This window comes from Mesoplodon mirus, assembly GCF_964341445.2.
Source record: "Mesoplodon mirus genome assembly, chromosome: 16".
Lineage (NCBI taxonomy): Eukaryota > Metazoa > Chordata > Mammalia > Artiodactyla > Ziphiidae > Mesoplodon > Mesoplodon mirus.
In genome coordinates this window covers 13,302,919-13,447,097 of record NC_138992.1, presented here as the reverse complement: position 1 = coordinate 13,447,097, position 144,179 = coordinate 13,302,919, and the positions used below count along the sequence as shown (strand labels likewise).

The 144,179-nt window shown below is 42.3% G+C and overlaps 1 protein-coding gene across 4 annotated transcripts; it reads right to left on the bottom strand.

The window, feature by feature from the left end:
- Nucleotides 1-31,258: 31,258 nt before the first annotated feature.
- LRATD2 (LRAT domain containing 2) lies at nt 31,259-117,126 on the bottom strand. Of its 4 annotated transcripts, XR_014291662.1 has the most exons (4): nt 116,781-117,126; nt 115,022-116,248; nt 85,870-85,989; nt 31,259-31,308 (listed from the first exon to the last, which is right to left on the bottom strand). XR_014291662.1 is itself a non-coding variant. In XM_082601819.1 (2 exons), exon 2 carries the CDS (start codon nt 116,150-116,152, stop codon nt 115,220-115,222), a length of 933 nt encoding a protein of 310 aa, XP_082457945.1. In that variant the 5' UTR covers nt 116,153-116,248; nt 116,781-117,126; the 3' UTR covers nt 111,499-115,219. The 4 variants fall into 4 exon arrangements, 1 of the variants encoding a protein (XP_082457945.1); XR_014291663.1 differs by lacking the exons at nt 31,259-31,308; nt 85,870-85,989 and adding an exon at nt 111,499-112,749 and having other exon boundaries at nt 113,836-116,248; XR_014291664.1 differs by lacking the exons at nt 31,259-31,308; nt 85,870-85,989 and adding an exon at nt 111,499-113,963.
- Between the last annotated feature and the right edge of the window lie 27,053 nt (nt 117,127-144,179).

The window sequence follows — 144,179 nt, the reverse complement described above, 5'->3', positions numbered from 1 at the left end:
ATCCCTGCCCACCTTCCTCTCCCTTCCCTGCTCTCATTCTGCCTCCTGATAATTCTGATGTGCTCCAACTGCTGGGACTCTGTTCAAATGGCTTTTTCTGCTATTAACAAGGAACACATCAAGAGCAATGATCAGAAACAGAACTGGAAGCTCTCATTCTACTCCCTCTGGGCTTTGACCTCACACAGTGGGTCAGTGGGGAGGAGGTGTCATGAGCACAGAACCCCCAGGCCTCTATGTGGGAATTCTGTAGACCCTTCCAACAGGGATTCTGTGCCTCAACAGCTTAAAAGAACCCTCTGTGGATCATCAGATTCAACAGCAGTCTACTGGTCCCTGCTTCTCTCTCCACTTAGACCCTCTCCTGCTTTAGATCAAGGGTTCTAGTACCAAGGAAAGATGAAGGCGACCATTATCAGCCCAGGGAAAACCTTTTTTTGCAACGTAATACAATTTCACAACCTCTTCCTGTTCCCATTTTGTAGTCTTTTATTTCGTGCCACCTTGGTAGACTTCTTGCTCAATATGTGAATGGTTCTTGGTGTTCTCTCCTTGCCATGGCTCACAGGACCTTCTGTCCCTCCTTCTCCTCTGAGGCCACTCCTCTCGCTCTCCCAGCTCCCTACCCCTTATGATCTAGACATGATGATGTTCATATATGTCTATCCCTGACCTTTGCACACAGTTCTCTTTGGTGGGAGCATTTGTTTCACCCTTTTTTGTCAGTGCACCTGACTAGCCCTTATTTGTCCTTTCACTATAAGCTTCAAAGTCAACTCCTCCAGGAAGCCTTCCTTGATTCCTATATCCAGCCATCCATGTGCACACACACAAGTATACATCGCATCCACTCAACCTATATCACCCCCCCCACACACACAGACACAGGTGAACAGAAATCTACACATTTACACTTATGCCCCCTACACATATGCCCAACCATACATATTAGATTGAACCATATGAAATTACCAATATTGGACTTTTTAACTTTCTAAAAGGATTCTAAACCAAATTCCAGTGTGTGGGGGGGAGGGGGTGGGGGGTGGCTTTTCCCCAACATTAACAATTCTCTGACACAGGCAAGGTGTTCTACAATTTAACTCAATTCAATTCTGACAACATCTACATGGAGATAGCATCAGATCCCTCAAGGTTAAGGGCTCAGGCCCACAAGGTTGTTCTCTTCAGGTTGTCATTTGTGCTTCTGACTGATCAACTATAAATCTGAGGTTCTCATGACCCCCTCCTTAGGTTTGATTAATTTGCTAGAGCAGCTCACAGAACTCAAGAAAAGAGTATACTTCTGTTTGCTGGTTTATTATAAAAGGATATACATAAGCATCCAGATGGAAGAGATGCATAGAGCAAGGTATGTGGGGAAGGTCCTGGAGGTTCCATGCCCTCTGAGCACACTACTCTGCCCGAATCTCCATGTGTTCACCAACCCAGAAGCTGTCCAAACCCCATATTATTGGGATTTTTATGGAGACCTCATCACATAGGCATGATCAATCATTAACTCCATTTTCAGCCCTTCTCCCTTCTCAAGAGAATGGGGTGGGGGGGGCAGGGCTGAAATTCCAAGCCTCTAATCATGGTTTGGTCTTTCTGGTGACCAGCCCTCATCCAGGAGCCCACCCAGAGTCTCCTTGTCAGAACAAAAGACACTCTGTTATATCCAGGAAATTACAAGGTTTTCAGGAACCTTGTATCAGGAGCTGGGGTCAAAGACCAAGTATTAGAACAAAAGATTCTCCTTGTGCTCTTATCACTTAGGAAATTCCAAGGGTTTCAGGAGCTCTGTGCCAGCAACTGGGGATAGAGACCAGTATCCATTTTCCACTATCTCACAACTACAAAAGAGTGATTTCACACTATGCACTTTCAACTTATGTATTCTACAGCTTCTACCCATGGATATACACCCTCTCCCGAATGCACATTCTTTTTCACTCAATACAAAGCCTGTAAAATATCCCTTCTACTAAGTATTATGTGGATCAATTGCATGATATTTTCACCTCCCTCATGCTCAACATTTCTGGTGACACTGCACATTTCCGGTAGTAAGATGAACATTAACTTGTCTCAGGATACACTTTGAAAAGATGTGCCTTGCTCCTCTAAGGCCAAGGAAGCCTAGGGTGGTTAATGAAAGGACACCTGGAATAAAGTCCCCTCAGCATTTCAATAATTCCATCTCACTGTAGAGTAGAATAAACCCCTAAGTCAATTTAGAGGGGTTTCTGCAAGACAGCAAAGTGTTTAAAACCAATGCAGAAAGTACAGCATGGAATAGGATAAAAGAAATGCAATTCAGTTCCACAAAAATTGAGAACTCACTATGCACCAGTGTTACAGACTGAACTGTTTCCCCAAAATTCATATACTGAAGCTCTAACCCTCAATGTGACTGTATTTGGAAATAAGGCCTATAAGGAGATAATAAAGGTTAAGAGAGGTCAGAAGGGTAGGACTATAAGCCAAGAGGGCTGTTGTCCTTACAAGAAGAGGAAGAGATACCAGAGTTCTCATTCTCTCTTGCTCTCTCTCTCTCTCTTTCTCCTTGCACCCAGAGGCAAGGCCATATGAGGACACAGCAAGAAGGCAGCCATTTACAAACCAGGAAGAGCAGCCTCCCCAGGTATCAACCCTGATTTGGACTTCTGGCCTGCAGAATTGTGAGAAAATACATTTATGTTGCTTAAGCCACCCAGTCTGTGGTATTTTGTTATGGCAGACCTAGTAGACAAATCCAGACAGGCACTATTCTAAGCATGAACAATAGGGCAATGGACAAACAGATGAGGTCTCTACACCCCTAAAGCCTACATACTAGTGGAGGGAGACCACAATAAACAAATGCGTAAATAGCTTGATTAGCACGAAGAAGAAAAACACAATAAGGAAAAGAAACAGAGGAAGTATTTGATTAATAAGGTAGTGAGATGTCTGTAGGGACTTGAACACTATGATAAACATTTGAATTTAATTCTGTGAAATGGGGACACAACGTAGGGTTTTTAGCAGAGCAGTGACGTGATCTGACTTATGTTCTAAAAGGATCACTCTCCCTAAAATATTGGAGGACAAATGCAGGTTTACATTACTCTACTTTACGCTATCTTATATTAACCAATAAAGGCTGGGATATACTTGTAGTATTGCAGTGTAATGCCTAATGGATAATGGGCAGTAGATAAATAAATGAATGAATGGGGGATAAGCATACATACACTTAAATTCTGCCTTTATGACTCACTCACTAGCTGTGTGAGTTTTGGCGAGTTGCTTAGTCTCTGTGAGCCTCCTTTTTTTCCTTTTGAAAAAAGAACTAATACCTAACTTCAGATTTTAATGTTGAAGGGAAATAGGGCATGTTATGGAAAGTGACTTGCCCATGATTTGCACTAAATAAATACAGTGGATTTGACCTGGATGGGCTTACCCACTTTAATTGTGTAAGGGTGGTATCTGCTTCAGAATGAGAGGGTGACAAAGCCTGGGTGAGTTTCTGAGACTGGATTGGTGGTTCCTTCTGACAATACTGTGTGTTTTAGAGCTGTCCCAGGGCTTAATCCAGCTCCCAGAACTCTGTGTGACTGACTGGGATAAAATTGTCAACAAAGTAATAATAGCTAATCTCACTGAAGCTTCTCTCCCAGCTGATGTGCTAAGCCCAATCATCTCACTGAATGAGTGAATGAATCCCTTAACCCTAGGAGATCGTAAGACTATAACATATGCAATTTACTGATGAGGAAACTGATGTTCAGAAATGATAATTAATTTATCCAAGATCACACATCTAAGAAGAGAAGCAGGAGTTTGAATCCAGTTTTGTCTGGACCCAAAGCTCTGGCTTTTACAAATTCTGGCCCCTCCTCAGGCCCTCCAGAAAGCTCACAATCCGTCAGTGTAAATATATCTTGGTAGAGCCTATATTTTTACATTCTGAGTTGGTCCCTGTGGTAGTCATTAGCTCTATTTTCCAACTATTTCTGGCTCCTGACCTTCTGAGAATACTGTAGGGTTGTATTTCCCTGTCTCCTTTGGTGTTAGGCACAGCCCTGGGACTTGCTGTGTCTGATAAAAGGTGAGAAAAGTAAGGCAGTCACTTCCAGGTAGAAGAGTTAAGAAACAGTGCCTGATTCCCCACAGTCACTCTTTCCCCACAGTGGATGTAAGTATGGAAGGAAGTGACACAATGGAGCTCCCCTCTGCCTGGGTCCTTGGGTTACTATGGTGAGTGGATGCCCCTGGTGATCTTCCCAGGACATGTGCTGTGGGGGAGAAATGGTGGGGCTGCAATCTGGGTGTTAGCTGTGACTGTGCTGATCCTGGCCCTGTGCACCTCTGGGTGTCCTTCCTGCCTGCCCCTCCCAAACCTCTTCAGGATGCATTTCTCAATTCCAGCTGCTTTCAGGCCACAGTACATAGAAAGCACTGGAGTGGGTTAGGGGGTGGAAAGAAGGGAGAAAGCAGAATCTTCTTTCTCCTCACTGCCATGGCTGCATCTCTGGCAGCAACTGTGGGTCTGCCACGGCTCTAGCTCTGGCTTGACGCATCCCCCATGGCCCTGACTTCTTGTAGGGGACCACGGCCCTTAGTTCCTCCCACCCAAGGGTGGTAGTGGCTTCTTGCTCTTTCTGGGTGGCTAATTTCTGGGTTCCTTCCTTCTCATTTGGTTTATCAGACTCTTTCAGTCCTTGTGTAACTCCTTCTATACCATGACTTTCCTCTGTTGAAAATACTCCAAGTGTTTTTTGTCACCTGGCTAGACCTAAGTACTACAGTCCATTTTCCAGGGTGATTTCTGAGGAAAAACATATGATTCTGATTCCACACAAAACATGCAGATGGTGCTTAATTCATTCTTGTTGCCTGGCAATACACAATAGCACTCTCCCTCCTTCCCCTGCCTAGGACTTCAGGCCTACAACGTGTCTTTCTGGAACTCAATATCCCTTTTCTGAGGATAATTAAGATAATGTCATTCAAACAAATAGAAAATATTCTACTGATGACTGATTCCAATTGAAATGTCTCTGGCAAGAACTTTTAAACAAAGGAGGGCTCCAATCTATGCAAGTGATAAAATGATCTTTTGCAGTTTCCGCTTATTTCCCGTTCTGTTCACTCTTGGTCTGTGTACTTACGAGTAACTATGCAGGCTGGTTTTCTGTTCTTATCCGAGTTTCTTGGTTTTCCACATAGTCCTGACAGATGAAGTTCCCCGTGCTTCATAAACAGGACCTCATTGCCTCTTCTTGGACTATGATTTTGATCAAAGCTGAGCCTGAGCTCAAAATAAACAAGAATGAATATTGCTGGGTAGCCAATAACAAACAGAAGTTGCCAGCTGGAGGACCTCGGGCCAACTGCAACCAGCAGAAAGATTTTGTTGGTACTACCCAGACCTTTTTTTTTTTTTAATTGGAATGTGTTATCAAGATATCAAAGTTAGACATTTCATATTTTAAAATCCCAATGTATTCTGTCTATTGGAAGATGGGGAAATTTGGACCCACGAGGTCCTTTTCTTACAAGGTAACAAAAGTTTCCTAATTTAGGCATTTGCTCTCTAGGTCACTACAGTCCCCACAGGCTCCATCAGGCATTTACTTCACCTGTCTGGACCCAGTAGTCATTTGAGTTTGTGTCCTCTGTGATGGGCTGTGGCAGGAGGGACAAATAAGTCTGTATAGTGTTAAGCCATTGAGATTTAGGGCTTATTTATTGCCACTGCAGAGCCAGGTTATGTGACTAATACATGGGGCTTTTCTGTTGTCACTGGTATAATCTATGGGGAAATAAGAACATACTCTTGAGTAATCTCTGTACCAGGATGTGTTATTAGCCTGGGTTCCCAAGAGAAACAGAACCAATAGGAGATAGATATAGATATATAAATATATTTGTTTGGCCTACACAGACCATTATATATTACACATACACACACAGAAACATATATATATATATATGAGAAAGAGAGAGTTAGAGACGTGTTTTAAAATAACTGGCTCACGTGATTGTGAGGACTAGCAAATCTGAAATTCACAGGGTAGGATGGCAGACTGGAGATTCAGGTAAGAAGGTAAGAGCTGATATTGCAGTCTTGAGTCCAAAGTCTGGAAACTCAGAATTTCTATGTTGCAGTCTGGAGGCAGAATTCAATCTTCCTCAAGAAACTTCAGTCTTTGATCTTAAGGCCTCCAACTGACTGGATAAAGCCCACCGGCATTATGTAGAGTAATCTGCTTTACTTAAAGTTTACTGACTGTAAATATTAATCCTACCAAAAAAATACCTTCATAATAACATCTAGACTAGTGTTTGACCAAACAGCTGAGCACCACAGCCTACCCAAGTTGACACATAAAATTAACCATAACACAGCCTACACACAAAGTCTCAGGACTGTCTTATCTTTCTGATCTATTGACTATTCAGTGGTTGGAAATCTGAAAAATTATGTCTATATTAAGAGAAACAGATACAGTCAGCAAGGGAATAGAAAATTCTCTTGAATTTTTAATATAAGATAGAAAAAATTAAAGAAAGCGTCAAAACATCTCTCCACTACTTCGCCCATTGCCCTTTGCCAGTCCAAGTACTTAAGTGCATGTGTTTGCACTACATTCACCAGCATGGCCCTTGGACCTGGCTTCTAATGCCGGCATTAGCTGCCATACCCTCCTGGCCTCTAGAGAACCCAAGGCTCTCATTACTTTCCCTGCCTTGGCTCCTCCCCAAGCATGGAAGCATTTTGCTATGGGTCAAAAAAGAAGTGAAGGTCAAGGACACAGTGAGGTTGTAATAGTCGGGGTGGGGAGGAAGAAAGAGGGGTTGAGCAGAGTCACTGCAAGGAGTAAGGGTTCAAAGCAGAAATCAGGCTGGGACAATTGCTCCCTTCTACTCAGAGAGGATATTCTGGGAGTTTCCTCCCTCCAGGCTCTTCTCTCTCTTGTCACAAGGTATTAGGAAGGGCCAGGACTGAAGGAAGGCTTGCAATCCACTCCCAGTCCTCCCAACCCCCTTTCCACCTCCTGCCCTTGGAAGGTCAAGTGGGATCCAGGTGGGTAGTGTGGGGAAAGGTAAGTCAGGAGGAGGCCCCAGAAAACTGCCTTAACCTATCTACGGGGAGAAGAACCCACAGAGGCTAGCACACTGTGGAGGGAAGACAAATTAGACTGAAGCCCCAGGGAGCAATGAAGGATGGACTTGGCTGCAGTGTCTTTCCCATGATGTTTCATGATGAGGACACCAGGGGAGTGGTCGCAGCTCAGGCAGATGGCTGGGGCGGGATTCGCCCTGACACACATCGAATCAGCTCAAGGCAGTGGTTAACAGCTCAGGCTTAAGCAGACAGGCTCCAATTAGGATCCCAAACTCCGCTACTCCCCACCTAGTTGAAATTTAAGATATTATATAATCTCTCCAACTCTCATTTTATTTGTAAAACAAGGATTAAAAAGTTTCCTTTTAAGGTCGTGATAGAAATTATAATTACTACCACTTATGTGTTCTTCTTATGGGTTCTGTGTGCTTTCTGTACATCTATTCAATCAAACCACATAATGAACCTTAGAGGCACATGAGGTTGCTCTTTGCCTATTTGGAGCCTATGAATGAAGCAGTAAAACCCTCCCTTTCTTCAAGATACTTTACTTCCATCTGTCGGAAGATTGTCATAATATACTATTTTTGTTAGAATAAGAAATTCTATTAGCATCTGCTGGGAAACTTGGGCAGTAAGCATGTTGGTCTCTCACGTTGATGATGTAAATGGTGTTCCCTTAGATCTGGTGCCTTTGTGCACTCTACAATTGACACAGCTGCATGCAGCACACCTGTAGCTATGATTGCTATCCCCATTTTATAGATAAGTAAACCGAAGTTCTCAGAGGTTAAGTAATTTGGCTGAGATTATGCCAAGAGGTATCACTGTGCTTTCAGCTGAGGCAACCAGCACTGTGACAGGTACAAAGTAGTTTCTCATGAAAGATTAGATGCAATTTTTGTTACTGTTAGAACTGCCTCAAATAGGCAAAGTGGAGTTCGTTTACAGGTTTTTGCCTTAAAATGGGGATTATTCCAATGATAGTGTAATGGATAGATTAGAGGGAGAAGATAATTGCATTACATAAATGAACTGGTCCAGCAATATTAATTGGTTTGTGCAGCATAGTTTAGTTTTTGATGTTGTAATGCACCTTTTTTATGTGTGTTTAAAGCTTTGCTAATTATTAAAATGCCTTGAATCTGTCGCATACTTTATCCTCTTCAAAGGGCTTCTACATTTACTCCTGGATTGTAAAGGACGCATGGTATCTTCCAGATTTCACACATATAAAAAGGGAGACTCAGGATCTAGCGTGGTCCCCTGTTTATGTGTTAAAGGACTGGGTCAGTGAGCCTTGAATCCTCCGCTCGGGAACAATGATGAATCCCTGAAGGAACTGGCTCCAGGGCCCTGGTCACCTGCTGAGCCTTTCTCTCCTCAACCCACTGGGTAAAACCCACAGGGATACAAAACTAAGAGGCAGCACCGAACCTAGAGAGCTCACCAGCTGGTCCTCAGACAATGTCACTTTGGACAGAGAAGTGGTGAAATAGAGGCACACTCAAACCAGGAAGCAGTGTCCAAGTCCCACTGCCTCTCATGTAAATGTGGGGACACACTAATGCAGCAAAAGTTCGTTGTGAGGTTTAAACGAGTTTATATATGTAGGGGTTTAGAACGGCACTTGACACATAGCCTGTAAAAGTCACACACACACACACACACACACACACACACACACACACACACACACATTAATCCCTTCCAGAGGCAGAAGTAATCAGTTCTACCAGGTCTGTTAGGCATCAGAGAAGGCTTCACAGAGGAGGTGACTGTCCTGTATATTTTCCTCAAAGGGCTTAAGAAATGCTTTGAAAGAAGAAACCAGAGCACACAGAATGATTTGTGTCTTAATCAGTATTGTTTGAAGTGGGGGGCAATCTCCACAAATGAATGAGAACTTGCCAAGGGTTCAGAAATGCTAATTTTAAGGATATATTTCAAAACCAAACAACACACTTCCCCTTTGATTTTAAACTGAGAAGACAAAATATAAGGTAACCTTTTCTTGATGACTCAGGATTTAGCCTTTTGCTGTTGGTAATCTTTTCTCAGGGCACCTCGGAGCTCTTCCTAATCGGCTGCCTACATTTATACACAACAGTCAAGAGAAGGATCTGAGAGACACGGCTCTCCTCTGACAATGAAATGACCAGGCACTGCTTTGCTCCTTCCAGGCCTGTTACACCTACTTCCATTTCCACAGCGATGTTCAATGATCAGGAATGTGACGGTGTGTGTTAGTCACTGTGCCCTGGAAATACAAAGGTCAACACAACATCTGTCTTTGAGCGGGAGAGACAAAGAAATGGAGGTGGTTGCAATGCAGAATGAGGGCCAGGGGGGTAGAGATATAAGTTTGGTTGGGCCTGAAGCTTATATGATTTAGTGGGGTCCTCTTGCAAACAATAATATTAAAACCAATTCACAAAAGAAGGTTCAGAAGTAAATGAGTATTTATTCAGAATGAGAAAAATCAACAAATACCTAAATATTTTCAGATGCAGGTCCCTTTCTTCTGAGATCTCTTTGCACAATTTACAATAAATAAACATACATATAAATTCTCCTTGACTGCTCACTGCCTTCTCTTCAACACCTGGAACACTCTATGTCACAAATGATGCCTAGTACCCAAAGAGGCCCATGTGTGGAAGGGTCCCAAACCTTAGGCATCATTAACTTCAAGGTCAATCCACCTTTGAGAGTGAGTAGTATGTATAATGATGTAAGTAAATGCAGGACGGGAGCACTAAGCCTAAGATTCAGGAAGCCTTCCTGGAGGAGGAGACCCATGAACCGAGCCTGAAGGGATATAAGCAATTAGCTAGGGGGGTGGGGGGGAGTGGCTTCCAGAGGAGGGCAGAAGCCTGTGCAAAGGCTGCAGGATGGGAGGTGGGGAGCAAATGTGGGATACCTGTGCTACTGTGCATTGGTTGCTATGATTTAAAATGTGTTTTTAGGTTGGGAAGAATATTTAGAGCAAAATTTCCCATTGACTTACATAATTTGAGCCCTGGAGCTTGGAAGAGTGAGCAATCAACATCAGAGACAGAACAGCAGCCCACCTCACTGGCAGATTCCAGACCTCCAGAGTCAAAGTGCTTCCTTTTTCATTACTCAGAGCCCTGCTTCTGGGACTCTTAAGCCCACTTCTTTTTCATCTATGGAAATGAATGCAAAGAAACCTTCTTCTTATCAGGAGTGCTTATCAGTCTGGCCTCCCTCTCCTTCCTCTTTACTGCCTTTCCTTAGGTTTCTGACTTTTCTGAATAAAAGATATCACCCCTCCTCCCCCAGTCTCGCTAGTTAAAAAGAGGATGCTTTAAAATATTGTATTTTGTGCTAAAACTAGCAAACCTTACAATGACTAATCCTGAACACAGTAGATGCTCATTAAATGTTTGATATACGACTGAGTCAGTTGCAGAATCCCAGTCCCCAGATTCCACTTAATCACTGGGAGGCTTTCAGGCAAGTTCCTTCACCTTATTTCCTTCATATCAGGAGGCTAAATGAGATATGACTGTATGCAATTCACTCTGTCATCAGATTTGCTGAAACCTACAGGTGCAAAGATGAAGATGGCAAACCCTGCTCTGGAGGAGCCTCAGGCTCAGTGTGGGAGCTCAGTATAGAAACAAGTGATTAAACTCTGGTGCAAAGGGCTTTGATGGAGGGGACCAAGACGGTATGCATGTAAGGAGGCTATGCTGGAGCTGAGTGTGACAAGGAGAGTTTGCCAGGCAGACATGTGGAAAGAGACAAATCCAGGAAGAAGGCAAATCATGTGCAAATATGTGGAGGATGAGCAAATAGTGCTCTGATTCTGGCATGCGGGAGGCAGGAGGGAGGAAATGGGATAAACAAGTGGGCAGGGAGCCTGATGCAATGGTTTTGAATATGGGGATGAGCACTTTGAATTTGACCCCATAGGAAACAGGGAGGCAATGAGTAAATTTCAGCAGAGGAATTATACAGTTATGTCTTTGTGTCTGCTGTGATGTGGTGGATGGGCTTCTGTGTGTGTGTGTGTGTGTGTGTGTGTGTGTGTGTGTGTGTGTGTGTGTTGGGGGGTTGGTGGGGGGAGACCAAGTAGGGAGGTGACTTCAATAGTGGTCCCCCAACTCCAACCCCCCCCATGGACACACTCCATCATTTATAGCTAATTCATTGTAATTAGTTTAGGAATTCTCACCTACTCCAGAGATGAACATTCAAGCAGAAAAATCTAGATTTAGAAAACTACATGCATTTTTCTCTATCATCGTTTTTGGTGTAAGCTCCATCCTGAGCCTTCAGTCCTACTCTGCCATTGCCTGCACTAGCCTGGGTCTAGCACATAAAACCCAGAGGCAGCAGCCCCAACTCTGAGCAGTTGTCCATCTGTCTCCTCTCTCCCTTGAGAACAACTGCCACTGCTTCGTCATCCACAAATAGAAGCAGAATGCCTACCACGTATCCAGCCCTGAATTGTAAGGTGGGAACAAGAAGATGAATAATATAACCATAGTGCCTGCCTTCAAGGGATGCACAGACTGGTGGAGAACTTTTTATAGACTAGATGCATTTTCTGCCATGAGCTGCTCACAACAGTGCTACAAGATGCAGGGATCATTATCCCCATTTTAGAGATTAGGACACATGCCTAGGAAGGTTAGGTGACTCACCCAAAGCATATGAAATTCTTTTCTTGTTCTTAACTATTTTTGTTTTATTTTGCACAGTTACCTTGTTAGGAGGGGAATCTCTTTCCCATTCCTGACATTCCTTCTCCATGGAGGAAACTCCCCTAGCAAAGCCTGTGGTGGGGAGGAAAGGTGACTTGAAGAGACTAGCAGTTTGGAAGGGGAAACTACATATCTAATCCCTTTCTCTTATTTCCTCTTGAGACTTGACCAAGTGAAGACCTTCTGCAGTCTTCCTCCATGCCCTCCCTCTGCCCTCCACATCACAGCCAAAAAATGTCGTCACTGCATGGTTTAGTAGTCTGTCCATGGTTACGCATAGATATGAATGCAAGTAGACCCACCCCAGTCTCCATCTTTGACCACTGTATTTGTTTTCCAGAGCTGCTATAACAAAGTACCACAGCCTGGGTGGCTTAAGCAATAGAAATTTATTTCCTCATAGGTCTGGAAGCTAGAAGTCCAAGATCAAACCTCTCTCCTTGTCTTCTCCCTGTGTCTTCACATGCTCTTCCCTCTATGTGTGTCTGTGTCCTAATCTCCTTTTCTTCTAAGGACATCAGTCATACTGGATTAAGGCCCACCCAAATGACCTCATTTTACCTTAATCACCTCTTTAAAGACCTTAGATCCAAATACCGTCACATTCTGAGGTAATGGGAGTTAGAACTATAATATATGAATTTGGGGGTGACAGTCCATCCCATAACAACCAGTATGCTAGATTGCCTCTTTCATGGCTAGACAAGAGTAGTACAAAAATATTGGGGATGTAAGGGAAGGAGCTACATAAGCTCTCAGGAGTGGATAAACAAACTAACATGGGAATTGAGCGGAAGAAGGGATTATCTCCAGCTCCTGGAATGGGGCAGGGCTGTGAGAAAGCTAAAGGAATATCCATCAGGGTTCTTGGTCACAGGCAAAAGAGACCAACTTTGTCTCCTATAAGCAGATAAAATATAGATATCAGGGAAAAAAAAAGGAGACTCACAGAATGCAAGGGAAAGAGGAAGAACCTGGCTTGTGAAGAAAATAAAATAAAATAAATGGAAGTCACTCTCAGGGGTCTGGGTAGCAAGAACCAGTGGAGAGCCTCTTCCGAATGCTTCTTCCGGAATGAATTCACCCCAGTCACTTCTGCCCTTACAACAGTCCCCTTGAAATTCAGACTCCCAGGACAGGAAGTCCAATCGAGGCATGTGTCCACTCTTCGGTTCGGGGAATCTGGGACACTTGGAACAAGACTGCATCAAATAGGGGTGGGTAGTGCCCTGAAGGGAGATCAAGGGGCTGTCTCCAAACAGGGGGGAGTAAATGCTGAGTAGTCAAAAGCAGTGCTGCAGTAGGATGTGTCATCCTGATATTATAGCTGGGGAAACTGAGTCTTAGCTTTAGGTACAGCTTGTAATGTAAGAGACCTGGGACTTCAAAAAGTTCTGCTAATTCCAAACGATGTACTCTTTCTAGCCACCCCATTGTGCATCAGTCTGCCCACTCCCAGGGTGAATAAATTAATATATGAGTAAATATATACAAACAAGCAAACAAGTACATGGTGAGGTTAGAATTCCAAAATTTTAATCCACTAATTTATATATACTCTCCCTTCACTACTAAATTGAAGTGAAGGCTGAGGTATGTTTAATAAGAGAGCTTTCTTTATTTGGTTATCATTAATATTCAAGACAGAATTTGAATCCACCTTTTGCGAGAGAAGAGCAAGTTCTAGTTTTCCCTCCTGTCAATTCTTCTGGGCCCTGAGAGGCTGAGGAATCTTTACACACAACTCAGCTCCTGCAGGTGACCTCTGCTTTCCTGCCATTTGGATTATCGAGCCTCCCAGGCAAGGGTCATGTCCAACTCTGTGTTTGCAGTAGCACCTGATATATTGGTGGATCTCAAAAAAAGTAAATTAACATTAGCAATGTGGATAGGTTTGTCATGTATATGAGAGAGGGAAGGTAGCAGTTCCACATTTGGGGAAAGGTAATTGAGTTGGGGTTGGGGGTGACAGCAGATCCTGCATCTTTCAATTTATTGGGTATTTATTGAACCTCCAGTTATATGTCCAATGCAATGCAAGCCCCACAAAAGAAAGGGAAAAGAATAAGCCAACAGCTCATTCTAAGAAATATTTCATCTTTATAGTTATATGTTTTATAACTGAAACCTGAGCTCTGGACTTTAAGTTTAAAGGCCAATTCACAAGGGCATGTGACTTCCACAGTATTTTTTCCAAAATTCTATAAGCCCATAGTAATCATGAGAAAAAATCAGAAAAACCCAGACAATCTACAGGATACCTAGCTTCTCAAGACTGTCAAGGTCATGAAAAACAAGAAAAAATTAAGAAACTATAATAGGCCAGAGGAGAATGAGGGGACATAACAACTAAATGCAATGTGGTACCCTGACTGGATGCTGGAATAGAAAGAACTTACTATGTATAGTGTCCATCCCCACCCCCACCCCCGGCACCCATCGCCACCAAAAAAAAAAAATTATGTTCACCCAGTAGCTATGAATGTGACCTTTTGGGGGAATAGGTTCTTTGCAAATATAATCAAGTCAAGGTGAGGTCATACTTGATTCATTTGGGCCATAAAACCGCTATGACTGGTGTTCTTATAAAAAGAGGGAAATTTGTACACAGAGACACAGACTCATGGAGAGAAGCCCATGTGAAGATGAAGGAGGAGATTGGAATGATGCATCTTAGCCTCATCTAAGCCTGTCTTAGCCTGTTCAGGTTGCTGTAGCAAAATTCCACAGACTGGTGGTTTATAAACTACAGGAATTTATTTCTCACAGTTCTGGAGGCTGGAAGTCTAAGATCAAGGTGTTAGGATGGTTGGGTGAGGGCCCTGCTCTGGGTCACAGAATTCTTGTTGCATCCTCATGTGGCAGAAGGGAGAGGAAGCTCTCTCAGGCCTCTTTTATAGGGGTGTTAATTTCACTCATAAGGGCAGAGTCCTCATGAACTAATCGCCTCCCAAAGACCCTATCTCCATTGGGCATTAGGATCTCAACATATGAATTTAGAGGAGACAAAAACATTCACACCATAGCACTAAAGAACTCCATAGATTACCAGCAACCACCAGAAGCTAGAAGAGGCAAAGATGGATTCTTCCCTAGAACCTTTGGAGAGAGCACGGCCCTTTGGGCACCTTGATTTTGGACTTCTAGCTTCCAGAACAGTGAGAGAATAAATTTCTGTTGTTCTAAGCTACCCAGTTTGTAGTACTTCGTTATAACAGCCCTAGACATTAATGGACATTAATGGAAAAAAATGGTAAAATCAAGTTAAAGGCTGGAGTTGTTAATAATAATGTACTGATGTTGGTTTCTTAGTTTGACAAGTGTATCACCATAATATAAGATGTTGACCATAGGGTAAAACAGGTAAGTGTTATACCAAGAATGCTGTGTGCTAGCTTTGCAGGATTTTTTTTAATTATAAAAGTTTATTTTGGAAAAAAGGTCAATTCACAGGCTGTGTCATCTTTGGATGGTCACCACCCTGAGCTTGGGTCTCCTCATGCATAAAATGGAGATAATAAGAGTCCAATGAGAATTGTGTTTAGAATGTGATAATGCATATATAGTCACATCTTTTCTCATTTTTATTCTGTCATTTGGTTGATTTGCCAGCCCTTCCAAACTCAGGTCACAGTGAATTTCTCCAGTTCATGCCTTCATTCATGCCATTGTTTAAAATCTTAACAAAGAAAAGGGCAGAATCCTTCAGGCTACTGCTGGGTTCAGTGGCAGGATGCCCAATGAACAGGAATAGTCTTCCAACTCGCCATGAATCCAGCTAACTCTTATGTTACATCTCAGGCTAAAATCTAGGCACCCTATGAGTCAACATTCCCTACGTGTCCACTACTTGAATAACCTTAATAAAAAAGAAGTGAGGTTAGTCTAGGAAAGATATGATACTTTTCTTATCTTTTATAGGTGACTATGTAACATGATGGTTAGGTGGAGTCAGATTCGTTGGGTTCAAACTCTAACTATACTAGGGCTGCCACTGGGCAAGTTAGTTACTCTCTCTTAGACTCAGCTGCCCCATCTGTAAAATGAGGACAGAAATATCTTTCTCATAAAGTTGTTATAAAGGTTACATTGAATAATGTGTGCAAAGAACTAAGCCACACAATAGGCATCGGCGCGTATTAGAGTGTGTGTACACCTGTGTTTGTATATATGCACACTTTCATTGACTGATGCAGTGACTGACATACCAGGAGCACAAAGATTGTCTTTCAGGAAAAAGTCCCGTGCAAATGAGGACACTATAGATGGAAGAGAGACTGTGACTTGCCCAAGGTCATAGTGCAGGAGAATGGCAGAAGTCCCAGCAGAACACAGGACTCATGACTCCAAGGGCATTTACTCTGCAGGGATCTCAGAAATTATCTGATTGTTTTTAACTTGTAGACATGAAAACTGAATCCCAAACAATCAATGGGGCTCGTCTGGGGCACCGTGATTTCTAAGTGGTAAATATTATACCTCTATCTCATGTGTTCCAACTCCTAGTTTAGGCCTTTTTCTACCTCTTCTGGATACTCAATAGCACCTACTACAATCTATCCGTAGGCATCCAGTCTGCACTTAAAGAGTTGACTGTTGATATCCAGCATCTCAGAAAACAAGGGCAGCTCTGAAAACTGTCAGACCTTTGGGCAAGGGCAGTGAGGATGAGCACAGTAAAGCCAGGGCAGCTTTGATTAAAACATAGCTCTTTGCTGAAAGACCTGTAGCTGTATCTTAACGTAAATACTGAAAAAGCCTCAGTAATCCCAGAGGCTTCAGCTCTGTGCATCACAGCTAAGCAGTACTTTAGGCACACAGGAAGCTCCAAGAATATTCCAGCCCAGCTCTGTCTGCCTCACTCACACTGTGGAATTTTGTGCAAATCATTTCTCTGCTCTGTGCTGCAGTTAATACTATAAATAATGGTACCAGAGAGTTTCAAAATACTTTACAGTTCTCAAAAAAGACATTTCGACACTTAGCTATTGTCTCATTTGATCCTCACAAGAGCTCTTTAGGATATTACTGTTATTATTATATCATAGCCCCTATATTATAGATAAGAAAACAGGTTCCGTGACATGGAGGTTGTTTTTATTGACAAATATATATTATCAACAATGATAATAAGGACTAATAAGCATAAGGAAGTATAGCCATTAGTTTATAATAATTTTTAAATGGAGTATAATCTATAAAAATATTGAATCCCTATATTGTACACCTGAAACTAATATAATATTGTAAATTGATTATACTTCAATTTAAAAAACCAATGATAGTAAGGAAAGTAGTAGTTAATATTTGCTGAGCATGTTTCAAAGCTCCAAGCACTTTAAATGCATTTGTCACTTAATTCTCACACAACTTTGTGAAGTTGGTGATACTGTTATCCTTATTCTAAGCCACAAGAGAGGTTAAGCAACTTGCCTGAGGTCACAGAGCTAGGAAATGAAGGAGTCAAGATGTGAGACCAAGAAATCTGGCTCCAGAGCCCATGTTCTTAAGCTATAACAAACACAGTCTTTTGCTAAATAATGAGCTTCTGAGCTGAATAAGACACAGACACACCCTTCTCCTTAAGGAGCTCATAGACTATGTTGGGGAAATTGACATGTAAATTAGATCATCACAATTCAGGAAGATTAAAAAGTATAAGATTCCTGAGTGGAGCAATGACACAGGGGTGATTAAAGTCAACATGGTGGACCCTGGATTAAAATCCAGGCATTCTGGGATTCCCTGGTGGTGCAGTGGTTGAGAGTCCGCCTACCGATGCAGGGGACACGGGTTCGTGCCCCGGTCCGGGAGGATCCCACATGCCGCGGAGCAGCTAGGCCCGTGAGCCATGGCCACTGAGCCTGCGCGTCCAGAGCCTGTGCTCCGCAATGGGAGAGGCCACAACAGTGAGAGGCCCGGGTACAGAAAAAAAAAAAAAAAAAAAAAAATCCAGGCATTCTGAGTGCATAGTCAATATACATTCATTCTTTCTTTCTTCCGATAAATATTACTACTAAGTGGTAGAGATTGGAAACAATAATAATGACATTATTCTTCTCCTGAAGAACCAATAATTACAATCCAGAGAAAACATTTTCCAAACCACTTCAAGCCCATAGCCTTTGTTCCAACATGAACATACCAAGAGCCCATCAGTCAGAAACTGAAGTGAGGAATATTCACTTACCAATTCCCTCCCTATCCCCTGCCCACTGCCCTGAAGAGACACCAAGGAGCATTCCATTCCAGTGACATCAGCAGTGGTAGCCTAATTTAATATAACCTCAAGCTCAATCACTTGCAGTAACACAAACTTAGTTGGGATCCCTTTAATCCCCATAGAGGTTTGTCTCAATACACTGGGTATTGGCTCTGCCTTGAGAACTATGCTTGCTCTCTGGTGGGGGATCTGCTGCAAATTCCAGGAATGCAGCAATAGTAGGTCAGTACATTCTTTAGATGACAACTGGTGTTTTTGAACCAATCCTCAAAAAAAAATGTCTTTGGAGGATGTGGTCAGACTTTCCACACCTTCTCCCTTTGGGGTCAGAACTATCTCAGAATACACGTTCCCCAGTGTTCTGAGGATAAGAGAGATGAGATTGCAATTAGAAAAAGCTAAAGATGGAGTTTTATTCCTAAAATAACAAAGTCAGCTATAAATTTCACAATCAAGCTCAGAGTATGTGAGGTGAAATTATAAAATATGCCTCCTTCAACAACGTGACTTCCAAATATGGTAATAGTTCTTTCATTTTTTCCAAATAATCACCAGAATACCCACCTAACTTACTAACAAGAAAGGCTAAGACTTGAAACCTTACCAACAATGGCTGTAGAAATATGTCACCATATTCACTGCATCTAGGAGAGGGGAGGGGTTGCTTCTGCTTCTAAATAGCAAGAGAGAGAAATTGAGTCTAACCTGTCGATTATCATTCCTTCTTGCTGCCTCGTTGTGCTGTTATCAGACTGGTCCTGCATAACTTGACACTTGATGCACGTCCGTGGCTACTAAGATGTCCTTGTTGATCTAAGTCACTGACCAGAGAATCCCCATGTTGGAAGACAAGCCTAGCCACTTGGCCCCAAAGCTTATCCAGTGAGCCTGGGTTCAGTTTCAGCCATGATTTGCCAAAACCATCTCTCCCCTATCCCCCTCTACTTAAGAGTGCTTCCATGAGCCTGGGCCACCTACCTGGGCTACCTCTTTGGGGGATGTTTTTTTTTTTATTTTCTCTATCACTGGGCTTTCAGCTGGACCACCCTGGTCCATCTTTTTAGCTTCAAATTTTCCTGGCTTCTTTTTGTCCTTGGACTATTAATGCAAACCGGTCCTCTTTTTCTCAGGGATCAGTATTCCCTGCCAGGGGTCTCAGCCTTGGGCACCTTGACCAAGGTTTTGTCCTCATGAATGCCTGTTCCTTCTAAATCTATGCAACTGACGGAGTGACTTTATGACTCTCTTTTGAACAGAAATTCCTCTGGGACTTTTGTCACTATTTCTAGTTCAAGAAGAGGCTGGCATTATTTTTCAGGATTTCCCTCATCATGCCCTGATAGCAGCAATGTGCACATAGAAAGCAACAAGTGTGGAAGACTGTGAGCGGGATGGCAACCGTTTCTTTTTCATCAGAACATATCAGTGTGTTCCCTCCTCAGAGTGGCATGGAGCCGACATTGGGCAAACTGGTCGGGGCAGGGAGGGAAAGCAAGAGGAGACTCATAACAGATGGCTTTGTCTGCTTTTTTCTTGTCTGGCCTGGCAGCCAAGCAATTAGGAGCAAGCCTATCCGTGCTCATCAGCTGACCAGCGGAGGAGGATCCCAGGGAAGAGGTGAGGAAGAACTGAAGGGAGGCTCCAGGAGTGCATGTCTACCCTAGCCTAACTCATGACCAGATTTAACCAGCAGCCCTTGAATGTGAACCCTTGATGTCACAGGACTAGCAAGGCTGCTGCTGTGAACTCAGAGTACAGATTCATACAGGAAAACTGCCTTGCTGTGCTGAGAGCCATGGGGCTGTTACCTGTGTTGCTTCCAGAGGCCTATGCAGCTGCCTTTACCTGCTTGTCTTTTCCCAGGGTCCTCTTTGTCAAATACATCAATTAAAAGCATCAACTGCTGTATGAACAAACACAGGCAGCAGGAAAAGGCCTGAAGGGCCAAGTTCTGTTTTCAGTTACTCTGGGTTTTCAAGCACTTTCCAAAAATATAACCCCCACCACCATGGCAAACCTGCCTGTGATGAAACACAATGTACGATTTCTAATGTTGATACAGAACAGATGGGACTTTGATTTTTTTAATCTGTTTTTGATAGAAGAGAAATAGACATAATGGATTCTTTTTGGCGGGGGAGAGGGGATTTGGGCTTTTTTTTTTCCCTCATCACATGCATAGCTAACACTGAGAGTTCTTGGGTTCCCTCTCCTTGTTTGTCATCAATCCCTTCTGTAACTGGGAGTCCCTGCTGAACTGGGCCTTGTTTTACTCATCAACCAGAAAGGATGCAGTTTACTGCCCCCCTGTCTCTTCTATCTGGCTCAAAAGAGCAGCTGTGGGAGCTGCACACCGGAAGAGTCTCTTCAGACTCACAAGCAATGAGACAGGGGCTTCTCGGCATTGATCTACAAAGTGATGGCTGAACAGGGGACACGGGGGATGGTTATCCTCACCTACCCCAGATATTCCTGTAATCTAAGTGAAAGCAGTGGGCAGGCCACACAGAATCGGCTTCAAGATGAGTCCCAACAGATTGCAGCCCACAAGCTCCTCCTAAACAGGCCTTCCAGAGCTGACCCTGGTCACAACATGCCCTTTTTAAGCCCTCCCATTAATTGCCAGTGGAGATCCTTTGAGTGTGGTCTATGCACAGAATGTTCTTTGGTGGGGGTATGTCCAGCCCCACATGATCCCATTCCCATGACAACAGTTGGTACAGGGGCAGCTTGCAACAGACTCTATAAGATTGGTTAGGCCTGGCTATTTTAACCCCAAACTGTCTGATTAGATGATAATAAGTATAGCTGAATAACCGTTCAAGCCAGATTTCAAATTTAATTTACTACTGGACTTTATTCCTTCCTACCCAAAAAGTGCCCATCAAGGAAAAACAAATTAAAAACAGAAAGAAAAACACAACGAGGGACTAGAGCTTAGGGTGGTGGGTGCTCTGCCCTATGTTGAGAATGGCTTGGCTCTCTGGTCTCAATCAGACAGGCTCCCCAGGAAGCTGTATTGATTCAAAGGGACAAAAGGCAGTCTTGTGTGGGAGAGTGAGTGCAGGTTTTTTGGCCTTCCCAAGACCTGCTCACTGCCCCAGCATTCTCGGGAGGTTTGTGGGGTGGGAGGGGGGCTGGGGGGCAGGGGCGGGGGGAGGCAGGTTACTGGTTTAGGAAACTGGTAGGATTACAACCTGGAAATTCACCTTATGCTCTCCCAGATTCCAGTCTCTGCAGCACAAGTGAAATTACCCTGACCATTTTTCTGAAAGAAAAATCTGGAAATAGGAATACTTCCCCCAAAGAAATATTTTGGCAGAGAAAAGAGCAAGGTCATACAGAAACTGAAAATTTTTACATATCCACAGGAAATGAAGTCACTGTCTTAAAGAGATATCTGCACCCTCTCCCATGTTCATTGCAGCATTATTTACAATAGCTGACACATGAAGACAACCTAAGTGTCCATTAATGGATGAACAGATAAAGAAAATGTGATATATATACTCAATATCACACATACACATACACACACAGTGGAATATTAGCCATAAAAGGAAGAAAATCCTGACTTTCGTGACAACATGGATGGACTTTGAGGGAGTTATGCTAAGTGAAGTAAGTCAGAGAAAGACAAATGCTGTATGATCTTGCTTATGTCTGTAATCTAAACACCCCAAGTTCATAGAAACAGAGAACAGATTGGTAGTTGTCAGAGGCTGGGGGAGGGAGGGAATGGGAGAATGGGGTAAATGGGTGAAGGTGATCGAAAGGTACAATCCTCCAGTTATAAGAGAAATAAAGTCTAGGGATCTAATGTACAGCATGGTGACTATAATTAACAACACTGCATTGTATATGTGAAAGTTGTTAAGAGAATAGATCTTAAAAGTTCTCTTCACAGGGGGGAGAAATTGCAACTGTGTTACAATTTCTCATCACAGGAAAAAAATTAACTATGTAACTGTAACAATTGTTATATATGTATGAATATATATACACAATACAATATATCTATAATGTTATATGTCAATTATATCTCAATAAAACTGGGAAAAAATTTTTCCAGAGGAGCAAAGATTGCTGGATTGTCTTACTTTATGAGCCAGCTGTAGAAAAAGAAGTCTATTTCTACTTTTTTATATATTTCACATGCATCAGAAGTGCATCCTCTTGGTGACTATTTCTCAGACTCAATATCATGTATATAAACAAGAGGACACTTGTCATTTTGTTTGCCATGTTGGAGAGCAAGTGCCATGGTACATAACAGATACTCAGTAAATGTTTTGACTTAAAAAAATTGTTTTAACTGCCATTATTTAGTTAATGAACATTTAGTAAACAAGCAGGAGGAGGAGGATGCCCTCAGTACTGATGACAACAATGATGATGACGTTAGAAGGAAAGAAGAGAAAGCAAGATAAAAAAGAGCCTATATGGGGTAACCTATCAACTTTCTGATGAATATGCCCAAGTAAAATGGGATTGCCAGGGCCTGAATTCAGATACCACTCTTACCACTTAGGATGATTAGTTGGCAAGTCATATTATGTCCCATTCTCAGTTTCTTCATCTTTAACATGGAGACAATGATTCCTCACAAGCTGTGAAAATCAAATGAGAAAATCATATGTTAAAGCACTAGGTAAATGGGTTTGTGCAAATATAAGGAGGTAATTTTATTATCAGTCATAAAAAACTACATAGATCACTTAGCATCCATTCAAGTGTTAAGATATCTTAACTACAAAGTATCTATGAAAATAACCAAGGATTTTATATATATATATATATATATATATATATATATAAATATATATAATATATATATTAATTGCTGTGTAAAAACGACCACAAACTTAGTTGCTGAAAACAACACCATTTATAATCACACAGTTCTGGAGGGCAGCAGTCCAGGCAGGCTCAGTTGGATTCTTTGTTTAGGGTTTCACAAGGCTGAGGACAAGTGTCAAGTGGCAACTCGGGAAGAATTTGCTTCAAAGCTCATTCATGTTGCTGACTGAATTAAATTCCTTGAGTTGTAGGACTGAGGTCCCCGTTTTCTGGCTGGCTGTCGGCAAGGTACCACTCTTAGCATCTCAAGGCTACTTTTAGGTCCTTGCCCTGTGGCCCCCTCCATCTCAACAACCTCCCTTATACCAAATCTGTTCCTCCTTCTACTATCAGCTAAAGAGAATTCTGCTTTTAAAGTGATTAGATTAGGTCCACCAGAACAATCATTCTTCTGATTTACCCAAAGTCAACTGATTAGTAACCTTAACTACACCACAAAAACCTTCTACCATAAAATGTAACATAATCATGAGTGTGATATCTCATCATATTCACATTCTTGGGAATTAAGACTGAACATCTGGGAAAGAAGGCACTTTAGAATTCTGCCTACCACAGATCATAAACCTACTGGAGAATAGCTTTGAATACATACACTACGTTTCTCCTTATTAGGACTTGAGGGCCACATTCATATATTCACAGTGCCTAGCACAATTCTTTGCACACAATTCTTTGCATATTAAGGTGCTTAATATGGGTTGTTAAATAGAAACAAGAGGCTTTTGGGGGGGACATCTGCTTTGAAATCTCAGCTTTTATAAAGAAAATAAGGATAGAAAGTGTTTTTTTTTATTTTGTTAATAATTGTATAGCCACCTCACCCCTCTGTCACCTAGCAAAATACCCAACATATAGTGAGTCCATGATAAATAATGTTAAATGAATAAGTGAGTAAATGAATGAATGAATGAATGAATAAATAAATGCATGGAAGAATTTTTCACTTAGGCTTAACTAATAATTTCCTCTGACATTTACACATCAAGTTAAGGTTGTCTTTTGTTTGTTTGTTTTTCATTTTAGTTTTTTTGGAAAAGAAGATGTTGGGGAAAGCTCAGTAATAAGACTTTGGTTTTGATTTTTTAAGTTTCCTCAGGGATTTGTTCTACTGTGATCTAGTTACACTGAACAATGCTATTCCCCCCTCAGCAGAGAGGGGACAGTACTTCCAGGCTAGAGGAAGATTTGCATAGATCAAACAGCAGTTCTGCCTAAAGCATCAGAGGGCACCTAAAAAACAGCCAACTCCAAGAGCCTTCTCTTTAAAAGAATTTAAGAGACTCACCAGTCTGCTAAGGAATTCAACTGCACAGGGCATCATATCAGGTTAGATTCTAGCTCTGCTAAAAAGTAAATGGCTCCTACCAAAAAAAGCACACACACACAAATCTTCTATCACCCATCCACAAAAATGACAAAGCCTTCACACTGTTTTGAAGAGTCTTTCTTGAAAGCCAGATTGACAGATATTAGATTGAAGGGAGGCAGCTTAATATCAAAGATGAGAGCTGGCAGTGTAGAGGAAAACACAATCCACCTTGCCGTAGAGAAATCAATGTTCTGCTCTTAGCCATTACTGCATTAGTGACTGGTTATTATTTAAAAATAAAAACCTGAAAATGTATTGGTTACACCTTTATCAGACTATCTCCCCAGAGGATTCTGTTATGATTCTTCTGTTTTCTAAGTTGCACAAAACAATTTCCCGTTAACCATATCCTAGCATATTCTGCTTCCTAAACCAAAGCCATTTACATAATGGGTAATTTAAGACACACACACACATTAGCTAAATATATATATAAGCAAATACCTTGCTAAAGTTTGGACACGATTGGAAAATGTGGAGGTTGAGGTGGAAGATGGGAGCAAGGTGTATATGTGTTATAAGTTAAAGAACAAAATATATTAATATTACCTAATAGTCATAATAGCATTTGTTACATGGCACTATATTTGTATTAACTCATTCAGTCCTCACAGAAACTCTATAATGTAGGTGTATTATTGTCATCTTCCACTTATGGATGGAATTACGATGCAGAGAGGTCAAACAGAGCTGGGCATTGAACTCAGAAAGACTTAATTATTAGACTCTGCTACTGCTGATACACTTAGTTGTGGCTTTTCTAAACTCTACATCTATTTCATATCATGTGACTAGGTCCCGCCTCCTGCTGCTGGGTAGCTCTGGGTACCCTGCTCCATTTCTCTAAGCCTCGGTTTCCACATCTGTAAAATGGGGGTAAAAATAGAGCCAAGCTCCCAGGGATGATTACAGTGAGGATTATTCATTTCTTTATTCAAAAGATATTTAGTGAGCACCTACTATGTGCCAGGCACTGTCCTGAACAGTAAACAGAGCAGACAAACCCCTGCCCCCTCAGGAAGCATACTTTCTAGAGTGGGGAACAGACAATAAACAAAAACGTAGCAAAACCATATAGACTCTACAGCCACTAAAGCAGTGAAGAATGGACCTCTTCACCGGGCTGATCAGGTATAAGCCTAACCCGTGGGGTGAAAAAGCCACTGGGGTACGTGGACATACCACAGAGATACTGCTCCCACATGCATTACCTACTTGCTCAAGACAGACTTAGAAAAGTTATATTTTAGTCCCAGGAAATCACATCTAGTGAATGACAGAGGCTGTATTTTAATGCAGGTTTATCTGTGGAACCCCCAGAGTCAGTGGTCTTTCTAATGTAGATGCTCAATAAAGGATCATTTTCTAAGCTGCCTGCAACTGCAGAATCCCCATCTTTTCTTTAGGTTTTACATTGTGGTTGGCTTTAGCACATGATTCAAAGAAAAATTTGGCAAAGAAAGCAGCTTAATTTTCAGGTACCAACTGCATAAAAGGCTCTATCTCAAGACCTCACTTCAGGGCAGAGAATTTCTCTCTCTAACAGCTGGTCAAGGCCATCCATCAAAATGGAGACCAAGAGGTGCCATCCCAGGAGAAAGGGGCTGATGAGATTTTTTTCAGCAAGATGTCAGTCTGTATCATCAGAATCTAGGCTGATGATATATCACTTAATAGCTGGGTGATCTTAGACAAGTTACTTAACCTTTTTATTCCTGATTCCTCAATTCCAAAATGGGACTAATGGTAGTATCTATTTCACAGAGTGGTTACACGTTTTTGGACATCTCCACTTGAAAGCTTGAATAGACTCTTCAAATTAAAAACTTCTCATTCAAATTAAACATGATTCTGATCTCCTCCTCAAATTACTCCTACCCTAGCCTTCTCCATTTCAGTAAATGACAATCCCATTCTTCTAGGGGCTCAGTTTACAAAGAAGCAAACAAAAACATCAACTTTCTTGATTCTTCCCCTATATCTCATATGCATTCACAAAATTCTGTTACCTCAACCTTGAAAAACATATCCAGAATCCAACCACCTCTCACCTGTAACTGCTGGAACCCTTGTTTAAGCCACTACAATCTCATGGACTGTTGCCATGACTACTTAATGGTCTCTTTGTTTCTGTCCTTGGTCAATTCTCAATGCAGTGGTCAGCAGGATCCTTTAGAAACATAAATCAACTCATGACTCTCCTTAGCTCAAAATGCTGCCAAAGTTTTTTTCAACAGTAAATACTACAGTACTACACCATCCATGGTTGGTTGAAACCACCAATAGGGAGGGTCCACTGTAAAGCTACACGCAGATTTTCTACTATCTGGAGGGTCGGTGCACCTAAACCCCGTGTTGTTCAAGGGTCAATTGTACATAGTGGCTTCCATTTTTCCTTTTGCCTTGGGTTCCAGTATCTCTCAGTACAGCATTACCAATACTATCTTTAAAATTTTGAAAAAAATAAAAAATAAACTTTGATATTTTGTTCATCATAATAGTTTGAATAATTTTGATTTTAAAAGATTGTATTAAAATATTATTTATCTAGTTTAAAAAAAAAACCTTGCCATGGCTTCCCTTCTCACTCAGAGTAAACTCAGATCCTTATACTCGTCTAGTCTACAAACCCTACACAATGTCCCTCCCCCATCTCTCTAACCTTGTATCCCTTCCCATGCTCTCCTCAGGTCACAGTGGTCTCCTTGCTGTTCCTTGCTATGTTTTTTTTTTCTTTCCTGCCTGGGTTCTTTCCTCTTGTAGTTCCCTCTGCCTGGAAGTAACTCTTCCCCAGGTATCCACATACATGCTCCCTCACCTGCAAGACTTTCCTCCCAAGTCACCTCTTAGGCAAGGTCTTCCCTAAACACTATTTAAATGTCCAACTCCCCACCCTGCAGCCAATCTCACACACACACACACACACACTCACACACACACACACACACACAAACACCCTATCCTTTTCCCCCAGTTTTTTTTTTCCTTTGTAACAGAAAACCTTCACTACCTTCTAAGATAACTGATAAATATTTACTTTTTAAATAGTTTGTTTCTCTTCACTGAAACACATAAAGTGAAGGCAGCCATTTTGTCTGTCTTGTGTCTCTGTCAACCAGCACAGGGTTTCTCAACCTCAGCACTACTAACAACCATTTTGGGCAGGATAATTCTCTGTTGTGAGCGCTGTCCCACCTTGTAGGATGTTTAGCAGCATCCCTGGCCTTTACCACCAGATGCCAATAGCACTTCCTCAGTTATAACAAGCACAATGTCTCCAAATATTGCCAAATATCCCCTGGAAGGCAAAATCTCTCCTACTTGAGTATCACTGACCTAAAGCAATGCCTAATACAAAGAGAATGCTCAGTAATTATTTATTGAAAGAATAAATGAATGTTAAATGAGTTAATGTCTTCAGCACATAAAACAGTATTTGGCATATAGTAAGTATTCAAGAAATGTTAATTATGATCAATATGTTATTTTTATTATTGTTGCTATGTTTTTGTCTACATCTAGAATAAATCATGGAGACAATCAGACTGTATTATGGAATTTGATACAGATTTCATTTTTAAAATACATTTGGATTATTTTTTAAATTGCAGTACAAAACTTCACACAGAGAAGTATTAACACGTTGGATACCACCAATTCATTAGCTTGTGTTGCCACATTAACTTGCTTCTGTGCAGACCTCAGAATACATCATCTTCTGCCATCTCTATGCATATATTTTAACTTCTTATAAATGTGTTGTTGTTTCGGAAGGCTGTAGTTTGGCACTGGTGTTTATTTTTATTCTTGTCTATTCCTGTTGGCACATGTAAAACTGTTCAAGCAAGTACTCTGTGGTTCAGTTGTATCAAACATACATTGATTTAATCTCCCCAAATTCAACTATATGAGCTTGGCCAAAAAATAAAGAGAGAAAGCATAATTTTCATCAAAATGGGCCCCTAATGCAAACCAATTACTCTATCTGGTGCTCGACTAAAGCAATAGCAATCTGTTCTACCCTGGAGGAACAATTGGCTGTTCCTCCAGGAAAGCCATCTTTCCAGTGGAAAGATGGGACACTATACACAAAACCAATATACTATTTTTTATGAGAGATTTAGAATAGTTTTCATGGGCTATTTGACCATGTATGTTTATAGTCCTTTCTTATCTTCAGTCTCAAAATCCAAAAAAGTCTTTGAAAGACAGCATTTTGGAGTAACTCATTTGGCAGCAAATTCTGTGAGGTTATTTATAGTCATTGTTTTTCCAGTGTGTTTGATTATGAGATGCTGCCCCAGATTCCCACCAAAGGTGTTAATTAAGTGAGAACACATGTACCTTACTACCTTTATAAAATATGAAAATTCTGAGTTTCAGGACACATCTGACCACACAGTTTAAGAAGAGGGATTATGGACCATTAATTGGTTTTCAGCTCATTTGCTATTTTTCTACCTTGATGCTTGAGTAAGATATTACCTAATCGTATAGCAATACCACTGTTCTGCACCCCATCAATAAATGCTGCCTGCCTGTATCCTCCTGCAAAAAGAATAACCATGAATGGAAAGTGTATGAAACATATAGATAGTTTGTGTGATTAACATAAGTTTAGGGTACTTATTGTCTCATTTTTATATTTATAATATCGAATTAAAATAGTTGTAATATAATCCACAGAAACCACTAATCACAAAGACTGACTATACTAAACACAAAGTCTTATTTATTAAGATAATTATAATCATCATCATTGCCATGACTGGTGGTTCATTTTTGAAACCAAATTTCTTACTAGTGTTCCTACACACTTCAGCAATCATTTGTTTGAAGAGCATCCTGGGATTATAAAGCAAACACTTAAAATTGTCTCATCTGCTTGGTCTTGTGTTATCTTATGTGCTCAATGCAGTTTTATCAATAAAATTGATAAACCTCTAATCAGACTGATGAAATAAAAAAGAGAGGATACAAACAACCAATAGCAGAAGTGAAAGAGGGAACATCATTACAGCTCCAAAAGACATGAAAAGGATAGTAAGGGAACATTTTAAAGAACTTTATTCCAATAAATGTGATGATAAATAAACCAATGCCTTGAAAGACACAAACTTGCAGAGCTAACTAAAGAGAAGTAGATAACTTGAATAGCTTATTATCTATTAAAGAAGTTGAATTCCAAGTTGCATCCTTACCAGTTGGCCCAGATGGTTTCACTTTTGAACTCTATTTAAACATTTAAGAAAGAATGCAAAGGAGCAAAGAGATATTTCAGGGGTGGGAAGAAATCATCTGTATCTCAAGTGTGGTGCAAGTAGATAATGCATACATTTTTCAAAACCCTTCAAACTGTACACCTAAAATAAGGGGTGAATTTTACTGTATGTAAATTACACCTCAATAAACCTCAATAAAGAAAGACAAATGAAGAAAGGAAATAGTGTAACTATTGGGGAGACAAGAATGCAGGCTGAGTCAGATGACAAGTCTGAAGAGCGTTCTCAGACAATGTATCTAGACAGAGTGGTGGGTATCACATTAGTTTGGGTAGAGGTCCTACCCACAAGCACAAGCTTTATCTGAAGCCACCACAAGGTCCTGCCTTCAACTCTGTACCCGAAAGGCTCTAGAAGAACACAAAATCAATCTGACCGCTGGTAGCTTTCCCTCTGATGGTGAATTATTTCTCTTCCTCCTCCATGGCTCATGTGAGAAGTGCATGTATCTGTGCATTGAGTGGTTCTCACAGAATGAAGCGAAAATCTACATGTCACCAAATAACCCCTTTCCTTGGGAAATAACCTGCAATTTCCAAATGTGAAAGGGACTTTGTTAGTTTAACAACAGAAGCATGAAAGGAATTAAAATAAATTCCTTAGCTGAAAGTGAAAAATACACAATCTTAAAGAATTTTGTTCGTCTCCCTTTCATTTCTAGGTCCCAAGATTTTTACTAAAGCTTGGAAGTGTCATTTGGAGATCTAACTGCTATTTTTATTTTGTCCCACTTTGTGATTATAATGGGCTGAACTATGTGTCCCTGCCCCCTCAACCTGCCTCCAAATTCATATGTTGAAGTCCTAAACCCCAGTAACTCAGAATGTGATTATATTTGGAGTTAGGGTCTTTAAACAGATAATCAAGGTTAAATGAGGTCACTAGGGTAGGCCCTAATCTAATCTGTCTGGTGTCCTTGTAAGGAGAGGAGATTAGGACACAGACACACAAAGGGAAGACTATGTGAAAACATAGAAAAGAGTTATGTGCAAGCCAAGGAGAAAAGCATTCAGAAAAAAATCAACCCTGCAGACACATGAACTTTGATCTAGAATCAAGAGAAAATAAATTTCTGTTGTTTAAGCCACTTTGTCTGTGGTACTTCATTATGGCAGCCCTAGAAGACTCCTATAAAGTGGACCTTCCGTATTCATGGGTTCCCCATGGGCAGGTTCAACCAACTGCAGATAGAAAATATTAGAAAAAAAATTCCAGAAAGTTCCAAAAGCAAAACTTGAATTTGCTGCATACTAGCAGCTATTTATGTAGCATTTACATTGTATAGGTATTAGAAGTAATATAGAGATGATTTCAAGTACATGGGAGGATATGCTTAGGTATATGCAAATACTACATCATTTTATACAAGGGACTTGTGGTATCCTCAGATTTCGGTGCCTGAGGGGGCATGGGGGGTCCTGGAACCAATACCCCTTATATATACCGAGGGACGGCTCTAGTGACTTTCCCTGTAGTATGTGCATAATAAATACAGGTAAAAGTCTGAATTATGAAGGTATAATCCCTACCTTGCTGGATCTTTTACAGAAAAGTCAGGAAATTCCAAATGAGCTTGTCTCAAACTGAGCTCAACTAAGCTGGACAACAATTTCAGTCTTCAAGTTCATTTTAGCAGTGCTAAAATTCAACTGTAGTGTGAGCCTTTGCTGTGTGACTTCCTGATGGCTTGGGCTCCCTGTTGGTGCCCATATCTGAAAATGAACAAAACAGGCATTTGGTTAATTATATAGTTTTCAACCTGAACAAATTTTATTCCTGAAGTTAGCCCAGCCTTTGCTTGTTTATTTGCTACTCCAAATAAGACAGTGAGCTATGTGGGCTGACAGAGCAATTTTTGCATCCAAAAAATTACAACAATAATTTGAAAATCCCAAAAAGAAAGAAGAAGAGGAGGACAAGTGAGGATATTTATTTTCAACTAACACAGTGTGTTCTCTCTACCAGCCACTGCCGGAAGTAAGAGACAGGCAGCAATACCTCTCCATCAAGAAGCATGCAGCCTTGGAGTCCATAGGTTCTCTGAAATGCATATTTTCCAACATAGTGGTTCCTAGCAAGGACTTTAAAACCAGAATGGCCTGGGTTTGAATTCTGGCGTCATCACTTACTGCTGTTTCATTTGTCAAGTTTTTAATCTCTGTTTCCTCATTTGTAAGATGGTAGTTTTATTATTGTTTGGAAGGCATTTCTTAATTATCATCATTCATGTTCAATACAAACTGTTACCATTTGTATAAAAGTTTGGGATATTGCAAAGCACTTTTACATAAGTTGTTTTTATCCCTAAAATGCCTCTGTGAAGTCAAGGAAAGGTATCGTTACTCCTGTTTTATGTGTAAGGAAATTGAGTCTGAAAAGGTTAGATGACTTGCCCATGGCCACCCAGGAAGACAGTCTTAGACTCAATCCCAGGTCTTCAAATTCACAATGCTATGCTCTTTCCCATCGGTACACTGCCTACTCCCTTACTAAAGGTGATCTGGAAGTCCTCTGGTTGCTGTAGGCAAAGATTTATTTCAAAAATCCATCTTCCTGCAACAACCCATAAACCAGGCAGACTCCAACCACGCCAGACAAATACAAGTCTACTAAATGCCTTTTCTCCAGGACAACAGATATCAACAATGATGATCTTCACAAGAAATTCTTGCACATCCCCTGGGGCTTCCTGCCAGGAATCAGGTCATTTTAAGAACGCATTTAATACATCTATGCTTTGAAAGGCAACTGCTATTGGCATGCTCAGGAGCACACTATCACAAGGCAGCCCACTCCTTGAGCTTTGGCTGCTAAAGGCAAGGGCAGGTAACTGGCCTCCCAGCTTTTCATCACAGAATTCTTCCAGCGTGGAATCTGAGTGATCTTAGGGTCAAAGGCCATTTGCCTGGGGTGTGCTCTCTGATGCAGAAATGTCTGGGCCTGGGCCTTGGATCGTAAAGCAGTATTGCTCAGATTTTCTTGAATGTAATCCTCAGTTTAAATATATATATATATGGGGGGACCTTCAAGATGGCGGAGGAGTAAGCCGTGGAGATCACCTTCCTCCCCACAAATACATCAGAAACACATCTACATGTGGAACAACTACTACAGAACACCTACTGAACGCTGGCATAAAACCTCAGACTTCCTCGTACCTGGGTGGGGCAAAAGAAAAAAGAAAAAACAGAGACAAAAGAATAGGGACAGGACCTGCACCTCTGGGAGGGAGTTGTAAAGGAGGAAAAGTTTCCACACACTAGGAAGCCCCTTCACTGGCAGAGATGGGGGTGGGCAGGGGGGAAGCTTCACAGCCACAGAGGAGAGCGCAGCAATAGGGGTGCAGAGGGCAAAGTGGAGAGATTCCCACACAGAGGATCAGTGCCAACCAGCACTCACCAGCCCGAGAGGCTTGTCTGCTCACCCACCAGGACGGGCGGGGGCTGGGAGCTGAGGCTCGGGCTTCGGAGCTCAGATCCCAAAGAGAGGACTGGGATTGGTGGCGTGAACACAGCCTGAAAGGGGTTAGTGCGCCACAGCTAGCCAGGAGGGAGACCAGAAAAAAGTCTGGACCTGCCTAAGAGGCAAGAGACCATTGTTTTGGGGTGTGTGAGGAGTGGGGATTCAGAGCACCGCCTAAATAAGCTCCAGAGATGGGCGCAAACCGCTGCTATCAGCCCGGACCCCAGAGATGGGCATGAAATGTTAAGGCTGCTGCTGCAGCCACCAAGAAGTCTGTGTGCAAGCACAAGTCACTATCCACACCTGCCCTCCCGGGAGCCCGTACAGCCCGCCATTGCCAGGGTCCTGTGATCCAGGGACAACTTCCCCGGGAGAACCGGCCTGTACAACCACAGGCTCACCCCGCATTCCATACCCCTCCCTCTCCCCCGGCTTGAGTGAGCCAGAGCCCCTGAATCAGCTGCTCCTTTAACCCCATCCTGTCTGGGCAGGGAACAATGCCCTCAGGCAAGCTACATGCAGAGGCAGGGCCAAATCAAAAGCTGAGTCCCAGGAGGTGAGCGAACAAAGAAGAGAAAGGGTAATCTCTCCCAGCAGCCTCAGGAGCAGCGGATTAAATCTCCACAATGAACTTGATGTACCCTGCATATCTGGAATACCTGAATAGACAACGAATCATCCTAAAATTGAGGCTGTGGACTTTGGGAGCAACTGTGGACTTAGGGTTTGCTTTCTGCACCTAATTTGTTTCTGGTTTTATGTTCATCTTAGTTTAGTATTTAGAGTTTATTATCATTGCTAGATTTCTTTATTAATTTGGTTGCTGTTTTCTTTTTTTTCATCTTATGTATAGATATATATTTCTTTCTTCTCTTTCTCATTGTGTGTGTGTGTATGTGTATGCTTCTTTGTTTGATTTTCTCTGTACAGCTTTGCTTTTACCATTTGTCCTATGGTTCTGTGTTACCGTTTTTGGTTTTTTTTTTTTCTTTTTTAGTATAGTTTTTAGCACTTGCTGTCATTGGTGGATTTGTTTTTTGGTTTGGTTGCTCTCTTCTTTCTTTTTTTAAATTACTTTTTACATTTTTTATTTTTATTTTTGATAATTTTTTTATTTTAATAATTTTATTGTATTTTTATTTCTTTCTTTTTGTCTCCCTTTTCTTCTGAGCTGTGTGGTTGACAGGGACCTGGTGCTCCGGCTGGGTTTCAGGCCTGTGCCTCTGAGATGGGAGAGCCGAGTTCAGGACACTGGTCCACCAGACACCTCCCAGCTCCAAGTACTATCAAACAGCGAAAGCTCTCCCAGAGATCTCCATCTCAACACCAAGACCCAGCTCCACTCAATGACTAGCAAGCTACAGTACTGGACACCCTATGCCAAACAACTAGCAAGACAGGAATACAACCCCACCCATTAGCAGAGAGGCTGCCTAATATCATAATACGGTCAGAGGCACCCCAAAACACACCACCGGATGCAGTCCTGCCCACCAAAAAGACAAGATCCAGCCTCATCCACCAGAACACAGCCACCAGTTCCGTCCACCAGGAAGCCTACACAACCCACTGAACCAACCTTAGCAACTGGGGGCAGACACCAAATACAACAGGAACTACGAACCTGCACCCTGTGAAATGGAGACCCCTAACACAGTAAGTGAAACAAAAAGAAGACAGAGAAACACACAGCAGATGAAGGAGCAAGGTAAAAACCCACCAGACCAAACAAATGAAGAGGAAATAGGCAGTCTACCTGAAAAAGAATTCACAGTAATGATAGTAAAGATGATCCAAAATCTTGGAAATCGATTAGACAAAATACAAGGAATGTTTAACAAGGACCTAGAAGAAATAAAGAGCAAACAAACAATGATGAACAACACAATACATGAAATTAAAAATTCTCTAGAAGGAATTGATAGCAGAATAACTGAGGCAGAAGAATGGATAAGTGACCTGGAAGATAAAACAGTGGAAATAACTACTGCAGAGCAGAATAAAGGAAAAAGAATGAAAAGAATTGAGGACAGTCTCAGAGACCTCTGGGACAACATTAAACACTGAATATTCAAATTATAGGGGACCCAGAAGAAGAAGAGAAAAAAGAAAGGGACTGAGAAAATATATGAAGAGATTATAGTTGAAAACTTCCCTAATATGGGAAAGGAAATAGACAATCAATTCCAGGAAGCACAGAGAGTCCCATACAGGATAAATCCAAGGAGAAACACACCAAGACACATATTAATCAAACTATCAAAAATTAAATGCAAAGAAAAAATATTAAAAGCAGCAAGGGAAAAACAGCAAATAACATACAAGAGAACCCCCTTAAGGTTAACACCTGATCTTTCAGGAGAAACTCTGCAAGCCAGAAGGGAGTGGTATGACATATTTAAAGTGATGAAACGGAAAAACCTACAACCAAGATTACCCCACCAAGCAAGGATCTCATTCAGATTTGATGGGGAAATCAAAAACTTTATAGATGAGCAAAAGCTAAGAGAATTCAGCACCACCAAACCAGCTCTACAACAAATGCTAAAGGAACTTCTCTAGGCAGGAAACACAAGAGAAGGAAAAGACCTACAATAACAAACCCAAAACAATTAAGAAAATGGGAATAGGAACATACATATCGATAATTACCTTAAATGTAAATGGATTAAATGCTCCAACCAAAAGACACAGACTGGCTGAATGGCAAGACGTGTATATATGCTGTCTACAAGAGACCCACTTCAGACCTAGGGACACATACAGACTGAAAGTGAGGGGATGGAAAAAGATATTCCATGCAAATGGAAATCAAAAGGAAGCTGGAGTAGCAACTCTCATGTCAGACAAAATAGACTTTAAAATAAAGACTATTACAAGAGACAAAGAAGGACACTACACAATGGTTAAGGGATCAATCCAAGAAGAGATATAACAGTTGTAAGTATTTATGCAGCCAACATAGGAGCACATCAATACAAAGGCAAATGCTAACAGCCATAAAAGGGGAAATCGACAGTAACACAATCATAGTAGGGGACTTTAACACCCCACTTTCACCAATGGACAGATCATCTAAAATAGAAATAAATAAGGAAATACAAGCTTTAAATGATACATTAAACAAGATGGACTTAATTGATATTTATAGGACATTCCATCCAAAAACAACAGAATACACTTTCTTCTCAAGTGCTCATGGAACATTCTCCAGGATAGATCATATCGTGGGTCACAAATCAAGCCTGGGTAAATTTAAGAAAATTGAAAGCGTATCAAGTATCTTTTCCAACCACAGTGCTATGAGACTAGACATCAATTACAGGAAAAACTGTAAAAAATACAAACACATGGAGGCTAAACAATGCACCACTAAATAACCATGAGATCACTGAAGAAAACAAAGAGGAAATCAAAAAATACCTAGAAAAAAATGACAATGAAAACACGATGACCTAAAACCTATGGGATGAAGCAAAAGCAGTTATAACAGGGAAGTTTATAGCAATACAACCCTACCTCAAGAAACAAGAAACATCTCAAATAGACAACTAACCCTTACACCTAAAGCAATTAGAGAAAGAAGGACAAAAAAACCCGAAAGTTAGCAGAAGGAAAGAAATCATAAAGATCAGATCAAAAATAAATGAAAAAGAAATGAAGGAAACAATAGCAAAGATCAATAAAACTAAAATTTGGTGCTTTCAGAAGATAAAATTGATAAACCATTAGCCAGACTCATCAAAGAAAAAAGGGGAAAGATTCAAATCAATAGAATTAGAAATGAAAAGGAGAAGTAACAACTGACACTGCAGATATACAAAGGATCATGAGAGATTACTACAAGCAACTATATGCCAATAAAATGCACAACCTGGAAGAAAAGGACAAATTCTTAGAAGAGCACAACCTTCTGAGACTGAACCAGGAAGAAATAGAAAGTATAAACAGAGTAATTAAAAGCATGGAAATTGAGCCTGTGATTAAAAATCTTCCAACAAACAAAAGCCCAGGACCAGATGGTAAATTCTACCAAACATTTAGACAAGAGCTAACACGTATCCTTCTATCAAACATTTAGAGAAAAGCTAACAACTATCTCTTCCAGCAGAGGGAGGAATACTCCCAAACTCATTCTACGAGGTCACCATCATGCTGACACCAAAACCAGACAAAGATGTCACAAAAAAAGAAAACTACAGGTCAATATCACTGATGAACATAGATGCAAAAATCCTCAACAAAATACTAGCAGACAGAATATAACAGCACATTAAAAGGATCATACACCATGATCATACACCATGATCAAGTGGGGTTTATCCCAGGAATGCAAGGATTATTCAATATATGCAAATCAATCAATGTGATACACCATATTAAAAAATTGAAAAAGAAAAACCATATGATCATCTCAATAGATGCAGAAAAGCTTCTGAAAAAATTCAACGCCCACTTACGATAAAAACCCTCCAGAAAGTAGGCATAGAGGGAACTTACCTCAACAAAATACAGGCCATATATGACAAACTCACAGCCAACATTGTTCTCAATGGTGAAAAACTGAAACCATTTCCACTAAGACCAGGAACAAGACAAAGTTGTCCATGCTCACCACTATTATTCAACATAATTTTGGAAGTTTTAGCCACAGCAATCAGAGAAGAAAAAGAAATAAAAGGAATACAAATTGGAAAAGATGACGTAAAGCTGACACTGTTTGCAGATGACATGATACTATAGACAGAGAATCCTAAAGATGATACCAGAAAACTACTAGAGCTAATCAATGAATTTGGTAAAGTAGCAGGATACAAAATTAATGCACAGAAATCTCTTGCATTCCTATACACTAATGATGAAAATCTGAAAGAGAAATTAAGGAAACACTCCCATTTACAAATGCAACAAAAAGAATAAAATACCTAGGAATAAACCTACCAAAGGAGACGAAAGACCTGTATGCAGAAAACTATAAGACACTGATGAAAGAAATTAAAGATGATACAAACAGATGGAGAGATATACCATCTTCTTGGATTGGAAGAATCAACACTGTGAAAATGACTATATTACTCAAAGCAATCTATAGATTCAATGCAATCCCTATCAAACCACCAATGGCATTTTTCACAGAACTAGAACAAAAAATGTCAAAATTTGTATGGAAACACAAAAGATCCTGAATAGCCAAAGCAATCTTGAGAAAGAAAAATGGAGCTGGAGGAAGCAGGCTCCCAGACTTCAGACTATACTACAAAGCTACAGTAATCAAGACAGTATGGTACTGGCACAAAAACAGAAATGTAGATCAATGGAACAGGATAGAAAGCCCAGAGATAAACCCATGCACATATGGTCACCTTATCTTTGATGAAGGCAGCAAGAATATACAATGGAGAAAAGACTGCCTCTTCAATAAGTAGTGCTGGGAAAACTGGACAGCTACATGTAAAACAATGAAATTAGAACACTCCCTAACACCACACACAAAAATAAACTCAAACTGGATTAAAGACCTAAATGTAAGGCCAGACACTATAAAACTCTTAGAGGAAAACTTAGGCAGAACACTCTATAACATAAATTTCAGCAAGATCCTTTTTGACCCACCTCCTACCGTAATGGAAATAAAAACAAGAATAAACAAATGGGACCTAATGAAACTTAAAAGCTTTTGCACAGCAAAGGAAATGATAAAGAGGATGAAAAGACAACCTTCAGAATGGGAGAAAATATTTGCAAATGAAGCAACTGACAGAGGATTAATCTCCAAAATTTACAAGCAGCTCAATATCAAAAAAAAAACAAACAACCCAGTCCAAAAATGGGCAGAAGACCTAAACAGACATTTCTCCAAAGAAGATATACAGATTGCCAACAAACACATGAAAAGATGCTCAACATCACTAATCATCAGAGAAATGCAAGTCAAAACTACAATGAGGTATCACATCACACTGGTCAAAATGGCCATCATCAAAAAATCTACAAACAATAAATGGTGGAGAGGGTGTGGAGAAAAGGGAACCCTCTCGCACTGTTGGTGGGAAGGTAAATTGATTCAGCCATTATGGAGAACAGTATGGAGGTTCCCTAAAAAACTAAAAATAGAACTACCATAGGACCCAGCAATCCCACTACTGGGCATATACCCTGAGAAAACCATAATTCAAAAAGAGTCATGTAACACAATGTTCATTGCAGCTCTACTTATAATAGCCAGGACATGGAAGCAACCTAAGTGTCCATTGACAGATGAATGGATAAAGAAGATGTGGCACATATATACAATGGAATATTACTTAGCCATAAAAAGAAATGAAATTGAGTTATTTGTAGTGAGGTGGATGGACCTAGTCTGTCATGCAGAGTTAAGTAAGTCAGAAAGAGAAAAACAAATACCGTATGCTAACATATATATATGGAATCTGAAAAAATAAAATGGTTCTAAAGAACCTAGGGGCAGGACAGGAATAAAGACGCAGATGTAGAGAATGGACTTGAAGACACGGGGAGGGGGAAGGATAAGCTGGGATGAAGTGAGAGAGTGCCATGGACGTATATACTCTACCAAATGTAAAATAGATGGCTAGTGGGAAGCAGCCGCATAGCACAGGGAGATCAGTTCAGTGTTTTGTGACCACCTAGAGGGGTGGGATAGGGAGGGTGGGACGGAGAACAAGAGGAAGGGGATATGGGGATATATGTATATGCATAGCTGATTCACTTTGTTATAAAGCAGAAACTAACACACCATTGTAAAGCAATTATACTCCAATAAAGATGTTAAATATATATATATATATATATATTTGTTTATATCATGTGTATGTATGTTTATATCATGATCCAGTTACAGGTGCATTTGAAAACAGTGGGTAGAGAAATCAGTTTAGCAAGAGCAGCTAATACTTTAAAAATTAATTAGAGTAGAATAGAATAGATTGCTTATAGTTGTATTAAATATCTGTCTATCTATCTACATATCTATTCACCTACCTATCATTTATCAATTTATCTTTGAACTGGGACATCATGTTTAATTTATTTTTTACTGAGGTTCATAGTCAAAAATGCTTGAAAAACCCCAGTTCAAAGGAATGCCAATAGAAGGGGGCTAGAGTTGGTCAGGATTTGAAGGGAAAGCCATAATATGGTTTGAGAAGATACAGGGATTCTACCCCCTTCTGACTGGGTTTTTTCAATGGTTCCTCACCCTCGTTACCCAGTTCCCCCCCTTCCTTGCTTGGCATACACAGCCATAGGTGATCCATCTGCTGACATCTCCAGCCTCATGGCTAGCCGCTCGCATCACCATCTCATCCTAAACTTCAGCAGCACCAAACTATTTGCCATTTGGGTAACAATCCCAGTTTCCTCATCCCTACAGGCTTCTGCTCATATGTTTCTTCTATCTAGAATTCCTGTTCTCACTGTGCCTTTGCTTTGGTAATGCCTATTCATGCTTTCACTTGTTCACCTGAATCACCACCACCTACCTGCTCCAGGAAGCTTTTGTGCATCACTCAGCATTCATTCATTCATTTAGCATTTAACAAATATTCACAAGACACAGACCTAGTGCTGGAGATATTATGGTCAACCGTAAAGAAGCTCCTGCCTTCCTGGGAGTTTACATCTAATGGATAAACAGATGATAAATAAACAACTAAATATGTGATATAATGAAGTAAGTTGAAAAAAATGAAGCACAATAAGAGGGGATGGGGTAGTCGAGGAAATCTTCACCAAAGGGGCAATTCTGAGCAGAAAACTGGGTTAGGCTACAGAGCAAGCCATGAGTATGTCTGAATATTTCAGAACAAGGGAACAGCAAGTGCAAAGACTCTGAAGTGGAAGAGGGTTTGGTGTTCCCTGGTGGAGTTCGTTTATTCCTCCTCTGGGCAACATAGCACCTTCTGTATACTTTTATTACACTGAATTATAATGTTCTTCTTTGTTTTTTCTACTTAAACATGAGCTTCTTGATGGTATCTAGGAACTAACTAAATACGGATCCCTCTACATATTTGAGTGTGTGAAGAATGAAATCAGTACATAATTAAGGAAATGACTGACAGAATGAATAAAAGAGTAAAGCTTTCCCCCTTCCTTCTTAGGATCCTCTGTAACGAGACAAGTATCTGTATCCAGGAGGAGCCCTGGAGAGGATATAATTCATTCTTGACTATATAGATAAGGAAGTTGATACTCAGAGAAAAAACGTCATTGCCTAGGCCCCCACTGGAAACTAGTGGGAGAGTCAGGGCTAAATTCCAGGTCTCTTGAGACATTCAGGTCTGGTCGAGTAATCTTTCCATCAGGCCTGTAGCTATATCCTGAGGGGAAGGGAGAAGCAGGGGAGACCTGCCTGTCTGTGCTCAGCATTCCAGCAAAAGGAGCACTCCAAGAAATGTACACATTGAAAGGGAAACTCTGGAAAGGAAAAAAAGAAACAAACTTTCCCTAGAACTACCTCAGCTGATATAAGCAAAACCAAAAGAAAAGATGGGTAGATTGGTTAATTCTGTGAAAAATATGCCGCATTAAGTTGAACCATCCAAACTCATTAGTTTGAAAAATATATTGCCTTTCAAAATATAGGTAGTTGTGTTAAATCAGGGTTTAGAAATCCCTCTTGGCTCTGCAAATATTCAGTCTTGTGAAAAAAGATGCCATGCTCCTGAACATGTTTTCAACTGTCGAGAAAATGAATCTTAGAATATTAGGGCTAGGAGAAAAGAAACTACTCCAGGGACTTCCCTGGTGGCGCACTGGTTAAGAATCCGCCTGCCAATGCAGGGGACACGGGTTCGAGCTCTGGTCCAGGAAGATCCCATATGCCGTGGAGCATCTAAGTCCGTGTGCCACAACTACTGAGCCAGTGCTCTAGAACCTGTGAGCCACAACTACTGAAGCCCACACACCTAGAGCCCGTGCTCTGCAACAAGAGACCCCACCGCAACGAGAAGCCTGAGCACCGCAACAAAGAATAGCCCCTGCTCGCCACAACTAGAGAAAGCCCGCAAGCAGCAACAAAGACCCAATGCAGCTAAAAATAAACAAACAAATTTTTTTTTTTTTTTTTTTTTTTTTTTTTTTTTTTTTGCGGTATGCGGGCCTCTCACTGTTGTGGCCTCCCCCGCTGCGGAGCACAGGCTCCGGACGCGCAGGCCCAGCGGCCATGGCTCACGGGCCCAGCCGCTCCGCGGCATATGGGATCCTCCCAGACCGGGGCACGAACCCGTATCCCCTGCATCGGCAGGCGGACTCTCAACCACTGCGCCACCAGGGAGGCCCAAACAAACAAATTTTTTGAACAAAAATATTGTATATTTTTCTTATAATAAAGTCCTTTATGTCTTAATTTCTATTAAAAAAAGATACCTTAATGCATACATCTATTTGCACAGGAATTAGTAGAATTGATGCTTAACTGTGCCTGGCTTTAGTTATAAATTGTGTTCACTAAAGGAGTCTTTTTTTTTTTTCACACACACACACTGTATTTTATTTTTACAAGAGATAAATAAACTGACACCAAGCATTGTAAATGGATGACCACAAAAAAAGCAACAATGATTGCAATTACCAAACACGAAACACACTCATACTATGTCATAATATTGACATTTAGTCCAGTAATCCTCCACTGTAACAGCTCCTTTACTTTGCAGTGAAAGTTGATTTTTATATTTTTTGCCTCTGAGTCCTTGTGGGATTTTTTTTTATTCAAACAGAAAGTCACAAAAATTACAATCATCCTCATCAGTTTACTCAGTCCCATGTAATTAATTTTTTTCATCTTGATCTTTTGTTAGCACTTTTATGAATTCATCAGTTTTCCATTACAGTTCTCAAAATGCTTATTCAGTCAGTTCAGCAGTATAGTCAGTTACCAGAAACCTGTACTTGTCAGAGTCTTTTCCGTGAATTCCTTGAAGATGAAACCCTTTTATAGGAACATTTTTGCAAAAGCATAAGAGTACACCCAGAACTCTCTGTAAATGACAAAAGACTTAAAAATGACCATGGTTAAAGATTTGATGAAAGTTCATAATAATGCAATTGACAAGGAATTTAGTTATTTCTGAGATATACATTTTAAAGTAATAACTAGAATTATGACTTATAACATTATACCAGAACATATAAGATTTTTAGAAATTTCATGTAATGTCTGAAACATTTATATTAACATATTTCCATACAAATAACCCAAAGAAAGTTTAGTATTAGTTGTTTTGTTTATTTGTTTTTTTATACTGCAAGTTCTTATTAGTCATCAATTTTATACACATCAGTGTATACGTGTCAATCCCAATTGCCCAATTCAGCACACCACCATCCCCACCCCACCACTGTTTTCCCCCCTTGGTGTCCATACGTTTGTTCTCTACATCTGTGTCTCAACTTCTGCCCTGCCGGTTCGTCTGTACCAGTTTTCTAGGTTCCACATACATGCGTTAATATATGATATTTGTTTTTCTCCTTCTGACTTACTTCACTCTGTTTGACAGTCTCTAGATCCATCCACGTCTCAACAAATGACGCAATTTCATTCCTTTTTATGGCTGAGTAATATTCCATTGTATATATGTACCACATCAAAAATAAATAAATAAATATTTTTTAAAAATTAAAAAAAAAAACTACTCCAAAGTCCTCATTTTATAATGTAGATGAGGAGGAAGAGCAGTGGTCTGCCCAAGCCATGCCTACAACCCATGTCTGTTCTCTCTCTTCGCAGGGTCCTCCATCCCACTGTACTGCCTTTAGCTTGCCCACTGTAAAACCTGGGTTCTTTTGTGGGGGGGGGTTGTTTTTTGTCTTTTTTGGTTTTGGCCCCGCAGTGCAGCTTGCAGGATCTCAGTTCCCTGGACCAGGGACTGAACCCGGGCCACAGCAGTGGAAGCCCGGAATCCTAACCACTAGGCCACCAGGGAACCCCCAAGCTTGACCACTGTAGATCATTTGTCTTCCTCAACTGTGTGAATCTTTCCCTCCAATTTTAGGATGGGGTCTATAAGGATAATTGCAAAGCGCTGGACTCTATTACCCTTTTCCTAGATTCCAAGATGTCAGAAGAAAGATTGCAACATGATCACATCAAGTTGTGTCAGATAAAAAGAGTTTGCAAGAATCCTAAATCCAAGGACCTCTTTGTAATTTGCTCTGTTTCTCTTTGACCTTCAAATAAGGCTTAATGAGAGTTGCTTTCACAAATATCCATTTTTCTCAGCACAGCTTATATTGAAAGGAGAGTTGGAGATGTCTCCCAGATAACGATAAGGTTGTGAAATGTGCTCAAAGACAGTATCAATAATATGCCTTGGAGAGTTCTTTGCTTTTACATTTCTTAACTTATAGTCAAAGAGAATATTGTATATTTTTTAAAATAAACTTTTATTTTTAGAATAATTTTAGGTTTACTTTTTGTTGCAATGATAATATTGGAAGTTCCCATATATCCCTCACCTAGTTTCCCCAGTTGCTAACATCTTCTATAACCATGGTACATTTGTCACAACTAAGGAACCAAGATTGGTAATCATTATTAATTAAACTATATTTTACTTGGATGCCACTAAATTTTACCTAATGTCCTTTTTCTGCTCCAGGATCCCATGCAGAAAACCATATTACATTTGGTCAACTGGTTTCCTTAGCCTTCTTTGGTCAATAACAGTTTCCTCAGACTTGCTTTGTTTTTGATGACCTTGACCGTTTCGAAGACTACTGGTTAGAGACACTGCCCTTCAGTTTGGGTTTGTCTTATATCTTTCTTCACAGTTACACTGGTATTTTGGGTTTGGGGGAGGAAGATCACAGAGCTGAAGTGCCATTCTCATCACATTATGTCAAGAATACATGCAAAGAACATGAGTGTCACTGGTGGTTGCCGTAATCACCTGGCTGAGAACTGGACTAAATAAAAATGACACAACTTTTAAATCATGTGTCAGAAATCACCTCATTTGCCAAAAGTCTTCTTACTACAGTTTCCAGGAGTTTGCAAAACGTTCCACATTCTTCTTCCCTCTAGTCCTTTGCTCGTGCTGCTGCTTCTGCCTGGAACACAACTTCTCCTTTTGCCTTGGCTAATCACCACTCATCCATCAATATTCAGTTCTGACCTTACATTTCTTCCGGGTCCCTCACTCTCTATTGGGGCAGGGTAGGGAATCCCTATTCTTTGTTCTCACAGGACCCAGCTTGGACCATTGGCAGGCAGCTTCATGTATACTTACTGTCTTACTACCTTGTTCTCATCTATGAGCTTTTTGAGGAACACGACCATGTACTATATATGTTTTTATCTTTAGTATATACACATAGAAGGAACTTAAGCAATGCTCATTGAATAGATGAATGAATTGATAAGTCTGAGCCATAACACTGACCAATAAATATTATCTCCATTTTGAAAATGGGAAACTGAGGCTCAGTATACTAGATAACTTCCCCAAATTCACACAGCTAGTAAGGGCAAAGCCAAGACTCAAGTCTTTTGACTACATCCTTCTTTATAACTTCAACTTATTCTTAGAATCTGAAACTACAAGGGTCTGCCTGCTACCTGGTGATGTATATAAATCCCTTAGTATATGCAGGTTGTTATTATGCCATCTTACCCCTTACCATAGGTTCAGTTGGTACCATCTGGACCTTGACTACAGTGTTCTGATTTAGTTTAATGTACTTGGTATAGAGCCTTAACTGTAAGAGCCCCATATTCTCTCCTAAAATTTGGTGTAGGGTCCCCAAGGGACTCCAAGAGCTTATCTCTTTCAAAGCAAATTTATTTTAAGGGTGTCCTTAGTGTTGGAAGACAAAATGTGATCACTTACATTATTTGCACTCTCTGCTCATAATATTTTTCCTAGAGAAGCAATTGCTAGTCCTGATTTGGAGATAATCAAAAGTCTCGGTTCATAAGGATTACCACATTTTGAGCTCATCTCGTTTTTTTTAAATGAATGAATGAATTAATTAAAATTTTTGGCTGCATTGGGTCTTTGTTGCTGCACGTGGGCTTTTCTTTAGTTGCAGTGAGCAGGGCTACTCTTCATTGCAGTGTGCAGGCTTCTCATTGGGTGGCTTCTCTTGTTGCACAGCATGGGCTCTAGGCACGCGGACTTCAGTAGTTGTGGCACTCGGGCTCAGTAGTTGTGGCTCGTGAGCTCTAGAGCACAGGCTCAGTAGTTATGGTGCACGGGCTTAGTTGCTCCACGGCATGTGGGATCTTCCCAGACCAGGGCTCGAACCCATGCCCCCTGCATTGGCAGGTGGATTCTTAACCACTGTGCCACCAGGGAAGCCCTCATCTCTTGTTTTATAGAAGATGACACAGAGATCCAGGAAGTTAGTCACCTGCTGAAGGTCACTCAGCCAGATGGGAATGCGGCCATGTCCTGAATAACCTCTCAGTGTCCTTTCTCTCCATCACTTGGCCTCCAGTAGAGTTGGCTGAATTCCAGAATACTATGTAAGTGCATAAATTCCCCAAGGAATATGATGAAATCTTAAGAGTTCCTGAAGACGGAATAACGGAAACATGTGCCATAAGTACAGCTATTCTCTCATCTCTTCTTTGTTCTCCTTTTGCTCTCTCTCTTTTTTTTTTCTTCTTCCCTCTACTTGAGCAAGTGGGTTACAGTCAGAAAGACAGAGAAGTGGGCAGAGTTCCAAACTAATTATAACATCTAAACTTAACCTACAGCTAAACAAACATATGCTAGATTTTCTAGACAAGTTCCAGTTTCAAGTATTCTGTTCACTCTCCCTTAAGAATTTTTCACAGTGCTAAATTCAAAATGGAAACCTCACTACTCATAGCAAGGATAGGTAGTGCTTCTGAAGGTTGTGTCAGAGAAACTTCAGCTGAATGCAACATGATTAGAGTTTTCCTTCTTGGCATTCAGCATCCTTTTAGTTTTTTCAGCCAAAATCCCAGGGTGCCAATTTCCCTTTAATTGTTGGTTAAGCATCCTATTCACTCCCATCTACAACTGCCTACCCAAGGACATCCCAGCTAAACAGCAATCTTCAAACTATTGCACTCTCCCACTCCACTTTCTTTTGTATGGTTTCCAAGCTAAGAATGGTTTTTGCACTCTTAAACGGTTGAAAATAAATAAATAAATAAATAAATAAATATTAAAGCATAATAATATTTCTTGGTATACAAAAAGTATATGAAATTCATATTTCAATGTCCATAAATAAAATACTGAGTTTCGTCAATGAAAATTTTGTAGAAATTCATTTTCTCTCTTTTACCTACGTCATAGCCTCAGTTTTGCCCTTTGGTTCACAAAGCCTAAAATATTTACTATCTGGCTTTTTACATAAAAAGTTTGCCTCGGGCCTCCCTGGTGGCGCAGTGGTTGAGAGTCCGCCTGCCGATGCAGGGGATACGGGTTCGTGCCCCGGTCTGGGAGGATCCCATATGCCGCGGAGCGGCTGGGCCCGTGAGCCATGGCCGCTGGGCCTGCGCATCCGGAGCCTGTGCTCCGCAATGGGAGAGGCCACAACAGTGAGAGGCCCGCATACCGCAAAAAGAAAAAAAAAAAAAAAAAAAAAAAAAAGTTTGCCTCCCCTTATGGTAGAGAAAAACTGTAACGCCATGGTTAAAAACTCAGGTCTTAGAATCAAGCTGTCTTGGGTGGAATTCTCGGCTGCAGCAACTCAGAGCTGGGTGACTTTGGGCAAGTTACATATGTCTCACAAACTTGCTCATCTATTAAATGGGGAAAAAAATGGCACCTGCTCTGCAACAATATTGAGGATTAAATGAGATGATGCCTGTAAGGCACTTCAGTATGTGCCTGGCACATAACTAAGAGTCAGTGAGTATTAGTTATTATCAGTGTCTACATCATCATCCCTGTTATCTTCGTCATTATTATTAGAGCAATTCTTCTGAAGCTCAGTTATGAAACTCCAAATCCCTCTAAAGCAGGTCCTCTACAGGAACAGTGATTACCAGAAGAAGGCTGATGATAGGAAAGCATGCGAAACTCCCTTTCAGGCTCTTCAGTCTGAGGAAGTTCTGACAACAGGGAAGCTGAATGTAGGACTCTTAGTTAGATGTTGATCTAATTAAGTTTATGTACATATGGAGTCTACAAGGCTTAACACTCAAAGAGGAGGCATTTTCACATTAACAGAGTTACTTATTGCACCAAAAATCTTCAATTGTTGAAATAAGTGAAAGTTGGAAAGTGGTGACAGAAAAGAATACATAGCTAATTTTTGTACATAAAGCAATCTTCCTTTAGTTCTTATCGCTTCCGGCTCACGTACCTCTCACTACTCCAATTCGGGATTATTCGGTAACCCTGCCTCTGTCTCCTCCAGCCCAATACACATTTACATTACATACACATACTTTGTCTTTGAGAAAGCTAAGGATATAAAAATAGCATTGCATTATTTTGTTTTTTAAATATTTATTTTCATTATAAATGTAATATAGCCATATTACTGAAAATTTGGGAAAGAAGGGAATAAAAGGGAAAGAACCAATACCTCACCTCAGGTCTTATTTTTCTTGAGCATATTTTTTTAGAGTTGTCATTATGCAGTTATATTCACGTTGTTCAACAATTTCACATACTGCAATTTTCACTTAGTTAAAACATTTTTTTCTATAAAATTGTACAGTCTTCATAATGATTGTTAGATATATGCAAGACACAGCTAACCCAAGTGGCAACTTTGAGGGAATTAGAGAAAGACTTTTCTTTTTTCCAAGTTAACACAGTTCCATACCAGGTTCACTGCTGGGGAAGCGGAGCACAGATTAAATTTCCATCTCTAGTGATCTCCATTTGCCCTTGGTTGGGTGACCTTGTGCAGTGAATGTCCTAAAGCACTATGCATGGCAGCCCTGCCCATATGCATATCTGTTCCCCATCCTGGAGCTCTTCTTGTGATTCTGACTGTGAATCACAAGAAGCCACTGTGGGCCCTTGGGATTGTCACTTCACCGGTCTTCTTACAATACCATCTGAGTTTTGGATCTTCTTTAAAGCCGTGATAGTGTAGTTAACACCAAAGGTAGGTGGGAGAAATAATGTGGAATCACAAGCAGGACTCAGGAGTCAGACATCCAGCTTAAAATCCCTCTCCTCTACTGACTCTTGTACAACTGAGGTATAATAAAACATATATATTTGATGTTTGTCCTCAGTTCCTAGCACGGAGCTCCTAAAGCCCTTGGAATTTCCTGAGTGATAGGAGGGTCTTTTATGCTTCATAAGGAGACATTTTTGAGCACACCTGAGTCTATGCTAATGAGGTGACAGTAGCTTCAGGATGGGGCTGGTCATCAGAACAAGCAAACGTGATTAGAGAGGGAGAATGTTCAGCTCCCACCCACCCCAGCCCTGACCTCCAGGGAGGTTAAGGAAGCCTGGAGAGTGGTGCATGAAAGCTCTCAGATGATGAGATTCAGAGAGCTTCCAGGTTGGAGAACACATGGATGTTCCTGGAGAGGGCATGGAATTTGTTCACATTCCCCATTTCCCACATACCTTGCCTTATGCATCTTTTCCATTTGGCTGTTTCTCATTTCTATCCTTTATAATAAACCATAAACGTAAGTAAGTGTTTTTCTGAGTTCTGTGAGTCATTTTAGTGAATTATTAGGACCTGAGATGGGGGACTCGTGGAAACCTCCAAATCTGTAGTCAACTGGGCAGAAGTGTGGGTAGCTTCCCGTTTGCATTTGGTGTCTGAAGCAGGGTTAGTCTTATGGGGTCTGCACTAACTTTGGGCAGTTAGTGTCAGAACTTGAATTGTTGGACACCCAGTTAGTGTTGGAGAATTGGAGAAGTGGCATGAAAAACAAACACGCATTTGATGTCAGAAAACACAACAACCTTCCTTGACTGCTTTTGACAGTTCAAAGAATAGGGGAAGAAATCTCCCCAGCATGGCCCAAGCATTCTCAGACCCACCAAATCCCACCCCTTCACAACCTCCCACTAGTGAGAGTGCAGACACATTTATTAGGCAAAACATGTCCAATATACAACCTCCCAAGGAAAAATTTGGGGAAAGAAATCTCAATCATAAGTAGAAGACACTAATTTTGGAAGTGCTTCATATTTTGAAAAGTTCATCTCTACCCATAGCATCTGTAAAATCACATTATCCTGTAGAGTTTAGTCCTTTTATTCAAACTCCTCCTTTCCCAAATTAGGTCTCTTGGAGTTTGCAAGGATAAAGAACAGAGCCCAAGGCCAGGCCTGCTTTCTTCATTACTGGAAGAAAATCAGTGCAATTGCTGCCCTAGCAAGGATTCAATTAATTTCTTAGCCAAAGGTCCTTGTTCTCTGTAGTTTCTATCTAGGGGGAAAAAGGAGAGAAAGTTCCTTGATCTCTCAGTGACTCTAGCGTTTGCTCTTAGCTCCACCGACATCTCATTCATATCTCTGGAGTGGCACTCACCATTTCAGGATTTATCTTTCTGCTCCCTTCTACCCTCATCTCCACCTGCTCCACTAAACTGTATGCACCTCAAAGACCGGCTTGACTCACTTTGCACAGCAGAGCCCAGCTGAGTGTCTGGCCAACACCAGCACCCAGCAAATAAGTGAGTGCATTTGCATGTGTTTGTGTGTGCAAATAATGAATCAATAGATGAATAAGTAGCCAATGGGACAATAAGGCCAACCTGGCAGGATTCTTATGAAGAATAAATTAAGAGAACTTTGGGGAAGCACTGCACACAGCTCCTCACCTTTGTATGTGCCCAGTAAATATCACATTTCATTCCTTCATTTTCTAATGAAGATCTTCTGTGGCTTATGACTTACTATCATTTATATGTTGGTTTAATGTTATAATTGGACACATTTAAGAAGGTCTGAAGCTTTTTTCTGTGCTTTTAGCTATTAGGCATGTTATTTTATCATGGTATTCCGAGAAGCAAATCTCTATTTGCGTGTTGTAAGCAAAGGGCCTCCTTGCCAAGAATAGTTAAGTGCTAAGTGCAGCATCTATTTGGGATTAAATCAACTAGGTCTTTTGAAAAAAATAATAAAAGATATATAAAAGAAGATAGTCTTGGGACTTCCCTGATGGCACAGTGGTTAAGAATCCGCCTCCCAATGCAGGGGACACGGGTTCAATTCCTGGTCCGGGAAGATCCACATGCCATGGAGCAACTAAGCCCTTGAGCCACAACTACTTAGCCCGTGGGCCACAGCTACTGAAGCTCTCGCACCTAGAACCCGTGCTCCGCAATGAGAGAAGGCACCACGATGATAAGCCCGCACACCGCAACGGAGAGTAGCCCCCTGCTCGCCACAACTAGAGAAAGCCCACATGTAGCAACAAAGACCCAACGCAGCCAAAAATAAATAACTATATTAAAAAAAACAAAAGATAGTCTTTGACCTAGAGGGGAGAAAAAGTAATACATCAGCATACTGCATTAGGGAGAACGTAGATAAGAATATCTTAATTTAAAATGATATATGAGGGCTTCCCTGGTGGCACAGTGGTTCAGAATCACCTGCCAATGCAGGGGACACAGGACACAGGTCGAGCCCTGGTCTGGGAAGATCCCACATGCCGCGGAGCAACTAAGCCCACGTGCCACAACTACTGAGCCTGCGCTCTAGAGCCCATGAGCCACAACTACTGAGCCCACGAGCCACAGCTACTGAAGACTTTGTGCCTAGAGGCCGTGCTCCACAACAAGAGAAGCCACTGCAATGAGAAGCCCATGCACTGCAATGAAGAGTAGCCCCCCCTCACCACAACTAGAGAAAGCCCATGCTCAGCAACAAAGACCCAACACAGCCATAAATAAATAAATAAATTTAAATAAATAAATAAAAGGATATATGAAAAACACCCTGCCATTATAGGAAGACAGTCTTTAACCTAAAAGGGGGGGGGCGGGGGGGAAGGGATATATGAAAATATTGTGTTAGTTTAGAGAAAAAGTTGCTAAGAATATCTTAATTCAAAAGCAATACTAAAACTATCTATCCATAACCAGTATGTAAACACAAAGCCTTTCCAGATATTGCATTTGATCATTAAAAGAGAAAGCATTCTCAAGAATTGATTTTCTATTTTATTCTGTTTAGCTGTGCGAGTAGATGTGCTTTCTTTTATCTTTACTTAATGAGAAGCAAAAGAACATAGACTAGGAAGTGCTAAGTCAAGTTATGTTCATTTTAGCCCATCAAGCATTTTCTTCAGGGAAGCAAGTGACGCAGAGAATGTCCGAAATAAGTTGAAGTGGGATTTTGCTTTTCTTAACAGTGCCCAACTTCCTAAGAAACAAAAACAAAAACAGAACCACTCTGCCCACTGAACTGTATAAAACTGAAATTTGACATTCATAAATCAAGCTACAGTTCTTTTAAAATCTTCAGAGTCACGACCATTCTTTCCCTTGGATAGAACCACCGGACACCTAAGTGTGATTACCATTTATTTTTTCCTTTCTTCGTGATAACAAACTTTTTATGTAGCTAAGCTTCAATTAAGGAAAGAATGAAGAGAAACCGCTTCTCTCTGGATTGGAGCTGAATTCTGGGGGACTCCCTGGCCTGGGTCCTCTAAGCAGGAAAGGAGCCAGATTATTTATGTAGCTTAATTTATATTAATAACAATTACAGTATGGTGTGTCTGATGCCAGTAATGATTACTAGGAAGCCAGCCATGGTTTCCCCTCTTGGTCTGGCTCTGGCAGGGTGTGCCTTGCAGGTCATTCCAGCCCAGGCTTCCTTCTATTATCCCTAACGAAAAGGCCCTCCAGTTCAAGTTGCAGCAAGCCCAGATCAGTATCCATGGCCAGAGAAGAAAAGGAACAGCACATAAATATATCTGACAAAGTCATCAGGGGTTCAAAAACAGAATCTGGCAATACATATGGTAATTAGATAATTTGAGACTTCCCTTGCAGGATTCTTTGAAAATGTAATCTCAGAACTGGAGTCCAGAGCTGATTTTTGCACCATTAAGGAGAATTATGAGAGAGTTGAAACTTTTTAACGACATTTAAGTACTTTTCATTGGCGAGTTAAAAAATTTTCTGTCCACACTAGGGAAATTCTAATGATGAATTTAGGAAAAAGACCCCCACCCCACCCACAAGCTGCCCAGTAATGGAACTGGCAACTCCAGAGCAACTCCCTCCTGCTCCTCTGGAAGCCAAAACGTGGCTTGGCTTGAGTCTATAATGAGCACTTGGTGGATGCTTAAGAATACCATTCAGCTGCCATTTAGGAAAAATAAAGAAGGAGAAGTGGTCTTTCTTTCCCCCTAATAGGATCGAAGTTTTAATTATGTTTTGCCATTTCACAGAGAGGAGTTTTGGGTGTTTAATCAATCTGCAGGTTGTGGTTCAGCTTAGTGTGTTTGCTGTTAAGAAGCTGTGATACTTCAGGAAAGGCTTCGTTTGTGTTTGAAAAAGGAAGAAAGAAGGCAGCTAGTATTACTTCCTTCAGGAGGTCACCTGTAAATACCCAAGACTGAGTTCCGACCTCCCCTGGGACCATTGCATCTTGTCTTCCCCTGCATCCTGACAAGTACAGTTGTCCTGAGATCACTGGTTTTCTTGTCTCTCCCCCTTCCCCAGCTTCTGAGATCCTCCAAGGAAAAGACCACGTGCTGTTTCCTCTGGGATTCCTGGTTCTTCCACAGCTCTTGACATAGGGTGGGCTTGAAACAGATATTTAATGACTAAATGAGGGGGGAGAGCCCATAGGATTAAAAGATGCTCTCATGATATAAAAATTCAGTTTATGGGAAAGATTCCATATTGTATCTTCCTAAGACCATCTGCATAATTCCTTATACAGTTCTAAAATAGAATCTTTGAGACAGGAGGTAAGAGGACCTTGGGACAGTATTTCTCAACCTGAGAGATGACCAAAATCACACTCAAAAACTAAAATACAGATTTCCTTAGGAAAATTGCTTTTATTATTATTATTAAGATCCCCTGTAGGTTCTAAAACACTGGAACTCCTACTTTTTAAGTTGCATAAACTGATCCTTTCAGTTGATGGATAAGGTCACTGACTCTAGAAAGGATAGGAGTCTTGGCCAAGGTCCCAAAGCAAATAAGTAGCAGAGGTAGGTCTTGAACCTAAATTTCCTGATTCTCAGGGTTTTTTTTTTATCTCCTTGCTCTTCAAGTCCTTAAGAGTTACTAAGCAACTATTATGTGCCAGCACTCTGTTGAATACTGGCAATAAAAGACAAATAATGGGGCTTCTCTGGCGGTCCAGTGGTTAAGACTTTGTCTTCCAATGCACGGGGTGCAGGTTCAATCCCTGGTCGGGGAGCTAAGATCCCACATGCCACACAGCCAAAAAACCAAACATAAAACAGAAGCAATATTGTAACAAATTCAATAAAGACTTTAAAAAATTGTCCGCATCAAAAAAATCTTACAAAAAAAAGACAAATAACAATAAAGCGCTTCTCTATTGAACACTGACTACACATATGATAGTTTTATATAATACAGTCATGTAACAGAAATGTTACTATAATTGAATCAGAGAATTTCAACTTAAAGAGTTTAATTTGACCAAGAGAAAAAAATCACCTACTTTTAAACAGCAGACTCTGCTGTGGAAGATATCAGTCTAAGAGGAAAGATAAGCACTTGAAGAAATAACTCTATGTGAGTTGATGGGGTTTTCTCCCCTAACCATTCTCCCCCACTGCCTACCTTCCTGGAGCTGATGACCTTGATAATGTAACTAAAACTGAGGGAGGAGATAGATTCTCTTCAGCATAATAAGGTACAGAGGATGTGTCTACAGGAGCTGGTCTTTGTTGAATAAAAATCTGACTTAAAAAAAATACAAGCCACTTGGAGACCAGAGCACTGTGAGGCCCACTCTCCTTCTCCTCTCACCTCTATCCCCCAAACCTAAAGCCCCTGCTATGCCTCCACCAGCTGCAGAAACAAACAGATAAGAGAATAATTAACAGTGAAAAGTGGACTTTGCTTGAGGATGGAATAGGGGGAGTGATGCAGTTGAAGGGGTAAAGGTGTTGGTTTGGGAGAAAAAAGGATAAGTGGGAAAGGGTCCAAGGTTCACACTGTACAGAGGATAAAGGTGGCCAAGGAATGTGCCTGGAAACCCTAGGACGAAATCCTCAAACTCCTGAAATGGAGTTCACGGACAAGATAAATGATCCAAAAAAGCCACTCCAAAATGCCCATCATTCTGTGGATTCTCTATTAGTTGAGTTATGTTAATAGGAATGTGAAATATATTGTCCAGGGCTTCACGTGCTCTTTGGGTTTTTCCTGCTGATGTTAACATTCATAACACACTGTCCCACCCTTCTCCTTCCATGATGGGCTGGAGCAGGGAACAGAGGGATGAGTGCATTCCAGAAGTGCTATAGAGTCCAGATAAAAGAGATACTAAATCTACCTGAGGATAGGGTGTAGGGGATAAAGAATATTCTCAGGAAAGGCTTGGCAAGAAGTGAGCTAGCTGAACAGTCTTCACTAGGCTTCAGGAAAGATGGTCAAATCCTGGGGCAAGAACTGCAAGTACACAGAGACTTGAAAGAGTGACCTATTTAGAAAACAGTGCATTGTTCTGGAAGCTTGCTGAAATGCATACTCTTAGGCCTTCCCCCTGAGACTCTACTTCAATAGGTTTAGGGGAGGAATTTTTTTGTTTGCTTTTATTTTTTTTTTCTTTTCATTTTAACTTGGTGCACATAATTAGAATTCAGGAAGTCCCTGCACCTGGATGGGACACATTTTACATCTTTATTTTCACTAACCTCTACTGAAGTTTAACATTTTGAATGTAGGCAACAAACTAGCTTAGTATTATCAGTATCTGTGACAGAAACCACAAATATTTTGATGTCTCATTACCATTGTTTTAGATATATTCAAATAATATTTACGCTGAAATAACAAGTTATTAAACTTGATGCTAAATGATCTTTTTATGTGTTAATAAGTTAGCATATACATTACTACATCAGGAAAGTTATATATAGTTTTGAGATAGAAAACTGTATAATTAGTTTCCTTTGTGATCCTATCTATTTAATTGTGTGCATTTAAAAACAGTGTCGTGAGAAGTGAGTCCAAAGGCCAAAAAGGTCTGTGACGCAAAAAATTTAATGACTTCTCAGAAAGTAAATACCAGAAATCTCAATTTTTAATATGCAAACCTTATATTTCTAATGCCAGTGGTCTTAACACTGCAGGAGATGACAAGTTAAAAAAGGAAGATGGTTTTCCCATTGACTTGGGCAAAGGAATTTCTGTTCTGGGAGAAGCAGAGGTCCTGAGTCTGCCAAGGGACCAGGGTCACTGAAAGACCTTGGTGTAGTTATGTGTTTGTGTGTATGTGAGTGTGTGTTTTTGTGTTATTTGTATGTATGTGTGTATGTTTGTGTACATATGTGTGTATTTATGTGTGTGTATGTGCTTCTAATGTAGTGGAACTGAGGGTAAAATCAAGTTTTGGAGATGATGATGCGTAAAAATGAGACTGGAAAATCAGCTCGGCCTAGTTTGCAAGTAGGCCGAAAAAAAGTTTGTCAAGCTCAGTGCAAAGAATGTCACCCTCTCGAACCTAAATGTAAAGTAATAAACAAGTAATGCATACCACTTAGCCACCCAACTGTAATTTATTCCTCACTTCTTATAGTCATCGTTAAACCACAGAAGCGAAGCTATCAGGGTTTATGACAATAGTGGATTTATGTACATGCTATTTCTCTTACGAGCCTGATACCAGGTCAAGAATAGGAATAAAACAAATGAGCTGTCAGCCAAGGGGAAACAGGAAATGCCAAGAAACCAGGGCTCCACCGGTGAACCAGAGGTGGGGAACTGGGGAACAGGGGCTCCACCATCTTTGGCTTCAGGATCATTCTGGAAGGCTGGTTTACCACTCCACTGAATCCAGAGAAAGAGGAGGCTGAGATGATAAACAAGCCCACCACCATCTAATTGCAAGGTTTTATTTGAGCTCTTCATGTTTTAATTATAAAACACATTCATTTGTGGGTTCCAAAAAAGGTAGGAAACAAATATAGTATATATTTACTGCAGGACAAATAATTTATATACTTGATCTCATGTAACTTTCAGGGAGCTACTCTGATCCCATCGGACAGTTAAATAAGGCTCACATGGGTAAAGATGGTGTTTAGCAGGTATTACCAATTTATGCTGAGATATTTCTGCAATTATTTGAGGAGAAAATTTACATACTGTGTTTCTTTAAAAACAAAATCAAGTTAAAGATGGCAACATACATTCATCAATCTCTTCAACTACCCAAACTCAGTCAAAAGAGAGTAAAGAGATTATTTTAAGTATAAACCCTCAAGGACAAAGAAAACAGGAGAGGACATAATAGCAGCAAAATCTTAGAAGGTGCAAAGCAGATGGATGATTGATAGGACATAGTAACTGCAAAGTGCTGATCTGAAGGCTGCAGTGGGAAAGCCAGCTGTGCAAGATGCTTTATGTCACACATGTCCTCAAAGAATCAGAAATTGGTGGTACTGTATACCTCTGCAAACAGGAAGATTGGGGGCTAACAACAGGAGGGTTTGTTTTTTTTTAATAGGCTTAAGAAGCAGTTAAACCCCACATTTCTTTCTCTATAAATCTCAACCAAGAGTCAGTCCCTTTCCCACTGCAGCAAAAAGCCTGGAAGTTTATTCTTTGGAAGGGATAAAACAAAGGGTCTCTGGCTTGCAGGATACCAGATACAGATAAAGATGGGGCTCCCGTATTGCAAAACATGATAAAATGAGAAAGTTTACAGGCTAATTTGACCCCCTCCCCGAACTCCCCGTTCAACTCTCAGAACCAGCTTCTATCCTGCAGAAAGGCAGGAGGCTGGAGGAGCCTTCTTGAAGAATCTGTAAACACAGAGATGCACCACCCAGATTCCCCTTCAAGGAATGACTGACTTCACATTGGGGGCAGCCACGCCAACTCCTTCAGGTGTCTGGTTTAGCTGCAGAGAGTGTCCTGCCCAAGGTCATGCCCTTCCTGGGATGGCCCAAATCCAATGGCTCATGGATGGAGGTGGGGCATAGAGGTGGCCATTTCAGTCCAACATGGGACACTCTGATGGACAGCACTCCCTCCAGAGCACCCGGCCAGGGTGGCCTGCGTCCCAGTTTTTCTTCCTTTTGCCCAATCCTGCTTCTTAGCCTTCACAGTGTTGGTCCTGGATAAATATCTACACCGCAATTTTGTCTCAGTGGCTACTTCCAGGTAAACCAATGTTCGACAGGCCCCAAGATGTAAAGACCTAAACATAACAGCTGTTTCCCAGTGAAATGAACAAATCAGTACTTCCTCCGGTGAAGCCCACAATTGAGGAGCCTGAAGCACACACCTAGGCTTCTAATCAGCTTCTGAGAACCACACACAAATAGAAGACACCCAAGCATCACTCAACATCATAGAGAAAACTTTAGCATGGAAGTAGGATCCAAAACAAAGAGGCTACACAAAATGTGATTTTTACCGAGAAAAGATGTTGTACCCGTGAATGAATAGCAGTTTAAAAATATCAGAGAAACATGAAAAGCTCTTAGAAATGATGACACCAGTAAGTTATTGTCAAGAACCTCAACCAGGGGCCTCCCTGGTGGCGCAGTGGTTGAGAGTCCGCCTGCCGATGCAGGGGATACGGGTTCGTGCCCCAGTCCGGGAGGATCCCATGTGCCGCGGAGCGGCTGGGCCCGTGAGCCATGGCCGCTGAGCCTGCGCATCCGGAGCCTGTGATCCACAACGGGAGAGGCCACAACAGTGAGAGGTCCGCATACCGAAAAAAAAAAAAAAAAAAAAAAAAGAACCTCAACCAAAGCATTTGCAGGTAAAGTTGAGACAATTTTCCAATACCTAGAGTAAAAAAGAAAAAGGAGATAAAAATGAGAGAGAAAGATAAAACAGACAAATGAAGAAACCCGAATTTCATTCCTGGAGATGCAACATCCAAATGACAGCAACTCTAGAAGGAAAGAATAGAGAAAATGGAAAGAAGAACATCAAATAAAATAACTGAAGAAATTTTCCCACAATATAAGGACATGAGTTTTCAGAGTAAAACGTCCACCTAATTAGTACTTAGCAAATGGATATATTTTTAAAGATTCTCAAAACTCAAATCAAGAAAAAAAGGGTTGGGGGTGGGGCATCCTACAAATTTCCCGAGAGACGTGGAGAGTAGTTTCTCTGCAAAGTGTCAAGAATCAAAATGGCTTTGGACTACATAGCTTTTAACAAGTGAGGCTAGAAGGAATAACAAAAATTCTGAGAAAATCAAACGATTCCTGGTGTTCTATACACAGCATAAGTCTAAATTAAGAGTAAATGTATAGTGAAGCTGGTTTCAGACACACAGAATTCAAAAATGTTCATTTAACTCTCATGCACATTTTCCTTGGGAACTTATTTGAGGATGAGCTTCATGTGAGGAAGCGAATAAAACAAGAAAGAGATTCAAGGAGCGCAGAAGACAAGAGATCTAGCAGAAATCAGGAGGGTCCAGGATGATGGTGAGGGAGAGGCAGACGGATGGCTGTGTCTTGGAATAGAGAAGGTTCTGGATGAACTTCTCCAAGAAAATGAAATTGAGAGTGTCAGAGGACATTCAGGCAAGTAGGGAGACTGGGGATTATCAGTGAGATGTACAGCAAAGGAAACAAATACGAAAGGCAATTAATAACCTCAGCGAAAATAAAGATCTGTGCCCATAAGAAATGCAACCCTCATATACTACATGGGTTATTTGTAGATAACATTTATATATTTTAAATAATGTAAACACTGGATATTTATTTCACTACTTAGATAAAACCTGTGGGAGGGCAGAAAAGGGGGAAATTGCATGTCTGTAGTGGGAGTTTGAGAAAAGTTGTGAAAGATAACTAAATCCTCATAACCTAGAGTGGATACCAAATAAAGAAAACCTAAAACCCAGAAACCAAAAAGTAGTGTTTAGAGATATGGAAGAATATACCCCCAAAAAAGGGACTAAAATGACTTAAGTGATTGTCGCTGCGAACTTGGGAATTGGAAAGGAGTGGAACACTGCTTTTTGGATTTATTTTCATAAACCTTGTAGAACGATTTGACTCATTAAACCATTTTCATGGACCCCTTAATAAAAATAAAACTAAATTTTAAAAGGCACAGAGCCAATCAGACTTCCCTCTCTGCGACCACCCAGACTGAATGAATTCAACTTGTCTTCCCAAGTCCTCCCCTTCCTAGGCTGCACACTGGGCTCCTGCTGAATCTGGAAGATGGTGATAGATGATCCAGACTCTTCCAGTGAAATAATGGTCTCAAAAAATGGAGAGGATGCACTGGGAATTTAGAAGGCAGAGTTGCTGGAAAGAAGCATAAATTACCCCACCATAAGCTTCGCAGAAATGCTGACACTACTGTTGCCTGTAAGATTTTTGCAGTAAGTTTCAGTGTGATGCCAGATACCAAGGACAATTACAAAAAAGTGTCTGAGTTTCTCTTGAAATTTTCTGGCAAAATAATGGGGCTCCATCTTTAGGAGTGCACCAGTGTCATGACTGGACAGAAACTTAGCACCAGGGCCCCTGACTCTGCTTTTCCACTTGTTTGCAGGGAAAGTAAGGAGGTTAAGTTGGACATGGAGAAACCAACATTTATTAACTCACTGCAGTCATTCGCTGTGTGCTTTACCTGAAACAGAAAGAAATACAAAGCTAAGAGCCTATGGCCTCTAGGGTTTGCTCTGGACAGCAAAGAATAAATTCTTTTCATCGCCTCTCTCCCCCTTCCACATGATGCTAATAGGGAGAGAGTTGTCTTGGACCCTCTTTTAAAATAGGGGATGAGACAATTTAAAACACTTTTTTTGAAAGTTTCCCCCTTGCTTAAAGTGGGTGTATATGATGATTGTCTCACTGATGTAGGAAAACCCTCCAATGTCCTTTTTGGTTAGGAAAGACAAGTCTCAGCTGCGATCTGGAAGGAGGAGGTTAGGGAGATAAAGTGGAAGGAGAGATAAAGTGCTCTGAAAAATAGAGTTTTCATAGCACACCAATTCCCCAGTCCTCAGCCCAGGAGACTGTGGGGTTGAGTCCTTGGAAGTAGGAAAAAGAAGAGAAAAGAGAGAATTGCTTTAGAGAGGGACTGAATCCCAGGAAATAATGCTAGGCTGGGACCTAAGGAGAACTAGGCTGAAAATATTCCATCCTTAGCGATGGCTAAGGAAATTAGAAAGGGATATTAGATACTCACTTTAACGGATATCTTTTGTTCTTTGTGGTAACTGCCTGCCATTATTTTAAAAAATGAGGTTATTAAAGGCAAGAACAGCCTTTTAATGGAACACTGATACTCCGGAGAATGGTAAGAATCTTTAGAAATCTCAGGGAGGATGCTGGACTTCTCTCAGTTATACTGAATGGGGCCTTGAGTTAGTTTATTTAGATATTCAAGGACAGTGTGGCATGATAGAAGGCAGAAGAACTCAGGGACTAAAACATGGTCTCTTTTAGTCATCAGAAAAATAGGAGGTGATGATTATCTTTTTTTAACAAGATTGTCCCCCTTTGCTATTTGAGTTGTCTAATGTGAGTGACTAATGTCCCCTAGTCACTTCTCAGTGTGTACAGTTGTATAAGAGGGAGGCCAAACATCTGGTCTGCCCCATTCTAAGGCACTAACTCTTCCCCATTTCACACATGCAGGAATACCCAGGTGCTTAACGTTGAGGGGAAGCTTGGCTCAAAAGGGTTATTTATTTCATTGAAGGTTAGGAAGCTTTCATGTTTGGATAACAGAAAAACTGAGTTGTTAGTAAATTCTGGAAAAAGTTTGAAAGTCAATAAGACGTTGTGAGAAAAATACAAAATAGGGAGAAGAAAACTACATAAGAAGAAAATGTTGTGTTCTAGCTGTAAGAATGGAGTAAGCCAAGAACACATAATCCGATTAAGTAGAGCTGAAGTCTCCATAAAGACTGCGTGTGCACCATTCCTGGTTACCTTGGTAACCCCTTCTTGAGGATCACGATGTTATCATGAGGAAAAAAAAAAATACATGGACATGTGATTTAGCAAGATCGCCCTGGGGAAGGTCTGGGGGGAAGTTTGGGAGTGAAAGAATTAAACTTAGCACAGAGGTACCTAAGAGGAAGATCTTGAGTACTACAGACCATGGTGCCCTCTGCTGACTTGGGCAGAGTCCGTGTAAATAATAAACTGTTTGGGGATCCACAGGGCTTCTCCTACCACACCACAGGCCACCCTGCTTGCAGGGGACTTTGCACTGAAAAGCAGCAGCCTTGGGCAGGGGATGGTGGGGACTGAGGGATGGTGGTACCTCCTTTCACTATCTGGAGGTAGGATGGGCCCATCAGAGCCCAGACTGCCTCCTTTCATCTCAGTTCCTTTAACTGAAAAGTGGGGATCTCAGTTCCTTTAACTGAAAAGTGGGGATGGTAACAACACCTATCTCAAGGGAATCTTATGAGGGTTCAATGAGTTAATACACAGAAAGCACTTTGAACAAGGCTTGGCACGTGGTAAGATTTCTTAGCGGCTTAGCCATTAATGTTGTCGTTGTTACTATTCTCTAATGGAGGAAGTTGGAGTAAAACAAGAGTCGGCACTTCAATGTCTGTCTGGGCATAATGTCTGATGGAAAAGAAGGGGAAAGGGAGGAAAGAACACTGGTTGTTAAATGGAAGATGGACTGGGGGAAGGTAGTCTAAAATGCAGAGCTGGGACAGAGTCCCAGGCTCCTGAAGAAGCCATAGTTCTTACAGCAAGAACAATACCTATTTGAGGGTGAGCTGCTCCACTCCCCAGGGTTATACTCTGTGAGGAGGACTCCACACCACAACAGGCTCAAACCTCAGGCATGATTACTTCACTACCAGTTCTTTCAGCCTAGGCCCAGGAAAAAAGATAGACTCTGGTACAAGTCAGACTCAGGAGGATCTGGTTCCAGCATCCATGACATATAGACCTGCAAGCATCATGCCCCTTCTCATCTTCTGACACAGTTGTCAGGGCCATCCCGCTAGTCCTAGCTCCACCTATCCTCTTGAAACTGATGTGGATTGGATTGTGTCCTCTAAAAAGATATACTAAAATCCTAACCCCTAGTGCCTGTGCATGTGACTTATTTAGAAAGAGGGTCTTTGCAGTTGTGCTCAAGTTAAAATGAAGTCATACTGGACCCGAATCCAGTAGCTGTGTCCTTATAAGAAGAGGGAAATTCGGGCTCAATTAGAGAGGACAGACACACAGGGAGAATGCCATGTGATGACAGAGCAGAGACTGGAGGAACGTTGGCAAACCAAGGGACACCAAGGATTGCTGGCTAGGAGGAGGCAGGGAAGACTTCTCCTCTGGCCCCTTGAACAGTTTAGCCCACCCCTCCCTAGAGCTCTGGGTACCATGGAACAACTGGCAGCAGTCCACATGGAATAGAATTAAGTAGAAATACAGTTTTGGATTCACTTTTTCCTCTGAATAGGTCCATCTAACATCCACCTGCCTGCCTAACAGGGACCCTAAAGATCATCACAAAGGTGACGTTTTACCTCTACCTGTTCTGGAAAGCACCAGCTAACCCTTTTTGGCAGCTTCCTTTGGAAGTGAAAAAATAAATCAATGTCCAATGAGTCTTTCCAACTTATTCCCAATTTAAAGGTTAAAGAACTGAGGCTCAGAAAGGTAAGCCAATGTATAGTAGTGGAAAATAAATTTTAATGCAAGTGTATCTGATTCTGTGTGTCCCCTTTCCATAATCATAAACTCCCTATGTAAAATAGAAAGAGGCATGGACTAGACACAAATAACCAGGGTGACTTAAATGCTCTTCTTTGCATTCTATTTTTGTTGTTTCTGTGTGTGTTACAGGGAACGGTGTACCCTCATGGAATAATGACATGGACTAACCAAAGTCGATCCTCAGTAAATACTAGAGAAAGAGAGGGACTTGAGGGACTTGAGGAAGAAAAGGGGAGGAAGAGGAAGAGCAAAAGAATAGGTTTAAAGGAAAGAAGGGAAAAGAAATAGGAAAGAACGAAGTCTCTCACTAACTCAGAGGCTCTAGTTCTGAGTTGAGGCACCAGTTGATAACAGTAGGGAAAAGCAGTCTGAACTAGAAAAATCCATGGAAATATCATGTCTTATGTTTCTGACTGTAAGACACACACTGATTTGATAACAGACTTCCGGAAGCAGGCAGGGGAATGGGGAACTAACCCTTCCTTAAGTGGGCACTTAGATGTTGTGGTTTCTCAGAGGTTATCATTGCAAGCCTTTATCTTCTGAGTTTGGACCTCACTGAGAATAGAAACCAGTGTCACCTAAGAAATAAAATATCAACTTCATCATGGATGACACTGGATTGGAGAACTACAGCTTGGATTGGCTGTCAAAAAGGAGGTGTTGTACAGTTCCCACCCCCCACAAGTCTAGGCCACCACCCTACCTTGGGTGGAGTCTGCAAAGCAGCAGGGCCCTTAGGGGAACCTTTACATACAATAGAAAAAGGTGCTCTTTCCGTTGAGAGTAACTCCTTGGGTGCATGGCTTGGCATATAACACGAGGACTGCATTTTAGCCCCCACTGGTCCTCATGGCTGGCCAGGTGCTTCTGTCAGGATACTAGCCACTCAGTTCCTTACAGCTGTTCTGTCAAGTAAGGACTCACTCCTCTGGCTCCAACCTACTGATCCCAACAGAGGTCCAGGGAAACCACGGGTCTCTAGACCTGCCTCTAAAAGAGGCCCCGAATCCAGGTGTCATTATTTCATTGAAGACAAAGCAAAGAGAGTAAACATCACACTAATTAAGCACACCAAGTGGACTGAAAAAGTGAAGATAGGTGGACTACACAGGAGTAATGGCCTATAATGATCCATCACAATGAAGAGACACCAAAAAGGGCAGAGGTTTAAAAAGTTTTGGCCAAAACTCACAGCAAGAGATATGTTTTATACTGTGACCCAACACATACACACACACACACACATGCATGCCGAAATAAAAGTTTTCAGAAACTGTATTTATAATGTTCTCTATCTTTATGTAAAGTATTAGGTTGGCCAGAAAGTTCACTCAGGTTTTTCCATAAGATGTATGGAAAAACTCAAATGAACTTTTTGGCCAACCCAATAAATCTCAACCTTTATTGATTTCATGACCTCTGATTAGTCACTACCTCAGTGCGAAAAATTCTGAACCAATGGACGTCAAATTCCTACCCTGTCATTCAGACAAATGATTCTTTTTCCCTTAGGGGGGAGTAAGTGAAGGGAGTCGAGGCAAGAGCAGACCTCCTCTTCCTGATATTTCGTCGGGGATACAACTCACATTCTAGGAGCCCCAGGAATGTGGGGAGGAAAAGATAGTCTGACCCTGCCCCGGGGCAACACAGACACAATAGTTTGAGTGATCACAATAGTTTCAGAAGCACCAAAGGGGTTTTAAGTGCTTCTTTTCATCAAAGAAATGTTTTTTTTTTTTTTTTCTTGAACTGTGACTTGAATCAAAGGTATTTTTTGTTTGTTTTTTCTACAAATACATGTACTGGAATGCTTTCAAAGTGTGACCAAATCAATGCATTATCTTAAGTGACTCAACTGGAACAAACCAAAACAACAAAACATCCCTCCTGCTGAACTAATATTTTGTTCCCTTCATGCCTCGGTGGATCCTGAGACCGGAGGCTTCTGAAGTGTTGGTACTAGAAGTAGAAGGGCCCGTGACTCCACGACACTCTGCCTGACTTACACCCTACATCCCAGTCGCCTCCAGCTACTCTCAGTGCCCCAAAGGTCCCCAAGTCTCTGCTCATACAGCCCCTTCTGTTTAGACAGCCCTTCCTTCTTTCTGCCTTTCTATCTGCTCAGCAAGCACCTCTCATCTTTCGAAACTCAACTTAAAGATCACTTCATTCATGTACGCATTCGTTCATTTATTCAACCAGCTGTATTGAAGATCCACCATGTGCCAGGACTCATACTGGTGACTGGGAAACCCAAAAGCAAACAATACATGGTTCTTATTCTTAAAAAGCTTACAATCGAGTCAAGAGAAATAGGCACTTATAATGTGGTGAGTATAATCATGCAAGCAAGCATTCAGGGTATATAGAGCACAGAAGGGGAGCCCTTAACGTGATATAATTGGCCACATGAGGCTCCCTGGCAGGCTGATGCTTGACACAGCTAGAGAGATGGAGAGAGTGGAGATTCTGGGGTGGGGGGCAGCAATAATGGTGCTAAATATCATTATTCCCAATTTAGAGATGAAAAAGCTGAGGCACAGAATGGTTAAATACATTTCCCAAGGTGCATCGTTATCAATTAACAGAGCTGATATTTGACCTCAATGCACACTACCTCCAAAACAGGTCTTAATTATTAACTGGGATCATCTTTCATTTGCCACAGGAATCTAGACAAGGAGGTGATTCTGGTGGAAATGTGACAAATGGGACAAAGAAACTGAATGGGATAGGCACGGGCTGTGAGATCCATGGTGCAGCCAAGTACTAAGGCCTGAGAGGATGACAGAGGGCACTGAGGTTGGGGTGGGGATGGGGAAAAAAGGTGGTGTGCAGGACCTGCAATAAAGTAGATCTCTGCCACTAAGTCCTTATAGAGAATCTATATCAGCGCTACGTGTTGGCTGAGCACTAGTCATTCCAAAGTCAAAGCAACCTAGGTATAAATCCTGTCTCTGACAGTCATTAGAAGTTTGTCCTTGGACAATGCATTTAACCTTGTGAATTTCTATTTTTACATCTGTACAGTGGGGCTAGCAATGTCTACCTTATGGGGCTGTTATGAGGATTAAATTAAGTGAGATTAAGTGTATAAAGCACAAAGCATAGTTCCTGGGACACAACATGTGCTAAATTCACATTACTTCTGCTTCCCCTTTGCATCTTTTAGGTTTTTCCTCCCTTGCTGAGGAGGTATGGCTGGGTCCATCCACTTCCTCTGCCATGGAATGTAGCCCCATTCTGGTACAAGTGAGTCCCTGGCAACAACCCTGCCAGGGAGTGACTGGGAACAGAGACCCAGGGCACCAAGCAGAGCTTGTTAGAGTGAAAATTGAAAGAACAGAATACATCTTTAAGAGATGCCTAGGAAGCCAGGAACCACCCATCCCCTTCAGGAAGGAACCGTTAATTGTATCATTAAGGGCTTCCCTGGTGGCACAGTGGTTGAGAGTCCACCTGCCGATGCAGGGGACGGGAGTTCATGTCCCGGTCCAGGAGGACCCCACATGCCGCGGAGCGGCTGGGCCCGTGAGCCATGGCCGCTGAGCCTGCGCGTCCGGAGCCTGTGCTCCACAGCGGGAGAGGCCACAGCAGTGAGAGGCCCGCGTACCGCAAAAAAAAAAAAAAAAAAAAAAAAAAAAAAAGAGATGCCTAGGGAGCCAGGAACCACCCATCGCCTGCAGGAAGGAACCGTTAATTGTATCATTAATAATACTTAGCATTGCCCCCATACTTTTCCAACCTAATTAATTCTGCTCCAAATCCTGGAAAACAAATGACTGTGTCGGAAACAAGCTTCTGTTTCTGAGTAGAGAAGCATGTCCTCAGCAGTGACGGGGGGAAGGGAAAAGCTACATTACCACTTTCTAGGGTTGTTACTTAGGGTGGAGAGAGGACCTTGGGCACTGGTGGAAATCTTCCCTCCACCCCTAAGACCCTCTTCAAACAGGAATAATCACCCACGGGAACAAAAGTGCAAGGCCCACCCTTGAATAAAGGACACATTGCCCAGAAATGGCAGATGTTGTTAAACTGGCACCATGGCCAGGTGGTAAAAGTTCATCCCCCTCTCTCCCCAGAACACAGAATCAAGCTCATGTGTCAGAGGACAAAACATGTAGTTAGCTGGTCAGTTCTGCTGCCCTTTAACTCAATGGAGACTTACTTTATAGACCATAATCTGGGGGTACCAAGAACCCAACCTGATTCCCTCCCATCACAGGCGTGCAGACTCCAGCATAAGAGACAGAAGAGGCAGATAAACAGAGAGAAAGCTACAATATAAAGAGAATCACTCAGATAAGGGGAGCACAAAGAACCTGGCCATGTGAGGGGTACGGAAAGGATTCCTGGAAGGGAATTTGTTTGGGCTGTTTGGGAAGATGATTAAGAGACAACAAAACAAAGACATGGAGAGATTGGTCAAGTGAAGACTAGCTGTGAAGATGCTTAGAGTCAAGAGAGCGCAAAGCACATTCAGGGACTTGAACGCAGGTCCACACACCTGGGGGACCTGGGGAACTGCAATTAGACAGCTGCTCGTGTCATTCCAAAGTGAAGAAAGGCTAGTGAGAAGACATGTAAATGGACAGACATGCATAACACGAGGAGGGCCCAGAGGAAGGAAAAAGGATTAAAGGAGGAGAGAGACTGCTTTTGCCTTTCAGGGAAGGCTCAAATCAGTGGCAGGCTAACAGCTGAATGTCCTTGGTTGATGAGGCCACAGGCAGAATTTCTCCCACGTGTCCTTGCAGGAAGCTCACACACATAGACTACCATGCACTATCCTAGTTGCAGGAAGTCCATGGTCAGTGGATACTCCATCCCTGTCCTGATGACATAATGATGAATAGTGAGACCACCCACCCAGAACCGAAGTTTGGAAGCATCTTGGATGGCCCTCCTTCTGCAACCTCCTATCAATCACTAAGTCTAAATAATTCAATTGCCTAAATAACCATGTAACGATGAACCCTCTTCTTCATCCCTATTACTGCAAAGATATTCTAACCACCTGCTACATGGTCCCTGTCTCTTATGTGACCCATTAAGGTTCAGATTCTTGTATGGCCCCAGCTGAACTTTCTCAAATATAAATCTGGTTCTGTTACTGTGCCATTTACATGCCCTCCCTGATTCCCTTGAGTTACTAGATAACGGTAATAATCACTAACAGCAGCTGCTTCTTATGCATCAGGCATTGTTCTAAAGGGCTTTGCATACTTTAACTCAATAACTCACAGCAACCATGCAAGGTAGGTGCCATTACTGTCCCCATTTGTGCTGGTTATTTGTCTGGTAGCTGTCAGCTCCATTCCTGCCCTCCTATGACCTCCTTTATACTCCAGGACATGTAGAAAGAAGCCTGCAAACTACTTTTCCCAGGCTCACTGGTCAGCTTCCTCCTGGTTGGGTTCTATGTCAATGGGGAGGCACTGAGGAGAGACTGCAAAGCTGGAGGAAGAGAGAAGTCTGTTCGTGCATTGTTCTGATTTTTTTCCCTTTCCTCCCCCAAGTGGTAGCAACATTAGGGGGAGTGTTGTTTCTGAACCACACAGCTACAGGGACCTCCTGATCAGTAACAGCAATAGCACCTGCCACACACCAGCAGCACGTGCAGGCTGGGCTCTTGCCCAAGGCTGATCGGCACTTCCTCACTTCCCATTCACTCTCTTCTCCCTTTTACTCCTCTTCCAAAAGATTGTAACTAATTTCCTGCATTAAATCCCTCTCTGCTGGAATTATCTGTACGTCATTCTATTTTCTTGACTGGACACTGATGGATACACCATTTAAGGAATAAAGAAACTGAGGCACAGAGAGGTTAAGTAACTTACCCCAACTAAACAGCTAGGAAATACCAGAAAACACAGATAAACGAAAAAAAAAGATTCTAAATTAAGTCAAAGCTCCTTAAGCATGTCATTCAAAGTCCTTGAGAATTGTTTCGCTTTCTCCAACCACATCTCATAGACTACTTGGAGAATGACACCTTGTAGGGGAGTAATTGTTGTTGCTTAATGAATGAATAAGTGAATGAATGCATGCATGCTAAATGCATGCATACCATGCTTGTGTAAAACCCCAGCAGGATCTGTGACTGCAGAAGATGTTTGATAGACCAGTGAGAGGATATATAATAAACAAATGAATAAACTGCAAGCACACAGCAAATCGACCTGAGAAGCTACTCCCTCCCTCTGTATTCTTTCCTTCCAGCCTCAGTATCAGAGCCTTGCTTCATCTGAGACACTGAATGTCCACCCACCTTATACAGAGCCAGCATACAGTAAGTGCACATTTGTTAAATGAATGAATGACTCAAGCAAAATTGTGCTCCATCAAGCCATAGCTCAATAATGTTAAAATTTCTATCAATAGTTTATCAAAATATAAACTTTTCCAGGAGCATGGTACAAAAGAAAATTATTACATTTTTCTAGAAACAAAACTCTCCAACATAGCAGCCTGCAAATAATTAGGCGCTAATGTCTGTAACTTAAAAAAAAAAGCCACAGTTCATCTCAGGGGACATCCTGTAAGAAAAAGGAAAAAACAATGAGTCATGGATTCTTACCTCCTATTTATAACCTGGATCCACAAATGATCTGTTGCTAAAGGAGAAGAAAGCTATTAATCTCCCAACTCAGGGAGCAATTTTATATTTTGAATAAAAACAAAATAAACAGCAGTAAGGAGAGAAATAAATCAGATATGCAGTAATTAGTTTGAAAGAGCCGGATATGTCCTGCCTGACACTCTCTTTGGAATTTAAGCCTCATCCATCAAATCAAATGTGTATCCGATGACACGGAGATTTTCCATTCCCTTTTCAGACAAAATTAGTCTGTTGATCTGAATAGTAAATTGACAGGACCCAGAAGGGAGAGCAGGAGTCGTAGGATTATAGTTGAGGTGGGAGCAGACGCTTAATGAAGTTTGGTGAAGCCCCGACTGCTGCACTTTTAACCTCCTGGCCTCTGTGATTCTTTATCCATTAAGAGGCTGGTTTTCTAACTATGAAATCTTAGAAGACCCAGGATTTTTTTAAAAAGGACATCTAAGAGGGACCTTATTCGTTTTCTAATCTAGCGTCCTTATTTTACAGATTTAGAAAGCTCAGCCAATGACCAAAACAGACTTGCTTAATTTGCACAACATCAGCTGAAACTCCAGGACCAAAATCCTGGCTATGTGTTTCCCAGTCCTTTTCCATAAAGCTCTATAAAGACAACAGCACCAAAAATCATAAAGTGGCTCCTTACTTAAGTCATTATTTTTTATTTAATACAACACTTTCTGGGCTTCCCTGGTGGCGCAGTGGTTGAGAGTCCGCCTGCCAGTGCAGGGGAGACGGGTTCGTGCCCCGGTCCGGGAGGATCCCACATGCCGCGGAGTGGCTGGGCCCGTAAGCCATGGCCGCCGGAGCCTGTGCTCCGCAACGGGAGAGGCCACAACAGTGAGAGGCCCGCGTACTGCAAAAAAAAAAAAAAAAAAAAAAAAAAAATACAACACTTTCTGCATAAGAGCCCCCTTTATGCTAAATTATGGCAAAGGTGTGCTGCCCTTTCAATCTTCACTCACTACGCGTTTCCTCAACCATTTTTCCTTCCAATCAAAAACCCTCTGCAGATTCCTCTGCCACTCATTTGCAACTTATTCTGACATCTAATTATTATGTTTTCTCTCCCCATTGTTTTGGAGTGTCCTACTAAAAGAAGTTTTTCAGCAACGGTTTGGTAACATTCATTTGAGGCACAGCCATACTAAGTCTCTCCAGAAAAACTTACAAATCCTTGCACAGCATTTTAAAAAACATTGTGAATACAGCTCTGTGAATAGCTTGTCCCTTTCATCTCCTACCATCCCAGCTATTGTGAGTTTGGGTCTATATAGCCAAAGATTAATAGTAGTATCAGTGGAAAGAGGAGGGAGATGTAGAAAGATTAAGGATCTCATCCAAGCGTTGGTTTCTAATAATAACATAATAATTCAAAGCTGGCTAGAAGTTAAATGCCCATCAATAATGAATAGTTAAATGCATTATGGTTCATTCTTACAACAAAAAACTATTTAGCCATTTGAAATAACATAGAGAAAAATATGTATTAATATAGAAAGATGTTCAAGGTACATTGTTAACAAGGGGAATGTGAGGATTTCTCAAATGGCACTTATCATATAAGCCTACTTTTTACACACAAAAAAATGACAACAGATTTTTACTGAAAAAAGTATGTATGATATTCCCAACTTTTATATATATGTGTGTGTGTATATGTATATCATGCTGTTATTATTAAATATAAAATAAAACTACCCAAGCAATTGCCCTGCATGATTATAGTAACAATGTAAGAAATTGTGCCTGAGCGTTCTCAGTGAATGTATAAACATTGGAGGTGGTCCCATCCTCACTTCTACCACTCTCCTTTCTTTATTTACACATCGACTTTTGTTTTCATCCACGAGGTTCTGTTGGAACAAAAGTTCCCAAGGGCAGATACGTGCATGTGTTTTGCTCAGTTTCCTCTTTGAGTGATTGGGATAAGTCCTCCTCTGTGAAGAGTTTCTGGGTGTGGACAAAAGGAGGAACATAAACAGTTCTGTTTAATTATGTTTTGACGTATCACATGCTGTCCTAGGACTACCTTGTTTATTTGCCATCGCAGCTCTGAGAAGCAGGGGTGATTTCCGCTCATTTGAAACCTGGGGAGTAGGGGCTGGCAGGGACCCAGCCGAGTTCTCGCACGGAGACAATGGTGGGGCTGAGAAAGGAGCCGAGAGCCGTGAGAACCGTGTCATGTCCTCTGGCCAGCTCACAGCGTGTGGCTTACCAGTTTGGTTGGTGTTACGGCTTGAATTGTGTCCCCTGACAAATTCATACATTGAAGTCCTTAATCTCGCAGTACTTCAGAACATAACGGTATTTGGAAATAGGGTCTTTAGAGAGGTAATCAAGATGAAGCCAGGTCGTTCTGTAATAGGGAAGGGACTCGGCACACCTGCCCTTACCTTTAAAAAAACTAGCGGGAGGGCTTCCCTGGTGGCGCAGTGGTTGAGAGTCCGCCTGCCGATGCAGGGGACACGGGTTCGTGCTCCGGTCCGGGAGGATCCCACATGCCGCGGAGCGGCTGGGCCCGTGAGCCATGGCCGCTGAGCCTGCGCGTCCGGAGCCTGTGCTCCGCCACGGGAGAGGCCGCAACAGTGAGAGGCCCGTGTACCGCAAAAAAACACAAACTAACGGGAAACCATGGACTCAGGGCCCACGCGAACCGCCGCCACCTGCCGTCTAGGAGGGCAGCAGAAAGAACCAGCAAGAGTTCCTGCCTCTGAAGCTCAGATAAGGCGGGAAATCGCTCCGCCTCAGCGGCCAGGAGGGAGGGGCGGGGCGCATGGCAGTTCGACGGCTGAATAACGCTGGTCAGCGCTCAAGACCTACGTGTCGCGAGATTTCCCTTTACGTTAGTAACCGTTCTTCCCCGCAGTCTGTTTCTCCTCAGAGTTGACATTCTTTAGGCTTCTGCTATCGTTAAAGAATGCAAGGAAAACTATCAGGTGCTATGACAGAAAGGAACTGAGAGTGAAAAATCGATTTCTGCCTTCCAAGCGCTCACAGTTTTAGGGCGGAAACAGAAGTGCAAACAAATAATTATAGCCCCCCGTCATCATTTGCTTTATCTCACTAAATCCACGTAAACCCTATGGAAGTCATTCCAAACCCTATGGAATGTCATTATCTGCATTTACAGATGAGGAAGCGGCAATTACCAGGGCCACATAACTGGTAACTAGTGGAACTAAGACTCAGAATCCCCACTGCTAATTGTATCAACAGCAATAGTAAAATGTAATATTTATTTAGCACATTCTATGTGCTCAGCAGAATATTAAGAACTGTACCTGAGTTTTTTGGGGTTTTTTTTGCTGTGTTGGGTCTTCGTTTCTGTGCGAGGGCTTTCTCTAGTTGTGGCAAGCAGGGGCCACTCTTCATCGCGGTGCGTGGGTCTCTCACTATCGCGGCCTCTCTCATTGTGGAGCACAGGCTCCAGACGCGCAGGCTCAGTAGTTGTGGCTCACGGGCCTAGTTGCTCCCCGGCATGTGGGATCCTCCCAGGCCAGGGCTCGAACCCGTGTCCCCTGCATTAGCAGGCAGACTCTCAACCACTGCGCCATCAGGGAAGCCCCTGTACCTGAGTTATTGAATTTTAATCTCAAAATAGACATATGAGGGAGGTACTAAATAACATTCCCATTTTGCTTATGAAGGTACTGAAAAAGAAGAGAAAAATCATTTATCCAAGTTTTCTTAGCTGTTATGCAGTAGGGATGATATTTGCACCCAGGTGTTCTGACATTGAGTATGCCACATAGGCCTCCTCTCTCCTCCTGTCCATCCTGAATCCATCTCTGTCAGTTACACCCATTTCTTCCTGACAATGCATTTGCCATGCACAAATCTCTTTGGATATTTATCTAGTCAGAATTCCCAGAGGAGAGAATATATGTTGGAGCCTTTATGTCTGAGAAGATCACTGCAAGGTCCCTTCCACCATCCTGGTTTGGCCTAGAAGTGTCCCAGTTTTAACCTTGAAATTCTCGCATGCCAGGAAACTCCTCAGTCATGGACAAACCAGGACTGTTGGTCACCCTACTTTCAAATCTGAAATCTGTGTGTTTATGAACTTTATGTGAGACCCTCTGTTCTACCCTGGAAAGAGGAGGGTCAACTGGTCACATCCACAGAATCTCACCTCTCTCAATTAGAACTAAGTCACTCATTATCTTCTCTTTTAAACCCACCTCTTATAGCTGGTTAAGGAACACAGGTAAAAAATTAGACATCGTTGGCAGGAGTGGGGAGCCATCATATACTTAGTGGGTTGTGCAGTTTTATCACCTGTAAAGACTGTAATGGGGGGGATATTCTTTATTTTCAGTAACTCATCTAAGTGGTGCATTTGAGACCAGTCACCATTAGATACTAGTAAGTCTGTCTTTGGTCTGCAGTGTTTCTAAACCAAGAGAAGCCATGGACAGGAGCTGAGATGAGAAGCACCTGGGGAGGGGGGCAGCTGGGACAACTTCATCAAGGGTTGTTCATCTATCAACACTGTTTGGGGGTATCACCATGGATTGGTGATTCGAATGTGTCACAGAAGTAAGTGAAATTTAGAGATGCCACAGTCTGAACTGAAGGCATGTTAGCAGGGTAACTGTAGAGGAAAAGTTTGCTTGGGTGGAACCTGAGGCTTGAGCAAAAATTAACCAATTCCCTCACATGACTGCAATCTCATTTTAGGGTGTTATTCCTTTAGCTCGCAACCCATAACGATGTATGTCATCCCCTGTGTCTTAGTTAGCCAAGTCCACTATAACAATATAGCAGACTAGATGACTTAACAGACATTTATTTCTCACAGTTCTGGAGGAGGGGAAGTTCAGGATCAAGGTGCTGGTAGATTTGGTTCTGGTGAGAGCTCTCTCCCTGACCTGTAGACGGTCACCTTCTCATGTGTCCTCACATATCAGAAAGTGAATGAGCTCTGGTCTCTCTTCCTCTTCTTAACAAGGACATGAATCTCATTATGGAGCTTCATCTTCATGCCCTCATCTAAATCCAATTAACTCACAAAGGTGCCACCACCAAACACCATCACACTGGGAATTAAGGCTTCAACATAGGAATTTGGGGGGGACACACCTCCAGCCCATAACACCCTATGTCAGGCGCTCCAGAGACCCCTTCATCACAGTCAGTAGTGAGCTCCCACCTGCAGAGTTGCCCCAGGCTCTGCAACTGCTCATGTTTTTACTCAGGGGAGAAGAACAAAACACAATTTTGTTTCAATAAACTTTTAATTTTGGAATAATTCTAAATTGATAGAACAGTTGTAAAGATGGTATGGAGAATACCCATATACCCTTCATCCAGGGTCCACTATCATTACCATCTTATGTTACCATGGTACATTTATCAAAACTAAGGAACAAACATTGGTACACTGGTTTTTGTTTGTTTGTTTTTATTTATTTACTTACTTATTCTTGCCTGTGTTGGGTCTTCGTTGCTGCACTTGGGCTTTCTCTAGTTGCAGCGAGCGGGGGGCTGCTCTTCGTTGCGGTGCGTGGGTTTCTCACTGCGGTGTCTTCTCTTGTTGCGGATCACAGGCTCTAGGTGCACGGGCTTCAGTAGTTGTGGCTCATGGGCATAGTTGCTCCATGGCATGTGGGATCTTCCTGGACCAGGGCTCCAACCCATGTCTCCTGCATTGGCAGGTGGATTCTTAACTACTGCACCACCAGGGAAGTCCCAGTACACTGTTTTTAACTAAACTCCAGACTTTCTTTGTATTTCACCAGTTTCTCCATTAATGCCCTTTTTCTGTTCCAAGATGAAATCTAACCTTATATTTCTTTGTATTTCACCAGTTTCTCCATTAATGCCCTTTTTCTGTTCCAAGATGAAATCTAGGGTAACACATTGTATTTAGTTGTCATGTGCCTTTAGTTTCCTCTGGTTTGTAACAGTATCTCAGTCTTCCCTTGTTTTTGATGACCTTGAGAGCTTTGAGGAATATGGGTCAGATATTTTGTAGAATGTCCCTCAATTTGGATTTGTCTGATGAAAAACAGTCTTTATTCTGCAACACATGCTGGGATTTTGATTCTGCTCTGACCACGTAACCCGTACATAAGTAGGGCTCTGCTTCATTTTTGTGAAGAGGCACCTGCTTCATGCACAGAATTTCAGTACTTGGGTAATATTCCTCAGTGCTTCCAGCACTAAAAGATGTTGGATCCAAAGGAAAGAGCATAGATATTCGAACTATAAAAATCTAGATTCAAATCTTAGCTTCATATTTACTAACTTTGATCTTAGGCAAATCATTTAATTTCTGTGAGCTTCAGTTTATTGTTTTTAAAAATGAGAATAAAATACTGAGTTTGTGGTACTGTTGTGAAAAAAAATGAGCTATGTCTATAGCACTTGGAATATTATATAGCACATGTGAGTGTTTAATAAACATCAGTTTCCTTCCCCCTACATTTCTTTTTCTTTCAGTCACCCCAGAGCCTGCCTCTGAATATCACCTGTTGTCATTTGTTCATAATAAGAATATATGGAAAATGGAGATGGAGGTGACTACCCAGATCGCAGTCCCCCCCAAGGAGCCTCATCTATGTGATTCATTTCTTTCTTATAGTAATGGACCATGCCTTCCTGGTTGTAGGAGGGACATGTGACCCAAGTGGACCAATAATAGGGCCCCTCTCCCTTGACTGTACTGATTGGTCCAAGTCCAGCCAATCAGAGTCCTTCCCTGGGGTTTTCCCCACTGGAGTTAAGAGGAGAAAGGTCTCAGGACTTCCCTGGTGGAAGTGGAAGTGGATAAGACTCCACGCTCCCAATGCAGGGGGCTCAGGTACGATCCCTGGTCAGGGAACTAGATCCTGCAGGCATGCCACAACTAAGAGCCCGCGTGCCACAACGCAGACCCAGCAAAGCCAAAATAAATAAATGAATATTTTTTAAAAAAGAGAAATGTCTCTTTCCTCTTGGGTCTTGTAGTTTTAAGAATGAGCTGCTTGTAGCCATGCTTCCTGCCATGTGGAGACAGCCAGCCTGAGAGCAAGAAACCAGCATGCATGGAGAAGCAAGGCTGAGAGATGGAGAGAGCATTCTACAGAATTCTCTCTAGTTGGTGGGTTGAGTGACTCCTGAGGTCAGTCCATCTCAGGCCTTTCCATAGTTTGGTGACTTGAGCAAATCAATGACCCTTTCTCCTTAAGCTACTTTGGGTTGCGATTTTATAATGTACAATTTAAAGGATCTTAATAGATTGCCTTTCCGGATTTTGCTGCCTCCTGCCACCTCTTCTAAGTGCCTTGCTCTACTTCTTCTTTTCCTTCTTATACCTTCCTCCTTCCTTCTATGGCATGGTTGGCACCAAAGTTGCCTCCCTCCTTGGCCCTTTTCCCAACACTCACTCTAAAGTTAAATGTATAAATTACTCTGACTCAGACAGTCTATTAAAGGAGCAAGAATCGAAAGTTCTAGGAGCAGTCTGTGAGAATGTGCTGAAAAGAAATGAAGCCATACATAATGTCACATAGTTGTTCAGAACATAGACTCTGGAGTCCATCAGCTCCAGATTCATATCCTGCCGCCTCTGTCACCTCCTAGTTGTACAACTTCAGGGAACCGACTTGACTTCTCTGAGCCTCAGTTTTCTCATTTAATAAATGAAGATGAGATTACCTTTTCCGTGCAGCCTTTGTGTGGATTCAACAAGATAACATATGTGTGATGCCAAGCACAGTGCCTGCCACGTGGTTGATGCTTCACTTTAGAATACCAATTATTAATTATAATAATTAAAAGTTTCCTAAGTCACTTAAATCCACCAATTAATATTTGCCTCATGAAAGGTGGGATAGTCAGGCTTGGTGTCTATCCTAAGGTACTGCAATTTGAAACACACAGCACTGCTCATGAAGTGTTCTTGCCAAAAAAAAAACCAAAAGCTGAATCTTAATCAAATCAGTCCTCAATAGCTTTTGTATAAAAAATAGGGCATGGAGTGGAGGAACAACTTAAATGAAACTACAAGGAAGCAAACAGACACATCCAGAATGTGAGACGCCTCTTTTTGGAAAGATGGCTTGATCTCTGCAATGAGTCAATGGCAGGAGGAAGAGAGAGAGAGAGAAAGATATTGACAGTGAACCATGATTATCCTATGATTACACAATATTATACTCAACTGAGTGGTACTTGAAGGAGTACTGGCCTTAGGGCTAGATGACCTGAGCTCACATCCTGCTTCAGCTACTGTCATTACACAAATAAACTTGGGCGAATCATCAAGGAGTAATAATTCAAGTGTTGATGTATGTGAGGTTTAAATGAGACAATATATACAAAATATTTAACATAAAAGTATATGTATATAAAAGTATGTAGACATCATCTCGTATGCAGGGAGTTATTGCAATGCATACCATTTCCCTCGCTTTGCTTATGATGTCCCCATGTGTTTCAAGCTTATCTGTAGCCTGTCCCTCCATCCCTTAATTCGTTCAGTCAACAAACTTACTGAATGTCTTTGTGTGCTTGGAATGGCAACATTTATAAAGATGGTAAGAAAAAGTCCCCACCCAGAGAACGTTTACAATATAAAGCGTCACAGTCACATAAGGAAATAAGGGCAGAGGCAACAAGATGTAGCACTGGGTTTCGTGCAGGCAGATGTGGTTTCAAACCCCAGCTCTGCCATGACTAGCTGTGTGGGCCAGATCCACTCTCCACCTTCATTGGCTCTCTGCTCTGGGAGACCAACCTGCAGGCACACTTCAACAAGATCCAGTGCCTTCTGGCTCCCTACTGGGTTTGGCTCCAGAGGAGGTTGCAGATTGAGAGGAAATGTAGTCAGGCCAGCTTCCTCTCTGAGCCGTGACTTAGGACTGGCTGTCTCCTACCACCTGAAGTCCCTACTCCCCTCGAGGCGCCCCTCGGAACACAATCCTCCCTCCTCCTACCTTTAGTCCTACAGGTAACAGCCCTGCTGCTAACTAGTGCTGACGTACTGCACTAACCCTTGTGGCTTCCTAATACTACCCATGCCTTTTCAAATACTCTTTTACTAAATTGTTTTTAAAGTGGCCTCCTCTGCTTAGCCATCTGTTTCCTGTTGGGACTTTGACCAGTCCATGGGGTAATCATGAGCAAGTCTTTAAAAATTTTTTAAGCTTTTATTAACTAATCTGTAAAATGGGATTAAGTGTAGTTCCTTCTTCCTGGTCCTAGGCGACTTTAAAGAGGACACTTGGAGGATGGGAAAGACTATTAGCTTGGGAGAAGGACAGGTCAGGGTTTAAATCCAACTTTTGCTCTTACAAGTTGAATAATCTCCAGCATTTTGCAACAAATCTCTTTGTGATACAGTTCCTTGTAGGTAAAAGGATTATAACAAATGTTCAATAGAACTTAGAGCTTTGGCTGAGACCCCCAAAGATGGGAAAAAGCTAAGTACCCATGCATTCTAAAGGGAAGAGCTAGATACTCCCACATGAGAATTGCTCGTTGGAAGACCAAATCTAACACTCCCAATAGCTTGCTTACAGGCAAGCTAGAAGCCTCCTTAGAGAGAAGAGGATTCTTCCAAAGAGCCCTGTAGTATTGGGGGTGGGTTTGCTTCCCTTCAGCCATGGCAAAATGAAGAAGTGTAGGGTAATCAGTCTCGGAGGGAGGATTTGTTGCAAGAGGGCAGACTGGCATCTCACTCTCAGGCTGGATGCTTGCTGGGATGCAGAGATGCCAAGACTGGTTCCAAGGTTCCAAGCTGCCCCTGAAGTAGAGCAAAGTGGAGATACTGGGCAATCTTAAAAGATGTTCCCCTGGCATTGGGAACACAGAGACTAGAACCTGCGTGGAGAGACTAAGGGTGAAGCTCGTCAAAACTGCCCACGATGGCAGAGCAAGTGTATGCACATTTTACAGGGGCCAGGTAAATATGATGGAAGGTAACCAGCTTAACTCATCTTCTCAAGAGGACTGGGGTGCCACAGAGGCAGGAGCTGAGAGAAGCCCCACAAGATTAGTCTAGCACATTGCCAAGTCAGCGTCTCTGAGGAGCCCGCATGAAAGGTGCACCTGGAAGAGCCAACGTTTGGATTCTACCACTTGGAGCAGCTTCAACAGCCGAGAGAGCAGCACAAACAGCATCTGCCACCTGATCTCTCATCCTTCCCACTCCCCTAAACTTGGAGAATCCATCAGCAATTAGGGGGATCAGGTAAGAGGCGGAGCAAGGAGAATTGAGGAACAGACCAAGCGCCCTATAGGTTTACCTAACTGTCTGGACACGCCTGAGCAGGGCAGTGAGGAGAAGCTTTAAACTGGACGTAGGTTAAATTATGTTTTAGATTCGACTGGGTGTTTTAATACTTGAAAGTGACCAGGAAGCTATAGAGTCTCCCTGATATGCCATCAGAGGAAGGAGAAAGCCAATACATCAGTGAGTTTGAAGGTGACAGGGAGACAAGTAAAGCTATTTCCTAATTGTTATCAACCAGATTTAACCTATTTCCAACAAATCTACTATATTTACTTTGCAGAGTATTTGTGAAGAATAACTGTAAGAACATAAAGTAGTACCTAGCACAGTACATACTTGTTACTTGTAGTATTACCATTAAAAATTTCAGTCTCGGGGTTTCCCTGGCGGCACAGTGTTTAAGAATCTGCCTGCCAGTGCAAGGGACATGGGTTCGAGCCCTGGCCCGGGAAGATCCCACATGCCACGGACCAACTAAGCCCGTGCACCACAACTACTGAGCCTGCGCTCAAGAGCCCACAAGCCACAACTGCTGAGCCCACATGCCACAAATACTGAAGCCTGTGTGCCTAGAGCCCGTGCTCCACAACAAGAGAAGCCACTGCAATGAGAAGCCCACGCACCGCAACGAAGAGTAGCCCCCGCTCGCCACAACTAGAGAAAGCCCGCGCACAGCAACGATGACCCAACACAGCCAAAAATAGAAAGAAAGGAAGGAAGGAAGGGAGGGAGGGAGGGAGGGAGGAAGGAAGGAAGAAAAAGATTTCAGGCTCTGTGTTGCACATGCAAGTTAATGACACATGAAGTAGTCACATAGTCTGACATGGTTAATGTAGAAGAGTGGCTGCCCAGTGGGCTTGGAGCCCAGGGATATGTTTTTAGGGGACCTCGGGGTCTTGAGTGTCCAGGCTGGTGTCCAGAAAGCTAACAGCAAAATACAAAAGGTCCACAGGGCTTTTCACAATGATCACTGAACTGACATCTGGTCCAAATCCACACTACTGGTTGGTCCCCTTGCACATCAGACACACATAATAATCTTCAAACTCTTATAGCAGTATGTATGTTTGTATGAGCAAATTCATACAAAATATTTGACTCTGGTTTCCAAACTCGCTTTCAACAAGTCCCTTACTACCTTACCCATTAGTTTCTTCTTCCTGGAAGCCATCTACCCTGTTACTTTCGTCAGAGTTGCCCTTTCAGAACAATCAGATTCTTTCCATGAAGACTAGCATACCTGTTTCTATGTTCTTTCATACTTCATTTCTTCCTTGGTGATTCAGCTCTATCATTTAACTATTATATCCTTTAAAGGCAGCTTAGGTGAGTAGACTCACCTGGATTGAACAGGTGAGAAAACAGGTTGGGGCATGAAAGGACTTGCAAAAATTCACTAGTAGGACACAAATAGAACCTTGCTAATGGACCATTCTTTAAGAAGACTAACTCTCTGGTTTTGCACACTTGGTGGGTGTGCTTGTTGGAGTACATGGAAGCCACCAAACTTTCTGTGTAATCAGCATGTCCTTTCCAGGCTGTATTTGTGTGGCAGGGGTTGAGGGGAAGTATTCTTCTTTAACCCCTTCACAGCTAGTATTGCGAAGACTACACAGACTAAGAAAGCCAGCTGGTGTTAGAGTCTTGGCTACAACACAGCCTTCCCTACCACGACTCCTTCGCTGTGTCACATTGCCTCTGGACACAGTTCTTTCATTGACCTTTGGGAAAGGAGTGAGAATCCCAATAGCCAGGAAGAACAGGAGGTTTGTTTGTTTGTTTTTTAATTTTTCCTTCTGAATTTTGCCTAAAATATACTGTGCAAAACTTACAGAATGTTTCAATAAACAATTTATGTTAGTGGCTCTTAAAATTTTAGAGGATGCATACAACCATGGGAATCTCCTGAAAGATATGGAAAAGTTTCTGAAAAAAAAAAAGAAGCCCACAGAAGAGATAGATACAAATTTTGCCTAAATATCAGATGGTTCTCCAACATTATCCACAGAACTTTGCAGAGACTGATGGGCTCCAGGCTGAGATTCCTGTCCTCATGGAAGTGAAAGGGTACCGCCTTCTCGGTGCCCCTCAGAATATCAGTGCTAACCAGAGGCTCAATGAATCCAAAGTGGCTCCTCTTCCAAGGAGTACAGGAGGAGGGGGAACAAGATCACTTGGGTGAATGTTACTGAAAGGTACTTTATGGGGAATTCTCAACAGAGCACTCCCAGCACATTTTCTTGCAGCAGAAAGCAATGTTCACTGATGCCGAGCATTTCGGGTAAGTTTGGTTCAAGTCCAACTTGGATTCATGATTGTGATTCACGTTAATTTAGAACATCATAATGCACGTGGACCAAGTACCTTTGTCAGCTGATGAATTTTATAAAAACATTAAAAAAAATGTTTGGCTAACTCCTTGAAGGAAAGCTGTCTTATATTCCATGGCCCCTGATTTCAGCATCCTCTCCCCTCCCCTGCCCTCCAGGTTGCAAAGGAGATGACGAGCACAGGCTGGGAGCACAGTGAACACAAGGAGAGCTCTTGTCTGAAGCCTCCTTGTCAGAACACAGGTGGGTGTGCTTGTATCAGCGAGGCAGCTGGTACCGAGAATGAGGGGGAGTCGGTCGTTGTTCTTCCTATTAAAAGCCATCTTAACCAATTTTACCACTAAACAGATAGAGGTTGGTGGAATGAAGGGTGGGAGGTGTGGAGATGAGAGTAAAGGTGTGGACCTCTAATGATGAGAAGGACGAAGCCAAAAGGATTCTAACTTTTACAGACTGAGAAAGTTTGACAGGGAAAAAATTTTTTTTTAAATCACAAGTAACCTAGAGAACGATTTAAGCACCTGGCTCATGGCCCAGTGTTACCCAGGCTTAGGAAGGCTCAGCAAACCCCTGCAGCGAGAGCTTTTACCTCTGAGAGGACATGGTGGCGTGGCTTTTAGACCTTCCTTTAGAACAGTATATATGTAGGGGAGAGTGAGCCTGCCCTACTGTGTTGGTTTAATAACAGACGTCACCTTGCCACCCACACAGATTTCTCATCTGCTCTTTTCTCAGGTGGGAAGCTTAAGACCTATTTGTTGCTTAGATGGAGCTGACCGGAAATAAACTTGTTCAAATAATGGAGGTAGCAAAAAAATATACAGGAACACCCCTATGGGAAGTTACTCCTTCATTGTCATGGTCACTGTCATCATATTGTCACGGTTACCTTGCTAGATGTAAAAGTGGTGCTGACTGTGTATGAGTGTGTTTGTGTGTGTGTATATATACATACATACATATATATATATACAAAACATACAGTATGTCGGCATTTTGTATATAGTATATGTGTGTGTATAGTGTATGTGTGTATAAATTCCCAACAACCCTGCAAATGTATGAATTTTAAATTTTCACTTCATGTATCAGCACACTAAAGCTCACAAAGACTAGATCACCCCAAGGACTCTCACTCAAGAGTCAACAAAACCATAATTATGTTCCTGATGTTATGGGCTCCCAAACCCCTCATAATTCCATATTTTACTCTATTTACAATTATTTATTTAACAAGTGTTTACTGATATTGGCTACCAGGTGCCCAGAACCTTGCTTTGTGGTAGGGATAACAAAATGAAAAGGCATTGCCTTCAGGAAGCCCACAGTCTAATAAAACATCATCTAGTAAAACATTTGGGAATTTGCTTTAACCACTAAAGCACTGTAAAAGTATTAGCTGCTTTTGTTGGATTAAAGCAAAGTCACTTTCATCTTTCACCCATTTCTTAAGGAGCTGTGCCAACCTCGCCTGTGACCTTTGCAACCCTTATCTCTCTTCCCCTTGGGCTGACCTCCAGGCTGTAGGTGAAATGTTTGCATCTGGTCTCTCTGTTCCTTTCTGCTGTTTCCCTGTTCCTGATTCCCTGGCTCTGTCTGCCCACCACGTGCCCTGCTTACATGCCAAGTGGCCTTTCCTGGTCTGGTTCTGCCTGTTAGTGCCTGAGCCCAATTTCTTGAAACTGTCACAAGTGACTCTTTTGGAGAGGAAGGAAAGGCAAGGACGAGGTCAGAAAGGCTCCTTAGAATGTTGAGGGAGAAGAGTCTGGCTCCAAGGGATTGCCCAAGAAAAGGGTCGAATAAATTTGTAGAGTGTAGTAGTCATAAGCAAGGACTTTGGAGTTGTATAAACTTTTTCTCACCAGTCTTTCTAGCTATATAATTTGGGGCAAATTATTAATCACTCTCTGCCTTGGATTTTGTGGAGGTGATAATAGTATAGGGTAACACAAAGAAGTGATTGAATTATGAGAGCACAATAATTATCATTATCCAGTATTTTGGTCTTAATTCAAAAATTCTTAAATAGCCATATGAATACCTACTGAGATGTGGTCTCCATGGCTTTCATGCTGGATGTGTTCAGTTGACCCTCCCAGGTCCTCTCTGTATCTTCTCTATGCCCCAAGAGACTGACCTGGAAAAGCCATCAATGGGGAACTTCCCTGGTGGTGTAGTGGTTAAGAATCCACCTGCCAATGCAGGGGACATGGGTTCGAGCCCTGATCCAGGAAGATCCCACATGCTGCAGAGCAACTAAGCCTGCGAGCCACAACTACTGAACCTGCATGCCACAACTACTGAAGCTCGCACACCTAGAGCCTGTGCTCTGCAACAAGAGAAGCCACCGCAATGAGAAGCCCATGCACTGCAACGAAGAGTAGCCCCCTCTTGCCGCAACTAGAGAAAGCCCGTGTGCAGCAACGAGGACCCAATGCAACCAAAAATAAATAGATAAATAAAAATTAAATTAAAATTAAAAATTAAAAAAAGAAGCCATCAATGGGCTCCTTTGCCATTTGGCTTCTAATTGGCTTTGGCCAATTTTAAACACCAGCAGAAGAAAGAGGGAGGGAGGAGAGTGAGGTGGGTGTTTATTCTCAGTCACACCTGGAACTGGCCACCTCTCTCCACCTTGGGTCTGGCTCAGGTCATGCAGCTTTCTCCATACAGGCCCCCTCTGTCCCTGCTCCATATACCACTTTCTCCCCCATACCACAGACCTTGGGGTGAGAAAGGAACCTTGCTCTTAATAGCCCTGGTATTGCTTCTTCCATCAGGGTTTCCTTATACACACTCACAGCATCATCATCTCTCAATTGAACTCTCCTTGAGCATGACTAACCTGAAGGCGATGTCTTCTCCCAGGACCCTGACTGATCCTGGCTTCGTCACTCTGCCTTAGATGCTGCTTTCCCTGACAGAAGGTCAGAGTCCAATTCTGAAGCTCTTCTGGCTTGAGTCTCTGTTGGTAGAACGGTTGAGAATGAAGTACTAGTTAAAATACATGATCCTGGAGTGGACAGCTCAGGCCCTGGAGGAATGCAGGGGAGTGTTGCAGAGACTTTAGCCCCAGAGATGAATAAAGCCTAAGGAAAGAGCTGATGATTGGAACCAGGAGCCACCTACATCAATTCTCTGGCCTCCCAAAATCACCCTACCACACCTTCCTCCCAGTCTGGCACCCCCAGATTCCCTCCCAGGACTCCCAAGAGTAGATCCGGACCACACTGGATCTGGCAGGGGGGCGGGGTGCTACAAATGACCGATGAAGAGCAGAACAGAGGTTCAACTTCACTAGAAACCTGGGGAAAGGAAACTAAATAACAATAACTGTTTAAAACAAAGGAGGAAAGCTTTCTAAAGCAGGGCACATTTTTAGATTCACAATTTTAATGCAAAGACTTCTGGTTTCAGCTCAGAGATATAGAAAGCTGGAATGAACACTGCTCCAATCTTTACAACATGAAAAAAGATGAGCTGCAAGTTAACAACTTTTCTTAAACCCATCAAAGAACTGAGGCTATGAAGCTAACCTGAAATCTGGGGAGAAATAGATATCTGTAGAGGAGACACAGGAACAAAGCATTTCCTCATTCACTAACCTGGGACAGATGTCATGTAAGCTGGTAGAAGATTCAGTTAAAATCATGTGTGTAAAAATAAATAAATAAATAAATATATATATATATATATATATATAAAATCATACATGATTATATATGTTATGTAAAAAGATATAGAGGGACATATACATATATGTATAGAAATCCACATGTATGCACAAGGTGTGTTTATATGAATTTGGGTTAAGGGTAGTATAAATTATACCATGCTTAGTTCATTCACAAAGTGAATTTAATCATTCTCATCTAATCCTTTGTTACCTTTACTCTTATGTTACTTTTCATTTTTTTTTTTTTTTTCTTTTTGCGGTATGCGGGCCTCTCACTGTTGTGGCCTCTCCCGTTGCGGAGCACAGGCTCCGGACGCGCAGGCCCAGCGGCCATGGCTCACGGGCCCAGCCGCTCCGCAGCATATGGGATCCTCCCAGACCGGGGCACGAACCCGCATCCCCTGCATCGGCAGGCGGACTCTCAACCACTGCGCCACCAGGGAGGCCCTACTTTTCATTTTTAAATATTTCAAACTTCCAAAAAATTACAGAGAATAAGACAAACATCCATAGATCATCTGTTCCCCAGGTTTAACCAATGCTGACATGAGCCACCTCCCACATTTGTTGCCCTTCTTCTGTCTGGATGAGAGTGACCCAACGCCTTGGGCTCAGCAAACCCCAGGAGCCCAGGACAATGCCTGCTTCTCCTTGCTGTCCATGCCTATCTCTCTATGCCTGGAGAACTGTAACCCACCACATTCTCCTCGGTTTAGGGATTCATCCCCTTCCTCTGCAAATGGGACTCAGTGTGGTGAGAAACAACATCAAAGTTCAGTTTTGGTTTACTTGCAGCTGGTGAGTGTTTGTTTGTTTTGTGCATGAAAAAGGATCTGCTCTCAGCCTCAGCTTTGAAACAGAAACTGGCCTGTAACCAGACTGAAATAGCATGCTCCCTGTTACACGAAGACCTTCATAATAAAAGAAAGCTCTGGGTTTTGAAGCCGTGATATGTGTTAACCCATTTAATGTATTGTACCCTTTGTTTTCCCAGAAACACTGTGAGTGTGTGAAGTGACACTCGTATCACAGACAGGAAACAGAGCTGGAGAGGTTAAAAGCTTACCCAGGCTCGTTTGCCCAGTACATGCAATAGGGGTCATTCATTTGTGTATCTGTCAGGCACCAAAACCTGCACTTGTTTTCAATGATGAAAGTACAGACTGCCTTTCATTTTACAATATCTAAATCGGTTACATGTAGGCCTTTTCTATATTCGTGGCTGTATTCCAGATAACTGAGGTTGAGAGGTAAATGACCTCCATATTGTTTAAATGGATGTTTCTGTAAGAAAAGCCTTTAATTCCTGGAGATGTATATATATATATATATATATATATATATATATATATATATATATATATATACACATACATACATACATACATATGTATATTTTTTTAACTTAGATATTGGAATGGTACAGCAGAACTTCTCTACTATCTGTCTTAGGTCACTGCCATTGAAGCAGCACCTGAGACAGTGGTTTGGGTGAATGTGATTCACTGAATCACATTCAGTGAATGTGGAGGGCTCTCAGGAGACAGGAAATGCAGGAAGAAGGATGGGCAGGGGAGGCAGCTAAGCAAAGATGTGGTCTCAGCTGGATCCAGCCTCAGCCCGACCACGCAGGGAGCTCTGGAGCATGAAAGCCACCCAAGTTACTGCCACTTTGAGGCAAGGGGGCTGGCCTTTGTAGAATGTGAGAACCACCTTCTCCCAGCAGCTGGGGAATTGGTACAGGGCCCAGGTAAAAGGAATTTGGAGAGGGAATCAATATCCTATCTCTGCTGCCCTCAGAAATTTGGAGGATTGATTAATGCAGTCTACAAACAGCCATTTGCACTGCTGTAGAAAGACATAGAATAATTAAAAGGGTTGAATTGGAACTAATGAAACCCCATTATCTTTTAAATGATTGGATATACTGAACCAGGAGATTAAGTATAGGAAGGTTGGAAAGCTGGTCTTAAATGGTTAATTTTTTCTACAACTTGCAAAACCATCAAATTCAAGTGAGAGCGAGTTTGTTCGATGCCTGACTACCTTCAGAATCTTCTGCTGTTCCTTCTGATGACGTCTTCACTGAGGCCCCATTGCCAGCCTTGAGACTGCTGATTTCAAGGCCCTTTGAAGAAAAGAAAAAATTCCATTTACTTTCTGCAGGAGATGACTGTCTGCTCCCCTTGAGCTGGGCCAGAGGGAGCATTCAGGATACATTGCTGGAAGTAAATGGAATTTTTCAGCTATTCAAATTGTAATTCACCTCTGAAAACTCCATTTTATCAAAACTCCTGGTTAATAATATTTCCTATGCTCGGGTATTCTCCCCAAATACACATGCAGGAGATACAGGACCCCAGAGGGAGACTGTTTCAGAGACAAAGTCCCTTAAAGAAGTCTCAGGTACTAACATCCTCATTGCCATGTAACAAAACTCAAAGGACTGAACAGGTATGGGGTAGGGCAGAGGGTACTCTACCTAGAGTCTGAGGAATTAATTTGCCCCCCTCTAGATGTGTGTCCATGAGCAAATCATATAATCTCTCTGAGCCTTTTGGTTCACAGCTCTAAAATGGGATTAGGAACACCGTCCTTGCCTATCTCAGAGGGTTATTGTAAAGATTATATTAGATTAATTTATATGAAACAGTTCTAGACAAATGAAGTAGTGCTGGAAATGATATGTTTTGTAGCCAAATGCTTAAAAGCCCACAATTAAGCCTAATGAAGGCAGAATTCTAATCTCACCTCCTAGTAAATATACTTTATATACTCCCCTTTCCTTGAGAATGTCCTGTGAATATGATAGGATATTCACTCCCATGATTAGGTTATATAAGACTCAAGCTTAACAGATTGGAGCAATATTCTTCCTACTGGCTTTGAGAAAGTAAGCTTCTAGGTCATGGTTTAGACCTAAAGGTGGCTTCCAGGAGCTGAGATGAATCAGCCAGCAATAAAACAGGGACCTCAGTCCTACAACAACAATTTAAATTCTGCCAACAACCTGAAGGAGTGTGAAAGAAGACACTGGGCTCAAGAAGAGAACATATAGTCCCAATCAAAAGGCCGATTTCTGCCTTGTAAGACCCAGTTACTCTGTGCCAGGACTTCTAACCTACAAAAACTATAACGTAATACCTGCGGGTTGTTTTAGCTGCTAAGTGTGTGATAATTTGACATATGGCTATAAAAACCAAACATACAATCAACTGTTCTTAAAAGGCAGATTGAGGGTGACCTCTGAAATACACTCCTCCATAAAAGCAATGAGAACCCTGGATAACTGTCAAAATAAACTTCTTTAGAACTCTGAAAAATCACCAAAGGCTTGCAACAATCCAAGGAGCATTTATTCAAGAAAAATGTCTGAATCTCAGCAAGGACAGTGAGCCTTATGGCATTTTAACCTGTGCCCATCACCCTCTCTCTAGCTCTTCAGCAGCACTGAAAGCCAACAGGCTCACAACTACAATAGATGTGAAAAACAGCAGCTAAACTGTTACTGAAGGAAGTAAAATGGGTTTGGAGCTCCCCAGAAGCCCCATTTCTAGAAAATTATCACTCTATGACATGTCTGGCAGCTCACTAAAAAGCTCCATTTTCAGGGATTGTCTATATTTGACCTAATCAGATCTTGCTTTTTGTGAAGACCCCTACCCACAGACTATTTGTCAAATACAATTAGTGGCAATTGTTTAAAATCACAGCTACCAGAGGATATTTTAACAGTTGGTGCTAACAAGGGGCTAACCAGAAATTTTAAAAAGAACAACTGGATAATGAGATGCCCATAGGGGTCTCTGAAAAGCTCCAGTGTATTCCTGGAAATCCAGAAACCCATGTGCATTTTCAGAACTGCATACATCTAGGGAAGACTCGATAAAGTCTACTCTCTCACCTATAGTTATCTTGAGTCTCTGTATGAGCAAGAAGTTTAGGATAAGTTGGAGTTGTAAACTGGCTGCTAGAGCACTTAAAACATAACACATACATACATACACACACACACACATACACACACAGAGGCCTTAAAAATGCTGGGAGAAAAATATATAAGCAGCTCATGCAGCTCAATATCAAAATAACAAACAACCCAATCCAAAAATGGGCAGAAGACCTAAATAGACATTTCTCCAAAGAAGATATAGATTGCCAACAAACACATGAAAGGATGCTCAACATCACTAATCATTAGAGAAATGCAAATCAAAACTACAATGAGGTATCACCTCACACCAGTCAGAATGGCCATCATGAAAAAAACTACAAACAATAAATACTGGAGAGGGTCTGGAGAAAAGGGAAGCCTCTTGCACTGTTGGTGGGAATGTAACTTGATTTAGCCACTATGGAGAACAGTATGGAGGTTCCTTAAAAAAACTAAAAATAGAATTACCATACAACCCAGAAATCCCACTACTGGGCATATACCCTGAGAAAAACCATAATTCAAAAAGAGACATGTACCACAATGTTCATTGCAGCTCTATTTACAATAGCCAGGACATGGAAGCAACCTAAGTGTCCATCGACAGATGAATGGATAAAGAAGATGTGGCACGTATATACAATAGAATATTACTTAGCCATAAAAAGAAATGAAATTGAGTTATTTATAGTGAGGGGGATGGACCTAGAGTCTGTCATACAAAGTGAAGTAAGTCAGAAAGAGAAACACAAATACTGTATGCTAATGTATATATATATATATATATATATATATATATATATATATATATATATATATATGGAATCTAAAAGAAAAAAAGAACCTAGGGGCAGGACAGGAATAAAGATGCAGACATACAGAGTGGACTTAAGGACATGGAAGGGGGAAGGGTAAGCTGGTATGAAGTGAGAGTGGCATGGACATATATACACTACCAAATGTAAAACCGATAGCTAGTGGGAAGCAGCCACATAGCACAGGGAGATCAGCTCGGTGTTTTGTGACCACCTAGAGGGGTGGGATAGGGAGGGTGGGCGGGAGATGCAAGAGGGAGGGGATATGGGGATATATGTATACGTATAGCTGATTCACTTTGTTATACAGCAGAAAATAACACAACATTGTAAAGCAATTATACTCCAATAAAGATATTAAAAAAATGCTGGGAGATTATTAGTTCAAGGAATTTTAAGGAAATCTCTATCCAGTCATTAGCTAAGCACTAAGCAAACTGAATAGAGACTTTGGTGGCCACAAATGACAAAAGAATACAGGTTTTACAGAATTAGTCCAAGCAAGTCACTAAAATAACAAACAGCAGCAACAACAACCAAGCACAAAGGCGAGAGAGAATCTTACTTCCAGAGTTGACGCATTGTGCTATTTAAAATATCCAATTTTCAGAGTTACCACATGATCCAGCAATCCCACCCCTGGACATATACCCAGAAAAGATGAAAACTAATTCAAAAAGATACAGGGACTTCCCTTGTGGTCCAGGGGCTAAGACTCCACACTCCCAAGTCAGGGGGCCCAGGTTCAATCCCTGGTCAGGGAACTAGATCCTGCTTGCCACAACTAAGGCATGGCCCAGCCAAATAAATAAGTAAAATAAATAAGTATTAAAAAAAAAAGATACATGTACCCCAGTGTTCATAGCAGCACTATTTACAATAGCCAAGACATGGAAGCAACCTAAATGTCCATCAACAGAAGAATGGATAAAAAAGATGTGGTATATATGTACAATGGAACATTACTCAGCCATAAAAAGAATGAAATAATGCCATTTGCAGCAACATGGATGGACCTGGAAATTATCATACTAAGTGAACTAAGACAGAAAAAGACAAATATCACTTACACGTGGAATCTAAAAAAAATGATACAAATGAACTTATTTACAAAACAGAAATAGACTCACAGACATAGAAAACAAATTTATGGTTACCAAAAGGGAAAAGGATAAATTAGGAGTTTAGAATTAACAGATGCACACTACTATATATAAAACGGATAAACAACAAGGACCTACTGTATGGTATAGGGAACTATATTCAATATCTTGTAATAACCTATAATGGAAAAGAATCTGAAAAAGAACAGACATATGTATACAGAGAGATAGATGGATAGATGTATAACTGAATCACTTTGCTGTATACCTGAAACTAATAGAACATTGCTAATCAACTATACTTCAATAAAAAGTTGTTTGTTTTGATAAAAAGTCCAATTTTCAATAACAATAGCAAAAAATATAAGAAATATAAAGAAACAGGAACATATGGCCCAAAGGGAAAAAAATAGTTTACAGAAACTGTCCCTGAGAAAGCCCAGACATTACTAGAAAGAAAGACAGATTTACTAGATAAAGACTTAAATCAGTTATCATAAATATATTCAAAGAACTCAAAGAAACCATTTCTAAAGAATTAAAGTATGAGAAAAATGTGTCATCAAACAGAGACCATCAACTAAAAGATATAAAGTATGCCCAAATGCAGACTTGAGCAGGTCAAAGAATTAGTAAGCTTAAAGACAGGTCAATTAAGATTACTCAGTATAAATAGAAAGTAAGCAAAAAACAGAGACCTATGGGACACAATTCTATGAGGCTTGCATTATCCTGATACCAAATCAAAGACATCACAAAAAAAGGAAACTACAGATCAATATCCCATATGAACACAGACAAAAAATCCTCAAAATTACTAACAAACTGAATTCACCAACATATAAAAAGGATCATATACCATGAATAAGATCATCTCAGGAATGAAAGGTTGGTTCAACATACAGAAGGAAATATAACACACTATATCAATAGAATAAAGTTTAAAAATCACAGTGTCATCTCAATAACTGAAAAAATAATTTGACAAAATCCAACACTCTTTCATGGTAAAAACAATCTAAGAATAGAAAGAAACTTCCTCAAATGATGAGAGGCATCTATGAAAAAAACATAGCTAACATCTTAGATAATAGTGAAAGGCTGAAAGTTTTTCCCCCTAAGTTTAGGAACAACACAAGATACCTGCTCTTGCCATTTCTATTCAATATTGTTCTGGAGGTTCTTGCCAGAACATTTAAACAAGGTAAAGAGATAAAAGGCATCCAGACTGAAAAGGAAGAAGAAAACTATCTCTATTTGCAGATAGCATGACTGTTTATAGAAAAAAGTAAGGAGTTGACTAAAAAGATATTAAGACAAATAAATGAATTCAGCAAGATTACCAGATACAAAATCAGTATACAAAAATCAAATATATTTCTGTATACTTACAATGAACTATCTGAAAGTATAATTAAGAAAACAGTTCCATTTATAATAGCATCAAGAACAGAATACTTAGTAAATTTAACAAAAGAAGTATAACACTTGTACACTAAAATCTACAAAACACCATTACAATAAATTAATGAAGACAAATAAATGGAAAGATATCTCATGTTCATGGATTAGAAAAATTAATATTGTTAAAATGGTAATACTCCCGAATTTTATTTGCAGATTCATTGCAATCTCTGTCAAAAGCCCAGCTGGCTTTTTTGAAGAAATTGACAAGGTGATCTTAAAATGCATATGGGAATCCAAGGGCCCTGAAAAGTGAAAACCATCTTGAAATGAAAGTACACAGCTGGAGGAGTCATACTTCTTGATTTCAAAACTTATAACACAGCAACAGTAATCGAGACAGTGAGGAACTGGCTTAATGATAGGCATACAGAGCAATGGAATAGAATTGAGAGTCCAGAAATAAACCCTTACATTTATGGTCAATTGACTCTTGACAAGAGTGCCAAGATAATACAGTGGGGAAAAGAACAGTGTTTTCAACAAATTGTGCTAGGACAACTGGATAACTACACGAAGAAGAATGAAACTAGTCAACACCATTTATAAACGTTAACTCAAAATGGATGAGAAAAATATCAGACTAAAACTATACAACTCTTAGAAGGAAACCTAAGAGTAAGTCTTCATAGTCTCAGATTAAGCAATTCATTCTTAGGACACCAAAAGCATAAGAAATAAAAGAAAAAGATAATTTGAACTTCATCGAAATTTAAAAGTTTTGGGCTTTGAAAGACACTATCAAATAGCAACATTATTCATCATAATTGCCAAAATGTGGAGGCAACCCAATGTCCATCAACTGTTGAATAGATAAACCCTGTCTATTTGTAAATAATGTTTTACTGCAACAGTCATGGTCATTTGCTTACATATTATCTTTGGCTAGCTCCGTGCTACAATAGCAGAGTTCAATAGTTGCAACAGAGACTGACCACATCACCTGCAAAAACTAAAACACTTACTGTCTGTCCCTTTTCAGAAAAAAGCTTGCTTACCCTTACTCTGGGGTAATATGGTCATTGGTAAGGCATTTCAAAATAAAACAAACGAACAAACAAAAAGAGTAATAAACTCATATTTTTCTGAGTGCTTACTATGCCCCTAAACTCTAGTAGCCAAGAAGTAGTAGAGCATATACTTGCTTAGTCACTCTGCCTTGGACAAGTTACATGAACTCTCTGAGCCTCCATGCCCTCATCTCTAAAATTAATGTAATAATATCTGCTTCATTGGGTTGCCATGGAGATTGAATGGGGTAAGATGTACTGTGATGGGATGAATTGTTCCCTTCAGAAAAGATATGCTGAAGTCCTAACCTTCAATATCTCAGAATGGGATTTTATTTGGAAGTAAGGTCACTGTATCAATAGATATAATTAGTTAAGATGAGGTCATACTGGAGTAAGGTAGGCCCTCCCTCCAATAGGATTGATGTCTTTATAAGAAGATGGCCATATGAAAACACAAGCACACAGGGAGAATGACATTTGACAATGGAGGCAGAGACTGGAGTTACCCTACCACAAGCCAAGAAACGCCTGGGCTACCAGAAGCTAGGAAGAAGCAAGGAAGAATCCTCCCCCAGAGGCTTTTAAGGGACTTTGGCCCTGTCAACACCTTGATTTCAGATGTCTAACCTCCAAAACTGTGAAAGAATACATTTCCAATGTTTTAAGCCACCCAGTTTGTGATATTTTGTTATGGCAACACTAGGAAACTAATGCACATTTGAAGCTCTTAGAACAATACCTAGCATACAATAACTCCATAATTCATGCTAGAAATTATTCTCGATGGTTTACCTTGTTGTTTCTGTTAATCTTCAAAATTATTTTATAAGGGAGGTGTATTAATCTGCTCAGGGTAACATAATGAATGAAATACCATAGACTGGTGGTTTAAACAACAGAAATTTATTTATTTATTTATTTATTTATGCATGCATGCATGCATGCATGCCGTGCTGCACAGCTTGCGGGATCTTAGATCCCAGACCAGGGATTGAACCCAGGGCCACGACAGTGAAAGCGTCAAGTCTTAACCACTGGACCACCCGGGAATTCCCAAAAAACAGAAATTTATTTCTCACAGTTCTGGAAGCTAGAAGTCTATGATCAAGGTGCCAGTATGTCAGGTTCTGGTAAAGACCCACTTCCTGGTTTGCAGAAGGACAACTTCTGGATGCCTGCTCACATGGTGGAGAGAGACAGAGAGAGAGAGGGGAAGCAAGATTTCTGGTGTCTCTTCATATAAGGACACCAATCCCATCAAGGGGACTCCACCCTCACGACCTCATCTAAACCTAATTATCTCTAAAAGGCCCCACTTCCAAATACCAACACATTGGGGGGTTAGAGCTTCAACATATGAATTTTATGGGAACACAATTCAGTCCATAGTAATAGGTATTATTAACTCTCTTTTATAGGTATGAAAACTGACCTCAGTGAGATTAATACAGAAGAAAAAATATAAAAGGGAAATGTTATTAAAAGGAGATTCCTGTAGATGTGTGAATTCCTCGTGGGCATTTTCACATACAACCGTGTAGTTTCCATAGCAACTGTGGTATTATAGACCCTGAAATCAGAGAGCCTGAGTTCATTTTTACCTTCTGCCATTTACCAGCTCTGGGACCTTGGGCAAGTTACTTAATAACTAGGAGTCTCAATAGCCTTCCCTGCAAGATGAATGGTTCCTAACCTCATGGAGTGTGAGCATTAAATGACAAAATGCCTGTCAAGAGTGTCCCAGAGTGCCTGGCACAAAGTAGACATCAAGTAAGAGTTAAAACTTCAAAGATAAATACACAAAGATGTTTGGTGGAGCTGTGATTGTTCGAACAGATTTGGAAAACTTCGATACCCAACAATAAGTTAAATAAACTATCATTCATTCATACTGAGACGCTATACAAGCATAAAACAGAATAAGATAGATATACGTTGACTTCCTGGGTTCTTTTTCCTGTCCCTACCTACTTTGTGACTTTAGGCAAGTGCTTTAACCTCTCTGTGCCTCAGTTTCCCCAGCTGAAAAATGAAAATAAAAGCAGTACCTATTTCACAGAGTTGCCAAGAAGGTTAAATAACATACCATCTATATAAGATGCTTAAAATATTCTGAGGCACATAGCAAGCACATGCTAAGTATTAACCATTATTATAATTCCATTTGTATGGAAGGAAGGAAGGCTAATGACTCATTTACAGAAAAAGATACAAGAATCTGCTACTAATTGTTATTTCTTGGGAGTAAGGATGGCAAGTAGAAAGGAGAAGGGCTTCAACTTTCTCTTCACCCTTTCTGTACCACTGGAAACAAACCAACCCCACAATTATCAGCCGTCTCTTGTCCTTCCCTCTTTCTCCAGTAATGAAGAGTGGACCTGATGGTGCCTGAGCACTTTCTTTTACAGCCAGGCAGGGCTGCTCTTCAGCTGGGACTTGTGAGCACAGCAGATAAAAGATTTCCATCCTGGTTGGTCAACAGTCTCATCCTTGCCCCCATGATCCAGCAAGGTAAAGGTTACCTCCTGGCCTGCTGGGGCCCTCCGGGAGCCTTTGGGATGTTGATTCACAGTGACCCTGGCTTCTTTAGGGTCCTGTAGTCTAGGTTAGGAGACATTTTGGCTCTCACTCCTGGTGCCAGGCACAGAGCTTGGGGCTGCGCACCTACTGTATCTGCCTCTAAACAACTCTTCAGGTACTTAATTCTCATTTACCAAATGACGAAACCAAGGTTACCTATTACATGATCTGCCCAACAGCACCCAGCTCATTAAGGGACGTCTCTCTGGCTCCCAAGACCATGCTCCTTTCACTGTGTGTCTTTGCTTTCATTGGCTCACATTCCCTCTCTAAAAGTATTTGTATGCTCTGCTTCAACAAGTCCTTTTCAAAAAGTTTATTTTACCGGTGTTGTAGTTCTGGTTCGTCTCAGCTGGGTTAGCAGTTTCAAGAACAGAGCAGAGTGATCAACTCTGTGAATAATTAACGAGTTGAGTTTGATCTGTGTCCTAAAATTGACTGCTCAACTTATTTGCCCTGAACAAAAAGACAAGGAAAATTCCCCTATATTGGCACTGTTCAATGCCTGGAGAGAAAAGGAAGCCAGAAGAATTATTCTCACTCTGGTCCCCTCTGAAAGATGTAGTCCCCTGTCCAAGGTCACAGGGGCTGAACCACACTTAGTGACTGGGACTTGACTCCACGGAGACTGGACATGGATTTGGAAATTAAATAGTTTCAGTTTAAGTCATTATGTGTGACCCTGGGCAAAGCTACTCATTCTCTCCCCTGGCTTCCTTTGTCATTTGTAAATGGCAGTCGTAGTATTTATTGGCACTAAGCTAATATTCTGCAGAAATTAATATTTTTCAGAAGTCATCAACTAATCACAATGCTGCAAATAGAGCTGCAGCAGGGTGCTGGAGGCCCCAGCTCTACAGGCAGCTACCTGTTATTGGACTGTGGGAATATCCATGGTGGCCCCAGGGCAGTGGCCAGGTGGTCAGGAAGATGAGAGTGCTACGTGGTGAGGGGTGGGTTTCAGGGAAGCAGCTGTTTATCAACTGATATGAAAGTGTTTCAATATTTTAACAACAGGTACAGCTGTAGAATGAACACGGGTCCTTTGCAATGTTAGTATGCATTTCCAGGGGAATTTACTCTGTGCTTGGTACTAGGGCTAAACTTACCAATGATTCCATATAATCTTCACAAACACTCTGGAAAGTGCTACTTCAAGCCCTTTTTTTCAGATAAGGAAATTCTAACACTCTATAAAGTGACAATGGCTGGTAAGTGGTAGAACAGTTATCCAAATTCAAGCTGACCTGTGGCAGAGCCAGAGTTGTATGCACAATGGGAGAGAGAAGGAAATCCTGGGCAATAATGCACAACTGAACTTGAGAAGATGGGTAAGAAAGGATGAATAAGAGAGCTGGGCTGTAGGACAATTCAAATGAGGAATAAAAACGCTGCAAGACACACAGAGTCCTTGGGCAAAATTGACATTAAAAATCACTTATCTGAGAAGCAAGAAGAACTACAATCCTGCAACTTGTGGAATAAAAACCACATTCACAGAAAGACAGACAAGATGAAAAGGCAGAGGGCTATGTACCAGATGAAGGAACAAGATAAAACCCTAGAAAAACAACTAAATGAAGTGGAGATAGGCAGCCTTCCAGAAAAAGAATTCAGAATAATGATAGTGAAGATGATCCAGGACCTCAGAAAAAGAATGGAGGCAAAGATCAAGAAGGTGCAAGAAATGTTTAACAAACATCTAGAAGAATTAAAGAACAAACAGAGATGAACAATACAATAACTGAAATGAAAACTACACTAGAAGGAATGAATAGCAGAATAACTGAGGCAGAAGAACGGATAAGTGACCTGGAAGACAGAATGGTGGAATTCACTGCTGCAGAACAGAATAAAGAGAAAAGGATGAAAAGAAATGAAGACACCCTAAGAGACCTCTGGGATAACATTAAACGCAAGAACATTCGCATTGTAGGGGTCCCAGAAGGAGAAGAGAGAGAGAAAGGACCAGAGAAAGTATTTGAAGAGCTTATAGTCGAAAAATTCCCTAACATGGGAAAGGAAATAGCCACCCAAGTCCAGGAAGTACAGAGAGTCCCATACAGGATACACCCAAGGAGAAACAGGCCGAGACACATAGTAATCAAATTGGCAAAAATTAAAGACAAAAAAATTATTAAAAGCAGCAAGGGAAAAATGACAAATAACATACAAGGGAACTCCCATAAGGTTAACAGCTGATTTCTCAGCAGAAACTCTACAAGCCAGAAGGGAGTGGCATGATATACTTAAAGTGATGAAAGGGAAGAACATACAACCAAGATGACTCTACCTGGTAAGGATCTCATTCAGATTCAATGGAGAAATCAAAAGCTTTACAGACAAGCAAAAGCTAAGAGAATTCAGCACCACCAAACCAGCTCTACAACAAATGCTAAAGGAACTTCTCTAAGTGGGAAACACAAGAGAAGAAAAGGACCTATGAAAACAAACCCAAAACAATTAAGAAAATGGTCATAGGACATACATATTGATAATTACCTTAAACGTGAATGGATTAAGTGCTCCAACCAAAAGACACATGCTTGCTGAATGAATACAAAAACAAGACCCATATATATGCTGTCTACAGGAGACCCACCTCAGACCTAGGGACACATACAGACTGAAAGTGATGGGATGGAAAAAGATATTCCATGCAAATGTAAATCAAAAGAAAGCTGGAGTAGCTATACTCATATCAGAGAAAATAGACGTGAAAATAAAGAATGTTACAAGAGACAAGGAAGGACACTACATAATGATCAAGGGATCAATCAAGAAGAAGATATAACAATTATAAATATATATGCCCCCAACATAGGAGCACCTCAATACATAAGGCAACTGCTAACAACTCTAAAAGAGGAAATCGAAAGTAATGCAATAATAGTGGGGGACTTTAACACCTCATTTACACCAGTGGGCAGATCATACAAACAGAAAATTAATAAGGAAACACAAGCTTTAAATGACACAATAGACCAGAGAGATTTAATTGATATTTATAGGACATTCCATCCAAAAACAGCAGATTACACTTTCTTCTCAAGTGCGCATGGAACATTCCCCAGGATAGATCACATCTTCGGTCACAAATTAAGCCTCAGTAAATTTAAGAATATTGAAATCATATCAAGAACCTTTTCTGACCACAACACTATGAGATTAGAAATCAATTACAGGGAAAAAAAAGTAAGAAACACAAACACATGGAGGCTAAACAATACGTTACTAAATAACTAAGAGACCACTGAAGAAATCAAAGAGGAAATCAAAAAACACCTAGAGACAAATAACAATGAAAACACAATGATCCAAAACCTATGGGATGCAAGCAAAAGCAGTTCTAAGAGGGAAGTTTATAGCTATACAAGCCCACCTCAAGAAACACTCAAGTAAACAATCTAACCTTACACCTAAAGGAACTACAGAAAGAAGAACAAACAAAACCCAAAGTTAGCAGAAGGAAAGAAATCATAAAGATCAGAGCAAAAGTAAATGAAATAGAAACAAAGAAAACAATAGCAAAGATCAATAAAACTAAAAGCTGGTTCTATGAGAAGATAAAGAAAATTAATAAACCATTAGCCAGACTCATCCAGAAAAAGAGGGAGAAGACTCAAATCAATAAAATTAGAAATGAAAAAGGAGAAAGTACAACAGACACCGCAGAAATACAAAGCATCCTAAGAAACTACTACAAGCAACTCTATGCCAATCAAATGGACATCCTAGAAGAAATAGGCAAATTCTTAGAAAGGTATTACCTTTCAAGACTGAACCAGGAAGAAATAGAAAATATGAACAGACCAATCACAAGTAATGAAATAGAAACTGCGATTAAAAATCTTCCAACAAACAAAAGTCCAGGACCAGGTGGCTTCACAGGGGAATTCTATCAAACATTTAGAGAAGAGCTAACACCCATCCTTCTCAAACTCTTCCAAAAAATTACAGAGGAAGGAACACTCCCAAACTCATTCTATGTGGCCATTATCACCCTGATACCAAAACCAGACAAAGATACTACAAAAAAAGAAAATTAAAGACCAATATCACTGATGAATATAGATGCAAAAATCCTCAACAAGGGCTTCCCTGGTGGCGCAGTGGTAGAGAATCTGCCGGCCAATGCAGGAGACACGGGTTCGAGCTCTGGTCTGGGAAGATCCCACATGCCGCGGAGCAACTAAACCCATGCGCCACAACTACTGAGCCTGCGCGTCTGGAGCCTGTGCTCCTCAACAAGAGAGGCTGCAATAGTGAGAGGCCCGCACACCGCGATGAAGAGTGGCCCCCACTTGCCACAACTAGAGAAAGCCCTCGCACAGAAATGAAGACCCAACACAGCCAAAAATAAATTAATTCATTAATTAAAAAAAAAAAGAATGGGCAACCTCCATTTAAAAAAAAAAACCCTCAACAAAATACTAGCAAACAGAATCCAACAACACATTAAAAGAATCATACACCATGATCAAGTGGGATTATCCCAGGGATGCAAGGATTCTTCAATATATGCAAATCAATCAGTGTGGTACACCATATTAACAAACTGAAGAATAAAAACCATATGATCATCTCAATAAATGCAGAAAAAGCTTTTGACAAAATTCAACACCCATTTATGATAAAAACTCTCCAGAGAGTGGGCATGGTGGGAACCTACTTCAACATAATAAAAGCCATATATGACAAACCCACAGCAAGCATCATTCTCAATGGAGAAAAACTGAAAGCATTTCCTGTAAGATCAGGAACAAGACAAGGATGTCCACTCTCACCACTATTCTTCAACATAGTTTTGGAAGTCCTAGCCACGGCAATCAGAGAAGAAAAAGAAATAAAAGGAATACAAATTGGAAAAGAAGAAGTAAAACTGTCACTGTTTGCAGATGACATGATACTATACATAGAGAATCCTAAAGATACCAGCAGAAAACTACCAGAGCGAATCAATGAATTTGGTAACATTGAAAGATACAAAATTAATTCACAGAAATCTCTTGCATTCCTATACAAGAATGATGAAAAATCTGAAAGAGAAATTAAGGAAACACTCCCATTTACCACTGCAAGAAAAAGAATAAAATAACTAGGAATAAACTTACCTAGGGAGACAAAAGACCTGTATGCAGAAAACTATAAGACACTGATGAAAGAAATTAAAGATGATACCAACAGATGGAGAGATATACCATGCTCTTGGATTGGAAGAATCAATATTGTGAAAATGACTATATTACCCAAAGCAATCTACAGATTCAATGCAATGCCCATCAAATTACCAATGGCATTTTTTACAGAACTAGAACAAAAAAATCTTAAAATTTGTATGGAGACCCAAATGACCCCGAATAGCCAAAGCAGTCTTGAGGTAAAAAAACAGAGCTGCAGGAATCAGACTCTCTGACTTCAGACTATACTACAAAGCTACAGTAATCAAGACAGTATGGTACTGGCACAAAAACAGAAATACATATCAATGGAACAAAATAGAAAGCCCAGAGATAAACCCACGCACCTATAGTCAACTAATCTATGACAAAGGAGGCAAGGATATACAATGGAGAAAAGACAGTCTCTTCAATAAGTGGTGCTCGGAAAACTGGATAGCTACATGTAAAAGAATGAAATTAGAACACTCCCTAACACCATACACAAAAATAGACTCAAAATGGATTAGAGACCTAAATGTAAGACCAGACACTATAAAACTCTTAGAGGAAAACATAGGACGAACACTCTGAGATAAATCACAGCAAGATCTTTTTTGATCCATATCCTAGAGTAATGGAAATAAAAACAGAAATGAACAAATGGAACCTAATGAAACTTTAAAGCTTTTGCACAGCAAAGGAAACCATAAACAAGATGAAAAGACAACCCTCAGAATGGGAGAAAATATTTGCAAATGAATCAACAGACAAAGGATTAATCTCCAAAATATATCAACAGCTCATGCAGCTCAATATTAAAAAAATGAACAACCCAATCCAAAAATGGACAGAAGATCTAAATAGACCTTTCTCCAAAGAAGACATACAAATGGCCAAGAAGCACATGAAAATCTGCTCAACATCACTAATTATTAGAGAAATGCAAATCAAAACTACAATGAGGTATCACCTCACACCAGTTAGGATGGGCATCATCAGAAAATCTACAAACAACAAATGCTGGAGAGTGTGTGGAGAAAAGGGAACCCTCTTGCACTGTTGTTGGGAATGTAAATTGATACAGCCACTATGGAGAACAGTATGGAGGCTCCTTAAAAAACTAAAAATAGAATTACCATATGACCCAGCAATCCCACTACTGGGCATATACCCTGAGAAAACCATAATTCAAAAAGACACATGCACCCCAATGTTCATTGCAGCACTATTTACAATAGCCAGGTCATGGAAGCAACCTAAATGCCCATCGACAGAAGAGTGGATAAAGAAGAAGTGGTACATATATACAATGGAATATTACTCAGCCATAAAAAGGAACGAAATTGGGTCATTTGTTGAGACGTGGGTGCATCTAGAGACTGTTATACAGAGTGAAATAAGTCAGAAAGAGAAAAACAAATATTGTATATTAATGCATATATGTGGAACCTAGAAAATGGTACAGATGAACCGGTTTGCAAGGCAGAAATTGAGACACAGAAGTAGTGAAAAAACATGGACACCAAGGAGGGAAAGCGGCAGGGGGTGGGGGTCATGGGGGGATGAATTGGGAGATTGTGATTGACATGTATACACAAATGTGTATAAAATGGATGACTAATAAGAACCTGCTGTATAAAAAGTAAATAAAATTAAATTTAAAAAATATGGGAGAATATATGCAGATAAACATATCTGAGTGTTACAGAAAAAAGTCTAGAAGGAACACACAATACACTTAATACCAATAACCCTTGCTTAGAGGTGGAGCAGGGTGAGAAAAGGCAGTGGAGGATATCCTTCACTTTTACTATGTATACTTTGGTATTTGAACTTCTTTTATATTAAGCACATATTTTTTAAAATATAAAGTTGGGAATTCCCTGGTGGTCCAGTGGTTAGGACTCAGTGCCTCTACTGCCAGGGGCCCGGGGTTCGATCCCAGGTCAGGGAACTAAGATCCTGCAAGCCATGTGGCACAGCTAAAAAACTAAAATAAGATATAAAGTGATAAAATTACATTAATAAAAATACCCATAGGCTTAAAGGGCAGGTAGAGAGAGACATTAAATAGGGAGGTAAGAATGTGATCGTAGCTTTATGATGATACCAAAGTCCAGAGCTTCAATTCTTCGGTTGTCAGGTTGGGTAGAAACCAGAGTCAAATGCACTTGGGTTGTTGATATGTATGTGTGTGTGTACAAACATATTTATGATTTTCTCCCAAATACCTGGGTCCAGATGGTGTTAACCATTACGAAACCATGTTGTACCACCTCTGACCATCTTAACTCTGATTAAGTTTGTTTGGCTTAACCTGTTCCAATCTGAAATTCATCTGTGAGATTTTGGGATTGAGTCATGAACACTGGGCAAAACAGAAAAAGAGAAAATAGATAATGACAGCAACCAATCCCTGAGCATATACCTTCCTGCCAGGACCACTTCTGGGTGATTTATGTATATTACCACTAACTCCATAACCCTGCTTGGTAGGTTACATATTATACCCACTTTACAAATGAATACAATGCAGCCTCCCAAGCCAGGGGAGGTCATCTGTCCAGGTGGTGTAGCAAGGGAGGTGCTGGGGTGTCAGCCCAGGCTTAATTCCAACCATAGGCAATGTTTTCCCCAGTGCCTCTCAGCTCCCTCAAAACACAGAGAAAGCAGCCTCAATCCTCACCATGTTGGGACTGCTTGGCTATGCCCAAAGTCAGCTGGATAATGGTGCTAAAGATAAGGGAACACTTTGACTTAATATCCTTTCAGTTTTCGATAATGTTCCCTAGTTGGCTGAAATCTATATCAGCACTATGAAAAAGAAAAAAAGAATTGCTAAGCAATTTATAGTATTCGTCCTCAAAACCCCCTCCCCCCCGTCACCCACCCCAGCCACATACAAAGACAGATGTGTGTCTTACTCCTAAAATACAGGATTGATGAGATGGGAGCAGGATTATGTCAGAATTTTTCTCTGATAATACCTCCCATTACCTGCTTAAGTCTACCCAGGAAGCCTATCCTGGACCCTTCCCCACCCCACTATGTGGGGTTAGCCACCAGACCCCCTGCCCTTCCAGTGCCACCATAATTCCTGATGCCTACCTATCCTCCATCATCACACTTTAATCACAAGGTAATGCATTCATTGTTTGCCTGTTTTCCTCAGCGGAATGTGAGCAGGCACGTGTAGCATAGGGACCCTGCGGCATTCCTATTTCTAGCCCTAGCGAGTAGCACATTGCCTGGCAGGCCCCAATAAATACTTAAAGAATGAATGAACGCAGTTCTAGCCATGAATGTCTGTTGGAAGGGCAAAGAAAGCAGAAGGGCCCAGCAGAGAAGTGTCTCTTAAGGTTTGATAAGAGCAGCTGAAAATAGCCCAATTCTTAGCTTGGGAAGGGAAAGAAATAAAGAACATGTCTTGTGTAAAACTCCTTTGTATGATACTATAATGGTGGATGCATTTCTCAAAACCAATGAATGTACAACGCAAAGAGTGAAAACTAGTGTAAACTATGGTTGATAATAACGTCAGTGTTGGTTCATCCATTGTAACAAAGGCACCACTCTGATACCCATGTTGATGGAAGGGGAGGCTGTGTGGTTAGGAGGGGGGTTATATGGGAATTCTGTGCTTTCCATTCAATTTTTCTGTAAATCTAAAACTACTCTAAAAAAATTAAGTGTATTAGTATTTTTTAAAGTAGTAAAATAGATGTCAGCACAAGGAACTGCCACCATGTGATGTTTTGTGGCTTTATGAACAACCTTGCTCTTTCTCAAGTACAAAAAGAAACAGACCCCATTAAAATAAAGTAGAATAAATCATGCCTATCTATTGAAGATAAAGGAGAATTCTCTCATGGGTATGATGTATTGGCCAAGAGTAGAGCCAGGTAGCAGAGAGAAATGTACTCGAGTGTGTGTGGGAGGGGGGAGTGGGGGGGAGGAATCAGTGTTCGAAAAGCAAAATTAAAAACAAAAATTCTAAGCACTTTTTCCAAAATAAAGGAGACATGGATTAATTTATTTCTATCATCCTCTTTTTCCTTATCCATGGACCAGCTTTGGACTTCTAATATGAAAGATCATTAAAAAAATTTGCCAATTCTCAAAAAAAAGTTTTGTGTACAGTTTCTACTTTTCACAATAAAAGCACTCCCTGAAATTCCATCATATTATTACTATCACTAACTTTTTTACATTTTACATATTAATTTTTTATATGAATGAGGAGACGTTTAGGGTTATGGCCAAGGAATCAGTATTAATTAGTATTAATTAATTATAAGTAGAGCAACTACTATAACCATCTCAAAGTTGCACTTGGAATCTTGTCATAGACTCCTGCTCGAGTTGGGTGCTCCACACACAGAAACGTAGATCCAGGGTCCTAGAGGGTAAAGGGACTTCCTCAAGGTCATATATTCTTTTTTTTTTTTTAATATAAATTTATTTATTTATTTTTGGCTGCATTGGGTCTTCATTGCTGCCCGCAGGCTTTCTCTAGTTGCGGCGAGCGGGGGCTACTCTTTGTTGCAGTGCACGGGCTTCTCATTGCGGTGGCTTTTCTTGTTGTGGAGCACGGGCTCTAGGTGCGCAGGCTTCAGTATTTGTGGCATGCGGGCTCAGTAGTTGTGGCTCGCGGGCTCTAGAGTGCAGGCTTAGTAGTTGTGGTGCACGGGCTTAGTTGCTCCACGGCATGTGGGATCTTCCTGGACCAGGGCTCGAACCCATGTCCCCTACATTGGCAGGCGGATTCTTAACCACTGCGCCACCAGGGAAGTCCAAGGTCATATATTCTTAATAGAGCCATTTGTGGCAGAGCCAACCAATATGGCCATCATGCCACACCTAAGTGTCCCATATGTGCTTGATTTACTTTGTCTCATGTAAGCCAGTGAACGCCTCTATGTTGGAGGCACTAATTTTTAAATAAGTCAAGGTGGCTTAAAAATGTTACTAACTTGGCAAGGTCACATAGCAGGTCAGCTGGAAGCAGGCCTGTGTGATCTGACCTCAGCCTGGAGGGGTAAAAAGAGTCACAAAAGGGCAGAGAGAAGAGGGGCAGTTTGAGGAGGGATTGTCACAGTGCCCAGCCACAGGGAAAGGGGCATAATTATAGGTTGGCCAATTTCACCCTAGCCCTGTCACTATTACACAGGATGGATAAAAACGTAAAATTCCTCATGGCTGAGAGTTGCCTTTCCTCTTTTTCCTGCCTCTTTTTGCCTCCCAGAGTCACTTGCTCCAGAGCTGCTGCAACCAGAGTGAAAATATGTGTGCTATTCAGATCATGCTGCATGCCAAAAGTTGGAGCAGAATAAGGTGCTATGCATTCTCCCAGGGTAAGGAGAAGGGGGGAGGAGCCAAAGGGGTGGAAGTGGTCAGATGACCTCTCAGTGGAGAAACCATGGCCTAGGGCTTGGAAGACCAGCATTCCTGCTCCTGGCCAGAAGCAGTCGTTTATTAGCTACGTGTCCATGTACAAATCACCTCATTTCTCTAAACCTGTTTCCTCAACTATTAAATGAAGATATTAGTATCTGTCCAGAAAGGCTATTGTGATGATTAAAATAGGACAGTGCAGGCAAGGTGACCTCATCATTGTCAATATTACTATCTATTGCAATAATCCCTTCTTATCCCCTCTTGGCTCTCTAGCACCTAGCACCTTAGAAGTTCACAGGAAATAACTTGTTGAATTAATGAGTAAACATATAAAATGTAGAAACAAGTTAAATGGTTCTTCTACTAAAGATCAAAGCTCAAGAAACATTTCAAACACTACAGCAGGAGCTCAACAACTTAGGCATTAACTAGTTATTTAGCTAAGAAATTCTCTAAGACTAAAGGGAAGACTTCTCTCTCCCAGACAGTAACTTTATTTTGAATAAGGCTTTTGAACACCTATAATATCCCAGATTTTCTCTAGTTAATCTCAGTAGCTAATGATCTGGGCTTTATGTGCATTGTTTCATTTTGGACTCAAAACCAACCATGTGAAGTTGATACTATTACTATATTATATTACATGTATCACATATTATGTTATTTTAGAAATACAACTGATATTCAGAATTGAATTGACCAATGCAATAAGCCACATTGCACATAGGAAGAAATAAAGTTTCCAAGCAGGTGTCTAATTTCTCCCAAGGTTATCAGCAGGAACAGAAGTAGAGAAACCCAGGTAGTTTGACTGTCAAGCCTTAACTGCTATTTGATTCTGTGGGCCTAGGACCAAACCCTCTACCTCCAGTTTAGCCTAACAACTGCGAATCCTCAAAGATATGAGGTTAAAAAGAAGGCACAGAATATTGATAATCAAACCTTGGGAGTTAATTACATTGTTGCACAAGTTTCCCAAAAGAGCAGTGAGCTAATCTTTTGAGTCATTTATGGCCACACTAGACAAGGCAGGAGAGACTGGATCATAGCAGCGGCTTGTGTTAGCCAGCTGTACAGAAGAACCTCTGTTTCAATCATGGCTCCAAGGCTATGGCGCGCAGGCTATAAAACCTGTTGCTCCCGCTTACCTCTGTCCCCATCAAGCCTAGCCTGGCCGCTGCTCCTTTCACTTGCACTGGGCAAAGGCCCCAATTCACACACATCATTAGCTGGCTGGCAATATAAGCCATCAGTAGCATGAGCAGTACAGCCTCTAGATCTGGAAGAGGGGAGGACAGAGTCACGTTTGCTCTCCCTGTTCAATCCATCCTCAAAACCACCACGACGTCACCTCTTCAAACCACAGTCCTGACATCACCTTGAGTTAATAGCAGGGCTTTCTAGACCAACAAATCCCAACCTCCAAATTCATTCATTCACTCAGACTTTGAGAGTATCTCTGCCTGTTCCTGTGTTAAGTGTCAGATACACTGAATTAGACAACAGGTTGCAGAAGGGAACCCCAAGGAGAAATGGCTACCACCGGAGCATTAAGCAAAGACATTCTGAGAGCACTCAACATTCCTTCATTCACTCCCCAGCCTTCCTCCCTGAATTAATGTAATCAGTGTCCACTCTGAAGCACCTGGCTTTCTCCTCTCAAAGTTCAGCATACATGCATCTTCAGGGAAGCCTACTGACTCAGTGATGGAGAGCCTCTCCCTACACCCTGCGCATTTCTTTCACTGCACCTATCTCATCTCTAAATTCCTTCTTGTGAAGATTTTGGTAGTAAGTAGTTATCTGTCTTATCTATTAGAAAGTAAGTCACAGGAGGACGGACACTGTGGATCTCGTTTACCTTAGGCAATGGAATTTAGGAGACTCCCCATTAAATACTTCGTGAAGATTAGTTATATTAGTTACATCCTTTCCTCTACCATCCTTGTACCTTCAGGGCTTTGATCTGATTTCTCCAATTTCTCTGAGTACTCCAATTAAACCTACACATATCTGCTTTATTTGAATACCGATCAACCATCAGCACTTCACAGGACCACCTTTCATTATATTTGTTCTACATGTATGAGTGAAATTTGATTTCCCCTTAGAAACAAGCTCAGGGGTAGAGATTATCTAAGGTTTTTGTTCGTCTCTAAACTTTTTATGTTCTAGTGTCTCGTCTAGGGCTCAGCATCCTCTAGCCCCTCATACTCAGTACCTTGCTGTGATTGCAAATCACAGACACTAACCTTTCTTGCATCTGCCGTGCAGATAAAATTGTGTTTAATGAGTTTTTCCAGGAAATTCAGTAAAGGGAAATAAAAGCCCTTTGGCACACATTTTGGGCCTGTTCATTTTAGAGGTCCTTTTAAACACTTCCAAACATGTCCTTTTCCTACATGAAGCAAACTCAGTCCATTTAGGAGAACGAGGAACAGCAGCCTCCACCAAAATCACCCCAAAATATATGCACATTCTATATTAGGCTCCCTTCCCTCTACTTTCCTGTGCAGTGAGAACCATGATAAAGGACAACCACTCTAGGGAAAAATGGTCTCACTGCTGCTTGAGTGCTCGATAACCTTCAGCATTCAACACTTCCTATTTAAAATCCTCACGGGAGCCTGTTGATGGAGCCCAGGTTTTTGAGCCTCACAGGACTGTGGTAGTGACTTCAGGTGCTGGTCTAAGGAGTGCTGGTGGCCTCCCACACAGCAGTCCCAGAGGCCACATCTGCTCCTGTACCTACTGCTGGCACCTGCATCCTTTATCATGTCAGCAGTGCCACTTGATCACATGCGCCTGTTTTCTGTAGTTAAATCACTCAGCGAACCCATTCCCTTTGTCTGGGATTCTGAAACCACCTAAGATGCCAACATGGGTTACTGATCTATTACCAAACCTCCCCAGTACAGACTCCAAAATGTGAGTGTGGTTTCTGGCAACGTTTGCATTGATCCTGAAAAAAAATCAATGGGTATTGAAAATTGATGTTCACAAGATGTTCTTCATGAACATGGAGCCTAGAAGCAACAGGTGATTAATTCCCACACAGTAAATGCAGGGAGGGTTTTCAGTCACTAAATGAATTCAAAATGTTTACTGGGTAATGTAAAGATGAAACACACTTAATATTTCAGAAAAATTCCAGTTAAGCCGAGGAGCTTGGATTTGGACCAAAAATGGCAGAAAGAAAGTATACAAATGGAAAAAAAACATATATAAATAGAGTTAACTCTAATGAATGGTTTATTGGAAACCCTCAGAGCATTTTTCAAAAGGACCTGACAGATCCTATTGCAATAAGACATAGTGAAGAGGAAATGGTTTAAAAGATGTCATCAATCTTTTATTTTACTAAGCACTTGCCCTTCATTTTGAAGGAAATGATACAATTTCAAATCGGAACCTCCTTCTCAAGAAGTGGTGTGAGAACGTAACATTGATTTAACATACAATCTTCAACAAAAGTAAAGTTTACACAATTCACTAGGAAATAAAATACATGAAATTTATCAAGTTAGTCAGTGTAATTCTCCATGGGTCACAAGTATCGCTAAGAAAACATAATGAAAAGCTGAATAAACCAGTCAAGTTTATAGTTACCCTGATTAAAAAAAAAATTTCACAAATAAAATGTAACTTTGCAAACAAATCCTTTCAATGATGATCACACTAGATTTTATTTTAATTTACAAAAAAACAATGGTTAGACAATCACATAATATCAAGAGTCTTCAACACAGTGGATTCCATTTTGTTAAGAGAAAAAAAATAGAAAACAAGTAATCCTTAAATTTTCTTCACTCTCCATAGCATATGTTGTAGAAAATTAAAGTTTTGCTTCCAAAAATATGTTTCCATGTGGTTATGGTGTTGTCGACTGGTGCTCTTAGGGCCAGAAGCAGCAAAGACATGAGAAATTTAACTACTGAAGTGTCATTTTTCATAAAAACTAAAAATTTCCTTGAAGGTCTGGAGTAAAGTCTTCTGCTAGGCTTGTTAGTGCTATAAAGTCATTTTAAATTAAATGTAGAATAAAACTACAAAAAGTATGAGTTCTGTCAATATAAAAAGTTGTGTAGCTGAAGTTGTAGGCTCCTTTGCCATACATAAGCAGTCTCAATAAAATATTTGCTCAAGTAAGAAAATATAATTTGTCTGATTATATTTAGCATCCGTTCCAGTTGGCTGTCCTGCTTATCCCTGCCAGAGCTTCTAAAGAACATTAGAATCAATATTCCTTGCCTTCAAAGAGCATCCGTAATTCACAGTACAAAACAGTTCTAGAATCTTAGTCCTAAGGAGAAACAAAAATTATTAAATATATATATATATATATATATATATATATATATATATATATTTTAAAGTGCCAGATGTAGCCATTGCCTGGACATTAAAAACTCTTATCCACAACACTGCCATCTTCAAGAAAGATGCCAACAGTTGATTCAGTCCCCTTTCCTTGCAACCTTCAGTGGCTGGTTGGTGCTTTACTTTAAGCATGATGACCCTAATAAAACTTCCAACAGAATCACTGTTCCGAGGCATTACGTACTTCACGTCTCTGGTACCCTGTAAAAACACGTGATAAAGCAGCATCTGGAGTAGATCTTTCCTCTTCTAGATCATTTTCAAGCCCTGTTATCAAAAACCTCTTCTCTAGAGGGAGAATGCTACTACTGATATGGATTATATAGGAGTTCTTCCTTCAAGTTGAGATTTCTCACAAAGCTGTTTGTAACAGAGTCACTGCTGTCCCTCGGTGTGACCAATGACATTCACTTTCCATTGAGGGATGAAGGAGGGAGACAGAGACCGGGCAGTGGAAAAGAGAGCTGGCTGGCTAGCCCAGAGCTGCTAGACAGTGGCTCTGTTCTTCTCTCTTGCTGTCTGCACAATGTCATTACATGCAACTTTCCCTTGATTGTGTTAAACATAAAAGACAATCCAAATCTAGAAGGCTCTCCTAAATGTCTTTACCCACGTTTACCTTGCTCCGCTTTTCCATGAGCAAAAGAATACAAACACAAAACTGCGAGATTATTAAACAAGAAAACTAGATCAACATTTCCAACAAGAGACTGACACTTCTCCAAATTCTTGGACCAGGGCTGAGTGTGGTTCATCTTTAACAGTGACAGGACCTGTTTGGGGATTCCTGTGAAAACAGGGAACATAGCTAATGCCCTTGTCATGAAATAATTTCATGTTGAGGTGCTATAAAGGTCTAGGCTTTTAAAAATTATGGCCTCAAATTCCCAAGTTTAAAAAAAGTACGTGTACACGGAAATCCTTCAAGTTTTGTTGCCTTGATTTAAAGATCTCCAGGCAGGAGGCCTGAGGATGGCCACCACTGAGGAACACTCAAGTATGAGTCTACTCCAGCTGTAAGAATGGGGTCACAAAATGACTTTTCAGTGTAATCTATAATGATTCCCAAGAGAAAAAAAAGAAACTTTACTCAACTTTCGAGATAGCATTAGCAATACCAATGTGCAGCAGAGAAGGATTTTGAAATCAAGGGCACACATCATTAAAGAGCTCACACGAAAACAAAGGACAGATTGTACACATTTTTTAAAGCCTCAGAGTAAAGCAAACACAGCAGCAGATTCAAATAGTATCAGCCATCCTGCTTCGGACAGATCCCACACTCACCAATCCATGCTTTAGGACTGCCACCAGATCTGGCACTGACGACACCAGGTTGCACTGATTTATGATTGCTGTCACCCCTCTTCATTGAGAAAGCATTCTGAAGGGGTGTTCTCCGAGCGAGAAGAAGACTGCAGCAATAGAGCAAGACTTTACATCTTGAATTAAATTGCATCGAGTGTGGCTAGCAAAATAAACAACTATCACTGAAATATGCCTCAAGCCTAAGATTTTACCACCAGCAAAACAAAACTGAGGGGGATGAGGCAGTGAAGGAAAAAAAAATTCACAGGACCACCACACCAAAGCCTTAAATTAAAAAAAAAAAAAAAAAAAAAAGGTACCTTCACTAGTCAGGAAGAGAGTCAGGTGGGGGAATGGACAGGAAACGGACTGATTCCTGCCAGGGCAACCCTGTTTGGCTGTTTCTGTAGTGGATACCTTATGGGGTGGCGGCAGCCAACCTCCCGTGTGACCTGGGGATGAACACGGCCAAGCAGGCTTAATTGGATCAGAGACACAAAGGGCTATTCCCTCCTTTGATAACGAATACCGCAGCTGTAAGTGCCTACCATAGCAAGCGAGAAACAAAGGCAGCAAAACAGAACCAAAATTGAATCCTTCCTTTAGCTGGCCCCTGACAATGATTTACAGGTAACCTGGGAAGTGGCGATGGCCCAGGAGACTCAGCTGGAAGCCAGCTCCAGAAGACAAATCGCCTGGGGATGGGGAGGGGGCAAGGAGCAAAATCTTTGTTTTGTAGCCCAAGTTTACTCAACTACTTGCTACACTTCACAGGGGCTGCTCGATTTCAGTCTGCGGCTCCCAGACCTGGTCCTGGGTTTACCAGCCTTGCACCCCAGGAGAACCGCAAGATCAATCACCCCAGCTTCCCGGATCCCTCACACTGCTCTTTCGAGGCAACACCACCGCAAACCTGCTCTGGCTTTACTACAGGGCATCCTGCAAGCCCACGGTAGGAGGGGAAGCGGTCGGAAGGCAACAGCAGGCATTGGTACTCTGAACTTCTCTCCACCCCTAAGTGCATAAGAGGCGTCGATTTTTGGACCCAAGTCCAGCAGGGATTAAGTGTCTGGCAAGTCCGCAGTGTGCCTCACCTCGGGAAAGGAAGACAGATTGAGCCGGCGGGCAAGAAGCCCAGAAGCGCCCCCGGCCAAAGTGCTCCTACCTGCTCCCTCTTCCTCCTCCGTCCAAGATAACAAACTCAAGCCACAGCTGGCTGCGCTTTTCGCCAACTCTCCGTTTTCCAAATGGCCCAGGAGCCCAGATGGGGCCCAGAAGGTGGTGGAGGAGGGAGTGAGAGGAGGGAGGGAGCAGCGGCTGCTACAAACAGCTCCCTCACACTGCTCCGCTCTCAGCTCGCCCGTCAGTGAACCACCGCCTCTCGGGCCCCCTCCTCCCGGGCGGGCGCGGGGGGGCGCCCGGGAGGCGGCGTAGTCCGCGCGGCGTCGCTGTCGCCTACGTCCGGCTCGGCGGGGTGCAGGTGCGTGGCGAGCTCCTGCAGCACCGCGGCGCGCCCGATCTGGTCGTTGCGCCGCTTCTCCATGATCAGGTCCTCCAGGCTCTGGAACTCGAGCGTGTGGCTGCGCTGCGCAGAGAGCTGGATCTGCAGCCGGTAGGGCTGCTTACCGATGCGCAGCTCGCCGCCGATCTTGAACTCGCGCTTGCCGTAGCGGCACCAGGCGGCGAAGCTCTCCGAGTTGCGCCAGCTCAGCTCGCGCTCCTTGGCGCCCACGTGCGCCAGCGCGTTGCGCACCACGGCGCTGGGGCTCAGCGGCTTGTAGCGGTATAGCTCGTTTACCACGCGGCCGCGGCGGCCCTGGCTCGCGTCCGTCAGGAAGCTGTTGCTCACCTCCAGCCGGTGCAAATGCACCACCTGGAAGTTGCCCACGTAGACAGCCCAGTGCGGGTACTGCGCCTGCGACACGAACTCCACCAGGTCGCCAGGCCTGCACTTGTTGAGCAGGTTCTCGGGCGTGTAGGTGCTCAGCGCCGCGGAGCCCGGCGCGAAGCTTTTCTGGTAGATGCACTCGTCGCGATAGAACACGGAGCACTCCACCTCGTGCAGCCGCGGGTCATAGGGCTGCGGCGAGGGCAGCGGCAGCCCGTCCCCGCCGTCGGGCAAACCGCCGCCACCGCCATCCTGGGGCGGCGGCTGCGGCTCCACGTCCTCGTCGTCATTGGAGAAGATGTAGGAGACCCCGATGCGGGGCCCGTCGTCCCGGTCCACGCCCGTCGGGTCGGCAGTGGGAACTTCCTTATAACTTAGGTGGGTCAGTTTCTCCACCTGGTTGCCCATCACGCTGCGGACACACGTTCACACCGCCGTGAGAGGAGAAAGCGAAACCACCACTAGGGTCATTGGCACAGGTCCCCGGACAGGGGCTCAGACCACCTGTTGGGAGAGGAAGGCAAGGAAGCCATGTAGGAGCCCTTCCGTGAAACGTGCGATTTGTTCTTAGGAGGAAGAAAGGTTGGGTGTCGGGCACCTGGAGCCATTTTACGGGGAGTCTCAGATGTGGCGAGCTTTTCCTCACTTTTCCGCCTCCAGGGTCACGGTCGCAGGAGGCCGGGCAACTCCAGCTCTCCCCCGCCCCCAGCCCTTCACCTCACCCGGGCAAAAGCCCATTGCATCAGCGACTCCTACCGCTTCCGCCAGCGCCCTACCTGCCAATCCCAAGCAGGAGGGAGAAAGGAAAAGAAACTTTAATTCCCCTTTCCTAGCCCCCTCCTTTCACCTCAGGGTCCTAAGTTACCCCAGAGACATCCCCCCATCCATCGCTGAGGAAACCGGCTAGGACCCCGCAGCGCGGCCCGGGCAGGTGAGCCGCCCTACCTGGCTCACCTGCGGTGCTTTCTCCTCCCGTCTTGCCCGCCCCTCCCCCCGCGCGCCCGCCCTCTAGCTCCGGTTACCTGCGCAAACTCACCCGCCTAGAGGTGGAGGCCGTGGGGAATTGGGAGGGGCCCCCCGCCGCACCCTGAGACTTCTAGGGCGAGTTTGCAGGTGTGGGCTCCGCAGTCTCTCCTCTCCGGGCGCCAGCGGCTGCGAGGCTGGGCATGGGGGAGCAGCGCATGTCTTGCCCCCCGCGGCTACGCAGCGCCTCAAGACTTGAAGGTGGGGAGCGGCGCCTCTTCACACAGCACCCCTTCCCTCCGCCTGGGGCCGCTTCTCCCCTTCAACCTGCTCTTGGGGGGGGGCTCCCTAGAAGGAGGAGAAGGAAGCAGCCTTGGTGCCCCGCGGCGGCAGCTCCCGCTCGGGCCGGGCGAGCAACAAGCGCCGGAGCGGGAGAGACGGGATTGTAGATCCGGCTCCGGGCTCCCAGGGCGGGAGAGCAGCCGTTGGCATTTAAAGAGACAGGCGCTCGCTCCCGGAGCCCAGGTCTTTCCTGCACGGCGCTGAGCCTCAGGCATTCCCGCCTCCGCCCCGCCCACACGGGCCACGGGGCTCCGCCCAGGCCACGCCCCCGCTCCGGAGCGGGTTTAAATCCCGCCGGTAAATAACCGACGGGTCGACTGGACTGGCGGTCTTTGCGCCTAACCGGTAGGATCCTTGCTTACCTTCTTAGAGCAAGACCTTGTTGTGAAGTCCTCGCTGCTTGCTCAGGTCGTATTTTTCGGAGCTGGTGAGCTTTAAAATGGAGTTGGAAAGCAAACGCCACCTGCCAGTGTAGAAAGGAGAGAGGGATTAAGAGTTTGGTGTTCCATTTCCCCTTCCCCTCTTCATCCCCAGAGTACCTGGAGAGGGAGGAACAGTCATTAGAAAGCAAACAAACCTTTGCTTCTTTCTTTTCTTTCCTAGAACCGATTTCTTGCCAAAGGTCACAGAAGAGAATTTTGTACTAGGACAGCTGGAGAAGTGCTTCCGTTTAGAGGTATTACCAGAATACGCCCTGTGAAACTTTCAGATAGGGAAAAAAAAAAAATTTCACAGAAAGGAAACAGTATAAAACAGAATGAAGAGTTAGTTACTGACTTGGTTCCAAGACCCGGGCTCTTAATAATGTCCCTCGAAGTTAGTACAAAGTTGATTTCATAACCTCCATTGTTGTTCTGAGAGTTACCAGTTCATACATGGGATAGTGAAAGAAAGCATTCGGCTCTGCTTGTTTATTTTAGGGGTAGAGGATGTAGGAATTGCCTAATTGTCTTTAAGAACATATTAGCAGAGGCCCTCGGTGGATATATTTCCTTCCTGCTGACTTAGTGACAGGAGACTAGTATTGCCTATTAACCTCCACTACAAGAGGACAGTTCCTCCCTCTCTCCTCTTTGTTGGTTTTGTTTCTTGTACCTAAGATGGAAGCTACCAAAGTGGTTTTTCTTTTTTTTTTTTTTTTTTTTTTAATAATGGATTGAAGTCGGGGTGGAGGGATGAAAATAAACAAGCTTAGACTTTCACTGGAACACTGGAACACCCAAAGTAATTCTTGGTGGAATTAAGAATGCAACTCAAGACCTCCTCTACCCTGTTTTCCATCACTGTTTCTTTTCACTGTTTTTCCAGGTAACACTATTATTCAGTGTGTATACCGACCAGTGGAAACAGGAATATACTAACACCACTGTGATCCTTTTTAGTTTGAGGGGAAAAAAAAAAGAAATTAATCTACTTATGTACTTTTGAGCCCCAACAATCAATATTGGCAGGGCTGTGATGGAAGTTAGTCCTTCAGCAAGTCTAAGATCACAGTATAAGTTAGACCAAAAAGAGACTTCTGTATGTCTGCTGTATAGGTTAAGTATTTTCTGACCAACCTTAGGCATGTGTGACCAGATGAGTCTCCTCCATGGACTTTTTGGTAACATGTGCTCTGGGAGCTGCTGTTTTACCTGACTAGTATTTGCCACTAGCATGTGAGCTCATGTAGATGCCCATTTTACAGGGAGGGAGGGGGTTTAGACTGAGAGAGGCAATGGCAAGTCATCCCATGTCTGTTAGGCTGGGGAACCTCTGCTACCATCAGCTGTGGTAGGCCACTTTGCCCCTAGGTGGTACTGGGTAGTTTGCCTGGTGATGGGAGAATCCATAGAAGGACACAGTAGTATGAGTTTGCTGCCAGCACTCTGAGGCACAGATCTGATGAGTAAGGAAACAACACCTTGTTGTCCAGGTGTCTAGCCTATTGCCTTTATGAGCTCTGTTCAGGTACCCGGTTGTGGCTCAACAACAGTTCTTTTTTAAGTTTTTCTACATACAACAGCTTTCTTTTATTAATTAATTGATTGATTTTTGCTGTGTTGGGTCTTCATTTCTGTGCGAGGGCTACCTCTAGTTGTGGCAAGTGGGGGCCACTCTTCATCGCAGTGCGCGGGCCTCTCACTGTCGCGGCCTCTCTTGTTCAACAACAGTTCTTGAACTGATCAACTATAAAGTCTCAGAGGGAACAGGCTCTGAGTCATTTTTATATCCCAATGCCTGGCACTCAGTAAGTACTCAATAAATGCTTGATGGACGCCTTAGGGGAATTCTTGGACATATCGATAACCTGTCTCCTACGTAACTTCTTCCATGAATGCCTGTTTATGGCCCAGCCTCCATCTGATCCCCCAGGGCTCTTGGTCATAGTTTACAGAATGGCTCCCAAACATGCTTTGCTCATCTCAAATGCTTGTTTAATAAATTTAAATTAACTGTCAATAATTTGGAGACTTGGGAAATCTCACATAAAAATTGAGATTTTCAGATTCACTTGAAAGTGCTAATGTATGAGACCATAGGGCCCACATTCCAGGATGGCAACAAAAAGCTGCAGCTGAGCAGTGGTTGCCTTGGAGATGAGATGTAGCCTCCAGTTGGCCCCAGTCCCTGTCCTACCCACCTCACCTACTAGTTCCTTGACTGGCCCTGGGAGCCTCTGTGTTGGCCACCTCTGCCATCAAATTTCTACATTATACATTGTATCACTTGATTATATGTAAGTCAGCACTTGGTCACATAGCATCTGGTATTATTCTTTAATTCATATATTTAAAATGTTTTCTAAAGAGAGCTTGATTCACAATTTCTTTATCCATGCATCTGTCAATGGACATTTCAGTTGCTTCCATGACCTGGCTATTGTAAATAGTGCTGCAATGAACATTGGGGTGCATGTGTCTTTTTGAATTATGGCTTTCTCAGGGTATATGCCCAGTAGTGGGATTGCTGGGCCATATGGTAGTTCTATTTTTAGTTTCTTAAGAAACCTCCATACTGTTCTCCAAAGTGGTTGTATCAATTTACATTCCCACCAACAGTGTAAGAGGGTTCCCTTTTCTCCACACCCTCTCCAGCATTTATTGTTTGTAGATTTTTTTTTGATGATGGCCATTCTGACTGGTGTGAGGTGATACCTCATGGTGGTACATATATACAATGGAATATTACTCAGCCGTAAAAAGGAATGAAATTGGGTCATTTGTAGAGACGTGGATGGACCTAGAGACTGTCATACATAGTGAAGTAAGTCAGAAAGAGAAAAACAAATACTGTATGCTAACACATACATATGGAATCTTAAAAAGCAGTACTGATGAACTTAGTGGTAGGGCAGAAATAAAGACGCAGACATAGAGAACAGACTTGAGGACACAGAGGGGGAAAGGGAAGCTGAGATGAAGTGAGAGAGTAGCATTGACGTATATACACTACTAATTGTAAAATGGATGGCTAGTGGGAAGCTGCTGCATAGCACAAGGAGATCAGTTGGATGTTTTGTGAAGACCTAGAGGGGTGGGATAGGGAGGGTGGGAGGGAGGCTCAAGAGGGAGGGGATATGGGGATATATGTATATTTATAGCTGATTCACTTTGTTGTACAGCAGAAACTAACACACCATTGTAAAGCAATTATACTCCAATAAAGATGGGGAAAAAAAAAGAAAAACAAATATTGTATATTAACACATATATGTGGAATCTAGAAAAATAGTACAGATGAACCTATTTCCAGGGCAGGAATAGAGACGCAGATGTAGAGAACAGATGTGTGGACTCCTTGGGGGGGAGGGTGGAGGGTGGGATGAATTGCAAGATTAGGTTTGACATAAATACACTACCATGTGTAAAATAGATAGCTAGTGGGAACCTGCGGTATAGCACAGGGGGCTCAGTTTGGTGTTCTGTGAGGACCTAGATGGGCGGGATGGGGGGTATGCAAGCGAGGTCCAAGAGGGAGGGGATATATGTATACATATAGCTGACTCACCTCGTTGTACAGCAGAAAGTAACACAACATTGTAAAACAATTACACTTGAATAAAAAAATAATAGTAAAGAGAGCTTGATTCAAAATATATTTCTTGAAGACCTGCTAGGTACCTGTTAGTCTTAAACACCACACATTTATTCTACAAGTACAACAGCACTGTGTTAGGTTTTGTAGGTATTCATGTCCCCATGAAATATATAGACTCCTTAAGACAGTGTGACATGTCCTACAGGAAGGGAAAGTAGAGGATGCTGAGGGGAAGTTTCAAGACATGTAGATACAAAGGTGAATGTTAAAGTGCCTGCCATCAGGGGCTTGGACTAGTGGGGGTAACACAACCCTAAAATTAACAATGACATCTACCATTGAGTGAGCTTCTAATTCTGTTATAAAAGACAATCAAGTTTAGAGAGGCTAAGTGACTTCTTCCAGCTGGTAAGATCTCACAGGTCTGCTTGACTTCAAGGCCTGTGCTCATAGCCACTTTGTTTTAAATAGAGACAAATACATTCTTCAATATTTAACAAATATTTGAGTGTCTGGCTTTACTGGGCTCCAGAGATAAAAAGCCACGGACTCAGTAGACAAAGTCCTTTCTCTTAATGGCTTTTATGTGTTGACAGGAGGAGACAATTGATAAGTTTAAGTAACTGTATATTCCTTTCTGAGAGCGATAAGGGCCATAAAGAAATAGACTAGGGTAATGGGGTTGAATAACTGTGGCTACAGAGAGGGTGGCAGGCGTGAGGTGGCCTACTTTGGATAAAATGGTCAGAGATGGGCTCCTAAAGAAGTGAAACTTGGGCTGAGACTTGAAGGATGAGAAGGAGGTGACCTTGGCATTCCCTCCACAGGGAACACCAAGAGCAAAGGCCTGAGGTGAGAAGGAATTGGAGTGTTTAGGAAAAAGGGGGGATAAAAGGTTGCGACTAGGGCTTCCCTGGTGGCTCAGTGGTTGAGAGTCCGCCTGCCGATGCAAGGGACACGGGTTCGTGCCCCGGTCCGGGAGGATCCCACGTGCCACGGAGCAGCTGGGCCCGTGAGCCATGGCCGCTGGGCCTGCGCGTCTGGAGCCTGTGCTCCGCAATGGGAGAGGCCACAACAGTGAGAGGCCCGCGTACCGCAAAAAAAAAAAAAAAAAAAAAAAAAAAAAAAAAGGTTGCGACTAGAGCACAGTCGGTGAGAAGGTATGTGATAAGGGGGTGCAGTTAGAGCCATGGGAAAGCTTTGGGGGTTTAGGGTTGTCACTCTGACTGCCCTATGGGAAATGGACTGTAAAGGGATGAGAGAGGAAGCAGGTCCTATAAATGACCAGGCCATAGGGAGGAAAGGCCTTCCCTGCAGATGGAGCCTTCTGAACAAAGGATAAAGCCACCAAGGCACCTTCCCCAAGAGCAGCCATTAGATTCAATTCAAACGTTAGATTTGAATTCTCAGCCATACTGTAGCTTCATCCTCCCCGAGCAGTGACCCAAGTGTCACATTCCACACACCTCCTTGGAGGAGGCACTCGATAAAAACAAGTTGTGTTGAATGCCAGTTAATTACTCTCACAGTATTCCTGTCCAGAGCAGAGGGGAATAATCGAGAATAGATGTTTCTACCTGACAAGGCATTGGCCCCCGACTCTGCAGGCGTAGTGGAGATCTCGGTTTAAATGGCTCGGCCCAAGAATGTACAAAAGAAGAGCAGGAGGGCAGGGTTATCTGCTTAGGCAGTCTGGAGCTCTGCCTGTTCCCAGGGCTGGGCCCCAGGCTCACGGCAACGGCAGATAGCTGAGTGAGTTTGCTGGAAAACAGGTTCCTCCACAACTTCCTTATGTTATGTTGGGAAACTTCCAGACTTCCCCGTGCCTGTTACCCACAGCTGGGGTTCTGTTGAGACATAGAAAGTGAGTGGTAGCAGAATGAAAACACATGACCTGGGTTGGCGTCTTGTTTGCCAGGTTCATGACCTTGGAGCCGTCTCTTACTTGCTCTGGGCCTCCTTTTCCAAATTCTAAGGTGGGGCTCATGATACTATTTGCCTCACTTGGGAATCATCATATGAGACAGTGTATGTGGAAGCACCTCGAAAATCCTAAAGACTGTGTAGATGCCACGTGTTATTTACACCCACCAAACCCTAGGTTAGGGCCGTGTTAGAGCCAGATGATGATTTTAATATGGGGAGCCTAAGAATAACCATTTGTTACGGGCGTCAGCTTACTAAATCTCCATACCAATCCTGTTTCTTTACATTTCCCAGATAAGAATACAAAGGCTCAGGAGTATGCATCTTATGGATTGTCAGTGGGAGAAGCTGGATTCAAATCCAAATCTGGCTGGCTCCAAGGCCATACTTTTCATGCCATGTCAAGCTGCCTCAGGAGTACCAGCATGTGTGTTGTTCATCCACACACCGGCCAGTCTGAGGACCAGGGGGCTGCTTTGTCTTCTGGATGTAGAGTGACCAACTTGTCACAGTTTGCCCAGGATGATCATGGTTTCACACTGAAAGTCCTATGTCCTAGGCAAACTGGGACACTTGGCTGCCCTACCTTGGTGGCTCCCTATCTTGGTCATTGCTTTTTCTGCCCCTGAGCCGATTGGGGATATTGCTGGGGGTGGAGCAGGGAAGGGGGAGGGGAGAAAGGAGAGTGAGGTGTTCTAGTCCAGACCTCACTCTCATAAAGGGTCGCCATCTCCAGGCGAGGTTATGCAAACAGCAGCAGCTAGGCAAACTGGGTTATCCAGTAAAAGAGACAATAAATATTACATGCTTTTGGAATTCATTCTTTTTTTTTCTTTTTTTACTTGGATTCTTTCCAGGAGGTGAGGCCTGGCCTGCAGCTGCTCCCTCTCTCTTCACCCTCCCAGCCTGTCTTGGGCTTTAAAACCTGCAGAAACAGTTTTGCAGTTTGGCTGAATGATTCCTCCATCTTCAGATTAAGGAAGGGTGCACAGAGGCTGCTGAGTGTCATCCTTTTCCATGGCTTCTGCATTTTATTTCCTTTTCCCCTCAGATCCCCAGAACAGGCTCTCTCAAGTAGGCTGGGCAAGAGCTGGTCTGCCCTGTGGTTTGGTATGTGGAGGAGATGCCCTGAGAAGTGGTCTGGGGCTGTCACCCACCCCAGACCTTCAGCTCTCCATGCTTTAATCCTGTGCCTAAATTGTGAGGAAGCTTTTAACCCTTTCCTGGAAGAGGGCTCACCGGTTGGAAAACACCGAGGCTTGTGCCTCCTGGAAGCTGGCATTATATTGTTTTAGGAGACCCCTGGCATTATATTGTTGATGTTGAACCAGAGTTTGATTTGTGCCCGGGAGTCTGAGCTTGTAGCTGGGCTCCTGCAGAAGCCTCATGAAAGATGCATTTCACCAGGTGGCTCCAGGGGAGAGACTAGCTTAAATTACAGCTCTACAAATCCAAATATTGGCATATCTGCAAATCCAAATGTAGGGATTTCAAAAAAAAAATCTAAATTCTAAGACTCTTATTTTGCACTTTTTGTGCAAGAAGGGGAGGATGAGCTATTCAGGGAAGAGACAAGGCTGTCAATAACGAGGGAGAAGCTTCGGCAGAGCAAACCCAACGTCCTTTTCTTTCCTTGGCCATTCTTCATGCTTCCAGGGAAGAAGAGCTCCGACAAGAGAGAGGAAGATGGTGTTCTGCGCGGCTTTGTGCAGGACAGATTAGGGGGACCACCCCCCAGTAACGGGGGCATTGGGCTCACTAAATCTTGTTGGTCAGTTTCTGTCTGCTTTCCCCAAACCACTTCTAGGCCTGGGGCCAAGGGATCCTGATGAAGGACTCACCCCCCTATAGTCTATTCACAACACAGCAGCCCCCAGGAATCCTGTGAGACAGCAAACCTAGCCAGGTCTGCTCAAAACTCTCCTATGGCTCCCTGTCTCCCATGGAGAAAAGCCAAAGTCCTGAAGCCAAATCCGGCCTCTGTACCCCGACACCAAATTAAATCTTGGAGACAGAGTTTTGGGTGAAGTAGAGAAGAATTAGCTTTATTGCTTTGCCAGGCAAGGGGGGTCACAGCAGACTACTGCCCTCGAAACTGTGTGTCCCAACCCAGGGGGGGTAGTGAGGAGTTTTATAGGAGTGGTTCAAAGAGGGTGTGATCAGCTGGTGGACATTCTCCTGATGGTTTGGTGGTGAGGTAAGTGGGAGTCGGCATCATCAACCTTCTGGTTCCAACCAGTCTGGGGTCTCCGTGCTTGTGGGCAGCAGACTGTCCTTAACCATTAACTGTTAACTTCTCCCACCTGCTGGGGGTTTCAGTATCTGCAAAACAGCTCAAAGATGTTGTTGTGTGCATCCCTTGATGGGGAACCAGGACCTCGTCCCAAGGCTGCACTATGGTTTCTCTTGACTGTTTGTTCCTCTCCTGTCTCTGCATCCCCTCCTTTCCCTAATTAACAACTACTTGAACTTGCCCATTGGAACTCAGGGAGGGTCATGGAGGCTGAATAAAGCCTGTTTCTGGTCATCAAAGAAATGGGGGACACAGAAAGGCTTTGTGCCCAGGAGCCGCACAGGGTCCTGCTCGGTATCAGTCCCTGAAATAGCCCCACAGCCCTGCCTGCCTCCTTCATTCCCTGTCTGATGCCCCATCGCTCACACCCCCAGATGCACTGCCCCCTGGTTCTGCCTCCCCCATGGTTGGCATGCTTCTCCCCCACGTCCTCAACATTTGCTGTTCCTTCTGCCTGGAACGCTTTTCCCCAGATATCTTCACGGTGTGCTCTTTAGTCTTGACTCAGATGTTGGCTTCTTAGTGAGCTTTCCCCGAGAGCCCTATTTAAAATTTCAAATGTCCTCCCATACATACTGTCGACTGAAAAAGAAAAGCGCACAACCTGAAAGTTGAGAATTATGTTTTATTCCTCAGGCTTGCTGAGAACTTAAGTCTGGGAGGCAGCCGCTCAGATAGCTCTGAGGGACGGCTACAAAAATGGTAAAGGAAGAACCAAGATAGATAGGAGCTTTTGCAACAGAAACCAGGTAGTCAGAACATCAAAAGATGACTACTGTTAATTAAAGAAAAACCAGACATCTCAAGTGAATGAATTTAGCATTTTGCTATGTATGGGAAGATGCAAGAGTCTGGGCTCACGGAAATCATTCCTTTGATGTGCACCTTAACTATCCAGGGTCAGTATCTTTTTTCTTTTTTTTCCATCCTGAATCCCCTCAGGGTGCAGAGTCAGGGTGATTGCAGTGGCTGATGGCTTGATGGCTGAAACAGCCTTTGTTTACTGATATGGCAGGTGACATTTGTCATCCACAATACCCTTTATCCTCTTTCCTGCTCTATTTCTGTAACACTTATTCAACTCACTTATCACCTTTTAGTATTCTATACTTTATTAATTTATTTTTGTTTATTATCTCTCCCAGTTAGACAATACATGCTATGAAATCAGGGATCCTTGTCTTGTTTACTGGGTTCTCCCGACCTCCTAGAACAGTGCTAGGCTCAATACGTTGTAGTTAAATTAATAAGTGAAAAGGCTTTCTGTGGGTCATCTCTAGTCATCCTCACAACAGCTTTAATGGTGCGGGAATATTGTCAATTTACAGATGAGAAAATGAACTCTAAAATGTACTAAATGCTTAGGGTACACCAGGTACTGTACTAAGCAGTTGAGTTTCAGGGGGGTTAAGTAGTTGGGCCCAGGTAACACAGCTAAGTTCACCATGAAATTGTATCTCTGTACTGTCCAACATGGTAGCCAGTACTCAGATGTGGCTATTAAGCATCTGAAGTGAAATGTGTCATAAATGTAAAATGCACATCGATTTCCAAGAATGAGTACAAAAAAGATAAAAGATCTTACTAATGTTTCCATACTGATTACATGTTGAAATTATAACATCTTAAATCTATTGGGCTGAACAAAATATATTATTAAAATTAATATCTCCTGTTTCTTTTTACTTCTTTTTAATGTGGCCACTATACAAATTTAAATTACATGTGTGGCTTGCATTTGGCTCTTCTAGCTGTTTCCATGACACTTTATGTCTCTGTCTTCAGAATATTACCTCTTGGACCCTTGAGGGCAAGAGTGAAATGAGTTTGTCTTTCCTATGAGGATAAGAGCAAAGATATGCAGAAGGCATCAACCAGTCTCAAAAGGATTAACATACCTGTTATATACTGCTTGTGTCCCACCCCAAATTTATATGTAAAAGCCCTAACCCCAAATGTGATGGTATTTGGAGGTAGGGCCTTTGGGAGATACTTGGGATTAGAATGAGGTCATGAGGATGAAGCCTCTGTGGTGGGATTAGTGCCCTTATAAGAAGAGGAACAGATACCAGAGCTTCCTTTCTCTGACTTGTGAGGACATAGTGAGAAGGTGGCCATCTACAAGCCAGGAAGAAGGCCGTAACAGAACCTGATATAACCAGCACCCTGATCTTGGAATCCTAGGCTCTAGAGCTGTAGGAAAATAAATTTCTGTTGTTTAAGCCACCAGTTTGTGGTATTTAGTTATGGTAGCCCAAGTTGCCCGAGACAGTACCTAAAGATGAATGCCTGTCTCCGGAGGACAGTAAATCTCCAGAGGAGGCAAATGGGCTAAAAGTAGGCTCCAGGGGTACGTGTTTTAAGCAACTTCTGTTAAAGCAGATAGCCCCCTGCACAAAATTGAGAGTGGGGTCTGTGAAGATGGAATTCCCAGTCTGATGGAGGTGGAAGAGGCTGGCTGTCACAGAGCCAGAACTCCACCCCTAGCATTACCGAGCATCTTCAACTCCCTTTTACTCCCTGCCAAGCGAGCAACCTTCTAAGAGGCTTTCTGCTGCCCCTATAGACCTGCTTACAAAGATGACATATTGACCTAGTAACTACAGTTCTTTTTGCCATTCGGTAAGCTGAGGGGGCTGGTTTTACGTGTCTGACTCTGTGGGCTGAGTCCATTTTCAGTGGGTTGGCAGAGGTGGGTTTCTGAACCTTCCATCTTGAGGATCTCACCTCAGATGAGAGAGAATTCATAAAGGTGGTACTAAACAAAGAAACAAGATAGTAGCAGCTAATATTTATTGGATGCTTACTGTATCCAGCACCACCCTAAGAGCTTTATATGTATTCACTCCTCTAATCCTTACCTGTGAGGTAGGCATTATTATCATTATCCTCATTTTGCAGACGAGAAAGCAGAGGAATAGCACATTTAAGGATCTTGCCCATGGCAACACCACTAGTGATTTGCAGAGCCAAGATTCTTATACAGGACAGTGCCATGGAGTAGGGGTAACCTCCTGCTACCCACCTTGCCCAGACAGTAAGCCATATGGCTGAGTTCCTCTGTCTTCATGCTCCACACTCCCCCTGGTCCCATCTGTGGGTGATGAAGCCATCGCCTTTGCATGCGTTCATAAGTCTGAGTCTTCACCATCCTTCTAGGCTTATCTGCCAGCTTCCCAATCGCCCTGTATGCCTCGGCCACACCAGTCCTTGGTTTATGTTCATCTCACTCTTCACAAAGCTAAATTCCTCACATTCTTTCTGCTTCCAGTCAAGTCAAGTCTTTAGAGAGCGAGCTTTGTTAACTAGGCTTTTACCCATCTCACTCTTCCTTAGCCCCTGCTTGTTTCCTACAAATGCCTATTACAGTAGTGATGGTATTTGCTTATTTGCTCATCATTGCCTGCCTGTCTCTTCAGGAGTCCAGACTTTGACATGTCACTGTCACACCCTCAGTGTCCAATGTCATATCCTACACACAGTAGATGCTTAACACGTATGTACTGAGTAAATAAGTCCTTCTTTGGATTAGCCTGATATTTCTCATTCTGTATGTGTCAAGAGAAACAGCTCTTCAAAAAGTGATTTTGGGGCTTCCCTGGTGGCGCAGTGCTTGAGAGTCCGCCTGCCGATGCAGGGGACGCGGGTTCGTGCCCCAGTCCGGGAAGATCCCACATGCCGCGGAGCGGCTGGGCCTGTGAGCCATGGCCGCTGAGCCTGCGCGTCCGGAGCCTGTGCTCTGCAACAGGAGAGGCCACAACGGTGAGAGGCCCACATAAAGCAAAAAAAAAAAAAAAAAGTGATTTTTGGGTTTCAGGTATGTGCTCAGGTTTGCAAAGCTAAGGTGCTAGGTGGAACCAGGAGGAAGCTTGATGGAGTAAAAGTGGGTCAAGGAAGAGAAATGAAAAAACAAAACACAAGAGGAGGAAAGCAGAAAGGGCCGGTTATGCCTAGTAAGGAGAACAAATAAAGTTCGCTAAAGTTCATTGCATGAGGGGTTGATTTCCAGTTGACTGAATGAGTCATCTGACTGGAGTGGAGTAAAGAGTGAGATGGAGCTCTGTCTTTACCTGGTGAGGACTTACCTTCAGTCTAGCCCTGCCCTGGGCCCTGTGGCTGGAGCTGAACGTGCACCAGTGCACCTGTCAGTCAGCCGCTGTGCCTGGCAGTCCAGTTCCAGGAATCCTTACTGAACACCTACTACGTTATGTCACCCACCCTTCCTACTTGCTGAACAAAGGGACTGAAACCTGATCTTTGCCCTCTGGGAGCTCACAGACCCATCACCCCAACTAGCAGCTCCTGAACAACTTAGTAGATGATCAGTAAACATTTCTGAAGTATTTGGATTAATGAGTGCGTAGAATAGGGCCTTTACCTTAAGAGTCTTAAAAGCAGTTGGGAATGTCAGGCAAGGGATATTTATTTAGAGACTGAGCCAACAATATAACTACAGAAGCTATGTTGACCTAGCTTTTGCAAATCGGAGGGGCTATAACCACTCTGCACATACCTATTGTAGGGGAGGAAAAAAAGTTTTTGCTCTATGTATCTTAGGTTCATTGACTGGGGCCCTCAAATCAGACTGACAGAAGACAGATTAACAAGAGAAAAACACATAGAAGTTTATTAATGTGTGTATCATGTACACATGGGAGCACTCTTGTGATAAGTAGATAAAGGGATATTAGAACTTGGGCTTGTATAGCATCTTAGCCAAGAATGATAATTTTGTAGAGAAGTGACAAGACAAAGGAAAAGGACTTTGAGCTTCCAGAGGCAGAAAATTGTGAGAATGCAAATATGTGGGGAAACTAATGGGGGATAAAAGCTAGTTAGTAAGGTTTGTTCACGTTGACCCTTTCTGGGTGCCATCTTGTCTCCAATGATAAGGTTGTTATCCCCCTCCTGGTACAGAAGTGGGGAAGGAGAGGGAATTCCTTAGTGGTCCAGTGGTTAGGACTCGGTGCTTTCACTGCCAGGGCCCGTGTTCAATCCCTAGTCTGGGAACTAAGATCCCACAAGCCAAAAAAAAAAAAAAAAAAAAAAAAAAAAAAAAAGAAGTGGGGAAAGGGACACCTTAACAAGGGAAATTTATGTTCTGTTTTTAGGTAACTAGGGGGAAGGTGGAGAGCTTTTCTTGTATCTTCTTCTCAATTGCTTTCAATTCAAAATAATCGTTGTACCAAAGTGGCCTATTTTGGGGTAGCACATTCTGCTACTCTTCACTATGAAACAGCAAAAAGATGAGGTCCTATCTCTGAGATGGCAGGAGGATTTATTCTGTGCCTGGTACTGTGCTAACTACTTGTAATCATTACCTGGTTAACATTCCTCACAACTTCACAGGGCAGGTACTATTATTATCCTAATACCTATTTTAGAGCTGGGGAAGGTGAAATGTCAGAAGTGACTTGTTCCTATCACAGAGCTGGCCAGTCATCCCACCAACTGGATGTGGACCCAGGCAGGTCTGAATCGAAACCCCACTGGACATGGCTCCTTTGCGCTCTGACCACTGTGTGTCCCATCGATGTCACAAACAATAGGACAGAGCTTCTTGGTGAGGCAAAATGCAGCCATTAACTCAGTGTTTCCTTTTCCTCTTCCTCCTCCTTTAAGTGGGGCATGCTTCACCCAGAGCAGTTAGTCCAAGGGTTTGAAACAGGTTTCTTAGAATTTAGCATGCCCATACTGATTGCAGAAACAGACTGATGGAAGATGTCCCCACTGGGAAAAGAAACCTGAACTTTCCATGTAAGGATGGCCCAGGGAGAAGGAAAAAGAAACAACCTGGGGACCCTGACTAATCTGGCGAATGTATTACCGTGGGAGGATCTGAGTCATTAGAGCTTTGGAGACGTGCCAACTAAGGTAAATAAATTGGATTTCAGTGTGCTGTACCAAATCACTACATCCCTGCAGACACTTAAACACAACAGTAACCTGGGCATGAAGTTTGCCATTTTGGCAAGGTCACAAAGATTCTGTTTCCCACCAGGGCAATTTTCCCTCACCTAGGGATTTACAAATTCCTGTCCCCATTGTCAGGGACTAGATCAACTCTTACCAGTACAGACCTCAGCCCTTTTCTTTCCTTATCCTCAAGCCCCAGGGGCTTTTGCCTCCTGAGTCATTATGTAAATGACTTACAGGCAGAATCTAAAGCCATTAACCAGGAACCCTCCCACCCTGACCATCTCTAGTTAACTGGATTCCTGCTTAACTGAAGGTTAAATAAAACCTGCCTTGTTTAAGGGCTTGTTATTGAAAATCTTTTTAAACTGTGTTAGTTCACTCACCTGCCTAAGTTTCTGGAGCAGAATGAAAATAATCACATTTTTGCTTGATGCTCAGACATCTTGCAGTGCCTTGGGGCACTATTCTGCCTAACCGTTAGGATTAAAATTTCACTGTGGTTGTCCACTTCTGTGAGAAATGGGGCTCTAACTGTTCTAAGCTGAAGAAGAAATTTTGTTGAGAGAAGTACAGCATCTTGCTTACCCCGTGCTTAGCAGAGTATCAGGGCATTTTCTCAAAAATTCTGGTAAGTCAGTGCATGTCTGATATGAATTTGTTTCTTGCTGTTGTTTTCCCCCTAATAATACTTGTACCTGCTCTTTATTGATTACTAGGGATGGTTCCAGGTATTGTGCTATGCGCTTTGTGTGCTATATATCATTGCATCCCTGCCACACAGTGGGTGGGTTTTACCTCACAGATCAGCCTCAGAGAGGGTGAATGACTTGGCCGAGATTCCAAAACTAGGAAGGGGGGCTTCCCTTGTGGTTGAGAGTCCGCCTGCCGATGCAGGGGACACGGGTTCGTGCCCTGGTCCGAGAAGATTCCACATGCCGCGGAGCGGCTAGAACCGTGAGCCATGGCTGCTGGGCCTACGCGTCCGGAGCCTGTGCTCCGCAACGGGAGAGGCCACAGCAGTGAGAGGCCCGCGTACCGCAAAACAAAACAAAACAAAACAAAACAAAACAACTAGGAAGGGACGAACTAGAATCCACATTACTTGCGGAGTTTTATGGATGGTAGTCTCCATCTGCATATGAGGCTAGATAGGCAGGAATGCCCCTAAAACCATAAGGAAATGGAACCTACGTGAAATGAGAATTGAGGGGGAACAGATATACACAGATACCCTCACCCACACCCACAGACACACAAGTACCCTGGTCCTAGACACCCCATCGGTTAGGGAGCCAGGACAGTGTAGTAGTTTAGAGAAGTGATTTTCAAATTATCTGCAAAAAAGGGCCAGGCTGTTTGTTTTGTTTGTTTTGTTTATAACTTCCAACTTTTTGTGAGCTGATACCTTTGTAAAATAACATAGATATAAATTATTAGAAGAATGAAGTAAGAATATAATAAAATGATATAGAAGCCCAATTTTTAAATTATTATTACATTTAGCAGACATAAAATAACTGCCAAATAGTTATAAAATTTCTAGCAGCTCACTCCCAATTTCCATTCTTCCTCTGTGGACCGGTAACAAGCAGTTAGGGGACCAGCAGAGGTACTCACGTTTCACTTTTCAGGGCTGGATCAGGCCAATCCTTGCTTTTCCAAGGGTGGTTACTAACAGGCAGTACGGGCCTCACGCGAGAGCTGAGCTTGCTGGAAATACGGGATCTCAGACTCCACCCCTGATTGGCTGAACGAGGATCTGCAGTTTAACAAGATCACCAGGTGATTCTGGTTGAGTGTTAAGGCTTGGGAAGCACTGATTTAGAGCAAAGGCTCTGAAGTCAGACCACCCACGCTAATCAAGCTCTATCTCTTACATCTGTGTTCCCTTGAGCTCATCACTTAACCCTGTACTTCAGTTCCCTAGTTTTAACAGTACACTTCTCTTCTGGGCTATCGTGATCCCTGCAACGTAATGCACCTGGAGGGTTAAGGGCAAGTGAGAGAGCGCTCAGTGGAGCTTAGCACTCTGTAAGGTAAGGACGCCATAACTATTGTTATTGCTAACGGTTTTTTTTTTTTTTTTTTGGTGGTACGCGGGCCTCTCACTGTTGGGGCCTACTCACTGTTGTGTCCTCTCCCGTTATGGAGTACAGGCTCCGGACGCGCAGGCTCAGCGGCCATGGCTCACGGGCCCAGCCGCTCCGCGGCCTGTGGGATCTTCCCGGACCGGGGCACGAACCCGCGTCCCCTGCATCGGCAGGTGGACTCTCAACCACTGCGCCACCAGGGAAGCCCACTGCTAACGATTTTTAAAAAACATTTTCTTAGGCCATACTGTTGTCCTTGAGACATGAGCACCCAGGCCAAGGATATTTACTTTAGTGTTTGATGTTTAATTAGCAGGCAGCTGTATGGAAAGTTTCCCCTCCCTCTTCCTGATCCTGGTCATTTGGCTTTGGGACCTACTGATGCTACTTAAGCCCCTTGGACAGGTTCCTTACCCCACTCATGATCATCTATTGGTACTAACCATCCTGAACGGGGTGAGTCTACAGGAGGACCTGGAAGCTGCTAAGTTCCGGTTTCCCAGTCTGTTAAGGACTTTTCTTACCAGGGCTTGGTGGAGGGGAGGGGAGGGAGCTACTGCAGTTCAGCTGGGAGAGAAGACACATGCCCCTGTTGGTGTGGTTTCTGTGACAGCAGTGACTCTGGTTGCTCTCTTTCTTTTCTTCTGCCTACAGAGAAAAACCAGCGTGTCCTCTAGTGAGACTGACAATTTTGTGAGCACGGAGCCAGGAAAAGGCAGCAAACCAAAGTGAACAGTCAGCTAAGTAGAGTTTGCTGGAGATTTACGCAGAAACCTACCCACAGAAGCAGGGCTGATGGATTTATAACAGGGGCGGGATAATTTGTTCTTGTGTGCTAAGATAAGGGTAAACAAATTTCATGCTGTGATGTAAGCCCCTATCTGCAGAAGTCAGGAGAGATTCCCTGCCCTGTTGCTGAATCGTGTGCTTGACAAATTATCCTCAGAGGCTTATTTTAAGAGACTTTATTTGGAGGTCTCACTGGGGCCCATATGTGAAAGTTGGAAGGACATGCCTGGGGGCAGAGGAGGGGGACTCTTCTGTCCCTGCACATCTGGAAGCTCAGAAATGGAAGTGGCACGGGGCTATAGTATTTGGAAAATCCTGGAGAGGAGCTGGGATGGAAGCGAGTAACTGTGTGATCCCTGGGCCTGATTGAGGAAATATGCCAGGAAACATGTTCCCATTTCAGCCCATCTTGGCCTTGGTCCAGCAGTCATACCCACCCTAGACCTGCCTCTGCCCTTTATTTTGTCAACAGCAGGTAGATAAAGTGCTCTCAGTTTCCAGAGCTTCTCATCACACTTCCTGGGAAGGAAGCCCTTACTGAGCTCTAGGAACTGGCTGGCTGTCTCCACCACACCTCTAGAGGATAAAGGCAGAGTCTTGATAATCTTTGTATCCCTTATGTGTACGTTTTCTATATGTGCTAAAAAAATGTTTACAGAAATAAGAAAGAAAGCTGGAGCTCTGAGGGTGAACCTCTTTAAGAAATACAGGAATGTAACTTAAATTTTGCAAAATTATCATTATCCTGTAATATTTACTATTTGGTGTTCTGCCATTTTAAAAATAATTCTAATTAATCTATATGTAATTATTATTATCCCACTTTACAGATATTGAAACTGAGGGTCCAGCGCCAAGAAAACACAGCTCTCATGTAGTGAAGCCAGGATTCAAACCTACTACTGTTAGGTGTCCAACCCCACTTTGTTCAAGCTGATGCTAGAGTCACGATTCCAGGCCCTCCATGTTCCTTTGGGGACTTCCCTGAGCCTAGGCCTGGGCCCCATGTTTCCCATTTGTAAAACTGGGGGAGGGATGGACTGGGATCCCACAGGCTGCTTGTCAGTGGGTGTCAGAAGTGCAGGAGAAGAAGGTGAGCAGCCCGGGACGCTGGGCTTTAAGGCTTGAGCAGTGTCAAGTGGGAGTCCCCCATAAATTGAGATGTTGCCACACAGACTTGGGTGTGAGAAAAATTAACAGAGAGCCAGTCACTATCACAAGGGCTTCAAGGGGCAATTCAACCCAGGTATCAGAAGTCCAGTCTAAGACTGATGAGTGACCAGGCTGGTGGGATAGAAAACAGGTTGATCCCCAAAGATGTGTGTGGCCACAGTTGTGTGGAGAGTAAGGCCAGACACACATGCACACACATGTGCACACCCACACATGGATACAGCCATCAGGAGAGCATCTGTGTGCAGCCAGAGATACAAGAGACAGGATAAGATTCTTTTATGTTGCAGGTAATATCACCCCGACTCTCAGGCTTCCCCTACGTAGGACTTTGCAGATTATTAAAGTCTCTTATTAGTCTTATTAGTCATACTTTCCATATTCCTGGTGCAGACAGTGTGTATAATATATTACATTTTATGGAAAACAAAGGATGAGATAGGTAATACATATATTCATGTTTTTTTCCCATGATTTTCCCACATATAGACTATTTCTGTAAGTTTACCCAAAAAGCTTATAAGCATGGTTGCCTCTGAGTAGGGAACTAAGGGCCAGAGTTGGGAAAGAGAGTAACTTTACATTACATTCCCTTTTATAATATTTGAACCTTTTAATCATGGATATGGATTCCTTATTCAAAACAATAAACTGTTAAAAAAAAAACACAAATAAAAACAATGTTCCCGTGTCTGTCTTACACTCCGATGTTTCTGAATTGGTTCCTGTGAGTGAATGATTGTTTCTGAATGTGATTAATTCTGAGAGTATTTATGACACGGTTGGAGGCTGTTTATGGTTCAATGGAGAGGAGCGGATTGATGGAAGACCCTTGGAGTTGAAGACGATGGAAACGCCCTAGAGGAGGGAAGTTCCTCCAGCCCTAGCCAGGAAAGGCCAGGTTAACCACCAGGGAGTGATGAGTGTCAGTAATTCCAGTGAATCAGTTAAGAGATAAGCTGGACTCTTTGTCTCGACACCTAGCTGAAGTGGGAGTAGCTAGGAGTATGGGGAGATTTGAACTGAATTTAGGGAACTTATATATATATATATATTTTGAAAATAAGATGACTGTACACACCAGACATTTCTTGCTGGACTGACCTGTGGCTGCATAACTGAGGCAGACTTTAAAAGAACTAGCTGAGTTTGCTTAGTACTGCATGGAGCCGGACAGTGAGTAGGCATTTTGCTGGTCTCATCTCATTTAATCTTTAAATAATCCTAACAAGTAATATCCCATTTTACCTGTGAAGAAATTAAGACCCCAGGCAGTTAGGAGTTATTCAACTGGCCCAAGATGTCACAACTGTTGATAATATGGCAGAGACACAATGGGGCTTCAAGTACTCTTTGATTCCAAACCTTTGGCTCTACCCAACACTGCCTGGAAGAAAAGGAGACAGGGCTTAATTACCTACAAGAAACTGGCAAATAGTTATGCTAAGGTAGTGGCTCTCAGACACTGGCTACATCAGAATCTCCTGCAGAGCTTGTTAAAACACTTATTGCTAACCCCACCCCCATGGTTTAGATTCAGTAGGTTTGGGCTAGGGCCTGTGAATTTGTGTTTCTAACAAGTTCTCAGGGGATGCAGATACTCTGGCCTGGGGGCTCCACTTTGAGAACTTCTGCCATAAAGTAAAGAGATTAGAATAGGGGCTCTTAAAACCTATTTGGTTATTTTAAGGTCAAACATGGGAATAGGGCAATTACGTGCTGTTTATATTTCTTGTAATTATTCCCTTTGTGTTTTTGTTTGGATTTTAATAAAATACTTTTTGGAAATATCCACCTATCTCATCTATTTTAAGGGGAAAAAGGGAAAGGACTTTGTGTCTACAGGCAAATCAGAGAGTAAGGGGGAGCAGTGCACCTTAAGGTTTGGAGTTCAGACGTGGCCAGAGGACTCCCCAGAGGAAAGGCCCAATCACTAGTCAGGACTCTTCTGGTCACAAGTGACAAAAATCTAACTTCACTCATTTAAAATTGTATTTGGTTGTGTGTAACAGAAGCTCACTTTACACAGGTGTCTTGGAACCAAGTTTCTGATTTTGTTGTACAATAACACTTCTGGAGTTAGGTGGTCACTGGCATTGCTTTAGAAGTTCAACAATATCAGGTCTGACATCTCTTTTTTATTTTCTTTTTTTACTCATGACTCATTTGCTTAAATTTTTTTTTTTACTCGTTTACTCAAAATGGCTGCTGTGGCCCCAGTCATCACATCTGTGTTCTAGTAAGAAAGAAGGTGGAGGGCTTCCCTGGTGGCGCAATGGTTGAGAGTCTGCCTGCCGATGCAGGGGACATGGGTTTGTGCCCCGGTCCGGGAAGATCCCACATGCGGCGGAGCGGCTGGGCCCATGAGCCATGGCCGCTGAGCCTGTGCGTCCGGAGCCTGTGCTCCGCAATGGGAGAGGCCACAACAGTGAGAGGCCTGCGTACCGCAAAAAAAGAAAGAAAGAAAGAAAGAAGGTGGTGGTCCATCTCATCAGTTGTTCATATCCTTCTTTAAGGCTTCAACTGTGTCACATAACCATATCTAGCTGCAAGAGAAATGGATAGAGTGAGTGGTTAGTTGGGTACATCGCCTCCTTACACAAAATGAGGATTTCGTAGTCAAAGGAAAAGAAGTGATTGGATATTAGGAAAGCACTTAATAATCATGCACAGCAAACTGGGCAGAATGGGGAATAAATTGCCTTTATGAGAAAAGCAGGAATGGAGTGGCTTCAAGAAGGCTGTATGAGTTAGCTTTTGCTTCATGACAAACCACTCCAAAACCTAGTGACTTTTTAAATTTAAAGTTTAAGTTCAGAGAAATATCTATTTGATGATGAATCTGTGGATTGACGACTTGGACTGGGCTCATTGGGGAGACTCTTCTCTGCTCCATGTGGTGTCACCTGGACACAGTGTTACTGCTGTGACCTTAGCTAGATGGCTGGGATGTTTGGGACACCTGGGATTTTCTTTCTACCTGGTTTCTTGCCCTACATTCACCTTTTTCACGTGGTGGTAGAACAGTTTCAGAGAGCAGCAAATTATTTTTTTTTTGAGAAACAAACCCTTGAAAACTTGGTGAAATAAATCACCACCACTTCATTTGCTCATCTGTGAGCTATGAGTCATCGTTTTGGACTGGGCTCAGCTTGATGGTTCTTCTGATGATCTCTGGTATCTCACATGTGGCATGACTGGGACCAAATGGTTTATGATGGTCTTCTTTATGGCTGGCAATTGTTTCTGGCTATTGGCTGTGCCATCTGTCTCCAGCAGGCTAGCCTGGGCTTCTTCACATGGTGACTGAGTTCTGAAAGCTGCAAGACAAAGGGTAGGTCCCAATGTATCAGTGCTTTTTAAGCCTGTGCTTGCATTGCATTTGCTGATGTCCTACTGGCCAAAGCAAGTCACTTGGTCAAGACCTGAATCAGTGCGGAATGGGACTGTGCAAGGCTGTGTATACAAGGAGGCAAGGCTTACTGGGGTCCATTACTGTATCACAATCTACCACATATACCCTAGACCAAGGATTTGAATGTCTGCAGGGTGCTCCTTATCATGTCTTTGCCTTTCTCTGCATGTCATCTTCATTCCTTTACACAAACTACTTCCCCTAAGTCTGGAATCCAGGAATCACTTCTTCAGCTTCCCACCTAAAGGGAAACAGGTCTTTTCCTCTTTAATTCTATTCTGAAAATAGCTAGGAAGAACTTTGATTGGTCTGCTGTGGGTCAGATGCTCACCCCAAGGCTAAGCAATTGGGATATGATCATTGGCAGCTCCCAATAGACCCTCATATTTGGAGAGAGGTTGCAGAAGGAGCAATTTTAGAGACACCATTCTAAAAGAGAATTGAGATCCCTTCTGGAATAATGGAGATATAGTGGCCAGAAAAGACAAATAGATGTGCAGTGTTGGGGACCATTGAACAGAAAACCTCACAGGCTCTCTTTTTAGAATTTTTTTCTTTTGATTTATTTGTTTTGTTAGGTGGTTGGGAGGGTCTGGATTTAATAAGAACTTAAGCTAGTTTAAAAATCAGTTTCTATTGTTTTCCAAAACACTACCTTATTAAACCAATCTACACATTTTCCTTATTTTCTTTGAAAAAATGCAGATTAACGTCCACGGCTGGCACCCATGGGAAGGTTTCTAACTGAGTGTTCTTTGTGGCAAATATACAACAGAGATTACATTACTCGTCACTCACCTCCCTCTGAGATTGTGTCGGGAAAACAGCACACAGAAAGCAAAAGAAGAAAGACTTGCGTCCTTAATTGGCACATCAGTCACATCAGTGAGGGTCTATTTTTTTCCTCCAATCCTGTTAGGAATTTAAGAGCATGCTAACAAAGTTCCACATCGGGATCTGTGAATATATGGGATTTGGGGCAAACAGAAATCACTGGGATCACCTCCGCCGTGCAGGGGTCTCTGATGGAGGCATTCCACCTGAGTGTCACTGAGGGTCCCCAGCATGAGCGGAATGTAAGGGCCCACTCTCGCTTTTTAATTGGATCGAAGGAAAGTTAAGAGAGGCAACCACTGAAAGTGCAGGAGAGTGGAGGAATGCTGGCCTTTGGGGAACGCTACCCAGTTTCCACAAATAGTAGAGATTCCTGAAAGGCTTAGAGGGAGACTCTGCTGGGTAGCCATGGCGATGCTGTGCTTCTCGCCTCCCTGCTGCCAAAGAGCGAGTTTGTTCCCCTTTCCCAGGAGCCTTAGCTGGTGCAGCTGTGGCTTATTTCAGACACAGCTCCTGCTCGGAAGCACTTCATCACTTGGTGGCACCTGCTCCTCCCTGTCTCGGTGCCCTGTGGCGTGTCACAGGCACCCCTTCTGCCCAGCAAACATTTGCCAGTAATTGTGGTGCCGCCACTTTTATTTAACCTGCTCTGGTTTGCTTCAAGGGGTTATTTAGATTCTTTGTTGGCAGTTAGGGTGTGTTTATCAACAGGATTGCTGAGGAGTCTCGGCTGTGACTTTGGAATATGAAAACAGTCTGGCTTCACATATAGCCAGTTCAAAATTAATGTTCCCTTCTCCCTGCATTCCTTGGCTATCTCATCTCCCCTAGGCACTGGTCCTGAATGGGAATTTATGGGAGATGGTTGGACCCAAACAGGGATTTCTCATTGAATGCAGTGGACAAGCCAAAATGAGAAAAGTTTAAATCAGGCACATTGTGCAGAGGTCCATGAGAAGACTCAAGAAGAATCCATGGGTTTCAAGGTTGGGCTACAGAGCCAGGAGCTAGTTCAAGCTACTCAGGGTACATTTATGGTGCCAGGAGTGGAGGTGGGAGCTGGGGGGTGGGGGAGGGAAACGAGAAGTTTTCAAATGACTCAGGGACCCAAGAGAAGGAAAGTGAGACCTGAGATGTGTTTGTGGATGTAAAGTGGAGGGGGGGAGCTACACCCCCTACTTGAGCCAATGCCCCTCTATTCTTATATTTTCCATAATGAGTGATCAGCTAAGATGCATAATTTTTTTAATTAGCAAACTCTACATTTTTAGAGCAGCTTTCGATACACAGAAACATTAAGAGCAAAGTACAGAGTTCCCATAAACCCCCTTTCTTCCCCCTCCTCAGCTTCCTCTATGATTAACATCTTGCATTAGTGTGATACATTTGTTGCAATTGATGGGCCAATATTGATACATTAACTAAAGTCCATAGTTTACCTTAGAGTTTACTCCTTGTTGTACACTCTGTGGTTTTGCCAAACTCATACTGTCATGTGTCTACCATCACAGTATCACATAGAATAGTTTTACCGCCCTAAAAATGCTCTGTGCTCCGTCTATTCATCCCTCCCCTGAAACTCTGGAAACCAATGAGCTTTTTACTGACTCCATATTTTTGTCTTTTCCAGGATGTCATATAGTTGCAACCATTTAGCCCATAGACACCAACCCAAGGAGCTGGACAAGTATCTCCAAGGAATGCAGGAAGGTAAGTGTTAATGAAGCTGTATTTCTTGCTTGCTGTATCTCTGTTACCAACTTTTCTGCAAAACATGTTTTGAGCAGTCATGATGCTCCAAACATAGGAGGTATAAAATTAAATGAAATATGGTGTCTGCCTTTGTGGGTGAGGCTGATAAGTCAACATATCATTGGATAATACACTCTGATGACAGTCCTTGCAGGGTGCTCTGGGGGCATCCATGTGTCTCTTTATCCCACAATATATATTGAGTGCCTGCTGTGTTCCAGGTGTTGTGCTGGGCTGGAGACACAGAGATGAAAGAGGCACATGATCTGCCTACAAGGATCTCACTTTCTGGTGCAGGGGGTGACCTGTAAACACGATTCAGGGCAGCGAGGGCCAAGATGGAGACAAGAGATAACAGAACTCCTTGGAAGAAGGCATGGTTGAGAGTCTTTGCTTAAACCCTTTTTTTTTTTTTTATGCTTTAGGCAGAGGAAGTAGACTTCTTATTTTATCATAAAACCATTTATGGAAATGTGTATACGTAACTACTTTAGCTAAAAAATTCTCTCTGTTTAATCTGAAACCTGAGATGATAAATTCCTCACTCTGCAGAGGAAGCCTCAGTATTGCAGCATTAAATATAGATCATTGAGCTTCCTGAGATGGAAGATGGAAGCCAGCATGCAGAGGGCAGTCCTGCTTAGATGAAAATGACATCCTCAGTTAGTTCCCGCTGTGAATTCTCCTGGGGTCTAGTGAATGAATTAGATGCTCAGGGGCAAAAGTAGCCTTGCTTTTCCTTTTGGATGAAGAATCAATCATTGCCTGTCCTGGTCTGATTGGCTGTTTTAAATAAGACTCTGCCCCAATGGGAGCCTCTCACGGTTTGGCCAGGACAATTAGAGAAAGACCAAAGGCGCCCTGGAGTGTGATTCCCAGCCGAGAGTTGAATGTGAGTGAGATCTGACAGCTCCACACGGCCTCTCTGCACCAGCAGATGTTTTCTGCCCAGGACAAGGAGACCCAACGAGTATGTTCATCTTTCACCCCCAGTTCACATGTGCTAGCCCCCTGCCTGATAAAGAAGTTGACAGGTATTCAAGCTGCCTGTACTATGTAGTTCTGCCTGCTGCAGGTTTCCATGAGGTGGTGCTTGAGGCTGCATCTCCCAGGTTTCCCAGCAGGCCTGCCTTGTCCAGAACTGTTTGTCACTGCTACAGTACAGCAGTTAAGAACATGGGCTCTGGATTTAGACAGTTTTGGTTTTGAAATCCAATTCTGCCACTGACTAGCTATGAGGTCTTGGACAAGTTGCTTTACCCCTCTAGACCTATCTGTAAAATGAGAATGATTATAGTATCTGTGTATCAGGATCCCAACAGGAAATAGGTACTGCACTCATATGAGGATCATTCAAACAGGACTTGTTCACAAAAGAAGAAATCATAGATGTGTGAAAGGTTTAGGGAACCACCGTAGATAATGAGGGAACCCAGGTTAACAGCACAGAGCTAAGCCACTCCTAAGCCACTAGGAAAGAGGGGAGAAAGAAGGAACAGGAACCAAAATGGGAAAGTGGTTCTTAAAAAAGGTCTCTGAGAAAAGTTATGACCTTAGTCCACCAGAAATGACTTTACAGAAGGCAGCAGGCAATCTGACTTGACTTTCCTTCCTTTCTCCAAAATTCTGCTCTCCTAAGGCTCCCTGCTGGCCAAACCCAGCTAGAAGCTGGAGGACATGAGAGGAGGCAATATAATCTGTACAGACCAGCCTGCCAGGACAGAGAGCAAAATGGAGGAGGGTGGGAATGGCTGTATAGGTCAAACATCCTGCACAAACTCGTTCACGGCGTGGCTCAGCTGATTAAACAATGAAATGGCATTAAGGGCTAACACAGTTCTTGGCATCAAGGGTTTAATGAAAGTTCACTAAGATTAGTATTTCTCTTTTCTAGGTCAAAAGTGAAATAGTTGTCAATGATTGAGGGCTGAGCACATGAAGTAGGACCTGTCTGGAGTAACAGAGGGTTATACACGTGGTCCCCACCCAAGCCCAGGTGATAAGTCTGTGCTTCCTTTGGTATAAAAGGAAAGTTAAGTTCTGTTTCTCCTCTCTGAGGAATGCTCAAATACTTCTTGCACCCTGTTCCACTTTCTGCACTCCTATCATCTTGTTTTTGCCATTTCTGGTAGCATGTGGCCATGCTATAATGAAGAAAATGTGATTTAAGCTACTTGTCAACTAAAGTAGTGGTTCTTGAAAGAGTAAGGGTTCTTTGGGTTATTGGAGGGGTGGGAAATGGGGCCTCGACTTGCCAAGATGCTCCCTGTCAGGCGGTGCCCTCTCTGCAGGTAGCATCTGAGATTTAATACCAGCAAACACTTGCAAAGAATTTTGGATTCCAGACACCGTTTTACTACACGTCCTACATGCATCTTAATGAACCCTCACAGTCGCCCTTTGAGGCATTGTTACCCTTTACAGATGAAGAAACTGAGGCACCAAAAGTTTCAACTTTTTAAACTAAGTTCTCAAAGGTCCAAGTAGCAGAGCCAGAAGTTGAATCCAGTCTGACTGCAGAGTCTCTGTTTTTCTCTACACTGGCTGGGTTGGCATTCCTGCCTCATAGTACGTGTTCAGGAAGTACTTATTGAAATAACTGGAGTAAATGCACAGAGCTATAGAAAGTTTACAAAGTTTTAACTCCATGGACTATACACCCTTGTTTGAAGGAAAGGCTGATGTAATTAATTTATGTCCATGAGGCACAGGAAAAAGCCAGATTTAACACTTTAAAGTCATTCTGTTCTTATATATAAAATTGTTTATGTAGGATCCATTTTGGCATGCAGACCGTTACCTAACATGGTATAAATACACACACTCACACACAAACTACACACACCGTACCTTTCCCAGGTGGGGACAAGCTGGGCTAACTTAGAGAGTGAGATTCCGACTCATCGCTCTGGAAATTCC

Excerpts from the sequence above, each read along its gene's own strand:
- LRATD2 (XM_082601819.1), bottom strand. The coding sequence starts at position 116,152 with ATGGGCAACCAGGTGGAGAAACTGACCCACCTAAGTTATAAGGAAGTT.